This window comes from Xyrauchen texanus, chromosome 47 (genome assembly GCF_025860055.1).
Source record: "Xyrauchen texanus isolate HMW12.3.18 chromosome 47, RBS_HiC_50CHRs, whole genome shotgun sequence".
In the NCBI taxonomy this organism is placed as follows: Eukaryota; Metazoa; Chordata; class Actinopteri; order Cypriniformes; family Catostomidae; genus Xyrauchen; species Xyrauchen texanus.
This window is the reverse complement of record NC_068322.1, coordinates 15,070,784-15,205,075: the sequence shown is the minus strand read 5'-3', so window position 1 is coordinate 15,205,075 and position 134,292 is coordinate 15,070,784. Positions and strand designations below refer to the sequence as shown.

Below are 134,292 nucleotides of genomic sequence, written 5' to 3'. Positions count from 1 at the left end.
GAGACAAACTTTAAGTTGGCTTGTGAAAGTTTTGACCAATAAGTTTAAATTAGTTTGAATTTCATAGTAGTTTAAAGTAGTTTAAAGTTTAAATTAGTTTAAAGTTTAAATTAGTCTGAATTTTAAAGTAGTTTAAAGTTTGAATTAGTTTAAAGTTTAAATTAGTTTAAAGTTTGAATTAGTTAAAAGTTTTAAATAGTTTAAAGTAGTTTGAAGTTTAAAGTATAGTTTGAAGTAATTTAAAGTTGCGAGGGTGTTTCTAGTGGGAAAGAAAGAGATAAGATTATTGTAAGAACAGCTAATGTGGGCCGCGCGTTGTCACAGTAACCAGGTGAAGGAAATGAGGAAATTAAATTGCTACATTTTGAGACACAATTGCTCTGTTCCCTCTAAGATGGACAAAACAGCATATTCGACAAGGGTTAAAAAAATCTTATACACAATCAAAATTAATCTATTACAACTGTCACTATTGAAGCGAAATAAAAAAGTGTTGCGTCATTACAGTTAAAGATGCTCACGTGGCAGGCAAGATTACTTTTTATACTTTCTGCAGCATTGAGCGTTACCACCAATCACACAAGTCTCTGTTGAGCTCATAATGCAATAACCAATCAGATTAGTTTAGATTAGTCACCGATGAAGAACAAAAACTGCGAATTCGCGGGAGTTTTTGCTGCTGCGTTCAACACCATGTGCTGTTTACCTCAGTCAGTCAGTCAGACTGATAGCGAATTCTGTCGTGGGAAATTGTAGATACGTTAGATAAGGAATGAATGGAGAGTGAATGTCCTTTCCAAGGATCGCCACCTTGACGTGGTGGAAAGGCTTGTGTGTTCCAGTGATCCCAAGAGTGAATCATTCTAGAGTTTTTTACTCCAGTTTGCTTAAGGGTGAGGTTCCAGACTAAGTGCGATCCAAATGGGTATTAACTAAATAAAATAATTTAAGCATAATTACTTGACTTTGTCTTTCTTGATCCACACACACACACACACACACACACACACACACACACACACTCACGCACGTACACTCACACAGAGTTTTTGAGTTTAGAGTTTATAAGTGTATGAATTCATGAGTTTATAAGTATACGAGTTTATAAGTTTGAGTTTATAAGTTTAAATATAAGTCTAAAAGTTCAGAGTTTATTAATTTAAGAGTTTGTAAGTGTATCAATTCATGAGTTTAATGAAAGTTTATGTTTAAATGAAGTACATTTAGTAGTTTGAAGTTAAAATTAGTTTAAAGTTTAAATTAGTTTAAATTAGTTTGAAGTGTAAAGTAAAATTTATTTTACTTTAATTTTAATTTAAAAATAAATTATTATGAGTTTAATAGTTTAAGTGTCATAGATGAGTATTTTGGGTATTTGCTATGGTGTTGCTAGGGTGTTCTAAGGTATTTTGGGTGGTTGCTAGGGTGTTCTGGGTGGTTGCTAGGGTGTTGTAAGGTATTTTGGGTGGTTGCTAGGGTGTTCTGGGTGGTTGTTTGTCAGTTGCTAGGGTGTTCTGAGTGGTTGCTATGTGCACACACACACACACACACACTAATGCACATACACACACACACACACACACACACACTAACTCGCTCACACACTTACACACTCACACACACATACATGCTCACTAACTGTCACACACACACACACACACACTAATGCACATAAACACACACACACACACTAACTCGCTCACACACTTACACACTCACACACATACATGCTCACTAACTGTCACACACACACACACACACACACACTAATGCACATAAACACACACACACACACACACTAACTAGCTCACACACTCGCTCACACACACACACACACACACACACACACACACTAACTAGCTCACACACTCGCTCACACACTCACACACACATACATGCTCACTAACTCGCTCACACACGCTCACACACACACACTAACTTACACACTCAGTGTGTGAGTTTAGAGTTTATAAGTTTGTTCATTTGAGTTTAAGAGTTCATAAGTGTATGAATTTATGAGTTTATTAGTGTACAAGTTTGAGTTTAGAAACAAGAGGATTTTAACAAAATTAGTTTGAAGTTTAAATTAGTTTGAAGTTTGAATTTAGTTTAAAGTAGATAGATAGATAGATAGATAGATAGATAGATAGATAGATAGATAGATAGATAGATAGATAGATAGATAGATAGATAGATAGATAAGTGTCATAGATAGATGAGTTTATTAGTTTAAATGAGTCTCAATGGCTCATATAGTATATAGAATGGCAGTTTGATTTAGTCTCTGGTTTCAAGGGATTTAGATTTGAATTTTTGGCAGTTGAGGAGTTTGAAAATCTGAACATTCCGCAATGTTAAGTCAAAGGGAGTTTTTTCCGAGTTTGATCGTCATTTTTAGGAAAACCATAAGTCCGATCAGTTAGAAAAGATATTGCATACCGAGTCAGAACAGTTTGAGTGTCTGAGCCGAGTTTGGAGTATGTGGAGTTAAAGCTCTAGGAGGAGTTCGAGTTGTAAATTTTTGACAGAATAATAATAATAAGTTTAAATAGGATTTCAGTAAGTTGGCTCTTACAAGCCAACTTAACTAGATGGGTACATTTCCTGAAGAAAATGTGAGTGGTGCTTGCCGTGGCGAAACTTGTCAAACAGCATGCTGTAACTCGAAAAGAACAAAAATCACGGTCGTAAATAAATCAACCCGGAATTCTGTACGATTTTCTGGTGCAGAAATATGTGATTTGTTACTCGGTTGCTAGGGTAAGCCCGTGTGGTTGCTATGCAGTTACCAAGGTAATACAATACGCGGCTCCTTTCCATCCCGAGCGAAATAAGTCAACCCGGAAGTGTCTACGTTTTTCCGATGCAGAGATATGTGATTTGTTACTCTGTTGCTAGGGTAACCCCATGTGGTTGATAGGCAGTTACCGTAGTGATACTTATGAAGTGTCCTTGCCATCCTGATTGGAATAAATCAACCCAGAAGTCTCTCTGATTTTCTGGTGCAGAGATATGTGATTTGTTACTCGGTTGCTAGGGTAACCCCATCTGGTTGATAGGCAGTCACCATAGTGATACTTATCAAGTGTTCTTGACATCCTGATTGAAATAAACCAACCCAGAAGTCTCTACGATTTTCTGGTCCAGAGATATGTGATTTGTTACTCGGTTGCTAGGGTAACCCAATGTGGTTGCTAGACAGTTACCATAGTGATACTTATCAAGTCTCATTGACATCCTGATTGAAATAAATCAACTCAGAAGTCTCTATGATTTTCTGTTGCAGAGATATTTGATTTGTTACTCGGTTGCTAGGGTAACCCCATCTGGTTGCTAGGCAGTTACCTTAGTGATACTAATGAAGTGTCCTTGCCATCCTGATTGAAATAAGTCAATCCGGAAGTCTCTACGTTTTTCTGATGCAGAGATATGTGATTTGTTACTCGGTTGCTAAGGTAACCCCATGTGGTTTCTAGGCAGTTACCATAGTGATACTTATCAAGTCTCCTTGCCATCCTGATTGAAATAAACCAACCCAGAAGTCTCTACGATTTTCTGGTCCAGAGATATGTGATTTGTTACTCGGTTGCTAGGGTAACCCCATCTGGTTGCTAGGCAGTTACCATAGTGATACTAATGAAGTCTCCTTGCCATCCTGATTGAAATAAGTCAATCCGGAAGTCTTTAGGAGGGAGAGAGAGAGGGAGAGATGCAGTGCTGACAGGCCCTTTTTGTCTGTGTGTGTGAAAATGTCAGTTGGAATTTGAATTTCTGAACATTCTGCAATGTTAAGTCAATGGGAGTTTTTTCCGAGTTTGATCGTCATTTTTAGGAAAACCGTAAGCCCGATCAGTTAGAAAAGATATAGCACACTATTCGGGATTAGTCTGAAGGTCTGAGCCGAGTTTGGTGCCTGTAGCTTAAAAGCTCTAGGAGGAGTTATTCTTGGTAATTTTAGTCTCAGAAGAATAATAATAACTAAGATTAAATAGATTTCAGTAGTCTCACAAGCCAACTTAATAAAAGTTGGACTTAGTGTGAAAGTTTGGACCAGAAAGTTTGAAGTTTAAAGTAGTTTGAAGTTTAAATTACTTTAAATTAGTTTATAGTTTAAAGTAGTTTATAGTTTAAAGTAGTTTATAGTTTAAAGTAGTTTGAAGTTTAAAGTAGTTTAAATGAGTTTAAAGTAGTTTATAGTTTAAAGTAGTTTATAGTTTAAAGTAGTTTGAAGTTTAAAGTAGTTTGAAGTTTAAAGTAGTTTGTAGTTTAAAGTTTAACTTAGTTGCTAGATAGATAGATAGATAGATAGATAGATAGATAGATAGATAGATAGATAGATAGATGGATAGATAGATAAATAGATGGACATACAGACAGATAGACAGATAGATAGATAAATAGATATTGACCCTCAGATAGATAGAGATACAGAGATAGATAGATAGACCCTCAGATAGATAGATAGATAGATAGATAGAGAGAGAGAGATAGATCGATAGATAGATAGATAGACATTGACCCTCAAATAGATAGATAGACAACAGACAGACAGAGAGACAGATAGATAGATAGATAGATAGATAGATATTGACCCTCCGATAGATAGATAGATAGATAGATTGATTGATCCTTGCTACCCTGAGTCCCATGAACAAAGCCAGAAGTCTTTATGTTGTTCTGTTGCAGAGATATGTGATTTGTTACTCGGTTGCTAGGGTAACCCCATCTGGTTGCTAGGCAGTTACCATAGTGATACTAATGAAGTCTCCTTGCCATCCTGATTGAAATAAGTCAATCCGGAAGTCTTTAGGAGGGAGAGAGAGAGGGAGAGATGCAGTGCTGACAGGCCCTTTTTGTCTGTGTGTGTGAAAATGTCAGTTGGAATTTGAATTTCTGAACATTCCGCAATGTTAAGTCAATGGGAGTTTTTTCCGAGTTTGATCATCATTTTTAGGAAAACCGTAAGTCCGATCAGTTAGAAAAGATATAGCAACTCGAGTCAGAACAGTTTGAGTGTCTGAGCCGAGTTTGGAGTATGTGGAGTTAAAGCTCTAGGAGGAGTTAGATATAGAAATTTCACCGCTAAGAAGAATAAGCGGAATAATAATAAGTTTAAGTAGGATTTCAGTAAGTTGGCTTTCACAAGCCAACTTAACTAGATTAAAAGTTTGAGAACAAACTTTAAGTTGGCTTGTGAAAGTTTGGACCAGAAAGTCTGAAGAAGTTTAAAGTAGTTTGAAGTTTAAATTAGTTTAAATGAGTTTAAAGTAGTTTATAGTTTCAAATAATTTGAAGTTTAAAGTAGTTTGTAGTTTAAAGTTTAACTTAGTTGATAGATAGATAGATAGATAGATAGATAGATAGATAGATAGATAGATAGATAGATAGATAGATAGATAGATGGACATACAGACAGATAGACAGATAGATAGATAAACAGATATTGACCCTCAGATAGATAGAGAGATACATAGATAGAGAGAGAGAGAGAGAGAGAGAGAGAGAAATAGATCGATCGATAGATCGATAGATAGATAGACATTGACCCTCATATATATAGATAGACAACAGACAGACAGAGTAGATAGATAGATAGATAGATAGATAGATAGATAGATAGATAGATAGATAGTGTCCCTCAGATAGATAGATAGATAGATTGATTGATCCTTGCTACCCTGAGTCCCATGAACAAAGCCAGAAGTTTTTATGTTGTTCTGTTGCAGAGATATGTGTTTTGTTACTCGGTTGCTAGGGTAACCCCATCTGGTTGCTAGGCAGTTACCATAGTGATACTAATCAAGTCTCCTTGCCATCCTGATTGAAATAAATCAACCCAGAAGTCTGTACTATTTTCTGGTGCAGAGATATGTGATTTGTTACTCGGTTGCTAGGGTAACCCCATCTGGTTGCTAGGCAGTTACTATAGTGATACTAATCAAGTCTCCTTGCCATCCTGATTGAAATAAGTCAACCCGGAAGTCTCTACGATTTTCTGATGCAGAGATATGTGATTTGTTACTCTGTTGCTAGGGTAACCCCATCTGGTTGCTAGGCAGTTACCATAGTGATACTAATCAAGTGTCCTTGCCATCCTGATTGAAATAAATCAACCCAGAAGTCTCTCTGATTTTCTGGTGCAGAGATATGTGATTTGTTACTCGGTTGCTAGGGTAACCCCATCTGGTTGCTAGGCAGTTACCATAGTGATAGTAATCAAGTGTCCTTGCCATCCTGAGTGAAATAAATCAACCCAGAAGTCTGTACTATTTTCTGTTGCAGAGATATGTGATTTGTTACTCGGTTGCTAGGGTAACCCAATCTGGTTGCTAGGCAGTTACCATAGTGAAACTAATCAAGTCTCCTTGCCATCCTGATTGAAATAAGTCAACCCAGAAGTCTGTACTATTTTCTGGTGCAGAGATATTTGATTTGTTACTCGGTTGCTAGGGTAACCCCATCTGGTTGCTAGGCAGTTACCATAGTGATACTAATCAAGTCTCCTTGCCATCCTGAGTGAAATAAGTCAACCTGGAAGTCTGTACTATTTTCTGGTGCAGAGATATGTGATTTGTTACTCGGTTGCTAGGGTAACCCCATCTGGTGTGCTAGGCAGTTACCATAGTGATACTAATCAAGTCTCCTTGCCATCCTGATTGAAATAAATCAACCCAGAAGTCTCTAACATTTTCTGGTGCAGAGATATGTGATTTGTTACTCGGTTGCTAGGTTAACCCCATCTGGTTGCTAGGCAGTTACCATAGTGATACTAATCAAGTCTCCTTGCCATCCTGATTGAAATAAATCAACCCAGAAGTCTCTAACATTTTCTGGTGCAGAGATATGTGATTTGTTACTCGGTTGCTAGGGTAACCCCATCTGGTTGCTAGGCAGTTACCATAGTGATACTAATCAAGTCTCCTTGCCATCCTGAATGAAATAAATCAACCCAGAAGTCTCTAACATTTTCTGGTGCAGAGATATGTGATTTGTTACTCGGTTGCTAGGGTAACCCCATCTGGTTGCTAGGCAGTTACCATAGTGATACTAATCAAGTCTCCTTGCCATCCTGATTGAAATAAATCAACCCAGAAGTCTGTACTATTTTCTGGTGCAGAGATATGTGATTTGTTACTCGGTTGCTAGGGTAACCCCATCTGGTTGCTAGGCAGTTACTATAGTGATACTAATCAAGTCTCCTTGCCATCCTGATTGAAATAAGTCAACCCGGAAGTCTCTACGCTTTTCTGATGCAGAGATATGTGATTTGTTACTCTGTTGCTAGGGTAACCCCATCTGGTTGCTAGGCAGTTACCATAGTGATACTAATCAAGTGTCCTTGCCATCCTGATTGAAATAAATCAACCCAGAAGTCTCTCTGATTTTCTGGTGCAGAGATATGTGATTTGTTACTCGGTTGCTAGGGTAACCCAATGTGGTTGCTAGGCAGATACCATAGTGATACTTATCAAGTCTTCTTGCCATCCTGATTGAAATAAACCAACCCAGAAGTCTCTACGATTTTCTGGTGCAGAGATATGTGATTTGTTACTCGGTTGCTAGGGTAACCCCATCTGGTTGCTAGGCAGTTACCATAGTGATAGTAATCAAGTGTCCTTGCCATCCTGAGTGAAATAAGTCAACCTGGAAGTCTGTACTATTTTCTGGTGCAAAGATATGTGATTTGTTACTCGGTTGCTAGGGTAACCCCATCTGGTTGCTAGGCAGTTACCATAGTGATACTAATCAAGTCTCCTTGCCATCCTGATTGAAATAAATCAACCCAGAAGTCTCTAACATTTTCTGATGCAGAGATATGTGATTTGTTACTCGGTTGCTAGGTTAACCCCATCTGGTTGCTAGGCAGTTACCATAGTGATACTAATCAAGTCTCCTTGCCATCCTGATTGAAATAAATCAACCCAGAAGTCTCTAACATTTTCTGGTGCAGAGATATGTGATTTGTTACTCGGTTGCTAGGGTAACCCCATCTGGTTGCTAGGCAGTTACCATAGTGATACTAATCAAGTTTCCTTGCCATCCTGAATGAAATAAATCAACCCAGAAGTCTCTAACATTTTCTGATGCAGAGATATGTGATTTGTTACTCGGTTGCTAGGGTAACCCCATCTGGTTGCTAGGCAGTTACCATAGTGATACTAATCAAGTCTCCTTGCCATCATGATTGAAATAAATCAACCCAGAAGTCTCTAACATTTTCTGGTGCAGAGATATGTGATTTGTTACTCGGTTGCTAGGGTAACCCCATCTGGTTGCTAGGCAGTTACCATAGTGATACTAATCAAGTCTCCTTGCCATCCTGATTGAAAAACTGAAAGTGTGACCAGTCTAGTCTGATTCCCAAATTAATGACTCTAATGAGCCAGTTCTACAGTGTAGTGTTAAAAAGTTTAACTTAGTTGATAGATAGATAGATAGATAGATAGATAGATAGATAGATAGATAGATAGATAGATAGATAGATAGATAGATAGATAGATAGATAGATAGATAGATAGATAGATATTTACCCTCAGATAGATAGATAGATAGATAGATAGATAGATATTTACCCTCAGATAGATAGATAGATAGATAGATAGATAGATAGATAGATAGATAGATAGATAGATATTTACCCTTAGATATATAGATAGATAGATAGATAGATAGATAGATAGATAGATAGATAGATAGATAGATAGATAGATAGATAGATATTTACCCTTAGATATATAGAGAGATAGAGAGATAGATAGATAGATATTTACCCTCAGATAGATAGATAGATAGATAGATAGATAGATAGATAGATAGATAGATAGATATTTACCCTCAGATTGACAGATAGATAGATAGATAGATAGATAGATAGATAGATAGATAGATAGATAGATAGATAGATAGATAGATAGATAGATAGATAGATAGATATTTATAATCAGATTGATAGATAGATAGATAGATAGATATTTATCCTCAGATTGATAGATAGATAGATAGATAGATAGATAGATAGATAGATAGATAGATAGATATTTATAATCAGATTGATAGATAGATAGATAGATAGATAGATAGATAGATAGATAGATAGATAGATAGATAGATAGATAGATAGATAGATAGACTAGAAGATTTTAGGTATTACTTTTGGCTGCTTGATAAAAGAAATCCTCTGAGGGAGAGAGAGAGGGAGAGATGCAGGGCTGACAGGCCCTTTTTGTCTGTGTGTGTGAAAATGGCAGTTGAGATTTGAATTTCTGAACATTCCGCAATGTTAAGTCAATGGGAGTTTTTTCCGAGTTTGATCGTCATTTTTAGGAAAACCGTAAGTCCGATCAGTTAGAAAAGATATAGCACACTATTCGGGATTAGTCTGAAGGTCTGTGCCGAGTTTGGTGCCTGTAGCTTAAAAGCTCTAGGAGGAGATAGTCTTGGTAATTTTAGTCTCAGAAGAATAATAATAATAATAACTAGAAAAAAAAGTTTGACTCAGAGACAAACTTTAAGTTGGCTTGTGAAAGTTTGGACCAGAAAGTTTGAAGAAGTTTAAAGTAGTTTGAAGTTTAAATTAGTTTAAATTAGTTTAAAGTTTAAAGTAGTTTATAGTTTAAATTAGTTTGTAGTTTAAATTAGTTTGAAGTATAAATTAGTTTGTAGTTTAAATTAGTTTGAAGTTTAAATTAGTTTAAAGTAGTTTATAGTTTAAATTAGTTTAGTTTAAATTTGTTTAAAGTAGTTTAAAGTTTAACTTAGTTGCTAGATAGATAGATAGATAGATAGATAGATAGATAGATAGATAGATAGATAGATAGATAGATAGACAGACACTCAGATAGAGAGATAGATAGATATTTACCCTCAGATAGATAGATAGATAGATCGATAGATAGATAGACATTGACCCTCAGATAGATAGATAGATAGATAGATAGATAGATAGATATTGACCCTCAGATAGATAGATAGATAGATGGATGGATTGATTGATGGATGGATTGATCCTTGCTACCCTGAGTCCCAAGAACAAAGCCAGAAGTCTTTATGTTGTTCAGTTGCAGAGATATGTGATTTGTTACTCGGTTGCTAGGGTAACCCCATATGGTTGCTAGGCAGTTACCATAGTGATACTTATCAAGTCTTCTTGCCATCCTGATTGAAATAAATCAACCCAGAAGTCTCTACGATTTTCTGTTGCAGAGATATGTGATTTGTTACTCGGTTGCTAGGGTAACCCCATCTGGTTGTTAGGCAGTCACCATAGTGATACTTATCAAGTGTTCTTGACATCCTGATTGAAATGAACCAACCCAGAAGTCTCTACGATTTTCTGGTCCAGAGATATGTGAATTGTTACTCGGTTGCTAGGGTAACCCAATATGGTTGCTAGACCGTTACCATAGTGATACATATCAAGTCTCATTGACATCCTGATTGAAATAAATCAACCCAGAAGTCTCTATGATTTTCTGGTGCAGAGATATTTGATTTGTTACTCGGTTGCTAGGGTAACCCCATCTGGTTGCTAGGCAGTTACCTTAGTGATACTAATGAAGTGTCCTTGCCATCCTGATTGAAATAAGTCAATCCGGAAGTCTCTACGTTTTTCTGATGCAGAGATATGTGATTTGTTACTCGGTTGCTAAGGTAACCCCATGTGGTTGCTAGGCAGTTACCATAGTGATACTTATCAAGTCTCCTTGCCATCCTGATTGAAATAAATCAACCCAGAAGTCTCTCTGATTTTCTGGTGCAGAGATATGTGATTTGTTACTCGGTTGCTAGGCTAACCCCATCTGGTTGTTAGGCAGTCACCATAGTGATACTTATCAAGTCTTCTTGACATCCTGATTGAAATAAACCAACCCAGAAGTCTCTACGATTTTCTGGTCCAGAGATATGTGATTTGTTACTCGGTTGCTAGGGTAACCCAATGTGGTTGCTAGGCAGTTACCATAGTGATACTTGTCAAGTCTCCTTGACATCCTGATTGAAATAAATCAACCCAGAAGTCTCTACGATTATCTGGTGCAGAGATATGTGATTTGTTACTCGGTTGCTAGGGTAACCCCATCTGGTTGCTAGGCAGTTACCATAGTGATACTTATCAAGTCTCCTTGCCATCCTGATTGAAATAAATCAACCCAGAAATCTCTCTGATTTTCTGGTGCAGAGATATGTGATTTGTTACTCGGTTGCTAGGGTAACCCCATCTGGTTGTTAGGCAGTCACCATAGTGATACTTATCAAGTCTTCTTGACATCCTGATTGAAATAAACCAACCCAGAAGTCTCTACGATTTTCTGGTCCAGAGATATGTGATTTGTTACTCGGTTGCTAGGGTAACCCAATGTGGTTGCTAGGCAGTTACCATAGTGATATTTATCAAGTCTCCTTGACATCCTGATTGAAATAAATCAACCCAGAAGTCTCTACGATTATCTGGTGCAGAGATATGTGATTTGTTACTTGGTTGCTAGGGTAACCACATCTGGTTGCTAGGCAGTTACCATAGTGATACTAATGAAGTCTCTTTGCCATCCTGATTGAAATAAGTCAATCCGGAAGTCTCTACGTTTTTCTGATGCAGAGATATGTGATTTGTTACTCGGTTGCTAAGGTAACCCCATGTGGTTGCTAGGCAGTTACCATAGTGATACTTATCAAGTCTCCTTGCCATCCTGATTGAAATAAATCAACCCAGAAGTCTCTCTGATTTTCTGGTGCAGAGATATGTGATTTGTTACTCGGTTGCTAGGGTAACCCCATGTGGTTGCTAGGCAGTTACCATAGTGATACTTATCAAGTCTCCTTGCCATCCTGCTTGAAATAAATGAACCCAGAAGTCTCTCTGATTTTCTGGTGCAGAGATATAGTTATTGCTAAACGGTTGCTAGGGTACTCTGTTTAGTTGCTAGGGAGTGGCTTGACAGCTGCCAATTATGAAACTCCAAAGGCTGCTTGTCAGTATGAATGATATAAACCAACTCCCATGCCTCTGTGACATTCAGAATGGAAGATATCCCTCTATGGATTTTGGTTGTTAAGGTGCTCGACAATGGTTGCTAGGGAGGGGCTAGGAAGTGTTGAGGTGATTCATGATTGGCTGTTTGCTGCCCCGAGTCAAACGAGACCACCCTTGTGTTTCTATGACACTTCTATCCGGAGATATCCCTTTGATATCTTTCATTAGAAGTCTATGGGAGTTGTTGCTAAGGTGCTTTAAATTGTTGCTAGGGCGTGGCTTGATAGCTTCACAATGATCCCGAGAGACTGATTGGTCGTCTGAGTAAAATGAGCCCGCCCCCTTGTCTCTATGACACTGTGATCCAGAGCTATGTTCAATACAAAATCCCTATGCAATGAGGGAGAGAGAGAGGGAGAGATGCAGGGCTGACAGGCCCTTTTTGTCTGTGTGTGTTCCCAAATTAATGACTCTAATGAGCCGGTTCTTTTGACTCTACAGTGTGAAACATACAGTGTGACCAGTGTAGTCTGATTCCCAAATGAATGACTCTAATGATCCAGTTCTTTTGAATCTACAGTGTGAAACATACAGTGTGACCAGTGTAGTCTGATTCCCAAATGAATGACTCTAATGATCCAGTTCTTTTGAATCTACAGTGTGAAACATACAGTGTGACCAGTGTAGTCTGATTCCCAAATTAATGACTCTAATGAGCCAGTTCTTTTGAATCTACAATGTGAAACATACAGTGTGACCAGTGTAGTCTGATTCCCAAATTAATGACTCTAATGATCCAGTTCTTTTGAATCTACAATGTGAAACATACAGTGTGACCAGTGTAGTCTGATTCCCAAATTAATGACTCTAATGAGCCAGTTCTTTTGAATCTACAATGTGAAACATACAGTGTGACCAGTTTAGTCTGATTCCCAAATGAATGACTCTAATGAGCCAGTTCTACAGTGTAGTGTTAAAAAAGTTTAACTTAGTTGCTAGATAGATAGATAGATAGATAGATAGATAGATAGATAGATAGATAGATAGATAGATAGATAGATAGATAGATAGATAGATAGATAGATATTTACCCTTAGATATATAGAGAGATAGATATAGATAGATAGAGAGAGAGAGATAGATATTTACCCTCAGATAGATAGATAGATAGATAGATAGATAGATAGATAGATAGATATTTAGATAGATAGATAGATATTGACCCTCAGATAGATGCTAGCACGTTTTTAGCATGTTTTAGTGTGTGGCTAGGAAGATTTTAGGTCATTACTTTTTGGCTGCTTGATAAAAGAAATCCTCTGAGGGAGAGAGAGAGGGAGAGATGCAGGGCTGACAGGCCCTTTTTGTCTGTGTGTGTGAAAATGTCAGTTGGAATTTGAATTTCTGAACATTCCGCAATGTTAAGTCAATGGGAGTTTTTTCCGAGTTTGATCATCATTTTTAGGAAAACCGTAAGTCCGATCAGTTAGAAAAGATATAGCACACTATTCGGGATTAGTCTGAAGGTCTGTGCCGAGTTTGGTGCCTGTAGCTTAAAAGCTCTAGGAGGAGTTAGTCTTGGTAATTTTAGTCTCAGAAGAATAATAATAACTAGATAGGTACATTTCCTGAAGAAAATGTGAGTGGTGCTTGCCGTGGCAAAACTCGTGAAATAGCATGCTTGAAAAGAACAAAAATTATGGTCATAAATAAATCAACCCAGAAGTCTCTACGATTTTCTGATGCAGAGATATGTGATTTGTTACTCGGTTGCTAGGGTAAACCCATCTGGTTGCTAGGCAGTTACCATAGTGATAGTAATGAAGTCTCCTTGCCATCCTTATTGAAATAAGTCAACCCGGAAGTCTGTACTATTTTCTGGTGCAGAGATATGTGATTTGTTACTCGGTTGCTAGGGTAACCCCATGTGGTTGCTAGGCAGTTACCATAGTGATACTTATCAAGTCTCCTTGCTATCCAGAGTAAAATCAGTCAACCAGGAAGTCTCTACGATGTTCTGATCCAGAGATATGTGATTTGTTATTTGGTTGCTAGGGTAACCCCTCCTTGTTGCTAGGAAGTTACCATAGTGATACTTATGAAGTGTCCTTGCCATCCTGAGTGAAATAAACCAACCCAGAAGTCTCTACGTTTTTCTGATGCAGAGATATGTGATTTGTTAATTGGTTGCTAGGGTAACCCCATCTGGTTGCTAGGCAGTTACCATATTGATACTAATGAAGTGTCCTTGCCATCCTGGTTGAAATAAATCAACCCGGAAGTCTGTACTCTTTTCTGGTGCCGAGATCTGTGATTTGTTTCTCGGTTGCTAGGGTAACCCCATCTGGTTGCTAGGCAGTTACCATAGTGATAGTAATCAAGTGTCCTTGCGATCCTGAGTGAAATAAATCAACCCGGAAGTCAGTACTATTTTCTGGTGCAGAGATATGTGATTTGTTACTCGGTTGCTAGGGTAACCCCATCTGGTTGCTAGGCAGTTACCATAGTGATAGTAATCAAGTGTCCTTGCCATCCTGATTGAAATAAGTCAACCCAGAAGTATGTACGTTTTTCTGATGCAGAGATATGTGATTTGTTACTCGGTTGCTAGGGTAACCCCATGTGGTTGCTAGGCAGTTACCATATTGATACTAATGAAGTGTCCTTGCCATCCTGGTTGAAATAAATCAACCTGGAAGTCTGTACTCTTTTCTGGTGCCGAGATATGTGATGTGTTTCTCGGTTGCTAGGGTAACCCCATCTGGTTGCTAGGCAGTTACCATAGTGATAGTAATCAAGTGTCCTTGCCATCCTGAGTGAAATAAATCAACCCGGAAGTCAGTACTATTTTGTGGTGCAGAGATATGTGATTTGTTACTCGGTTGCTAGGGTAACCCCATCTGGTTGCTAGGCAGTAATCATAGTGATAGTAATCAAGTGTCCTTGCCATCCTGATTGAAATAAGTCAACCCGGAAGTCTCTACGTTTTTCTGATGCAGAGATATGTGATTTGTTATTTGGTTGCTAGGGTAACCCCATCTGGTTGCTAGGCAGTTACCATAGTGATAGTAATCAAGTGTCCTTGCCATCCTGATTGAAATAAGTCAACCCAGAAGTATCTACGCTTTTCTGATGCAGAGATATGTGATTTGTTACTCGGTTGCTAGGGTAACCCCATGTGGTTGCTAGGCAGTTACCATATTGATACTAATGAAGTGTCCTTGCCATCCTGGTTGAAATAAATCAACCTGGAAGTCTGTACTCTTTTCTGGTGCCGAGATATGTGATGTGTTTCTCGGTTGCTAGGGTAACCCCATCTGGTTGCTAGGCAGTTACCATAGTGATAGTAATCAAGTGTCCTTGCCATCCTGAGTGAAATAAATCAACCCGGAAGTCAGTACTATTTTCTGGTGCAGAGATATGTGATTTGTTACTCGGTTGCTAGGGTAACCCCATGTGGTTGCTAGGCAGTAATCATAGTGATAGTAATCAAGTGTCCTTGCCATCCTGATTGAAATAAGTCAACCCGGAAGTCTCTACGTTTTTCTGATGCAGAGATATGTGATTTGTTACTCGGTTGCTAGGGTAACCCCATCTGGTTGCTAGGCAGTTACCATAGTGATAGTAATGAAGTGTCCTTGCCATCCTGAGTGAAATAAATCAACCCGGAAGTCAGTACTATTTTCTGGTGCAGAGATATGTGATTTGTTACTCGGTTGCTAGGGTAACCCCATCTGGTTGCTAGGCAGTAATCATAGTGATAGTAATCAAGTGTCCTTGCCATCCTGATTGAAATAAGTCAACCCGGAAGTCTCTACGTTTTTCTGATGCAGAGATATGTGATTTGTTACTCGGTTGCTAGGGTAACCCCATCTGGTTGCTAGGCAGTTACCTTAGTGATACTAATGAAGTGTCCTTGCCATCCTGATTGAAATAAATCAACCCAGAAGTTTCTCTGATTTTCTGGTGCAGAGATATAGTTACTGCTAAAGGGTTGCTAGGGTACTCTGTTTAGTTGCTAGGGAGTGGCTTGGCAGCTGCCAATCATTAATCTCCAACGGCTGCTTGTCAGTATGAATGATATAAACCAACTCCCATGCCTCTGTGACATTCAGAATGGAAGATATCCTCTATGGATTTTGGTTGCTAAGGTGCTCGACAATGGTTGCTAGGGAGGGGCTAGGAAGTGTTGAGGTGATTCATGATTGGCTGTTTGCTGCCCCGAGTGAAACGAGACCACCCTTGTGTTTCTATGAAACTTCTATCCGGAGATATCCCTTTGATGTCTTTCATTAGAAGTGTATGGGACTTGTTGCTAAGGTGCTCTAAATTGTTGCTAGGGCGTGGCTTGATAGATTCAAAATGATCCTGAGATACTGATTGGTCGTCTGAGTAAAATGAGCCCGCCCCATTGTCTCTATGACACTGTGATCCAGAGCTATGTTGAATACAAATCCCAATGCCATTTCATTTCATGGGCCGTCCTACACCATTGTAAGTCAATTGGGGCATTTTTGGGCAGCTCCTGCCCCCAGGGGTGCAACTTTTACCCCATTTTGAGGTATGCTCTTACAGAGCCTGCCAGCCTCTTCAAATGTGGCAAATCACACGTTTCTGCGAAATCCTCGCTCGGAGCTGTGACGCGTCAAAGTTTGTCGCAATGTTAAGTCTATGGGATTTTTCGGCCGCTTTTTTGCCCCTGGGGCAATTACCGTACCCCGATCGCTTATAAAAGTCATAGCACACGTGTCCTCAATAGGCCGTTCGATTTGACACCTCATTCGTGGGTCTACGCCAAACGGTGCGGGACGAGTTAGGTGCCGAAGTTTTGTACGGAGATAGAATAATAAAAAGTATAAAAATAAAAATAAGTATGTGAGATTACAATAGTGATGCTTTGCAAGCACCACTAACTAGATAGGTACATTTCCTGAAGAAAATGTGAGTGGTGCTTGCCGTGGCAAAACTCGTCAAACAGCATGTTGTAACTTGAAAAGAGCAAAAATTATGGTCATGAATAAATCAACCCAGAAGTCTGTATGATTTTCTGGTGCAGAAATATGTGATTTGTTACTCGGTTGCTAGGGTAAGCCCATGTGGTTGCTATGCAGTTACCAAGGTAATACAATACATGGCTCCTTTCCATCCTGAGTGAAATAAGTCAACCCGGAAGTCTCTACGTTTTTGTGATGCAGAGATATGTTATTTGTTAGTCGGTTGCTAGGGTAACCCCATCTGGTTGCTAGGCAGTTACCATAGTGATACTTATGAAGTCTCCTTGCCATCCTGATTGAAATAAGTCAACCCGGAACTCTCTACGTTATTGTGATTACAGAGATATGTGATTTGCTAGTCGGTTGCTAGGGTAACCCCATCTGGTTGCTAGGCAGTTACCATAGTGATACTAATGAAGTCTCCTTGCCATCCTGATTGAAATAAGTCAACCCGGAAGTCTCTACGTTTTTGTGATGCAGAGATATGTGATTTGTTACTCGGTTGCTAGGGTAACCCCATATGGTTGCTAGGCAGTTACCATAGTGATACTAATGAAGTCTCCTTGCCATCCTGAGTGAAATAAGTCAACCCGGAAGTCACTACTGTTTTCTGGTGCAGAGATATGTGATTTGTTACTCGGTTGCTAGGGTAACCCCATCTGGTTGCTAGGCAGTTACCATAGTGATACTAATGAAGTGTCCTTGCCATCCTGGTTGAAATAAATCAACCCGGAAGTCTGTACGCTTTTCTGGTGCCGAGATATGTGATTTGTTTCTCGGTTGCTAGGGTAACCCCATCTGGTTGCTAGGCAGTTACCATAGTGATAGTAATCAAGTGTCCTTGCCATCCTGAGTGAAATAAATCAACCCGGAAGTCAGTACTGATTTTCTGGTGCAGAGATATGTGATTTGTTACTCGGTTGCTAGGGTAACCCCATCTGGTTGCTAGGCAGTTACCATAGTGATAGTAATCAAGTGTCCTTGCCATCCTGATTGAAATAAGTCAACCCAGAAGTATCTACGTTTTTCTGATGCAGAGATATGTGATTTGTTACTCGGTTGCTAGGGTAACCCCATGTGGTTGCTAGGCAGTTACCATATTGATACTAATGAAGTGTCCTTGCCATCCTGGTTGAAATAAATCAACCTGGAAGTCTGTACTCTTTTCTGGTGCCGAGATATGTGATTTGTTTCTCGGTTGCTAGGGTAACCCCATCTGGTTGCTAGGCAGTTACCATAGTGATAGTAATCAAGTGTCCTTGCCATCCTGAGTGAAATAAATCAACCCAGAAGTCAGTACTATTTTCTGGTGCAGAGATATGTGATTTGTTACTCGGTTGCTAGGGTAACCCCATCTGGTTGCTAGGCAGTAATCATAGTGATAGTAATCAAGTGTCCTTGCCATCCTGATTGAAATAAGTCAACCCAGAAGTCTCTACGATTTTCTGATGCAGAGATATGTGATTTGTTACTCGGTTGCTAGGGTAACCCCATCTGGTTGCTAGGCAGTTACCATAGTGATACTAATGAAGTCTCCTTGCCATCCTGATTGAAATAAATCAACCTGGAAGTCTGTACTCTTTTCTGGTGCCGAGATATGTGATTTGTTTCTCGGTTGCTAGGGTAACCCCATCTGGTTGCTAGGCAGTTACCATAGTGATAGTAATCAAGTGTCCTTGCCATCCTGAGTGAAATAAATCAACCCGGAAGTCAGTACTATTTTCTGGTGCAGAGATATGTGATTTGTTACTCGGTTGCTAGGGTAACCCCATCTGGTTGCTAGGCAGTAATCATAGTGATAGTAATCAAGTGTCCTTGCCATCCTGATTGAAATAAGTCAACCCGGAAGTCTCTACGTTTTTCTGATGCAGAGATATGTGATTTGTTACTCGGTTGCTAGGGTAACCCCATCTGGTTGCTAGGCAGTTACCTTAGTGATACTAATGAAGTCTCCTTGCCATCCTGATTGAAATAAATCAACCCAGAAGTTTCTCTGATTTTCTGGTGCAGAGATATAGTTACTGCTAAATGGTTGCTAGGGTACTCTGTTTAGTTGCTAGGGAGTGGCTTGGCAGCTGCCAATCATTAATCTCCAAAGGCTGCTTGTCAGTATGAATGATATAAACCAACTCCCATGCCTCTGTGACATTCAGAATGGAAGATATCCTCTATGGATTTTGGTTGCTAAGGTGCTCGACAATGGTTGCTAGGGAGGGGCTAGGAAGTGTTGAGGTGATTCATGATTGGCTGTTTGCTGCCCCGAGTGAAACGAGACCACCCTTGTGTTTCTATGACACTTCTATCCGGAGATATCCCTTTGATGTCTTTCATTAGAAGTCTATGGGACTTGTTGCTAAGGTGCTCTAAATTGTTGCTAGGGCGTGGCTTGATAGATTCAAAATGATCCTGAGATACTGATTGGTCGTCTGAGTAAAATGAGCCCGCCCCATTGTCTCTATGACACTGTGATCCAGAGCTATGTTGAATACAAATCCCAATGCCATTTCATTTCATGGGCCGTCCTACACCATTGTAAGTCAATTGGGGCATTTTTGGGCAGCTCCTGCCCCCAGGGGTGCAACTTTTACCCCATTTTGAGGTATGCTCTTACAGAGCCTGCCAGCCTCTTCAAATATGGCAAATCACACGTTTCTGCGAAATCCTCGCTCGGAGCTGTGACGCGTCAAAGTTTGTCGCAATGTTAAGTCTATGGGATTTTTCGGCCGCTTTTTTGCCCCTGGGGCAATTACCGTACCCCCGATCGCTTATAAAAGTCATAGCACACGTGTCCTCAATAGGCCGTTCGATTTGACACCTCATTCGTGGGTCTACGCCAAACGGTGCGGGACGAGTTAGGTGCCGAAGTTTTGTACGGAGATAGAATAATAATAAAAAAAAAAAGAAAAATAAAAATAAGTATGTGAGATTACAATAGTGATGCTTTGCAAGCACCACTAAAAAGAAGAAAAATAAAAATAAGTATGTGAGATTACAATAGTGATGCTTTGCAAGCACCACTAATAAGTATGTGAGATTACAATAGTGATGCTTTGCAAGCACCACTAATAATAAGTTTAAATAGGATTTCAGTAAGTTGGCTCTCACAAGCCAACTTAATAATAATAAGTTTAAATAGGATTTCAGTAAGTTGGCTCTCACAAGCCAACTCAATAATAAGTTTAAATAGGATTTCAGTAAGTTGGCTTTCACAAGCCAACTTAATAATAATAATAATAATAATAATAATAATAAGTTTAAATAGGATTTCAGTAAGTTGGCTCTCACAAGCCAACTTAATAATAATAATAATAATAATAATAATAAGTTTAAATAGGATTTCAGTAAGTTGGCTTTCACAAGCCAACTTAATAAACAGCTTTATTTTTTACTCTCCCACATGCTAATAATTCCAACAACTGCCCCAATTGCTCCTAATACTACGTTATAGTCTTTTCAACTTTTTGAAATAACAAGCACACATTTATACATGGTAATTGGACATTAATTAAATCATAACTTAAGAGTGAAAATGTAATTGTAAAAAAAAAAGAAGAGTAGTTATTTTTTATATGCTTGCAGAAATGAACTAAAAACATCTAACTATTGAGGAGTGAAATTAACATTCGCTACAGTTTTTAAAAGTGCAATATTCAAACATTCCAGTAGAGGGAGGCAAAGCTCTTCAAAGTGATGCTATGCACTGACAGTTGTACGACCAGGTTTTCGTCACTCACTGGTGTAAGGATATCCACTCTATCTGTCCCTCCATCAAAGTACACTCCTCATATCAGGTTTAGCATGAGCATAACCCACCCAGCTCCCCTTATGTCCTTTAGTCAGAGCAGTTTTTATGAACGTCCACAAGGGGGCTCTACTTTACATCCTATATGCAGAAGATGCAAAACTCGAATGGGAACTGCACTTCACTGCCCTCGCCATCTTGTTTCCCGCCCTCTGAAGTATAAACTTATCCACTGTAGATTAGAGCTGACTCAGGACTGCCTGGCTCGGACCCAAAAACTGACATTTTTTAGAAAACAAAGTCATGGAAATCACATTGCATGAGACATTCAAACCACATTTAGTGCTGACAAATATGGCAAGCTCTTGTCATTTAATAGAGTGATTACATTTGTGTTAAAAATCAAATAACGCATAAATATAAATGTAGTAATGCATAAATGCTACTGTATGCCTAAATTATTTTGAGGCACCTGTAGGTTGACGATCAAAGGGCAGTAGAGTATAGACCTTGGATTGATAGCATGGCAGTATTGTCAGGTGCCATTTGTTTTTCGCTGCAAAGAAAGAAATTCTCATAGAAAATGCATACGTGCCGAAAGAACAAGAGAGGCAGAGAAAGAGTGAGACTGAGCACTGGCACGCTCCAATGAGACAAATAATTTAATACTAATAATTGTTTACAACAGCCTCACTTTATTAGTGCTGACTTGGCTGATGGGTCTGTTTGTAATCACACGGGTGGACTGTAAGGTCACATGAATGGCTAATTTATGTCTAATTAATGTTCTTTCCTATTTCCACAATACATGTGAATGCAGGATGAGACAGAAATATCACAAAATGATACGTTGAAGCCACACTGAGTGTTAGGCCAATCATGGTGCATGCACAGGTCACTGCAGAGAGCAAGAGAGTTTGAAAGAGAAGGAAAGTCAAAAATGCTAGAGATTGTTAGATAGGTAAAAAAAAAGAAAAAAAAAGAGAGAGAGGCTTGTCATTATGATGCACGTGTGATGAATGCCTGTAGGGAACACAGATGTGTGGTGATGTCATTTAGTGTGAGTGTATGGGGAGGAGCATTAGAAAAGTGCACTCATTTCAGCAATCAGAGAGAAGATGGAGGGGGGTAAAGGAAGCAAGACAGGCCTGTGCCCCTTTCGTTTGAAGCCCTTTTTGTAAGTTTTGTTGCTATTTAATATACAGTATGTCCTCTGGCATTGCATGCTGGCTTCTTTGTTTTAAGCAGGGGGTTTCAACTTTTACAGGCCCAGTGTCAGACATATGCATAAATTGTGCAAGATCTCCATCTTGAGACAAAGCGCATATGAGGTTGAAAAGGGCAGGGTTGGGAGGGTTACTTTTTATATGTATTCCACTACAGATGACAGAATACATGCTGTAAAATGTCATTTGTAACATATTAAGTTAGATTACTCAAGGTCAGTAACGTATACTTTGGATTACTTCTTCAGCACTGGTAGATTTTAAAACAAGATCAATCAAATATATGATCGTGTCTTGTAACATTCATGTAAAATGGCTGGAAATAGCATTTTAGCTTAGCGTATAACTGACAATTTACACAAGGTTTATTTCTATTTCTTCTGCACTAAACTTACTTCAAACTTCTCTGTCTGCTCGTATGAATGTAACACATCATCAGAAAGTGTTTCACCGCTGTTCAAATGCACTTTAGATCGCATCATTTATATGTATAAATGTTTTCCATCTGAAAGGATTAAATATTAAATGAAACAAATGACAATAAAATGCAAAGTAATCTCTTCAGTAATCAAAATACTTTTTGAATGTAACTGTATTCTAATTACCAATTATTTAAATTGTAACTGTAGTGAAATACAGTTACTTATATTTAGTATTTTAAAAACGTATTCCCACTACATATATTGCGTTACTCCCCAACACTGGAAAAGGGGCATCTTAATTTTACACACGTATATCACAGATCAGCCTCTACACAAAACCCAATCTCTCAACATCAGGCCACCGAGCGTAAGGGTTTCTGATTTAATAGGGTGGTTGCAATGTTAAACTTTTGCCTCTGTTCACTGACTGTCTCTGAGAGGCATACGAAGTCAATTGTTCTTGCAGTACGCTGTGACAATAGCTGTTTGTCATCGTGTGAAGCTAGAGAGAGATGGGGCAGCACACACAGTAACTGCGCTACACCGCTGCCAGTATTAGGTTCTCCTAGCAGGGTCACGCCAAGGCTAGAGTACTCTCTGTCACCATGTATTCCCTTGTCTTTCTTTGTGAGTGTGTGCTAATTACACCAATAATTCTCATTAACAATTTTAACTTCAACAAAACCCACAGAGACCCACAGTCACTTCCTCCCAATTGATAATTACAAGTGATTTTTGCTGGCATGAGGACAGCAAGAACCTAAAGTCTGCATTTTTTTAATTGTATTATATTATGGTTTGAGTCATTGCCAGGCAATCTGTGAGAAGTCTCCACCTTAAAGGAATTTTCCATGTTCAATATATGTTAAGCTCAATCAACAGAATTTGTAGCATGATGTTAATTGCCACAAAAAAATAATTTCGACTCGACCTTTACTTACAAAAAGCAAAAATCATGGTTACGAGAAGACGCTTACAATGGAAATAAATGTGGCCAGTCTATAAACATTGAAATGGGGTAAATATTTGACATGTTAACCTGATTTTAGTGTGATAAAATTGCTTTCAGGGATTACCAGTGTTCATAGGCGGAAACCGTGGGGGGGGGGTCTGAGGGTTGTCCCCCCCCCCTAAAATATCATTAAAATATGTGTATTGTTAATAATATAATGATATATTCTTAAAATAATTGTTTAAGAAATAAAATAATACAAATGCAAACAGGGCAACAACAAAAAAACCTTGGTGTCCCCTACAAAAATTGCTCTTGAGAATTGTTGTTTATTGTCCCCCCCAACATTTTGATGAAATTTTCGCCCCTGCCAGTGTTGCATCATCATGTTAACAAAGTTGTAATATTGGATAATATTAGACTGATAATGTTTAGTAAGGGATTTTATCACGCTAAAATCTGGTTAACATGCATAATGTTTAAGTCTTGTGGCAATATTTTTGAAATAATGTGTATTTTAACATTTCATGTCTGAACCCATTCTTTGATGTTGATATAATTTTTTTGTGGTAATCAAAATTATGCCGCAAATGCAGTTGATTGCATCTGGAACATTCTTTTAAAAAGAATATTTTTTATATCTGTACATTTAATGTCTACATTTCTTGTGGGTTTGAAACAGATATTAAGGGCAGTCGTGCACATGTAAGTAAATCCTTAAAAAAAAAAGAGCTTTAATGTCTTGGTTTTACAGCCTCAAAGCTCACCATTTAGTGATGCATGTCTTAAACATGTGATTTCTTGGGCACAGATTAAGACTAATCGCAGAATAAAAGGGATTTTCTATGGAGAATCACTGTTGATAATGCAGTTTAGTACAGGACTAAGGTTAATCTGTTTCTGGGAAACAGACCAAGATGATGCAAATATGAACAAATTCTTAACTCTTTCATGTGATCATATTGCTTGGTGTGCAGAATAAGCAGTTGGAAAAAAGGCATCTTTGCACCGCTTGTCAAATCAAAGTGAGGTTCAGAAGTCCCATATATTTTAAGAGCTGAACAGACAGCACATCAAACCACCAGAATCACTCTTAATGTAAATTGATATCCACAGCTGTCCGGCTAAGCTGTGCTCCCCATTTTACACCTCACCTCAGACAAAAGGGCCATTCGGAGCCAACAGGCTTTTTTTAATTTATTATTTACTGTGAAGATATAGGCATTACCATTGAGACTATGTCATGGATTTTATCTGGGTTGTGATAAATTCATAGGTGTACCTTGAGCTGTGCTCTGGATTTGATAATTTTTTCGTTGCCTTGAGACCATGACCCCTGTCTGAGGACATGGCTCGTTTCTCGGTAATCATTCACTTGTAGCCTTGGGTTGCAAAGCTGTGACATGTATTGTCTAAACTTCTGAAAACAAACTAATGATATCTTGTGTAATAGACCTGGATTACTGAAACCCCAGGCATGTGCATGTATTTGTTTGAAAACCAATGACTCAATAACATTTTAATTCTCTGTATGGAATATTAGACGGATAGACAGACAGATAGAGACAGACATAGATGGATGGATGGATGGATGGGTAGATAGGCAGGCAAGTCTTAAAGTGTGAAAACCGGTGTTTACTTTCTTAGGCAATGGTGTAATTACAACCATATTCCTTTTTAATCTTTAAAGGAAATGCAGTATGGCTCTGTTAAATCAAATTGCTTGTTCGCATAATAGTGAGACACGGGCAGAGGGCAAGTCATGTGGGTGTGGCACTACAGCATGCCCATGGATGCTGGTCGTATAGGGAGGGGGCTGTTTTAGCATGTCTTTCTTTCTCTCTCCCACTCTATCTCAGTGTCCCGCCCCCTTTGCCACTGCCATCTCTTGGCTTTCCCAGAATGCCCTCTGTCTGAGAGCACTGGCCTGAAATAAAACTACGAGGGCCTGCGCAGAGAGAATGGGAGCTTTGTCTCAGCTGCCATTTACACTGTCTGGGGGCATAGAGAGAGAACTCAAAGAGAGTGTCTGATTGCAAATTAGCACAGCCCAGGGCTCAATGCTCCATACACTCATACACACTCACACACTCTCACTCTGGCGGTGTGAAGCGTGGAGAAAGTTCTGCATGAAACACCGCCAAAGATCATTACGCCCTTTAGTTCTATTGAATAGTGCCACATTTCAGTCAGAGGGGCAGAAAAAATAATTAGCAGCGGGCTTCTACTGAGCTGACAAGTATATGACTGAGGCATTTGGAGTTGTTTAGTATGCAAGTGATGCTGGGTCTGAATTTGTGATTAGCTGAAAGACAAAGGGTGCAGCCGGTGCACTGCAGGAGCGACGTCTCTGCATCGAGTGGGCCTCTCGCTGCGTTTCTGGTTGATTGACATGTGTCAGAAGATTGCATGCAATTTGTGACACGATGGCTCTCTTTGCTGTGAGAATTTGCTCTCTTTGTGTTTTAAATGCAAGTGCGATCTTGAGACCGCTTGACCTAAATCCACTTTGGCCAACTTTATTTGATTTCAAGGTAAATGGTTGCTCCATGACAGAATTTCTAACTAGGCTGTCAGCATTAAATGTAGTAATCAAATCAAATCTTCTACAAATGTGGAAACAGGAATGTTTTATTTATTTATTTTGAGAGGTATGTAATGCAGAAGATAAAAATGGTTCATAGTGAACTTAATGTAAACATTAAGTTCACTATGAACTTAATGTTCACTCAACAACCCTTTCTTCATAATCTTCTTGACACAAACTCCTGTTAATTCCCATGAGGCTGCTTTGTGTAAGACACATAAACACATGCACGTTCACGCATAGGTCACAATTTAATCTGATTAGCTGTGTCTGTATAGATGAACGTGTAGGTTCATTGGGTATGTTCCTCTTCTTCAACACATCACCTGATGGAATGACTCCAGTATATAGGGGGAAAGTAATCTTCTAGATCTGATACTTGCTTGTCAAAATCCAGAGACAAAAGTACTTAAAGTAATTATTTTATTTCTGAAATACAATTTAGCAAGTATAGCCATTAATATCTGGCCATCATTTATCCTCATTATAATATCATGAACACTATCATGTATCAGAGCTAATTAATGATATTCCCTTTGTGTTCAAAATATATATTTGTGCTTATGCATTGATACATCATGTCAATGCCATCCCTGAGAGTGTGTTCAGATCTGTACATATGGATGTGATTTTATTTTTTTTCTAATAAATATTTGATTTACATTTTGGGCTGTGTAAAATTTTTATATATTGTTGTTTCTTATTTTCATTGAAAATGTATTGCCTTAAATGCAGATAAAATAGTATTATTTTGCCAATTATAAGTGGATTAATACTAGTATATTTTTGATTTTATTATTTTCTTTTTAGCTGTGGTCTGCAAGGTCTCTGAAGTGGAAGTTCATACCAATGGAAGATGTTAATGGTCTTTTGCCAATATAGTATAATTGTATATTTTCATATTAACTGGTAACTAAATAATAATAAATGACAGCCCAAAACACATAGTTTACTTTTATCTCAGTTAAAGTTATTTCCTTTATTTACACTGTACACTAAAACTTTAACTCTCAGTCACTATTTGAGTGGACATGCAAATTCTTAATGTTGTAATCCAGCCTGAAAAATATAAAACACATTCACACAAGTTAAAAAAAAAAAGAAAAAAAAGAATCTACTCAAAATGACCTAAATATATATATGTGTGTGTCTGTATTTGTGTCTGTCTCTGTGTGTTTGTGTGTGTGTATCTGTCTGTGTGTGTGTCTCTATGTGTGTGTGTCTCTCTCTCTGTGTGTGTGTGTGTCTGTCTGCGTGTGTCTGTCTCTGTGTGTGTGTGTCTGTGTGTGTCTCTCTGTGTGTGTCTGTCTGTGTGTGTGTTGTGTGTGTCTCTGTGTGTGTGTGTCTGTGTCTGTGTGTGCGTGTATCTGTGTGTGTCTCTGTCTCTCGCTGCATGTGTGTTTGTGTGTGTCTCTGTGTGCGTCTATGCGTGTCATTCGTGTGTCTGTATGTTTGTGTGTCTGTGTCTCTCTCTCTCCCTCTGTCTGTGTGCGTCTCTCTCTCTCTGTGTGTGTGTGTGTGTGTGTGTGTGTATGTCTGTCTGTCTGTGTGTGTGTGTGTGTGTGTCTGTCTCTGTGTGTGTCTCTCTGTGTGTGTGTGTCTGTGTGTCTCTCTGTGTGTGTCTGTCTGTGTGTGTGTGTGTGTGTGTGTGTGTGTGTCTGTGTGTGCGTGTATCTGTGTGTGTCTCTGTCTCTCGCTGCATGTGTGTTTGTGTGTCTGTGTGTGTCTATGCGTGTCATTCTTGTGTCTGTATGTATGTGTGTCTGTGTCTCTCTCTCTCCCTCTGTCTGTGTGCGTCTCTCTCTCTCTCTCTCTCTCTGTGTGTGTGTTTGTGTGTATGTCTCTGTGTGTGTGTGTTTGTGTGTATCTCTCTCTCTCTCTCTCTCTCTGTGTGTCTATGTGTGTGTGTGTGTGTCTCTCTCTGTGTGTCACCCCGTGTGTTTGGGTGTATGTATCTCTCTCCCTGTGTGTCAATGTGTATGTCTGTGTCTCTGTGTGTGTGTCGCCCTGTGTGTGTGTGTGTGTGTGTGTGTGTGTGTGGTGTCTTTCTCTCTGCGTTTGTGCATGTTACCCTTTGTGTGTTTTTCTATCTCTCTCTCTATCTGTGTGTGTGTGTGTGTGTGTGTGAATCAGAGTTCACCTCAGTTGAACTTGTGTGATCTAGTTCACGGTAGAGTGAGACTGTCGGTCCGGGTGGGGTGGGGGGGGTGAACAGCTTTTTGATCATTAAAAAAAAGCTAAACTGTCCTTAAAACACGCAGTCTGTCGTCATGTTTTTGTCGATGGAAAGGAAGTGACAGTTTGTTTGTCTATGTGTGTGAACCGGAGGGGACGGCAATAACGGTCGCGTGTGTTTTAACTTCGCGAAAGTGTCCGCGCGACAGGAATCCACCGTGAAGGATGACGTATCTCCACTTCAACCTCTGTTTGAATAATAATAATAATAAACGGTCGTCGTGGCTTTCTAATGGAGTCTATTATATTGTCTGTTTCTCTTTGGCGTTTTCCTTTTAGAACGAGAACTATCTTCCCCGCGGTAACTAAAGGAGCACGAATGATCAGGATGAAGCGAAGACGAGGAAGAAAAGCACAAATATAATGTAAGTTTTCCGTCACCGAATTTTATTGGGTCACATCGGTCGGATTTTTCCATCGTTTGGTTTATTTCGCTATTAGACTGTACTGAAACTTGAAATGATGCCCGACTAATATATGAAACTGGCATTTGGGACATAGATGTAAAATGTCTGTCGAGCTGCTCGAGGTTTTTGAATTAAATGAAGACTTGCTCATATTTTATTAGTGCAGGTCAAGAAGAAAGATTAAAATACAAATTTGAGCTTGAAAAAGAGGAGATTTTCTCATGGCTTTTCTAATAAACGACCTTCTATAGTGTTTTATATATTCTGCTCTGTTAAACTTCTACTGCAGCACAACAACACTTATCAGGCTGTATCTGTTGATCCAAATGAGAAATAAATCGAGTATGTTCTTTGTTACCTGGGATTACTTGCTAAATAATTTTTGTAAAACATTAATATGCCTTTTTTAATGTGCATTTCACTGATTATTTTGTCTTTCATCTGGATCTAAACTGAGCCTTGTCCAAAATGTCCAATACACTTTAATGCATTTAGCTGATTTCTCAACTGATATTGTTGTACGAATATAATATTTTGTCAATTTTTGTGTTGAAAATGCATGTTCTAATAAGTGAGTGTTATGCATCTATTTATACCACACATACTCCCCAAAAAATGTAATTAAAATAAAATAAAAAACTTGAAGAAACTAGTGATTTGAACAGGAGTTTCTTTAAATGCATATTGCTATTGTTGTGGGTAATTAATACAGTATAGTCAGTGAGATCAAAGTTTATTCTAACATGTTAGGCTGTGTGTGTGTGTGTGTGTCTGCGTTGCAGTGGTGCTTGAAAAAGGGAATAATTTATCTCGGACCAGAGTGGAATGTCCGTCCATCTTTTAATCGGGTAGGATTTTATCTGTAAATATACATTTCCTTATTCTAAGTTTACACACTAAATGTATGATAGAAGTGAGATATGTAGATGTGCTTTGTTGCTTCTATTTTACTTAAAATTAAATGTATTACTCCCAAAATTAAATTAGAACTATTCATATCTTCTGGATGAGCTGCACTTATTAGGAGTTCTTTACTGGAATTCAGTGGATGAAGGCATTTGTTTTTTGAAATATAGATTTGTTTGATTTTAGTGCATGAATTTCTGCATTTCATTATTTGCCTATGAGGCAAACATGTGCACACACATGCTATAACATGTTAAATGAATTTCCTTTAACATTTGTTATGCTGACTGTGCTATTATCAAGTCAGGTTATGAAGGCCTGCTTATGTTCTAAAAAAAATCTGTTTCCCAATCCTTCACCCAAAAAGAACATAAACAAACTTTAACATAGTTTGAAAGTATTTAAACACCATTTGATCACTGCCAGATATATAGGTCCACGGTTAGTTGTGAAGTATGTGTTTTGAATTGTTTGTCAGTCTGTTTGGTAGTAATTCTGGCAGGAATGGTGGATTTTTGAGGATTGTTATTTATTAGTGTGATTGTGTGTGTGTGTGTGTGTGTGTGTGTGGTGGTTTGGGTGGTTTATGAGGACATTTTTAAAGGTTACAAACTGGTAATTACAAGGGTATTATGCTATCATTGTGGTTTATGAGGACATTTCTAGTGTCCCCATAATTCAAATCGCTTGAAAAACATACTAAACTATGTTCTTTTGAAAGTGTAAAAATGCAGAAATTATTTTGTGAGGGTTAGGGTGTAGGATCTATAGTTCATACAGTATAAAAATCATTATGTCTGTGGAGAGTTCTCATAATGATAGCTGCACCAACGTGTGTGTGTGTGTGTGAGTGTGTGTGGCAAATTAGATAAAAACTGATAACTTTGCTAGTTACCAAAATAATTTACGCAGTGCATTAGATAAAGCCAGAAGCTTAGCATTGTTGCTTGTTTGCATGTTTGAGTAACAAAAATACTGACATAAACCAAGTAGAGAAGAAGATGAAATAAAAAAATAAAAAAAATAATTGTTTGTATTAGGTTTTACATAAAGCCTTGGTCAGATGTTTTGCATATGCTTTCCTGCTTAATATGACCCAACACTCTTCGTAAACAATGGCAATGTTGCCTTTAATTTTCCTTTTTTCCACTATCAGTTTTCAAGCCATATACCTTCTTACAGAGGAGGAGACATTCAAAACATTAGTGATGTCAGCATTTTAAAACAACTGGAAAAACTATTTTTTTACATCGGTCATTTCGAGCAATCTGTTTCCACTTGTTTTAATGTCACTCAGCACTCGACTTATCTTGCCAAAAATAGCTTACAATTTACATCTTCTGTCTTGGAAAATAACTAAACTGCTATTGCACAAATAGCTACGTAACTCAAGGCAGGAAAGCTCAGGCCAGGCCGATGCAGAAAGTATCTGACTGAGGCCAGATCTGGCTTCGGAGTGTGTGCAAGCTGGAAGTGTCTTTCCATGACTGGCCCCTGGTGCTCTAGCCACGCCAAACTGTCAATCCCACAGGAATGTCTCCCCATACTCTCTGCAACAGATGTCAGAAATTTGGCGTATGGTATTGTCATATTCCTTCTCTCCGATTTTCTTTTTTCTCTTGCTTTTTTCTTTATCCCGCCTCTGCTTTTGTGCTTGGTCTTGAATTTACTCTATGATCTCCCTTTTCCCTCGCAAAGACAGAAGGCCAAGCATGTAATGTGTCAACATGACCTGGCCTCGATACTGCAATCTGAATGTTTCTCTTTGTCTTTTGAAATGATGTGGTAATGATGACAGGAGCTTGCTTACAGCTGTCTATTGCTAAAACACTGACACACACACATAAAAAGCATGAGATAATTGAGCAAATCAAACCAAACCCTCCAAGATTACAATGAGGTGAATAATCCTACGCACACTTTACAGAGACCGAGTCATAAATACATCTGCCTCGTCGTTGGCCCATATCCAAGTTGATTCACCTCAGATAACCCTACTCACACATCATTTGAAATTTTAAATAAAATCACCACTGGGAGGGGAGGCACCTCCTCTAACCTGACACATTCACACAATCAATCGTCGTTGTTGTACGCCTCTCTAAGATACAAGCATACTGATAATTTGAGTGGCCTGTAGTGTCAGCTGAGGTCAGGGGCGTGTCCTGAGCTTTTAGCCCGTAGCCTATCTGAAACGGGCACTTACAGGTTGCACAGATGTGAGCAAGAGCTGCCGACAGGAGCATTTCAGAGCGTTAGAGCACAGGGGTACTGCTGCTTAATCTGCTTAGATTCAGGGTTCACCAGTCGACAGCCAGACTGGCACATATTGTGCAGTCTCGGCACTGCGGTTTATATGTGATGCTTGAAGACATCAGGTGACATTTTCTGTGTGCATCTTGTGTGAGTGTGTATGTATGGGAGATCTGAGGTTGTGTGTTTTTATTTTGTCAGTGTGTGTGAGTGTGTATGTGTGTGTGCATTAATTTTAGAGGGAGATCTTGTGGGTATGAGCTAGGAGCTCTTTAAGTGCCTGACCTAATTTCGCAGGCAGAGAAGAATTCAGCAGTGAAGGCCTTCCTCTGTTAGTGTGAGGTTGCTGTGCTGGGTGTTTCCTCCCAGTGTCTAACAGGAAGCTCATGTTTGAGTTCATTTGAGGACAGGGAAATGGCTTTTCTTTCCACTGCTGATCGTTCTAGAGAGGGGGAGAAACCCAGGGCCTCTGCTCTGAATTGGCCTTCTGCAATCTGGTGTGTGTTTTAGCTCTGGCTGAACTTAGTTTTATTTAAATTTTTTTGCACTGCCAAGAAAGCATCTATTCTTTGGAATTGAGTGAGAAGGAGCTGAGATCCTAAGTCAAGAATGAGTTAATTAATCCTCTGAGCAAATTAAACAATCCAACAGGGTTCTTTTCTCCTCCCTCCGGTTTGGTTTTACATTCCAGACTCAACTGACCCGGGTTATGACCTCAGAAAAATCTTGGATTGAATGAAAGTTTGCAACACATATGAGTTAGTAGAAATAACTCATTTCGGTTATTGAAATTATTCAAACTGTTTGTGCTGCTGTTATGATGAATTTGTGCAATGCTTTCTCTGTGAGTTTAACTGAATGTTTATCATTGCTGTTATTTGTCATTCACAGGCGTCAGGAAGCCTAGAGAGAGCACGGAGAGATTTGTGTGTGGCAGGACGTACAGGTGAGAGACAATGTGACAAATTAAATCCATCATCAACACACATTTAACAGTGCTACTCCATATCATCACAAGCAAGTTTTATGAATAAATTCATATTTTGTATCGAAAAGACATGATTTGTTCATTTGACTGATGCTTTTATCCAAGGTATCCAAAGTTTTATCCAAAGAGAAATGTTACAGAATATGTGACAGGAAACGTTTATAAAAAGAACCTATAGAGAATTATTATTCTGGATGTGCAAATATTTAAACTGATACTTTGGATAAATTCTTGGTGGTGTTGGCAACATTTTAATGAATCTATGGGTGCTTTCAATTGACCTGTTTCTTTTAAAATAACAATTATTTTACTGTGTCCTCACCAGACCTTTGCAATGCGGTGTGACATGACGAAACTAGATTTCGACCATTTTAATCAATAAAGCGGTCTATACTGGAATCACCCGGTGCGACACGCCTAAAGTTGTTGGACGTCTCATTTAAATTTTTTACATCAAAGCAAGCTCATGGTGTTTCTGGTGGTGTTTCTAGTCACTTCCAGTGTAGACACAAGGTTTTACAATTTATAATTAACACATTCTTCTCTATACAGTCTTAAAGGAATATTCCGGGTTCAATACAAGTTAAGCTTAATCGACAGCATTTGTAGCATAAAATGGGTTACCACAAAAATTTATTTAGACTTGTCCCTCCTTTTCTTAAAAGAAAAGAAAAAAGAAAAACATCGAGGTTACAGTGAGGCACTAACAATTTTAAAGGCACAAATGTGAAGCGTATCATTTAATTAAAGCAATTACTGTACATTAGTTCTTCTGTTAAAACTTGTGTATTATTTGAGCAGTCAAGTTATTTAAATAGTTGTTTTTTATGGTCCTTTTATGGTTTTAGGTATTACAGCGTTGGATATAACTTTACACATAAAAGTTAGTATGCAATTTTATCACATTAAAATCATGTTAACATGCAAATTGTTTATGTCTTGTGGCTAAATGTTTGATACAGTGTGTATTTTAATGTTTACAGGTTTGCCCCATTCACTTTAATTGCAAGTGCCTCACTAACACAGTGTTTTGTTTTTTTTAAATAAAAGGAGGGACAAGTCTAAATTTATTTTTGTGATTATCAACATTGTTATAAATGCTGTCGACTGATTAACTTGTATTGAACAGGAACATTCCTTTAAATACATCTTGCACAGTCTTCAGGCTTAATGCTAGTAATATATCCGGTGTTATGGAAATGTTCTTTGTAAATTAGAAAACACATGAAATATATTACATAATTCCAAATGTTCTGATACTTAATCACATGATCAGAACATCAGACGGTGTGGTTGTTCAGATCTAAGGCACGTCTTTGAGAGCTTTTTTCTACGGTGGGCCGAGCAGAAGAATGATGAGTATCAACCTGTTAGTCTCCCATTGCATCAGCTTTATTGAAATTAGAGGCAGATTTAGGGATGAAAGGTTTGCAATATCCCAATTGTCTGAAAATGATCACTTCAGCATGGCTGTGCTCATAACCGCACCGATCAAACATAATTTATTTTAGTGGTGAAGTTGTTGTCTTGTGTGCAGGGTTGGTTTCTGGCTTCTTTGTGACTGTCTCTCTCTGAATATGTTCACCACTTTGTACTGTAGGTTGACATGTTGATATTACATGGATTTCTGGGTGCGTGAAATTACCCTGACAAGACCTAAAATATTTTGTCTTTGTGATCTTTTGCTTTTGCAAAGCTTCCTAGTACAACCCTCTGCATTTTATTTACAGATTCAGCACTCCAAAACATTTTGAACACTCAGAAAAGTATTAGGATAGCTTTAGTAGGGCTGTGCTGATCCAATCTTATATTGATATATTACAATATTTATTTATTTGGGCATTCATATAATCTCCTAAATACACTAGAAAACTTCACACTGAAACAGCATATTCACTCGTTCTATCACGGATATGCCGTATCTCTCTTGCACATTTGGTGCAGTTTTATTTGCAATCCAACTATGATATTGCGATACATCGCAAATGGTTGAATTGTGACATACTGTATGCATCGCAAGAGTAGCTGTGTATTGTATCGATGAGGTAGTTGGCGATACCCAACCCTAATCTTTAGGATATCTCCGTTACATATTACATACATTGTGTAGTGGAGGAAAAGAAAGAGGAGAACTACTTTGAACAGCTGGTTCTTGAGATGCACTCATCTTCATTACTCTATCTTCTAACGGTCTCTTTCACACATTATACCCATTTCCCTGTCTCCTGCAGTGTGGATGTACTCGGGTCATGAGCCGTTTGCAGGTGTCATCCAGATGTTTTCTTGCATGTTCCAATGCTCTCTCTGTTAGCACTTAATGCCATTTTTGCAGAGGAACCGAAATGTTCCTTGTATCTAGCAAAGACCACCACACACACAAAAGCTTAACAAAAAAGAAACATGAGTTTCACACAATGGGTTCAGTAGTTTAGATGGTGAAATGTGTGGTATAAGTAGGGCTGGGCGATATGGCCAAAATTGTTATCACGATAATCTTTTTCATATTGTTCGATATCGATATTTATCATGATATATATATATATATACATTTACATATTGCACTTTATTTTTTATTTTTTTTCTAAGTTGACAGAAGAAAAGAAGAAAAAATTAATTCTAAACAGTCAAAATAGTCTCTACAAAACTGCACAGGGGGTCCAGAGACGGCCAAAGCAGTGGGGTCTGCGGGATCTTTTACCAATTTTACCGTCTTTTACCATTTATCAATTGAGGTTTTTTTGTTGGAATATTTTTACTTTAAAATGAAATATTTTTTACATTTCTTTAGATTCAGATACCCAAGTATGGGGCATAGAAGCCCTTGTGACTGTGGAATGATTCTGAATGTGGGTTCAGGGGTGTCCCGAGAGAAAATTTAGAAATGTTTTTAAAAAAATGTAAAAAACATTTGTATATTTTCATAAAAGTTAGAGACAAGTCTACCAACTAGTAATTTTAGTCTTTCCTTATCCATTTAAGACATCGAATTAATTTTCACAAAATTAGAACAGAAATCAATTTGTTTATTCGATTTGTTTATTATTAAAGTCTCAAACATGCTGATTAATAAAGATACATTTAGAAGGGAAAAACGTTAAAGGTGCTTTGAAACCACGTTAACTCATGTGGCGCTTCACGTCTACACACATGCAGGGAAAAGTGGCAATGCGTGCGGAGCGGGACAGGGTAGAAATGAGGCATGTTTATTGCTAGAGAACAATATTCAAGATTACAGCGCAGAAAGATCAGAGCTGTTGTCCACATCACTGTTGTTCTGTCGCGCTCTTCACTAGAGATGATGATAGAGCGCAACCGTTGTCATGAAGTCTTGCGGTGCGGATGGAATCAATCCGGTGTCCGACGTAACCTAATTGTTAGCAAGGCAGCTAGCATTAGCAAGTTCATCCAGTCTGACCCTACGTTACCACTGGTGCGTTGTGAGCGAAGCTGAGAGCATTTTCAATTAATTCCTACGAAAGCCGACCGTCATGCTCGCAAGGTGGATCGTAGGATTGGCAGCGGTATGGAGCAAGCTATCTCCTAGCGCTGTGAGCGCCTTTGAGCGGATTTCGTCCACCCCAGTGGAAACGCAGCCTGAGAAAGCCGAACTGCTTGTGTTTTAGCGACACGCAGTAAATATAGAAAATTCCTCATAGGCTTATTGTGGATTTTCTTTATCGTAATAACGATATCGTTTTATCGCCCAGCCCTAGGTATAAGCATTACTAGCATGAAACTGTCATGACTGGTTTCTCTCAGGTCCAGTGCTACACTTCCTTTCCAGCATCTGTAGTCCTTTAACAGGATGAAAAGTGATAAACAGGGGATGTGTTCCACATTGACAATTGTTCCATCCAAGCGATTTTTAGCTGTGCCGGTTTCATGCCTCCCATATCACTCGATAGTCTCTTTTTTCATACATAACAAAATAATTTCAACTCTAATCATTAATATTTAGTCAATTTATTTAATAATTTGACATTAGCTGTGTAATAAGCAAAATATTGAACAGTCAGCCAGTCTGACTCACCAAATCAGGGTGATTAAAAATATTTGAACTTGAAATCCTTATGAGATAAATATATAACTTGGTTATGACAAGCAATATTATCAGAATCAACCATTACACAAGGTTTAATCCTGAGAGAATTTGCACTACTTTTGTAGTGATTATGAAGTCAATATTCTTGACGATAGCATATTTTATATCAGTAATAATGTTTGATCTGATCTAACACTTCAAATTAGTTTTGTTGGTGTAACCTAATGTGTTCAAGCTGATTCAGTGATATTATGTACAAATGTTTGACTTGAATCAAACCAGTTAATTTAAGGTGCACTCAGTTGTTTGTTTGTGTCATCTTGGACTGTGATTCTAAAATGGCAGCTTCAAGGAGGGCGCCCCTGCCCCATGTATAATAAATCAGCTTTTATAAGATTACTGATATGACTGGAGTCTTCATCTCATGTGAGTGGTCATGTTTTTATACATATGTTTTAAAATTATAATTCATTACTGAGTGCACCTTTAAGACATTGCCATTTCTCTCAGTCTACTTCTACCTTGCCATTAAACAGCTTTTTACTTTTTATTTAGCTGTAGGATACAGAATATGAAAGCACTTACAGAAACATTTAGTTTGATGTAATACATTTTTGAAGTGGTACAGGCATAAACCGTTTAATTATAAAGTAAAGTGCTTGTCACTTTTGATGTTTTGAAATGATTTACCTCAGCTCACCGTCAGACTATGACTAATGTATTTTTATATTTGACTGACATTAAATGACCGCTGGAAATCATTCATGCATCATCATCCACCTTCCTGCGGTTTATAATGACAAATGGGTTTGGTTTGATGTAACATAGTCTTTCATCTTACATATCACACATGCTTTGGTCATTGGAGTTGTTTGTGTTGCTGTTGTTGCATAGTAATGTAACTAAACTTTCTGCAATAGACAAAGTATAAAACTTAGAACTATAACTCTAAAGCTCTAATTGTGACGCCTTCTGACTGTCTGCCTATCCATTGTAATAAATCTTTCAAGCGCAGTATTGAGAAATAATCTCCCTTCCCACATTCAAGTGGCCATTTTTTCAGCCTAAAGCAGTTCCCCTTGTTATCCTATGATGGATTGCCTGATAAGTTTACTCCCCAAAGCATTGAAGACAGAACGTTTAGAAATGCCCATGCCATTTCAAAGAACAGTCTCAATTTGCTGTTCTAAATCAATTACATTTAAGAATATTTTGAATAATTTTCTCTAAGAATGTTTGTTTTAAATTTTTCAGAGATATTCAGTCAGTCAGGTTATAAAAACAAACCTGTGAATAGTGAAATCGTATGGACCTGTTTTGTTTTTGATTAGTCTGTTGTTAGCATTGAGTTTGAAGGCCCTGACACTGGACTGCGTCTCTCAGCTCCAGACGAGGGCTGCTCCATGGGTAGGCCACTGTTGCATTGTTGGCAGTGGCTCATTTGAATAGCCCTTTAGTATTTTGTGTGAGCAAGTCAGCGCCATTTGCATTTGTTCCAGTCACAAAGGTTTACAGGTCAATAGAGACCAAACTAACATGCAGAGGAACCCTCTCTACTCTTTTTCTCTTTTTTTCTCTCGACCTGCTTTTGCCCTTCATTGGTTGTCATGATAAACTCTGCCCATCTCCCTGGGAATGTGTTTGTGCATGTTTGTGTGTTTGTGCATGTATGTGTGTGCGTGTGTGTGTGGGTTTTAAATTTTTTTGTGAGGGTTAGGGTTAGGGTTAGGGTTTGGGTTAAGGGATAGAATCTATAGTTCGTACAGTTTAAAAATCATTTTAGGGCACTCTATAGAGAGTCTTCGTAAGGATAGCTGCACCAATGTGTGTGTGTGTGTGTGTGTGTGTGTGTGTGTGTGTGTGTGTGTGTGTGTGTGTGTGTGTGTGTGTGTGTGTGTGTGTGTGTGTGTGCAAAGCAACACCTCAGATGTCTGGTGCGTGATTAATTCTTATATGGGAATAATACTGAAGAGAGGCCCATGGTAACCCTCAAGCAAACACCAACAATAATTTGATTATCACACTTGAACATGCTTATGTAGCCTGTGCATGGTCCTGCATAGATGTGTTTTACTGCAGACTGAGACAGAATAAGAAGACAGAGCATACCTGATTAAATGGAGCCCATTCAGGACTGTTGTTTGTGAGCCATTTGAATGGCTGCAGTGCTGACACAGCTTCTTAGACACACACAGACAGAACCAGAAGCACCGGGTCTTCATAATTAATCCCAGAGTGTGCTCATGGCCCAATCCTTTGAGCTTTAACTTTGTACTTCCATATGTTCTCTGTCACAATCATGCATACATGCACATGTACAGGGTGGGACAGTTACAGAATACCCCAGACTATGAAACTGTACTTTAAAAATAATCTGTAACTAAGTAATCACACACTTTTCCATGATTAATCATGATTAAATGATGGTACTTTATACATTGCAACAAATATTCATCATATATATATTTACTTTATACTTCGTCTCAAAGAACTGGTAAGAAATTGGTTAGTCATCATTTATTTTAATTATTTAAATATGTACATAAATGTTCATTTCTTTTTTTGTCAGAAGTTTAATTTTGACAAAAGTTACACTAAAATGTGGTAACATGCCATTTTTACCTTTCTGACTGAGCTAACCCTTAAAAATACTTTTGTTGTTATTATCTAATTTCTGGTTGATTTCAATATTAAATAATACTTTTGACCTGATTTTATTTATGTAATTGTTAGCACATTTTTAGGTACCCGACAAAAAAGTTTCACAGTATAGTGTCAAATCTAAGACATGATTTTATTCATGACCTTCTGATATCGTGTGCATTAGCATCTACATCTTAGAGAGCTATTTATATCTGGTCTGATCCTTACAATTACTTTTGTTGTCAGGTTGATTCAGTCATATTTGGTAGTATTTTTTAAATATTAATCCAATTAATTTAGATTTCATGGCACACTTCACAGGCTGCCTGACATTTTTTACAAGTGCATTTGCATTTTTATTGGTGTGTTTTTAGCATGGCCACAGGAAGACAGTAGTCAATCTCTGCATCTCTCTTGTGGCTTGTTCTTATCCCCTTTAAACTGGACGTGTGAAACGCAGCACAAAACGTAGACTGCTGGATCAGCATGCATGCTACATAAAGACTGCTTTTGTTATGGCCTGCATGCTCATGACTGCTGGCATCTAAAGCACCTACCCCCAACCACACCAAACTGCACCGGGCTGAGTGGAGAAACCCCCACCAACAGAATGGGCAGTCAATTCCAATCTTGACACCCATAAAAGTTTATTGAAAATAAATTAATTAATCTCTTCATTTTCATTTTTGGGATCAATAAAGTCCTATTTTATTCCATTCTTGATCAAATTTATGTGAATGTGTCTTTTTGGAGATTCATTACTTTAGGATAACACAATTCATAGTTGTAGTAGTACCTAAAGGGAGATCAGATAAATTGTGTACATTTGTAATGCAGCATAACTCACTGTACTCACCATTTACAGCGCAATAACCGTTCTGAGTAAAAGCAGAAATTCTAAACGACTCAATACTGGTAGGTCAAAAGCAGTGCACGTGGTACTTGATTGTGCAAATCTCTTGGGCCTCAGTTGACACGGGCCTTAGAACTAGAGCGACGACAGTAGACGTTGCCTTGCAGCCACCAGGCCAATATTGCACCATGTTCACCTCAGCCTATTAAAGGTTGGGATTCCCATCGGGAGAACACTCATGCACAGACAATTAATAGAACAAAAAATAAGTCGAAAAACCATGACAAGATAATCAGTTGTGATAATGAGCCTCCACTGACCTATAATCATCATTTTAAAATGAATTTTAACCAGAATAATGTCCTTGAACGCCAGCAATGACAAGTGCCTCATTCCGTAGAGCTGAAAATTGGATGTTATTATGGATTTGAGGGTAGACCTTTGGGCCTTTTACTGTTTTTAAGATTACCTGGGCAGAGATTCATGTTCCCAATTGAGGTGTTGGCCTCTTGGCCATTGTTTCCTTCAGGAATAATTAAGACATGATGAAGCAGTAGGAAGGAATTTGCAGGCAGGAATTTTTCATGCCGTATTTTGAAATTTGTCCAAAGTGTATATAACCAAGACCATCGACAGATGCTAGTCTGGTGCAAATTATTTGTAGACAAGACCATTGACCATTAAATAGTTTCTAAATTTAGTCCAAATCTGAGCTCAATTTGTGTTCAGGAAATTACACTGAAAAGTTTATTTCATGGTCTTTGATTTCCATCACTAAAACTATGTTTCTATTTGTAATATAGAGAGGAAATGAGCAGATTTGGCAAATAAATAACATTTAATCTAAAGAATTTCATCATTCAGAGAGCTCCATGTGCACCATATGGACCAAGTCTGGCACATCCCTCCCTTCAGTGTTATAGGTTGCAGGAGAAAGGGTTGACCAGGTGTAGAAGGCTCAGCTGGGGCAAATCCTGGAGGTCTTGTCAATTCATAGGCGAAGTGACGTGGCGCATGCTAAAGCATGCTGCACTGGCTTTTAAGAGCCAAATCTTTTTAAGTGCCACCCATTTGCAAGAAACCGCTTAAGTAAAGAAAACCCTTAGTTACAATACGCATACACTTATTCCCTTTTCTCTCACACACCTCTAGCACTCGAAATGAAGAATGACTGGTTTGTTAAAATGTATTATTGAACCAGAATGGACTGGCCATTTGAAGTGATGATAGAAACTTAACATGCATTGGAGGTTATTTAGGAGGGAGTAAACAGCATTGAAAGATGTCTGTGCAGTGTTTCAGGGAAACTGTGTGTTGGATACAGAAATAGCAATTCATTTGATCTGCATGCAGTTTTAGAGGTTTAAGGTTTGTTTTCAACAGTCTATCAAGATCTTTTTCAGAGTAGAATTTGTCAGACCTCCCTTAAAAAGTTTTTAAGGTATAAAAAGTCATTGATAATTTAACACAACTAAAAACCTTTTTAGAAGCTAACATTTCAATGTAACCATGGGCTGGAGTTCATTTGTGGTTAAATATTTGTTGGTTATTTGATAGAATAATGACTTATTTGGTTTATGTTAGCACCCTTTAACCTTTTGCTTGAAGTGATCTATTTGGTTCTGTATAGCTGCAAATGTCCCCTAAGAAATAGTCCACCTGTTCATTTTATTTCTTGTATTTCATTTGTATTATAAAACAATCCTCCATTTGTCTGGGATTGTTTGGACTTTTTAGAGGTATTCAAAGTGTGGGATAATGCCAGAGCATCCTGCTCCTGTCTTTAAACAAAAGGGCTCAGCAGAATGTTCTGGAGATTTGAGCATGCTCTAGTTATGAGCCGTGTGACTCAGCTCTGGTGAAGTGGACATGAAGAAAGTCTGTTCTGTTGGTCTGTCTTTATCTTTGTCCCCTTTCCCTCACAAGACTGAATATTTTAAGGTGAGTTACTTTTAAAACTATTTTTAAAAGCTACATTTCTAAAAGCTTTTTTTTTTTTGTCCAACTGTGGAATACAGACAAATTAGGCTCATAATTTCAACCATAACTTTCTGGCTAATGAATCTCTTTTTACCCGTCGAAGTAAGAACATGATGATAAAATTATTCCTATATAATGTTACTGTAGTACTTGGTGGCATTTGCTCATGAATAAAAATAGAACATTGTGTAAATCATGAACTCTTATATGCAAAATATCTTATTTCTTCTATATGTCATTCTTAAACTGGACTGGATTTTAATATTAGTATTGTTTGCAGAATTTAAAAAGATAAGCCTGTAAAATCGTCATATCTAAGCTTTTTTAAAGAAAAAGAAAACATGTAATTTGAGTTTCAGATCTTTTCTGCTATTGAGAAATACTTTGATTCTATTTACATTTTTATTCAGTTAATTTTTCATATGTAAATACTAACATTTGCCTATTTAATGATGTGGGGAAAATAAAATAACACTTAATAAAATAAATAAAAATGTAAGTTTGTATGCTTCTAAAAAAAATTAATAAGTGAGCATTTAAATATATTATTCCTCTCAAACTTGAATTGTTCTGTTAATTATATAGAACAAACAGGTCTCCTACAAAAGGAATAAACAGTGATTTCATATAAAATGTACACTGCAGATTGAACTGTCTCTCTACTTTAGCAATTCAGATACAGGCGAGACATGATTCACATGATTAGTTGTGTATCCTATCCTACACTATATTAAATCCAGTGTTCCCTACAAAGCAAAATCTCTTCTGATTCAAAAGTTTATTAGGTATATTTAAATTCTTAAGGTATCTAGAATTTCCCAATTTTTTACATATTTTTGTTTGTCCTTTTCTTTAAACAAGTTTTGTTAAGCAAAGCATTAATTGTAAAATTTGATATAACTCAATCAGAAAACAAAGGAGGAAAATAACATAGAACATCTGTAATATACAACTAACATCTAAAACCTTTTCCTCAGGTTTTATCAACAATTAAATTATATTCCATGTGGCACTGAAAATCCTAGCTTTTTCTTTCTGCCTTAATTTCTTTCCTGTTTTTGTGTTTTAGAGTCCTTATTCCATTTTTCAGCATGTACCTTGCCATATTTTGTTAGGTTTGTGTTTCTCTTTGCTCTACTGAACATACATCTCACTACTTTTAGTAATTTGGTCTTTCTGAAATAATCAACAGGGGCATTATGCATCGGTTAAATATATATCAAATAAATAACAAGAACAAATATTACACATCAATTTAAATGATGAGCAGCAGTTCTACAATATTGTAGTATTAAAAAGCTATTTATAATGACATACAATAAATTCACAGTATTCAGACAATTCAAATTTTTTGTAACATGCTCAAAAAAACCATATAAATCATTATTATTATTATTATTATTCAAATTGTTTGTTGAAGGCTATTTTGCAAACTTCTTGCAAAACATAATTTGTTTAATATTTATCATTTTAATTTACTTGTCTCTTTAAACCAATTTTCAAAAATGTAACCTCTGTTTTTACTGGTGGTTGTGAGCTTTCAATGATTTGTGAGTGTCAGTCAAAATATAACTGCTCAGGAAATCTGTAGTTCAGATCGAAAACCATGGCATGTAGAAAGTGACTTGCATTATTTTTTTTCTTGTCTAATTTATAACCCATTTACTTTTGCATGATTGTTTGTTTTTGCTGTTTATTTATTTATTTATTTATTTAACTATTCTACCTTGTTGCCTTTTTTGTTTTTGGAATTAATTCATAAGGTGACCATCAATATGATGTTCTGACACACAAGTTCAAGGTTATGCAAGCTCTGCTATCGAGCAAGAACAATCATACTGCACTGGATTTTTCATTTCAAAATGTAAAGACTTCAGACTAAAATATGATACTTTTATTTCTAATATTGATGTCTGCATAATTGAATGCAGTGCGTCTTATCCTGCCTGCGTGGAAGTAGACACGCAGCCTTCTATCTGAGGTGACCACCATGTTGTCGAACTGTCCTCCATTTTGTGATTTCAGACATTTACTGTAGCACAGCTGTCCCACCCATTATGCAGGCTTATCCTGATGGATCCGAAATGACATTGATGTTAATCCTATCTTTTTTCATCTGGAAATATTAAGCTCTTGAACTTTTCCTCATGGAAAAAGACACAGAAATAACTTGTTACCTGTGAGATATGGCTGCTACTTCATCAAAGGCAGGTTTGACAAAGGTTTGACTAATTTGAAACATTAATCAGTTTTTCAGATAATTGTACATTCTGTGCAGCTGCATAATTTAAAGCATTGTGTGATATCTGGAATTTTTCTGTTTGCAATGGTAGGACTGGGATTGTAATTTCTTAGTCAATACGGATGACAAAACCAGAACTTGTTTATGCTGATGGATAATAATTGACTCTTCCACATAAATTTGTTTATTGATTTATTTATTTTTAGCATTGTTTTTTATAGATTTTTAATGTTTTATTTATACTATGAAAACTAAATTATTTTGTAAAGACAGAAGAATAAATAAACAGAAGATCTAAATCTTGTTTAAATGTTTTTGTTTTAAATGTGTTGTTTAATATCGTATTATTGTATTATTGATATTTAATATGATTTGTTATCATACAATTATCTCTCTCTCTCTCTCTCTCTCTCTCTCTCTCTCTCGCTCTCTATATATATATATATATATAAATAATTATATGTGATTCCTGTCAGTCAAACACCGGAGCTGCACTCTTGTTTCGGTCATGGCCGTGGCAAGGCGTTAGGGTCATTCAGTGTCTTCTAATGGCAGGCAGAGGTCAGAGGAGTTAATCGGAGTTGATGGAGGGGCCCTCTGAGTAACAGTCCTAATGGGTTCACCTCTTAATCTCTGTTTGTCTGTGTTTTAGTGCTCTTTACCTACTTAAAGCAAACAGCACACTCCCTCTCAATGGGGACCAGCCTGCTCCGAGTCTAGCACTTCTGACCTATGGGTCATGCCCTTTGTTGCTCTCTCTACAGAGGCTGACCTCAGATTTCACCTCTGTAATTGAGGACTCCTGTAGACACGTGCCTGTGGGGGCCCAGGGGAGACCACCACCGCTGTGAGCTCACTGCTACCTCTGCGCCTGCAGAAAAAAGGTGTCTAATCTCCTATATATCCTATGGGTCCAAAGATCTTATCATACTTAACAGGTCAATTTTCCAGTCATTTTATTTGGCATCTTAAGAATTTTAAACTTAAGTTAATGTTGTACTAAATGCTGGGATGTCCATTCATACACTGTAAAATCTAATTAGTTGACGTTACTTAGATATTTCAAGGCAACCGGTTTGCATGCTTCAAATAAGCATACTTATTTGGCTCAAGTAAACGGAACCTTTTATTTTAAGTAACATTAACTAGTTACAAGTAAGCTTAACTCGATTAAATGATTTAAGTGTTTTTGATTTAATTATTTCAATTGGATTATAACATGTCTTATACAATATAGGGGTAATTATGACTAGACTCTAGGTTAGCCATATGGCACACTGAACTCTGCTCAGTACTTATTAGTACCTACAAATTAACTGCAATTTTTTATAGTAAAATTGAATAAAGAAGAATTGCTTAAATTTAACAGGCTCCAAGTTCACCAGAGGTAACACTAATCACCCTCATGGTGACTTCACAAAAATCAAAATTATCAACTAGCTACAGCAAAACAACAACAGCAATAGTCATAAGAATTCAAATGAAATAAATTTTTAAATAAAATATCTTACCTTGTTTTAACTACACAAACATACTTTATTCAAGTGCAAGTGTTTATGGATATTGCACACAGCAATTTTGTGCTTGATCATTTTGAGTTAGTAATACTCAAAGCCAAGTTTAAAGAAATTATGTATTTGAGTTCTGATTCCAATATGTGACTTGTCAAGTGTTGTTTAATTAGGACCACTTGATTGTTTTTTATGTTTTTTATTAATGACAACTTTAGGATTTAGAGAGTAACAATAACATAATTAAAACTAGTAAGAATAGTACAAATTTAAGATTAAGTTGAGTAAACTTTTTTTATTATTATTTGAGATTACTATTATTATTTACAGTGTAAATCTGTAGGGTCAAATCCCAGGATTCACATTTTTATGAATAACTGGAAAAATCAGGGAATTTGAAAATTAATTAAATCTTTAAATGTCATGGAAAGCACATGAAATAGTAACTACAGTGAATATGAATTTTTCTAGTAATGTTCAGCTCTAAAATATTTTATTGACTAGATATTGTTCATTGTGAGTGCAATCTCACAAAAATCTTTTAATTATTAAAATGTACAAATTGTATTCATTAATCTTGTTATGAAAAATTCATGGGGAGTTCATTGTAATTCCTGTGATTCTTTTCCATATGTGTATTTGGGGGTACTTTATTTTCTTCAATATAACTTTTTATAAATAGGCTATATATAAACTAGACTGTTTAACACATCTCTGTTAAAGGATATATATGGCTTCATACAGATGTACATTTCAGCTCTTAATATCCTAATCTCTGAAAAGTGGAAGTGTGCATGAAGACTCTTGAGTTGAACTACTGTAGGCCAAATAACTAAAGCCCTGTTCTCATGGCTTTGATCTCTGCCAGATTTGTCTTATTGTGTCATAACTTATTTTGTGTTTCATGGGAGAGTTGATGTTGTTGTTTTTATTTTCATTTTCTACTGCTTTCTGATAACACTGATGTAAATTTGTAGGTTAAAGAGCTCATGTTATTAGATTTTACTCATTCCTCAAAAACATAATTATGTGTGAAAAATGTGGCTTAGCGATGTGCAGCACTGGCAGGGTTTCCTTCTGATGCATTTTTTAAGTAGTTAGTAGATTGTGCTTGAGACCCTGGTGTTCATTCATTAAGAAACAAATACATACTTGAAATTTCCCACAAACTGTTATTAAAGATATATGATTTCACCTATGCAAAGCAATCCTCTCAACTGATGAATTGCAAATAGCTTTACATTTTCAGCCCCTCAAAATGTGCAATATTTTATTACAGTAGTTTTCTTAATTTTTTTTGTTTATTATATTTCAAGAATTTGAAATACACACCTCATGTTCAGGTCTGAAAGGGGTAATGTGCATTATATGTGCATTCATTGATTTTATACTGTTTCCACAATGATTTAGAGATAAGTACCGGCAGGAGAATTTATGAAGGAATGAATACCGTTGTGCCAAACATTTTGTTCTGAGTACTGCAGTTCTGATATTTGTTAGATTAATTTAATGCTCCATAAAAGGCTTTTTTGTCGTTTAATATCTAGAAACTATGTTAATGTTAACAACATCAATTTGGATTTGGAGAAGTATATTAAGATATTTTTTACATTACTATAAATCAAAAAAAATTTGCAGAATATTTACAGTATAAACTCAGGTATATGTGCAATGCTAAAAACAACGTAATTTGGGAAGATATAATAATATTTGTTGGATTTAATATTGTGTAGGTCCCCCTCATGCCACCAAAACAGCACCAACCCGCATCTCAGAATAGCATTCTGATATTATATTCTTCTCACCACAATTGTACAGAGCAGTTATATGAGTTAATGTAGACTTTTTCAGTTTGAATCAGTCTGGCCATTCTCTGTTGACCTCTCTCATCAACAAGACATTTCCATCCGCAGAACTGCTGCTCACTGGATGTTTTTTGTTTTGTTACCATTCTGTGTAAATTCTAGAGACTGTTGTGTGAGAAAATCCAGAGATCAGCAGTTACAGAAATACTGAAACCAGCCCATCTGGCACCAACAATCATGCATGTGATTATCTAATCAGCCAATCATGTGGCAGCAGTGCAGTGCATAAAATCATGCAGATACGGGACAGGAGCTTCAGTTAATGTTCGCATCAACCACCAGAATGGGGGAAAAATGTGATCTTAATGATTTGGACCGTGGCATGATTGTTGGTCTCAGATGGGCTGGTTTGAGTATTTCTGTAACTGCTGATCTCTGGATTTTCTCACACATCAGTCTCTAGAATTTACTCAGAATGGTATCAAAAACAAAAAACATCCAGTGAGGGGCAGTTCTGTGGACGGAATTGTCTTGTTGATGAGAGAGATCAACAGAGAATGGTCAGACTGGTTTGAACTGACAAAGTCTATGGTAACTCAGATATCAACTATGTACAATTGTGGTGAAAAGAAGAGCATCTCAGAATGGTTGGTGCTGTTTTGCTCGCACGAGGGGGGACCTACACAATATTAGGCAGGTGGTTTTAATGTTGTGGCTTATCAGTGTATGTGTATTGTTAACAATGTCATTTTTGTCATTATTAAATACGGACATTATAAAAGAAAACATCCGCTCCATGCAAATACCCTGAAACTGTATTTGTGTTTCAAAAACTCACCAAAGTCGTTATCTCTCTTTTGTAACTTTATCCTCGGAACACATGCATGCTTTTCGAATCACATGAGAGTCTTTTAAAAATGATCTCAGCGATAGTGCATTAAAGTGCTCAGAGGTTGATCCCTGAAAGTACCATAAAGAGTTTGTTTTGATTGGCGTTTGATCATAGTCTCTGAGCCTTTTGAAGGATGGGGCCTTAAAGAACTGCTCACTGTTTGTGAGTTGGCAGCTGACCCAAAACCAAAATTGTATCCTCAAATGAACTTTAATGCAATGTACAACACAACATGTGTGCCAAGTCCCAACTCCCCACTTACAGGACCAATTGTAAACAAGCAGGAAAATTAAGACAGAATCAACATGCATGAGAATTAGAGACAGAGAAATAGAAATAGAACAGAACTAATGTGCTAGAAAAAATAACATATTTTAATGATAAGCACAGATTTCACCGATTTTAATGTATAATCGACAGTTAAGCTCAATCGACAGCTTTTGGTGGCATGATGTTGATTACCACAAAAATTAATTTGGACTTTTACAGCATAACACCATAAACCCTAAAAAGACTGTAAAAACTTTAATTTAAAAATATTTACAGCTCAAAAAATACACAAGTTTTAAGAGAAGAATTAATGTAACCCAGATTTAAATTAAATTGTAACCCAGATTTTTGCTTTTTTTGAAGAACAGGAGGGAGCAAAATAATTTTTGTGGTAATCAAAATTATGCCACAAATGCTGTTGGATGGGCTTAATTTGTATTGAACCCAAAACATTTCTTCAAATCTTTGGTTTTACAGTTGTTTTAGGGTTTAGACTGTTACATTGTCATGGCAACAAAGTTGTAAAATTGGATGTAAGTTTTTACTGAAAAGATAAAATCATGTTATACATGTTTAAATCTTGAGGCTATACTTTGTAACAGTGTGTATTTTAACGTTTACAGATCAGCCCCATTCACTTCCATTGTAAGTGCCTCACTGGAACCCAGATTCTTTGCTTTCTTTAACCTCCTGAGACCCGAGGTTGACTGCTGTATGCATTTTCCATTTCCTCTTTTGATTTGCAACTAGTAGCATCAAATAAACATACAAATAATTATTCTAGAGCAAATAGTTTTCCTACAATTGATGTCAACATATGTGGAAAACTGGACTAATTTGTGAATTTAAAAAAAATATATCAATCTATAGATTTTAAATCGAATTGTTTATTATTTTTTCAGGAGTGTGGGTTTTTCATGTTTTTGAACTGCTTTCGAACAATGTGTATTGGGAAAAACAAATGCAATCTATTCAAATAAAAATTATCTTAGCTTGATTTTACTTTTGTTTAAAGTTTTTCTACACTGGCAACTAGTCTCAATGTTCTGTCTTTGCACTGTCAAATAAACAAGTGATAGCCAGTGCTTAAGCATTTTACCAATCAGAAATTAGCATAATTAGTTCTGATACAAATTAAAACCATATTAAAATATATTTATACATTACAAATTATGATGCTCCCTTACTCCATATTTAGTGAATGACTTAACCTCCAGGGTGCTGTCTGTATGCACTGGTCTCAGAAAAATTCTGAATGCACCTTATTTTCATCTTAACTCATAAAATGTCTGACATTTTTCAGCTTTTGTATGCACACATTGATTCTCAATGTGATAATGCACAGTAAATATTGGATTTCTAAGGTAAAATTGTGCTGAAGTACACATTAGTGTACACTGTGTTTAGCATTTCACGATAAATCACTCAAATTTTCAAAATGGCACATCGGTTAAGAAGAGAAACTAATCTTTTGACTGAAACCGTTTTCAATGTAAAAACTTAATTAGGTGTCTTACTAGATGTAGTTTTGTTGGTGTTTCTCCCAAAGAAAAACTCCACTGGGATCTGTGCCATGTTGTTTTGTCCCATGATTGTGCGTCGAAAGTTTAACCCTTTAATGACAGTCCAGAGTCTTCTGAACTGAGATCAGTCAGTTTACATTCATTTAAATTATGCGATGCAGTTAGTGGAGCCAAATCACAACATCCACGCATGTGTACAAGGGTAACACAATGTTAAAGAAAAGGAGGGACACGTTGAAATTATTTTTTGTGGTTATCAACATTATGTCACAAATGCTGTCTATTGAGCTTAACTTGTATTAAACCCAGAACATTCCTTTCACTGCATCTTGCACACAGTCTTCAGACTTAATGTTTGTCGTACTAAACAATCCTAAAAGAAGCCTAAATGTAGGTTTCTTTTTTATGCACAAAGTAATATTTATGTTTTATTTGTTTGTTTTGTTTGTATTGATTTGAGGTTAAATATGATTTGGAAATTTGCTTGACAGGTTATGAGAATCACCCATGTAGGCCGTAGCATGGCTGCAGTGTGTGTGTAAACCTGCGAACGTGTTAGTGTGTGTGTGCGGTCACTGCAGATGAAAAATTCCTGCAAACTGCGACAGATGTTTCACCTCCAGTAGAGCCGAGACTGTCTCACATGGTTCTTGAATCCGAGTCAGGCCAGTGGGAGGAGGTTCAACTAATGTTTGTAGATTTAGGCGCTCCATGAAGCAGGCAAAAAGACAACCCACCTCTGCAAGCTTCATTTTCCAAGAAACCCTCATTCTCAAAGGTCGTCCCTCAAGTCGTGATTTTGCTCGTGAGAACTTCTCTTCTAATTTTACTTACTTATTTAGGTGTTTAATTGCATGAAGCTTGATTAAAGCTTTGAAGATTGAGATATTTCAGCAACAGAGTGTAAGTAGTGGTTGATAACGGGTGTGAGTGCATGTTTGTGGGTGAACCGGAGTCTGTGTCATGCTTTCCTCCTCTCTAAAGCCCTCCCTCCTCACAGTCTTGCTCACTGGCTAATACGATGAGTTAAAAAAAAGATTTGCTTACGTACTCCACTGCCTCTCAGTTTCATCATCAACTCCTTTCCCTCCACTTCAGTTTTCCCTCTCCTTTCTATCTAATTCCCTCCCCTCTCTCTCTCTCACTCACACGCTCTCACAGATAGAAGCGAAAAAAAGCCTCTACCACTGTTTCCACAGTTCAGTCTCCTCCCCTTCAACCAGTCTGTGCCAAGAGAAGGAGGGATCTCTACTTCTCTCTGGATTTTAACCCCCTAGCCCAAGCCATTGGCTAAAGCTGCTTCTCTCCTCTCTTTTTTCTGTGCAACTTTCCAGTGTTTTCGCCTAATCCCTAACCTGTGTCGGCATGTTCTTGTTTGGCTTTGTCACCTCAAGTCGCCTTCAACTGGAGCATTTACTGTGGTACACTGGTATTCCTCGTCGATCATGGGGTTAACGGATCCTGAGCTTTGAAAATGGCTGTGTTCTCCCTGCTTGTTGCGTGTCTCAGAGAAGGGAGGCGCCAACAGTTCTATCGCTTTAGCACCACCCTCTTTCTCTCTCTCTCTCGCTCATACGCACACATACAGTGCTTCTTTCTCTCTTTCCTCGCTCTGAAAGGAGAGCAGGAGGGCGGTGCGGTGTCGGAGCTTTTTCTGGGACAGGTGCCAATTCCAAACAAAAGACATAAAAAGGCAATGAGTGAGAGATGCCTCGAACGAAAGAAAGAAAGATGTTGCACGATGATCCGAAAGAGCAAGTTTGTGGTGGCCATGTGTGCGATTGCGCGTGAACGTGGAGCAAATGAGTGATTTAAACTACTTCTGTACATCTTTCTCGCGCTCTCAAACACACTCTTCTCCTCTAGCACTCGTCGTCCACTGAAGGCATTTCAGTCATGGGGGGTGAAAAGGGGAGGGGGCTCGGTTTTCAGGCTGCTGAATTATTCATACGCCCGGGCCAACACTGTGACTGGACTGGCTGGGACATTAACATGCAGCGGACATTCTGTTTGTCTGTTTGCTAACATTCCTCATTCAAAGACATGTTAACTGCAAGACGGGCTGACACATGCGCCTCTCTCATGCTTTTGTGGCATAGGCCTGCTCATCCCAGACAGGACACGGTGTGCAGGCATATAGCCCAGAACTGGGGACAGGCAGCTGGGGTGGGAGGATTGGCTTGGCCCCCTGGCCTATCTCCTTTTGCCTGCTGTGGACAGCTCACTGCCTTCTCTCTGCCTCTCTCTTTTTCTCCTTCTCTCTTTCTTCCTCAACACAGGGCTGGTGAAGTGAGTAGAAAAGACGTTCAGCACTTGCCTGGAATGTTTCTATCTACTTTTATTGGGTAAGTTGTAAAAAAAAAAATCATATTTGTGGTTCTGTGAAATACGTGTTTTCATTTGTAGATAGTGTGTGCGACATGTTCTTTTTGTTTGGATGGGATTTATGAAGAAAGTCTTTCTTTGTGAAAATATGTTTTTTTAAAAAGTGGATTTAGAAACAGTATGGTTCCTTAGGCAAATGGTGTTTAAGAATACGTACAGGGAATTCATATTAGCACCTAACAGGCATGATGGCTGTGTAGTGCATAGTTTGGGGGTTAATGTTTTCAGTAGCTCCTACTAAGACTGAGAGGACCGACACTTTTTAATAGTGAGCTCCTTAAGTGACATCGCCAAACAATTTTTAGGAATTATCCTCACATTTTTTGGGAGATTCCTTCGAGGTATGCTTTAACATTGAGTGGACCTTAGCAATGGAAGGAGGTTTTGATTGTTAATACATATAAGGCCTTGGGTCTTTGAATTTTCACTTTGTACCGACGTTTATCTAGCATACTGTCCATTACGATAAATACTCTTGGTTGTCTTTACATTATTATAGAATTGTAACATAGGAACTAATGGATAGTAGCATCGTATGTGCCACGTCAAAGATTAATTAGCGCAATTATGCATTAAAACGAGAAGAAACGTTAATTTATACAGCTTTTGTTTAATAAATGCTTGTATGAGAGTAGATTTTTTTTTTTACATAATTTATGTTATTACTATTATTTATTTGCCGCTTATTTTCACTGGTCTCTATGTAAATGCCCTGGCATGAAAAATCCACTCAAATTCATCACTAATGGACTCAAATATATAATATTTGAAATTCACACATATTTAAAGAGGTCAGCTTTGGCCATATTTCATTGTAATTTGGCAAAGAAAATTTTCATTGAATTTCCATTTATTTTTTACACACGCTGACATTTTAGTCGTCATCTAAAAGAAAGATTTCGCTGATTTGAAAAGTGAGAGTTATGTATTATTTGCCAGGCTTTTAAAACACACATTTCATTAAGATTTTGTACTGAATTTGTATACCCGCCTTTCTAGAAAAGAAATTACCATCACACTGCCCCTTTCTCTGTCACACACACTGCCTCACACACATTCACAAAAAGCCCTCTTATGGATGTTTTAAAAATTTAGTAATTTGTATGTGAAATCTTGTTTAATGACAAAGAATTCAGAATTTTACAGCTGAATGCATGGTAATAACTGAGGATACCTTTTTACATGTATTTATATCATATTTATATTAATGTAAGGTATTGTATTGTCAATACATAATATGTCTCTGGTTATGCTGCTAGGATTTACAGATGTAAAGTAAATCAGTTGTTTTTTCTTTCAAAAAAATTATTTTGGCTCATAGCAGGCTGGTTTGTAGCAAGAGTGGGAACACCAGGGCTAGTGCTGATGAAGTGTGTTGGCACAGAAATTGCATGTTGGGTTGGCAGTGCCATACCCCACCCCCTTTTTTTTGCTTGTGAATGGAGTGTTCCAGAGATGATGTATAGTGTAAAGAACAGAGCAGGTGGCATCATCTAAAGAATGAGGAGGGGGAGTCAGTGAAGGGACGGGGATTTAACTTTGAGGATAAACTTAACCCTTTTAGTCCGTTGTACAGAAGAGTTGTCTTTGTGGTTGCATGAAAATGTATGTTTTTAATGCAGATATTGCTTATCTTACCATGCGTATTTAGTTACAACATTTAATCTTGAACACAAACATAAAATTGCCATCGTAAGGAACTGGATTTTCTGATTGGTGCTTGTGTGGGAATTTTTTAACCATTTTTAAATTTGTATTTTTCGTCAAAATAGAAATGCATGTAAGTCAAGCTGTGGTGAATCAGTCCCAGACATGCCAAAGAGCAGAGAGCATGTGTGCAATAACTGAGACACCCACCCTTGCTGTCACGTAGAGATGCACACATACACCCAGACACACTTGCTGCCATGTGCTCCATAATAGACCTCTGATTCAGCCATGAATAGAGTTCCCACGGCTCAGTGTGTGTGTGTGTGTGTGTGTGTGTGTGTAATAGTTAAGGGTGTAGACCCCCTCCCCACCCTTTTCAAAAGATACTTGTGTACTCATACACAGACACACCAGTCTAGACCAAAGATGTCTCCTTCGTTCTGTTTAGAGGTGTGTGTTTTTGCAGCTATACACTGAATTGATAATCAGTTGATTTTAGACGAAGTTCCAAGCGGATGGAATTTTATGCTGAACATGACAACTTCCTAAAGCAATTTAGAACAATCAAAACCGATTATCGACCACATTACACATTTTCATTTCTCAAAATAAAGCTACTTTCAGTTTTCAGCTCATTCCTCTGCAAATACTGTAACGTTTAAAACAATGAATTCATGAATTATTTAAAAATAAATTATCATGAGCTGTCTAAAGCCAAGTTAAATTCACTACGGAATACTGAAGTGTGTTTTCAAATATATACATTTATTTAGTTATCAGAATGCAGTATGGGTGTGTATTTATTGAATTCCATGTTAAAATATTTATGTTTGAGAGACGAAAGTACAAAATGAGAGAGAAAGACATAGAAATAAATAAATAGTGTGGACTTGTTTGCTACATTTTATTCTGTGGTATCTAAGGCTTTTGTTGTAAGAAGGTATAGATTTGTTTCTTCAGAATTTTTGGAGAGGTCGAACAGTTCATATTATTTATTTTCATTCCCTGAGACTAACAGCAAAAAAACTGGCAGACATTGTATAACAGTGTGTGTGTCCAGTATTTTAAATATTTTATCTATGATTTAATACTGTTTGTTCTGCAGAAAACAAAAGTTTTTCATTACTGTCAACTTAGGTTGAAAACATTTATTTCATTTGAATGTTGGTGTTAATTGCGAAACAAGTACATTTAATACTATTGAACAGTTTTAAAAAAAAGTTTTTCGATCTATAAAATTTTATTTTAAGTATACAAGTAATTATGTGATTCAGAAGTTCTAAATTAGAGTTTTAGAGAACGAATTGGTGTAACATGCAGTGATTAGTCATTCTAATTTATGACTGCAAACCTTAGTATACTGATAGAGCACCTTTCTTTCTTTCTTTCTTTCTTTCTTTCTTTCTTTCTTTCTTTCTTTCTTCATTCATTCCTTTCTGTCCGTCCATCCTTGCTTGCTGTTATATTGCTGTTAATTTGGTGTAAAGAGAATACTTAAAGAGGTCTTATAATGAGTTCTATTTTATTTTAAACTGAAGGTGGGCAAAACATTCAATATAAATGTATCCTATGTGAGTGTTGTTCATGTTTTTAAATTGTTCTATTTAATTATGTTTTCTAAACTACTGTAAACTTAGCAATCATGTAGTAATTGTTTTATTAATTTTGGGTGGTTATTGGTGACAGAAATCAACAACTTAAACTGATACAAGACTGGTGTGTTCTAATGCGTTTTGTTGCAATCGAGATCCTTTAGCCAACAAACTCCTCCCGACGCTTAGTTAAGTGAAAGGGTAAGGAGTGGAGGATTGTGGGGTCATTCAGGGATAGCAGTTCTCAACTAACTTGTTTCCCATGGACACAATGGGCACCAGACATGATTAACAGGTGACAAAAGGTAGGGTGGAGCTGAGTAATTGTTGAACGTTAAGATGATGTCATGGGCAGCTCTCCTTAAAGACTAAGTGCTGCTTGCAATTTTAGTAATGGGTTACGTTGTTATGATAATGATTGTGTGTTTGTGTGTGCTTAATGACTCATTAAAAAAATTCATTTATTGCAGAATGAGTGAATGGTTTAGGGGGGTTTTTTAAAACTATTTTTCCATAAGCATAACAAAATAAATACAAATAAGTAGTCATAGTGGGCCCAGACAAAGCAGAATAATATTATGATACTCATCACTTTTGTAATCTGTGGTTTAAAGTTCATGATCAAAGTCCATTATAGCCATTCTATTCAAGATCTGTCATAATCAGTCTGGGCAATCTTTCCTCTAGAGCAAGTCACACAAGGCCTTTTTTTCTTGCGGTGATTTAGTTTGTAAACCTATATAATACAATCACAAAGGCTGCTTTGCCTGAGGAGTCATAAAACAGCCAAAGTGTAATTCTGTCAGTCAACTGTTCTTAAAGCATCCAACAGATGAAATATCTTGTGTCAAAGATTGTGCAATAGGTTTCTTTGTGCTTCACTTGTTTATACCTGTAATGTTGATGCTAGGCAAATCGGAATATAAACAAAGCATAAGTGAACCATACACCTTCAAGTTAAATATTGATTCAGGAAATAAAAATCAAAAAGACTATGTTTAGCACCCTCATAATGGCAGTATTGTCAGTGAACAGCTCTCTTACTACTCGAGAACATGTTACAAGTTTCTGCTGTACAGCGCCACCTAATGGCTTTTGGTCACACCATCAGCTTTCTATGGATTGTTAAAAATGATTTAAAATTCATGGGCTCAATGATAAATGGTTAAAATCCTTTTACCACTAAATGTGTGTTGCTTTTATCAATAGTGTTGTTTCTAATGCCTCCATAATGTTCTAAAGACGTTGGTAATTGAATGAGTGTAAATTGATTTGGAGGTTTTGAAAAGTATAAATAGATATCTGATGCCACTCTTCAATAATTGTTGCTTCTAGGAGGCTTTTAAGTCTTTGTCCACAGACATGGATTATTGAGTTTCTAAAAAGGCACAATACACAATAATTTTTATGGACTATACATGAATTATAATGACAAAATAGAAAGCTTAAACGTTCAGTTCATCATTATGTCCCAGCAACATGTTAGTGCCTTGTTTTCTAGGATATCTCAATCTCTTTTAGAGAATGTTTATACTAAATGCTAAACAAACCAGCTTTTATGGAGACAACATAAAACCATGATAAAAATCTATCTCTCAGTAATGACTGATTTTTATTTTATTGTATTTTTTAGCCAATGCCACAAGGAAATATACATAAGCTCAGCCAAGAAGGTTGACATTGTTTTACATTATTAAAGGAATATTCTGGGCTCAATACAAGTTAAATTCAATCTACAGCATTTGTGGTCTCAAAAAAATTATTTCTACTCATCCCTCTTAAAAAAAATTAAAAAAAACCTAAAATCAGGGTTCCAGTGAGGCATTTACAATAAAAGTGAATGTGGCCAAGATGACATGATTTTAGTGTGATAAAATTGCTAACTAAGCTTTTCTGTGTAAAGTTATAGCAAATTTGAATTTTGTTGCCATGACAACGTAATGCCACAAAACCTATTAATCTGGTAATTTAGTCTGCTGCAAAAATGATAATTTCAACAAATTAACACCTCAATTAATACACAAGTTTTAAGAGAAGAATTAATGTAAGTGCGTTTATAAAATTATAATCTGTACATTCTGCCTTTAAACCCTTGAATAACTGGCCCCATTCACTTTGGTTTTGTTTTTTCTTTAAATAAAAGGAAAGCAACGCGTTTAAGTTATTGGCATCACTTTAGAATAAGGTTCCATTTGTTAAGATTAGATAACAACATTAGTTAACATGAACTAACAATGATCAATACTTTTACAGCATTTATTAATCTCTGTTAATGTTAATTTCAATATATACTAACACATATTTAAAATCAAAAGATTTATATGTTAACTTTAGTTAATGCATTCTGAAATAACAATGAACAAAAGATTAATAAATGCTGTAAAAATATATTGTTCATCGTTTGTTCATGATATCTAATGCATTAACTAATGTTAACATATGAAACCTTATTGTAAAGTGATACCAAGTTATTTTTGTTGTAGTAATCAACATTATGCCACAAATGCTGTCTAATGAGCTTAACTTATAATGAACCGTGTGTGTGTGTGTGTGTGTCTGTGACACCACTCACTCCTGTGAGGTTCACTATGTGAGTCTGCAGTGTTTGTGTGCCTCCCCCTTGCTTGAGGTAAACCACACTGCTGCCCACAGGCTTGCACCCTCTCTGCTCTGACCACACACACACTTGTTCCTAAACACCCTCAATCCTCACATGGTCTTCTGTCTTCTACCAGGGTCAGCAGTAGAGTGCACTCCACGGCATACAACAAATACAACTTTAGCAACTGAAGCGTTTGGATTTCATGCCTGAGGATTCCTCCCTCCGTCTCCCTCTCTCTCTCTCTCTCTCTCTCTCTCTCTCTCTCTCTCTCTCTCTCTCTCTCTCTCTCTCACAGATGGCTAACTCAGGAGGTGACTGTCTACCTTCTTATGTTGGTGACCTTGATGGTTGTGAAGGATCCCAGACTGAAGCTTTGGAGATAGAGGTGATAGCGGGTGTTTATGATGCACATCAAATGAAATAGTGCTTTCCAGTACTGTCATCACAGATGTCGTATTGAGTTGTGCGAGCAAACACTTAAGTGTCATACCTTAGCCCTTATTACACAATGTCACTTATCTGGGGATTTGTTAGATATTGTTCATTTATTTTTTATATTATGAATTTTGTGAGAAAAGAAAAGCCATTGTTGAGGGAAGAGGAAAGAGAGAGACTGTCATTTGGGGTGAGGTAGTAGGTTGTATAGTTTGAGGGTTTAACCCTTGCTGTCAGATAACTATACAACTTACTGTCTTTCCCAAAGTGACCGTAATGTCATCGCTTGGCTCAAGACAGTATCAACCCTGAGGAACAACACTGCTGACTCTAACATAATTGTGTTTTTTATTAAAGATATGCTTTTCTTCTTGATGCATACATAAATGTTATATATTCACTTTTGAAAAAAAAAAAAAACACATTCTCATCTCACCTAGACCATAAAAATGTTTCCCAACAAACTGTCAGTAATTACAAAAAAGTCCTGAAATTATATAAGTAAATTTGTCTTTCGGGCCAAATGTGCATACAGGTCTGTTTTTCTAAGTTGCAAGCATTAATAACAATAATGACAACTGGAATAAATATGTCAAACTAATGTCATTGTAAATATATAGTTTTATTTTATTTATTAAAATCCACATTGAGTCAGCATGATAGGTTGCTAGAGGTTCTGTTATCTAAGGAAAAAGAATAGTTCTTATTTAAAAGGTAAGTAATAATTCAGATGGTTATTTATTGTGCAACATTCATCAGTGATGTTCGTACAGGGTGAGGTAGTAGGTTGTGTGGTTTCAGGGTTGTGATTTTGCCCCATCAGAAGATAACTATACAACCTACTGCCTTCCCTGAAGGGCAGCAAAACACCGCCAGCGACATCCTCAGTTCAATGAGTGATTTCTTTTACTTTGCTTTTCTTAAGAATACAGTGACATAGTTTCTGATCTTCCACTTATGAGCTTGTCATTTCATACATCATACACCTTGATTTCATCACATGCATTGCTCACACATACAGCACAGGACTCTGAAACTATGAATTTGAATAAAAAGAATTAAAAAATGTGCCTGTTTTCACTTTATTTCTTCAATATGCATGTCACATTTAAATAATGCTATAATTAATCTTTACAATCAGTCATGATCAAAATGTGCATAATTTTATACCCTGTGACATATCATGAATGAAGAGTATTTCCTGTTCCTTGAATGTAAGGACAATGATGTTTTCTTTTACTCTTTATTAAAGATGCAGTGTTAAGCTTCCCATACTTCTGCCAGAGTTGCTTGTACCGTAAATAAAACATGTAATGCTCAGAGACGGCCATTAGCCAGTGTTAACAGTTACGGGGTTGTAGGCAGACTGGCCTTTCACTGCTTTTATGGGCACTAGCTGGCAGATATCCACCCGAGCGGCCCTAGACTGGCACTCATCAGCCTGAGAGAGGGACAGAATGTGATGAAGCTTAACACATTGCCCAGCCAGGTCACCTTGCAAAAGTTTGATTTACTTAGAAAGTTGATTATGTCAGTATTACTGGAAAGAGCGCTGAATTAACTATTGTGAGGTGAAATGCTTTGTTTGTTATGAACATTACAATATAGCATAATGGTTTAATATTATTCCTTTGTGACTTCGGTATGGCCCTTTCTGTTCTCAAGACTGTTTCCTTTTTTCACAAAGACTATTAAAGAAGTGGAATCATAATAGACCACAGCATTAAAAATTTGATAGCAATAAAAATGGCTTTAAAATTTAGTCCTCTTGTGCTTTATTTAAAATATATATAAAAAATAAGATCTAAGAATGGAATGAACATGTGCATAAAATAATAAATACATGCCAGAATCTGACAACTTGAAATCTTTGTGGCATTAGCAATTATAACCAGTTATTACAGAAATAAAAAAAATATTGTACAACACACACCCATATATATATATATAAACACACACAATGGTGGCCAAAATTTTGGAAAATTGTACAGCTTTTTCGGAAGGAATTTGGTACCTTAATTCACCAAAGTGGCATTCAACTGATCACAAAGTATAGTCAGGACATCACTGATGTAAAAAACAGCATCATCACTATTTGATCAAATCTAGACAGACCCCATTTCCAGCAGCCATCACTCCAACACCTTATCCTTGAGTAATCATGCTAAATTTGCTGCTAGAAAATCACTTGCCATAATATCAAACACAATTGAAAGCTATTTGGTTCGTTACATGAAGCTTAACATTGTCTTTGTGTTTTTTTTTTTTTGTTTGTTTGTTTGTTTTTGGTTGCCACAGTATTCAATAGACTGGCATGTCTTCAGGTCAATATTAGGTCAAAAGGTCAAAATTGAAAAGAAAAAAAAAGAAACTGCTTTCTCTAGAAACTCATCAGTCAATCATTGTTTTGAGGAATGATGACTATACAATGCTTGACAGCTGGCTCTAACAAGGACAGAAATAGATTTACAACTAAACAAGAGGATAAGTACATCAGAGTTTCTAGTTTGAGAAATAGACACCTCGCATGTCCTCAGCTGACAGCTTCATTGAATTCTACCCGCTCAACCCCAGTTTCATGTACAACAGTAAAGAGAAGACTCAGGTGTGCAGTCTTATGGGAAGAATTGCAAAGAAAAAACACGTCTGAAACAGAAAAACACAAAGGAAATGTTAGAGTGGACAAAGAAACACAGACATTGGACAACAGATAATTGGAAAAGAGTGTTATGGATCTTAACCACATTGACCATTTGTGGGATCAGCTAGACTGTAAGGTGTGTGAGAAGTGCCTGACAAGACAGCCACATCTATGGCAAGTGCTACAGGAAGTGTGGGCTGAAATGTCATCTGAGTATCTGAACAAACTGAAAGCTAGAATACCAAAGATCTGCAAAGCTGTCATTGCTGCACTGGAGGATTTTTGATGAGAACACTTTGAATTACGTTGAAGTAAAATTATTTTTAATTGTAATAGTAATTTTTCACGTAATCAATGTCCTGACTATACATTGAGATCAGCTGAATGTCACTTTGGTGAATAAAAGTGCCAATTCCTATCCAAAAGAGCTAAATCTGTACATTATTCCAAACTTATGGTCACCAGAGTATGTATGAATATTATATATACATATATAATATTATATTTATATAAATATATATTAAATATTTAATAATTTTAAGCCACATAGGCCAATCAAATGTATTTATTTTATAACCTTCTACGATTATTATTTCATTTATTTAGTTCATTTATTTCCAGCAGTAATCATGCGGTAATTTCAGAATATCACCAGTAGGTCGCAGTAGAGTTAGTTATAAACGGGGCTGAATCATTCATCAGTCATTTAGATTATTCAAACAAAATTAGTTAATGTATTAAGACAATTATTGCCCAATTAAATGGTATTAAATTAAAATGGGGCGAGAGATTATGCAGGTACTGCACTACTAGCTGTTGCCAAATGCCAAATAATAAACCACTGACGAGTCTGTGAACTTTTTGTTTCTATAATCATTTACGCTATGAAGTCTGTTGCCCAGCAACTCGACCGTAAATTGGTGGTGGGCGTGGCCTCATAACTCCTGCGACGATTGGCTGAGTCCATAGGTGTGTCAGGAGGTGTGTGTGCTGTCGCATCTGGAGCGCTCGACTAGCGGCAAAGCGTTTTGACAGCAGCGGTTGCGGTGAATTTTAAATAGCATATTTGAGGAGTACAACAGCCTCCTTCGCGCCACCCATTTGAGTCTTGGCCGTGTCAAAGCCCGTGTGGTTTATTCCTGTCTTCATGGCAGCCTGGGATTGGGAGGTAGACGCGCCGCTCTTTTAAACATTGCGGTTTTGCAGTGCAACATTGGTCATGTTTTATCAGGTTTTATGGCCGTAATGACGGTAATCGTACACTTTTAACTCAAGCAAAGCAAACATTTTCTTAAGAACACATCTATGTGCTATTTTCTTTGAAATTGCGCACAGCTAGTTTAATATCTCTTGCTTTAAATGCATAATACTAATGTCCCGATAAATCACAAAAGCACCGCATAGAGCTGCACACACTGCTGTAACTAAAGTGAAACGTCTGCGTTGCATTTACAAAATATGAGTCTTTTAATCTCTCTTTGTTCATTCTATGGTTATTTTCCTTATTTAGCAGTCAATAGTTGTTATTCTAGTGCACAAAGATGATCTCATTCTATCACTGTTTGTTTTATTATTGCTGAAAGAAGAGATATAATCATCTGTCAGATGTAATGAAGCACAGGTACCTGCAGGAGTTTTTTTAGACGAGTTTCATACATTAGATTTTATTAGTTAACGTAATATGTAAAATTAACTAAAAAATAACAATGCTTTAACAGCACTTATGCAAATACATTAGCATTATACTAATACATTATATACTAATGGTGTAATATTATATACTATTTACTAATACATAAACATTAAATTAATAGTTCCCCCAGAAATTAAACTTCTCTCATCATTTACTCACCTCATGCAATCCCAGATGTGTATGACTTTCTTCTGCAGAACACGAGGATTGTTCAGGAGAATATTTCAGCTCTGTAGGTCCATTCAATGCAAGTGAATTGTGGCCAGAACTTTGAAGCTCCAAAAAGCACATAAAGGCAGCATTTCTCACTAAGATCTATCAAATCACATCAGAAGACATGGATTTAACCACTGGAGATGTATAGATGACTTTTATGCTGCCTTTATGTGATTTTTGGAGCTTTAAAGGTCTGATCACCATTCACTTACGTTGAATGGGCCTACAGAGCTGAAATATTCTCCTAAACAATCCTCATGTTCTGCAGAAGAAAGTCATACACATCTGGGATTGCATGAGGGTGAGAAAATTATGAGAGAATTTTCATTTTTAGTTTTTATTAGTTAGTGCATTATAAACTAACATGAACAATAATATTTGGTATGATAAAATACTAAGTACCAAGATTAATAAATGCTGTAAAAAAAGATTATTCTTTGTTTATGATACCTATTGCATTTACTCATGTTAACAAATCAAACCTTGTTTTAAAGTGTAATTATAATAGTGTTACAGTTACACTTGTCCTATCCTATTGTTTAGAATTCCATTCTTGAACAATATAATGGATAGAATTGCATTGTATTTCATATCTGAGTTCTAAATTCCTTTTTGAAAATAAATAGAGAATTGATCTAATACTTTCCCCTCTAAAATGTATCCTTAACTTTTTTTTATTTTTTTTATAATAATAATCTCCTGAATTGAACATTTTTCATTTAATTGTTCCTGTACGTAGTTCTTCTCGGTATGTGATAGAGGGCTACGGAGCTGACAATGTGGTTTTGGCACAGCTTTTTGTAGCCCACATATCTGTAACTGCAGTGCCTTATGTACTTGTCCATTGTGTTCTGTTATATAACTTGCTAAAATGGTCACATGTACCTTTGTGTCATTTTCCCTGTGTTTAACATCAGTGTTTGGGACTCTGAGAGGCTCTTTCGATACCAGGCTTGGGCTTTATCAAATCAATTCATAAAATGATTGTATTGTATTCTCAATTTCTTCTATTTGAAACTACACATAAGTCACATCATCTTTTGGTCTGTTTTTTGTTGTATCTTAGAAATGTGCCATACCCTATTAGGCAAGACTTTTACATTTGTTCTCTTAAAATGAATTAATTGATATCCGTTTGCACAATTTTAAAGTGAATTTGGCAAGGTCCTCTCAGCCTAGCCTTTGTCAAACACCTTTGATCATTACACAATATATTATCCATTATTTCATATTCATTTGAAATTTTTTAATTTCATGTGTTTTATTTAGCACAGCACCTGTTTGGCCATGGCTGTATCTCAATGTTAAAAGGAAACAAGAACAAGAGTGGAAAGAGAGGCCCCTGTTTCCAAGCACCATGTTTGCATTTCATACTCTGTCCCAATTCATAACAGAAAACTCAGAATATGGATGTGTTCAAGCTTCAAGTTTTCTCTGTATTGGCTAAATGTAAGAAACAGAGAGGATGTTTCCTGGGCGTGTGGTACAAGGACATTCCTCCTCTATTGTTGAAATCCCAGGTGTCTTGTTTAAAATTGCATCCATCTTGAGATTAAGGCGCTCTTATCTGATGTGTTCTGTTCACTTCTCATCCATTTGTTGGTTTAATGCCAGAAAAACTCCTCAACAGAGAGAAGCAGGCATGCAGGGCGTGTGTGTGTGGATTTGGACTTTGGCCCTGGACGGGATGCATGTATTTATTGGCAGCTGGCAGAGCAGAACTGCGAATCGTGATCTGGTAAGCACTGATTTCATTCTGCTTTGCTGCTGTTTGCTTGGGAGATGGTTTGAACATGATTTGCCATTGTGTTGTCTTCTTTAAGTGAGTGAAGGCCTCTAGTGCGCTCATGGCCCATCGAGAAAGGTGAAGTAGTTCTCATTTGCACACTTTTGAGAACTTTGTATGAAACTAGCTTTTGAAACATGGCCACCATTGAGCAAATTGACTTGTCTTTATTTTTCCAGAAGGTCAACTTGGAGTTGAGAAAAAGATAGGAAAACAAGCTCTATCATTCTGGGAATCAATATGTCGAAAACAACTCACATATGGTCACATTAATCTTTATGCTTCAGCATCTGTTGTCTTTATTGGTGTGTCAAACTTCTGCTCTGGCAGAGGTAGTGGAAATTTGAAATGTGGTCTCATTCTGAACTGTATGCTTTACGTTTGGTATTTTATTCATTGCTGCAGTAAGTTCAAGGCTGGTTCTGTTTAGTAAGGACACTGTGAAATTAATGATGGGGAACACATGATCAATATCGCTTGTCTGGGATCATTCAGCTTGGAGACGATCTTCTGTAAAATACATTACCATGTACTGGAACATTGAGGTTTATTGGACAAGGTAAAGTACACTGACATGCATTGTCTTCCTGTGCTCCTGTGGTTCTGAAATACCCCATGGGACTACTGTATTGTTCCTGCAGGGTCAGTTTATTCAGCCAGTAAAGAACAACAAGGGAGGAGGGGGTAACAATCAGCCTGTATTGGTTTCCCTGTCCATCAGCTGTGACCCTCCACAACTGGCTGCCTCTTCTGCACGTAGGCTATGTGGGGTCATATGTCTCTGTGTGTGCATGTCCATGACTTGCCAGAATGAGAAGCACAGATCCTTACGTTTGTCCTGTACATATTCAATCGTGTTAAACATTATGAAAGTTCTATTTGTTTAAGAGGACTCCTAGCAGATTTCTCTTGTGCATTCATAGGTTGCTGTACTCTGTTGGTTCTGCTGTAACCATGCTGTCCATCTATCTGTTCAGATATCTGTGTATGCAAAGTGGAGAGAATAGATTATAGTTGCAAGCATGTGAGTAGTTTTGCTGGTTAATGGCTCAGCTGGTCTCCATGGGCAAATTTCCATTACAGGGAAACTGGCTTCACTTCTGCACTTTACTTGGCCTGCGTGTGGTGTCATAAGACTGAAGTCATGTGTGTGAGTGTTGACACTGAATAAATTTAGTAGCTTCAGCTTATCGCTCTCTCTATCTCTCACAACCAGTGTTGGGTGGAATCTGATTACAAAGTAATTAGTTATCTACTTTTGTAGTCAAAAAGTAGTGTAACACATAACATTTAAATTGTACATTTTAAATTCTAGTATTGGATTACAGTTACTTTAAATTGATTACTTTAAAGGACATTAATTGAGTAACATATTTCTAAAATAGTATTATTTATGTAAAATTTTAAAAATGAATAATGTTCATATTAGGGGTGTAATGGTATGACATTTACATGGTATGATCACAAAAATGACCACGGTATTGAAGTGCATTGATGGTATTATTAGCAGTTTAATATTTGGTTATGAAATATGTCTGATAAACACACAGAAAAATAGTTCAGTTATTACTAATTCTTGAACTTTATATTGGATTTCTTCAATGTTAATCCATTAACTTTTGATCTTGAACATCAGGATTAATCCAGACAAAAATAAATAAATCTCAAACAGGTAAAACAATAATAACAAAATCAAAAATTACAACATGTACAGTAGTCAGATGATTATAATTTTTTTGTTATATTATGATTTATGAAATTGAAGTGTAATAATTTGTAATGACAAACTGGTTAACACTTCAGATATGTATGCACAAATGCAATCTTATGTAAATGTTAGTTATAATTAAACAACTTTGTTTGTTACAACTAAATTACAAAAATAATTTTGTCCAACTCAATTGTTTATTCTCAATTTTCAGAGTAGGTGCAACTAATAAGTAACACAAAATGACAATTAAATACAATTTTGGGCCTTTCAAAAATATTCAGTGACCAATAGACACCCTTCTTTTCAGTAACTCTCATGAGCCTTCCATCCATGGAGTCTGTCAGTTTATTGATCTGTTCACGATTAACTTAATTGAAGCAGCAACCACAGCCTCACAAATGCTGTTGAAAGAGGTGCATTGTCTTCCCTCACTGTAAATCTCACATTTGAGAAGGTCCCACAAGTTCTCATTAGGATTTAAGTGTGCGAGGAAGGAGGCCATGTGTCATTATTTGGTTATCTTTGAGGCCCTTGCTGGCTAGCCAAGCAGTGCAGTACTTGGATGCAGGTGATGCAGCATTGTCCTGCATAAAGATCATGGCCTTCTTGAATACTGAGGACTTCTTCCTGTACCACTGCTTGAAGAAAGTACTTTCCAGAAACTGGCAGTAGGTTAGAGAGTTGAGTTTTAGTCCATCTTCAACTCGAAAAGATCCAACTACCTCATCCTTAATGATAGCAGCCCATTCCAGTAACCCTTCTCCACCTTGCTGGCACCTGACTTGAAATGGTGCCCTGTGTCCATTTGTGATCCAGCCACGGGCCCATCCATCTAGTCCATCAAGAGTAACTCTCATTTCATCTGTCCACAAAACCTTTGTATTTATTGGTCCAATCTTGACGCTTCAACTTGTGAATATATTCAGTGGTGGTCGTGTTTCAGGATTCTTGACCATGGCCGTGTCTCTGAGCACTTGACACCTTGTACTTCTGTACACTTCAGGTAGGTTGCAGTTCTGGAATGTGGTAGTATTGGAGGATAATGGGTTCCTGGTAGCTTCACGTTTAAGTATTTTGCTATTCATTTGCGCCTTTTCTTCTCCATGATTTTTTGCACCCCAGTTGACAAAATGTTTGATTGTCCGGTGGTCACGCCTCAATAGTTTAGCTATTTCTTCTGAAAGTAGGATGCAACACCTTAATTATAATTATGCACACTTTGTTATAAGGTGTTAGTCACTTTCGCCACACCCTCCCTCATTACACAAATACATACCACCTGAAATTATTGAAACCAATAAGCATTCAAGTTTATATGGTTTGGAGATGGAAAATGTGCATGGAAATAATAATAATAAGATCAGAATTCTCACTTGCCTAATAAATGGGCATGCAGTTTACTGTATATTTGAACAGTATGTCTGTTTCCTGGGAATCTAACCCATGACTTTGCCATTGCTAGTGCAATTCTCCACTAGTTGAGCTACAGGAACATAAAGAAACTTGTTTATCATGCATCGCCTGATGGCTTCTTGCTGAGTAATATCCAGTCAATATGACACCATCTATGTTTCTGGAATAGGAACGCTTGTTGCTGCACTTGTCTGTGCATGTTTTCTCACTGGCAGAATTGGTGTGAGTGTTGTACATGTCATACTGTTGTTGAGAGGAAGACGGCTGTGTGTTGATTGAAGAATCACCTCAGATCAGGTTTTAGATAGCCTCAACAGCTGGAGACAAACAGATGTGAACAGCTGGGTAAGATTTATGGCATTCTGCTTTGGGCGAATCTACTGCATGGAGAGATCAGGTATACATTTTGAAACCTGGATGGTTTCCTCTTGCAGACAGAGCTGGAAACCGGGATTCTCTGCCAAGCTCTGAATTATGGTAGGATTCGGCAGCTTGCTTATTTACCATAAGTGGCTGTTAGTGTGAATGTTTTCAGCATTTTATCTCCTATTAAACTTTGGCACTGCTCCACCTATTGTTGAAGTCGCAAAGTTTGATTGTCAGTGATTCAGCGGTACTGCGAGTGGGAGGAGATTTTTTTATGAATTGTCTAGAAAAAGTTTAGTTTTGAAAAAAGTGTTGGTTACTTGAGGGTAAAATTGTATTTGTTGAATATTGTTATTGTTTACTTTCAAAAACCAGTGTTCCCTTGCAAAAGGGCTTGAATACTGAGTCTGGCATTGGTTAGCCTGTCACTGCTGTAAAGAATTAGGGGGTTGAGTGGAATGCCATTTGAACCGTTGTCCACGAAACCCCTTGAGAGTGGAGAGTTTGCTTACCTTAACTTCCTCCTCATTCTCAGTTTTTAGAAGTGTTGTGTCTGTTATTCAGGAATATGAATAAGTGTTTGTTGTAATTATGCCTCCCGTAGACCATAATCAACGTGTGTTTTATTTCCCTGCAACAGCAGATGTGTCCAAAATATTAGACGCCATATATAAATGAAGAGTAACCTGTAGTTTGATTTTACCTTTTTGGGCAAAGGACTTTTTGTAATAGTGCTCACTAAGGTTAGCTATTATTATAAAAATTACTGTTGCTCATACTCAGGAATTTGAACAAACCCCTAACAGGGCCGGATTAACAAATTCTGGGGCCCTGGGCAGGAAGGCATCATGGGCACCTCCCACCCCTCCTCCTATCAACTCAACCTCAGCTAGTTATATATGTAAAACTATGTCGGTTACAAAATTCAATTGATTGTTCATTAAGCTACAGCGGCCAATGAAAAATGAACAGCACACATCAATAAATGTAATTAAATCATGCCTCTTACCTTAGAAGATCTTCCTCTTTCTTGATTTCTTCCTTAAGGATTCAGTCACCACGTCATCAAAGTCCAGCTCTCTGACAAGTTCGTACTCAATAGCCATCAATGAAAGTGCACAAAGGCATTTCTAACACATACAGTATCTCACAAAAGTGGGTACACCCCTCACATTTTTGTAAATATTTGATTATATCTTTTCATGTGACAACACTGAAGAAATGACACTTTGCTACAATTTAAAGTAGTGTTTACAGCTTTTATAACAGTGTAAATTTGCTGTCCCCTCAAAATAACTCAACACACATCCATTAATATCTAAACCGCTGGCAACAAAAGTGAGTACCCCCCTTGGTGAAAATGTCCTGTACTTGTACTTGTTCTGAGTTAGTTTTTTTATTCTTGCCATTTGCGAAAACAGTCTTTCACCCTCACATTTATTAACAGGTAGAGTCAAGAAAAGTCTGAGGGCAACAAACACATTTGGAAAGGTTGATTATAGGCCATTTCTCAACACAATCTGCAGCAGTTTTGAAGTTGATCTATCCTGCTCACCTCTTACAAAAAACTTAAATTGAACTCGTCTGTTCAATTTGAGCTTGTCTGCAAAGCTCTGATCCAAATCAGTTGGGTTAGCAGAGGAAAGTGTATTGGCCCACTTACGAAAATCACTGGTGTCAGACTCCTTGCAATAAAAAAAACACCAAAGCAATCATTCAGAGGCCCGTATGCATCCAGTCATTGATTGAGACAGCTGAGTAACTGATCAATCATCATGTTGAAAATCTCAACTTGAAATTTGTTGCTCTCAATTGTGACTTCATGGTCCCTGGTTTCATTTGCAAATGCTTTCCATTTCCTTATCCGATGAAGGTTGTGCTGATAGGTCTGGCACACATCTCTAACAGCCATGGCAAGTCTGAAAACTGATCCCGAAGCGATGCCACAAATGACAGCAAAGACTCCAGAAGTCGCACAGAAGTCTTTAAATCAATGTCGCTTTTCTGCAACTGCTCACTTGTCATCTTGAACCTGTGTAGAACGTCATCCCAGAAATGGGCCATGAAGGCTGTTTCCAAGCATTCCATTTTGCCACACAACAAAGCTGCCTCACATTGTGTATCAAGAGTTTCATGCATGTCACCTGACAAACTCCCCAAAGCATCCCTTATTGAGCTGTAGTACTTCCAAAGTGCTGATGTTGAGTCAGCGCGACAGCTCCATCGCGTGCTTGATAGGGATTTCAGAGTCATATTTATTACTGTCAGCATTGTGGAAAACTTTATTCTGCCGGTGAGTTGATGCAGTGCAAAAACTGTACATGAACTGCAGTATCCCCAAAAAATTACTAGCCTCTTGGCAGCTGTTGTCAATGTTATTGACACCAACCAAATTCAAAGAATGTGCAGCGCACAGTATGTAGTGAATTAGAGGGTTTTGTTTATTTAAATAGGCCTGAAGACCATTGTATCAGCCGGACATGTTACTGGCATTGTCATATGATTGGCTGTGACAATTTGACAGATCCAAGCCCAGGTCCCTGATCATTCCAAGTACACTGTCAGCCAGGCTCACCTCAGTATGGCTTTCAATAGGCTCGAATCCAATAAATCGTTCAACAACTTTCCCCCCATTATTGACGAATCTGAAAATAAAAGTAAGCTGGTCCACATGAGATAGGTCAGGTGTTGAACCATGATCACTGAAAAATATTTGGCATGCTGTAGCTCCGCTGCAATGACCCGCTTAGTTCCTTGCATATTGTAGAAGACAAATAGGATGTACTGCCTCTACCCTTCTGACCATATTTCTGAATGTGATCATCCAAAAAGGATCAAACTGAGAAATAAGTAGTTTCCATTGTGCGCTGACCCTAGAAGCTCAACGTCACCACGGAATGGGAGGCCTCTCACTTAAAAACTTGATCTCCCTCCAGTTGCCGCACAAGAGATGCACCAACAGTACCAATTGCATTACATCGCTGTGATAACGCAAGCATATTAGTTATATGGTGTAAGCTCTTCTCGTGTTCAGTTATACGATCAGAGTGCTTCCAGTCACTGAATCCTATTATAAAGCATTTATTTTTGTGGACACAGAACACATGTCCATTACTTGGTGAGTAAATTAGCCAATCCCTTGAAACTATTTTTCCATTCTGTAAGTGGCAAGAAAATAAATAATTTGTTAGGGAACGTGTCCTAACCCCAGCAACGTCCTGTGTTGACGCTGGATATTTGGCTGCTCGGTTTTGGAAAGCAGACACCCCGCTTTCAGTTAATGCTGTCTGGAGTCGCTCGTCTATCATGCCCCACAAAGATGGGTCATTCATATTTCCATGGGTTGTGCTTGAGCTGGTGGACCGTGTCGCATGTTGCACTGCTGGCTCCAGATGGTGGCGAGAGACTCTCTGGCAGCTCGGGCTCGCAAGTGGGACTGGTGGTCTCACAATCAGCCTCATTGCTAACATTAGCAGATGATCTAGCACTAGCAATAGGTGCCTCTTTTGACAAGCAACTAACAACCTCCTTTTTAAAAAAGCTTAATTTTGTCTGCCTTTACATTAAACCTACCCTCCATTACCATTGTACCAATTGTAAAGGGCTTGTCTTCTGGTAGAAAATATTCACACGATTGAATTGGTCAATTTGTCTAGCTTAAACAGTGAGTGTGTAAACATTGGACAGTTGACTTGCTCATTTTAATTTATTTCAGTGGCATAAATGCACGTTACATGGCATGTCGTTGGGGGCCCGCTGGTGGCCGGAGGCCCATGGGCAACTGGCCCAGTGCCCGTTCAGTAATCCGGTAATGACCCCTAACCCTAAGTATTAAACTTTATTGTCTCGTTCTGCACAGTTTGTTCTACAGACATAAATGATACCTTGAATCTTGTTAAGATGAGTAGTGCTATTAATTTTCTAAGCAATCAGACTAATGATTTACATCTGGCAGATGACAAATAGGGTTAAAAGTGACCAAAATATTATATTGATTTGGGTGACCTGAATTAACCAACCAGAAAACCCCTAGCGACCAGTAAGCAGCACCCACATGCATACCAATGCACTTAAAACCACTCGGAACATCTTAACAATCAACATTTTGGAGATTTCAGTCTTTCCCCATTCAAGTAGATAGGAGCTGTACTTTCATGCCGCTTGCATCCATAGAAATTAGCATCCCGGGAGCAGGGTTGGGAGGGTTACTTTTGAAATGTATTCCACTACAGATTACAGAATACATGCTGTAAAATGTAATCTGTAATGTATTCCGTTAGATTACTCAAGGTCAGTAACCTATTCTAAAAACTTTGGATTACTTCTTCAGCACTGGTAGATTTTTTCAATTGTTTTGACTATAAAAACTCTCCCAGTACAGTAAGACAAAATACACATGTTAAAAATACATTCTTTGAAAAACCTAAATATCTTATGCAGTGTTGTTTCTTAAACAAGATCAAACTGATCTTGTTTTAAGGATTTTTACATATTTTTACAGGAAAACAATACAAATATTATTATCAAGAATACAAATTTTGCCCTAATATCAAAGGTCTTACTAGAAAAAATAAATTATGATCCAAAGTGAATTTTCATGATAATAAAATATGATCGTGTCTGGTAACGTGGTTGTAAAAAGGCTAGAAATAGCATTTTATCTTAGCGTAAAGCTGACAATTTACACAAGGTTTATTTCTATTTCTTCTGCTCTAAACTTACTTCAAACTTACTTCTCTGTCTGCTACGTCACAAGAAAGTACACCATTGTTCAGATTCACTTTGGATTGCATCATTTATATGTATAAATGTTTTCCATCTGAAAGGACTAAATATTAAATAAAACACGTGACAATAAAATGCAAAGTAATCTCTTCAGTAATCAAAATACTTTTTGAAAGTAACTCTATTCTAATTACCAATTATTTAAATTGTAAATGTAGTGGAATGCAGTTACTTATATTTTGTATTTTAAATACGTAATCCGTATTTTCCCCAACACTCCCCGGGAGCATTCCCAAGATGGATGCCGAGTAGACTGACTTTCCTTAAAAGGGATTTTAGGGCCACTCGCATTCATTTCAGAAAAAGTAAAATATATCTTCTTGCATTGAGTTATATTTATATCCTTATAGCCCATGATGTCTACTTTTGACCTAGACCCACTTTTTTAATCATCCCAATCGATGGAGCACTTGATCTTTGGCCAGTCTAGGAGATAAGTTGATAGCAACTCACTCCAGAGTTCACATGACAGGAGACCACGTTGCCATGATGAAACCTGTAACAGGCCAAAGCTTTTTTTTTTTTTTTTTTCTTATGTTTGAATAACATATTGAACAGGGGTATGGGTAGCTCAGAGCATTTTGATGCTAACTACCAGCCCCGGAGTCACGAGTTCGAATCCAAGGTGTTCTGAGTGACTCCAGCCAGGTCTCCTACGTAACCAAATTGGCCTGGTTGCTAGGGAGGGTAGAGTCACAAGGGATAACCTCCTCGTGGACATGATTAAGGGGTTCTCGCTCTCAATGGGGCACGTGGTAAGTTGTGTGTGGATCGCGGAGAGTAGCATGAGCCTCAACATGTTGTGAGTCTCCGCTGTGTCATGCACAGCGAGCCACGTGATAAGATGCGTGGATTGACTGTCTTAGAAGCAGAGGCAACTGAGACTTGTCCCCTGCCACCCAGATTGAGGACCTAGTAAGTAGTGGGAATTGGGCATTCCAGTATTGTGGAGAAAAGAGGTTAAAAATAAAAAAGTATAGCATATTGAACAAGTATATTCATATGTCTCTATGACAACAACCCAGAACACATAACTTCAGTATTTTATTTAATGGTGGCAAATAAGATGTATCCGAAATTGCTGAATTTGAAGGTGACGTAATTTTGTTATGTTAAAATGCTTTCTACTAACCCAGCTTAATAACCAGTGAAATACTGTGTAATTAAACCATTGAAATGACCATGTTTGTTAATCAACCAATGTAGGCTCAGTTACCAGCCAATGCAGATGATCTCAAAATGACCAAATATCAATTGTCCTTAATTGGCCTGGCCGATATATGTATATTCTAATCTAACCCTAATTAAACCTAATCTTAGAGTCATCTGGAACTGTTTTGGAGCCACTAACATTACTCTTGCTTTCTTTTTTCTTTTACAGACTGATGATTGATTCTCAGTTTGCCGTGGTCCAGCGCCATGGTAGACATGCCGAGTCTGTACAGTCCCTCGTCCCTGCTGGGTGATCCGATGCTGGACAGGTCTCTTTGTGGAGAGCTCAATGGTGACATGGAGGAGCTAGAGGACATCTCTCAGTCTTTTCATGACGATACCTTCAGTTCTTTACACATACTGGAGTACCAGAGCTACAACACAGTGTTAGACAGCTCCACTGGCCTAGGTATATTACAGTATATGAAGCCACACAATCTCTATTCCAAAAGATGTGTTGGCAGCATTCTAAGGCATCATAGGCATGCTCCCAACACAAAAGCTATTCCAAAAAAAGCTAACTTAATTATACTTCATCCTAATATACCATGTTTTAGGCAGATTCTAAGGCACTATCACATGTATCCATGGTGGATAAGGCAATCCCTGAATGCAGTGTGACAGTGGAATAATAAATAAAAAGATGAATTATAAATAAACGTGCATTTCATCCAATACTGCAAAGTATCAACATATAATCGACATTGTGATTTGAGTGCTTGAGAGCTGCCAAATCACTCACTAACAAGGTTCTATAACAGTAAGCCTGCTAACTATCCAAATCCTAATGAACACTTATCTTTTAATTTGCATTAATTAACTCTTTAATTTGAGTTCATTGTGGCTTATGTGAGCTCATTCATCCATTCAATCCATCCATTCATCATGTAACGTCAAAACTATTTGGGATTTATTTAATTAAAACATGGTTTATTGACAGTGCATGTGTATGTTTGTCCTGCAGATGTCTTAACGCCAGCTTCTAGTCCATCCTCAGGAGTGTTTGCAGCCAGCACTGGCCAGGATGAGAACTCCTCTAGTTCACTTAGTTCACTTACCCTGGAGTGCCGAGTATGTGCCGACCGTGCCTCAGGTTTCCACTACGGAGTGCATGCCTGCGAAGGCTGCAAAGTAAGCACATACACGCTAACGCACACAGTGGAAAATTCTTTGTTGGGTTCCACAAGTCAAAAGTAATCTGCCCTCACTTTTTCCCTGCTTGGCTTTAGTGTAGACAGTGATGTGAATGTAAAGCTAAAGGTAAAGTTTAATTAGGTTGCTCGCTTTTGCAAAAAGACTAAAAGCTCCCTCGAGGCATCTTTTCCTCCTCATACATGTTAGCTGAAGCATGTATACAGGCTGTTGCTTCATGCAGTGTGTGTCAGATTTGACAGCAGGACTTTCAAACTTAGTGCACATCAAGTGCACTAAGGTCATAGCCGTTCTCCTAACTATAAAGCTAACTACTAACAGGCCAGTTATTGTTATGTGCCATGTGTTTTTTCTGTAGTAGAAACAGACTTTGACCATTGAGGGTGCAATTAAAACAGGACGATTACACCTATAGGTTTATTGCCCATTTGGTTTACCGCTCCTACACGTTGCACTTAGATGAGACTTTTAAAATATACATTTTGTCTTGAGTAATCGTGGTAGTTTTAGTAAAATAATTTTCAACATTAATTTCTAATGAAATGCAAATTAGAAACAAATTCTGTATGCTATAGTATGTCCAAGATGTCAAATAAACAGACAATGTCAGGGCCGCAGTAAAATATGTTTGAATATGTTTATTTTTCGGTTCAGTTAACTGGTTCAAGCTTTATGTGCTTCAGCTTTAACCACTTGTTATGGTTGTTTATTATAGTTTAATCATAGTTATAATTACTCCATGCCCTAACCAGGTTTGATGCGATAAGGTAACAAGAACAAGCAAAAAGGTTTTCGTCTTAACCATCTTGACCGCGACAAGACATTTAGTTAATCGCTTAGTTAGTTTTTTCTGTTGCAACATGCAGGGTAGCCTCATCACAACTGGTTTTACATTTACATTTGTATTTAGAATCAACATTTAAACATTTTAAATATATTAAAATGATGCTTCAGGCAGGCGTGTTAATCTAAAGCAACAGCGCATTCAAGGTAGATTTTATCTAATTTTATGCCACTGTCTACCAGTTTAGCTACTAGATTTACATTAGTAGTTTATTATAGTCCTACATTTTAAAATGTCATTTGAAATGTGCCTTTTGTGTTTGTTTTCTTTTGAGATAAATGTGGAAGCAGTAGGAATTACAGCAGTAGGAAATATCGATTGGTCGCATGGAAAGTGTGTCCTTGGTCTGTATTTTCAGGACTGTGTGATGAGCTGTTACTTCAGTCCAGTTTTATCATCTGGTATGTTCGGTGTGTTGAGGTGCGTCATCGGTTCTGTTTTTAGCACAGTGATCACTCTGTGACAGTGTGCATATGACTTAGTTCTTATTTGATATCTATTTCCATTATATGGCACGTGTTGTGCTTGTCCATGTTGAATAATTTACATGGAAACATGCAAGCTGTCTGTGCTGTAACTGTGACCCTTACCACACATACCAGGCTGCAATGACAGGGCATCAAGACCCATCCAGAGTGTTCTAGCCAGCGCATAGTTTATTCCAATGAGGACTTGTGGTCTTTTTTCCTTACTCTAGCCCTTACTATAACAGACACACAAAGCTCAGATTCTACATTATACACTGTATTATGTATGTCAAAATTATTATTGAGTCAACAGGCTCAATTTTAGTGCCTGCGCTGTCTGACTGACATAACAGGCTCTTTGATGTAGCTGTGAGCGTGAATGGTCAATAATGGCCATTATTGTCAAATGGTCAGGTTTAGTTAGTTAAATTGTTAATATTATTCAAATTTCAATATTGAGAAGAAAAGAGAAAACCACTCACTGCTCTCAATTTGTTTCTTTGACTTAAACTTGAAACAATGTTAACTTAATTGAGAAATATTTGAACACTGTTTTATTTTAATATAAATATATATATAATTTTTTAAATGAAAAAGTTTGTTCAGTAGCATATTTCTTTTTTTGCTGTGAAACTTTTCTGGTATTGGTGTTGATTACTGAAATTTTGGTATCGTGACAACCCAACACTGTATCTTTTTTTGTCATTCTTGCTTTTTCAAGTGTAAATAGTGATATTCCGGTACTCCTGCAGCCTGGTTACTGAAATACTTTATGGCCTAATCTGAACATTACACAATTATAGATTATTGACAGAACATTTAGCATTAGGTTGTGCATGGATCTCTTTGCATTTAAGACTCTGAAATATCTATAAACTGTCCCTCTCACTCACAAAATCACACCTAATTACAGAGTAGGCTTCAAATATACAAACCATTATATCTGAAACTACTGTATGGTTTGCAAATTTGTCATGGTTCTGCACCCTGTAAATATCAGTACAATGTCATATAAACACTTGTTTATTAACAGAGTAGGCATGCAATTTAAGTGTGTGCATGCTACATCAAGCTCAGCTTGGCTTTGCCACTGTATTTGCTGGCAGATATGCAGCGTCCTTGGTATCTGAATCAATGGTCTTATCACACATGCAATTAGCCCAGATGTTTATCAAGGCCTCTTTACTACAGTGTGTTTTGAGATTCTGCTCTGGATTGGGCTATTAGGGCCTAAAGTCCATTTTCATGTTTGCATGAATCGGTTAGGCTTTATGTTACAAAGTGACAATTTAATTCTCAAGATAACATTTCAAAGCAGTTAGACTTAGAGGTTTCATAGAAACTTGGGACTACCTAGAAACTACCTAACAACCACCCAAAATACCCTATAAACTGCATAGCAACCATTTATAACACCTTAGCCACTGTATAGCAATGAACTGGCGACCACACAAAAATGCTGTAAAAATGCAGTTATATTTTCTCAGCATGCAGTGAATTAACAACCTCTGTATTTGAATATTTCACAGGGGTTCTTCAGGAGAACCATTCGACTCAAATTGGAATATGACAAGTGTGAACGCAACTGTAAGATTCAGAAGAAGAACCGAAACAAGTGTCAATACTGCCGTTTCCACAAGTGCCTTGCGGTTGGCATGTCCCACAATGGTAAGACTCTTCAAGCAATACTTCACCACGGATATTGTACACAAACTAGATTTATGGTTTGATGATTCAAAGTATCCTTAATTATTTTATTGGTTAACAAGATTAGGCCATGTTTTAGAACAATAACATTGCACAATTGGTGCTATCAAGGTCAGTAAACTTAGAATCAAAATATGGAACAACAAGTTCCTAGACTCTCTTAGTTTTGCTATCTATCATAACTTCAGAAATCTTATGATTTAGTGCACCAAAGCTGGGGTATCATGGATTGAAATAGGGATTTTAAGAACTTGATGACATGGAGATACACTGTCCTATTCTCACAGGACTTGGACCAGACCAAGTGTAATTTTCTGTGGTAGTGTGAGCCTATGTCATGTTTTGTGTAGGTATTAGCATTACCAATGCAATTCTCTCACTGATTTACATCATACCTCACCATTGCCTGCCCTTTGTCCTGGTGGTGATGGTGTGGCAGCGTGATAACTAAAAGTTCTACTTCTCATGGTTTGTGTGTGAACATGCTGATGAACACATTTGTATCTGCTGTATCTGTTGTATATCTGTACAGTACATTTTCTGTTACAGTGTACGTGAATTGTGTCCTTGCTCTCAGTGATACTGTATGTACTTGTGTGTGTGCCTCACAGCCATTCGATTTGGGCGAATGCCTCAGTCTGAGAAGCACAGGCTGAGAGCAGAGCAGGAGATTGGGGAGAAAGAAGAGTGCAAGTCCCAGCAGCCCGACACTAAGAGTCTGGCCAGGCTGATCCATGACGCCTACCTCAAACACTTCCACATGAACAAAGCCAAAGCACGTGTCTTTCTCACAGGCAAGACTTGCACTCCGGTGAGTGGGAGCAGTGTTGGGGATAGTGAACTAAAAGAAGTGACACTACTAACTAAAAGGAATACCTCAACAACAATGAAAAAACAATGTGATTTGGTGGGATTTTTGCCCCAAGGGCCCCTAATTTGTGACTCTGTCTCAAAAGAACGTAATGTTTGCGAGTGTTAATTGGCAGAAGATTTATGTCTGGGAGTGAAAGCATTTTGGGAAGTACTAGTAGCCAAACATTTTGGTGACAGACTTTAACTCTGGCATTTCAGAATAACTAGAGCAACATTTGAGATGCTGTACTATGATATTGATGGTATTCTCAGTATCTGTAGTGAGCGTATACGTTTTCATGTGCATTTTGGAGATTTAATTTGCATCTTGGTGTTTCCATCCAGCCTTCCCAAAATTTACATAAAATATATGAAAGAAAACCCAGCTATTGAGTGAAAGTGTGTCAATATCTAATTAAGTAAAAAGAGAGTACTCAGTGTGCACCTGTTCTCTGACTCGGTTCCCTCTTTTCTACATTTTAGCCCTTCGTCATCCATGACCTGGATACTCTGCAGCATGCTGAGCAGACTTTGGTCACCCAACTTCTGGGGAACATGGCAGCCGGCGATGCCTCTGCTCTACAGGAGAGAGAGGTCGAGGCCCGGCTCTTTCTTTTCTGTCAGTATGCTTCAGTGGAGACGGTCACAGAACTCACAGAGTTTGCCAAAGCTGTGCCTGGCTTTGCTACCCTAGATCTTAATGACCAGGTGACTCTGCTGAAGTATGGTGTGTATGAGGCGCTGTTTGCCCTGCTGGCTTCCTGTATGAATAAAGATGGACTGCTGGTTGCTCGCGGTGCAGGCTTTATCACTCGCGAGTTTCTGAAAAGCCTGCGCAAGCCCTTCAGTGATATGATGGAACCAAAATTTCAGTTCGCTTTGAGGTTCAATGCTCTAGAGCTCGACGACAGCGACCTGGCACTGTTTGTGGCAGCCATTATCTGCTGTGGAGGTGAGACACTGAGAGGGAAATGAGAATTTACATAGGTTAGAGAATAAGAGGCAAAGTAAAAGTTAAAATGAAATGCTAGTTAAAGGGATAGTTCGCCAAAATGAAAATGTACTTAAAAATTTAAGTTTACTCACCCTCTTATTGTTCCAAACCCTTTTTAATTTTTTATTATTATTAAACAACAAAAGTTTAGTAAAATATCAAAGTTGCTCTTTTCCATGCAGTAACAGAAAATAGAGATGGATGCTAAGCTACAAAAATTATGCATTTTTAACTTATTTTCAAGACCTATAATACATTTTTGTGAGGATTCGACTGAATTTTCAGTCATTATTCTATGAAAACCTTTTTCTCTGCTGTCGCTTTCAATTCTCTTTTGAGATTCTCAAAACTCTCAAACTGCAGGGTTCCCACAATCATGGAAACAACTGAAATATCAGGGAATTTTTAAATTGTCATGGAAATTAATAAAATATCAAAAGTCATGGACTGGAAATTACTATAGTGAATATATATATTTTCTAGGCTAAATATTTGTCTTTAGTAGAGATTGTTACAAATTTGAAAGCCTTAAAGATGTCTGATTCATCAGTGAATTGTTCTTTTGAGTTAGTTCTTGACAATGAACTAGTTGAAAATGTTCACAAATTGGTCTAAATGATTCATTAGCAAATCAGTCTGAATCATACTGTAATTGTTTTTAAAATTGGCACATTTCGAAAAGGCACACAAGTACCAATGGCATTTGGCATCATTGACGTCAAACCTCAAGCTACGCACCTTTTTATCCATCCATCCATCCATCCATCCATCCCTCTATATATATATTGTATATGGAGGCTAATGAGATTGTAGAGACGCTACGGAGGGAAGGAAGTTCAGTGAATAAGGACTTACATTTTGGTCTGTTTCTCACACAAACCTTGAATGGCTTCAGGTGTCTTGGAATATAGCCTCAAGATGTATGGGCTACTTTTATGATGATTATTTGTCACTTTTGGAGCATAAATGCATCCATCCCCAATCAGTGTCATTGTTTGGAAAAGAGTACTTGGAACATTCTATTAAACATCATCTTTTGAGTTCCGCTGAAAAAAGAAATTCAAATGAGTTTGGAATGACATGAGGGTGAGTAAATGCTGACATAATTTAAATTTTTGAATAACACTTCAACAGTCAGTACCGCCTTTTGAAAATTCCCCTTGCTCGGTGCTTTGTGAACATCGTGCCTTATAAATATCTCCTTACTAAAGTGTAAGTAGGTCAGTTGTGTTTCAGATTCTTTTTGTGCCACCTCTGGAGTCCCACTGCCAGCAGCTTTTAAAAGACATTACAAAAAAATGGTCAGAGTGAGTTTGGGATTTTTCCTCTTGAGGGCTAGCAAAAATAACCACAGTTTCCTTCCCCAATGGTTCCAACAGCAGCCCTTGGAACTGCGGCTGTGCAGCCGAGACCTAAAACTAAGACAGTTTCATAGACCACAGCTTCCTGGAGAATTGCACTCAATCTCTTTAACATATCTGCAAAGGAGAAATGCCATTAGCAAAGTGCTCCCTTAAAAATACATACCAACATTTTTAAACATAAAAATGCAGCTAAATATTTCTTACTTACATAATTTCTCTCTTTTTGATCACAGATCGTCCAGGACTGAGCAATGTATCCCAGATCGAATGCATCCAGGAGACTATAATTCACGCTCTACGGCTTCACCTTTTGGTCAACCATCCTGACAACACTTTACTCTTTCCCAAGCTGCTACAGAAACTGGCTGACCTGCGACAGCTTGTGACAGAGCATGCAGATCTTGTCCAGGAGATCAAGAAGTCAAATGATGCTTCACTCCATCCACTTCTGCAGGAGATCTACAGAGATATGTACTGAGCACACAATCTCTCCCCTGAACTATGGTGATGATGACTCCATAGATGTTTCAGGCAGTGCTAATACATGAGAGACCCCTCTATCTTTGGGACAGGAAATTAATGAAGTCTTTGAGTAGAGGGATTAGGTATAGGAAGACAGATGGTGTGCACAGATGCTTTGAATCATGCACTGATGGGGTGTGTTAGGGCAAACCCACTGGGTCACGACACTGGCCATTGTAAGGACACTGTCCAAAATCTTCTAGGAAAGTGCAATCGATGCTGTCCACTCATAATTTTCGAGCTGCCTCCTCAAAAAGTAGCTCTCCATAAACTTATGTTTGTCACTGCCTCTGCCATTAAACTGCCAAGAACTTCCTGGAACAACATGCTATTGTTGTACCAGTGACTCTATATTGAAAACTGTGTGATTATGTTTTGATGTTAGAATGTAAAATATATATATATAAGAGCCATAGAAATCAGACTGCTTTTTACCTCACTTGAAACACCTGTATATTGAACGTCATTTGTACAATCTTTTGTACTGTATAGCACTCCAACTGTAATTTTATAGCACAATCAAGGACTGTTTATGTATTTTGAAAAATTGAACTTACATTTAGGAGACTAATGTGATATTTTGTATAAGAATTAGTTTTTTCAATATTTACATGTAATGCAGATCCCAAAAACACATTCAGATTTGACCATATGCTGAACATCAGATCACTTTTTAGAAACTGTTCTTTCTCAGACCTTGATTTGTAAATTATGTGGGGTTTTTTTATGTAAAGTTTTGCAGTAATGACAGGAAAAATCAGAATTGAGTGCAAAATCAACTTGCCGACACAATCCACAAGGCACTTAAACGTCATAAAATGTTGTTGTAGTTTTTGGTTGTTGCAATGTTATTAAATATTTAATTTTTAATTGAGATCTTTGAATGTGAACGGACTGATAAATAAAATGCTGTCTGCATTTTATTTTATTTTTTTATTTAAAATCAATAAAAGGCATTTAAAAGTGTACTAGTGTTTGTTTATATTGTTTTGGACTTTTTCTGACAACTTGCGGTGTAGGTGCAGCATCATTCAAACTCAATAGTTTTCAGTTAAAGATGACATTGCAGAGAATCAATGTTCATGAAATAATTTTATCCACCAGTGAAATGGTCCAATATCAGGCCATGCTAAGATTAAGCGATTAAGATTACTGATGATCAGTATTGAATAAAACAGCTTTTATAAAGGTTACTGATATGACTGGAGTCTTCATCTCATGTGAGTGGTCATGATTTTATAAATATGTTTTAAAATTGCAATTAATTTAAAGTAAAACTTTTTAACGAGGAAAATATTACGCAGTGCACCTTCAACGAGAAAATAGTATTTTTTTTTTCTCTGCATCGACAGCGCCATCTTTTGGTGTGTCTCGTGCGTTGCAACGGCAATTCAAACAGGAAGTTCCGGTAGTGGCGTTGCAGCGGCATGGTGACACACAAAAAACGAGCAATAGTTAGGGTGGTTTAATGGAACTAAATATACGCATTACTATGCAAATGTTAAAAGGACTGATTGATCGAGCGAATGGATTTGAGCGAAGGATCTGTTTTGGGCGTGTTCACATGCGAGTTGTGTGAATTATCCAGTCCGTACTCATTTTATGGACAGAAACCTCCAAACACAAGAGCTATTGTGTAAGTATATTAACGTTAACATCTGTCAGTAGGGTTTGGAACTCTGTACTGCTTTTCATGCAAAAGATGAAGAAAAAAGAAGCTCGATATAGTGCGCTCATATGATTTACAGTACTTTCAATTTGTTTGTTTGTTTTAGCACAGCATACAAATATAATGTTCAAGCGTAGAAAGATATCAGAGATGTTTTATACTGAACAACCCAATAGTAATAATAACAATAAAAACGTAATTATGCCTGAATTAAAAATCATCTGCAGAAATCATGATGATATACTGTATGTAAAACATACAGTAACTGTAATATGTAAGTTAATGAATGATTTTCACGTTTGCGTGTGTGTGTGTGTGTGTATTCATTCATTCATTCATTCATTCATTCATTCATTCAGTTGAAGTCAGAAGTTTACATACACCTTAGCCAAATACATTTAAACATTTTCACAATTCCTGACATGTAATTGTAGAAAACATTCCTTGGGTCAGTTCGGATCACTGCTTTACTTTTAAGAATGTGACATTTCTGAATAATAGTAAAGAGAATAATTTATTTCAGCTTTTATTTCTATCACATTCCCAGTGGGTCAGAAATTTATATGCACTTTGTTAGTAGTTTGTAGAATTGCCTTTAAATAGTTTAACTTGGGTCAAAAGTTTTGGGTATCCTTCCACAAGCTTCTCACAGTAAGTTGCTGGAATTTTGTCCCATTCCTTCAGACAGAACTGGTCTGAGTCAGGTTTGTAGGCCTCCTTGCTCGCACACACTTTTTCAGTTCTGCATAACAATGGTCATTATGGCTAAACAAATCAATATTTGTTTCATTAGACCAGAGGACATTTCTCCTAAAAGTAAGATCTTTGTCTGAATAGACCTACATACCGTGGTATGCCGTGAAACCGGTATACTGCTGCAACCCTAATACTTTATATGCAATATATATAATTTTTTTTAATGTTCCTATATTTAACACACACAACATAAAATAATATGGCATTTCCTTCATATCACTTGTATACATATGAAATTGTACTGTGATTTACATTGTATTTGCACACACTTTATATATGAATGTCACAAATAGTGAAATTGGAAATATGTACATATGGAAATGTGTAATATTAAATAATTTTATGCACCTACTGTATATTCCAATATATGTAAAATTTGGAAATCTGTAACAATAAGTTCATATGTTGTTCATATATGACATTTTATCAGATTTCTGAATGGGAGAGACTGGGTAAAGAAAGTCATATCTGTCTAAATATGATTCATGCTTTGACCCACAGGCTTTTAGAAGAATGTTATGGCATGAGAGATCCCTTTAGCCCAGATAAAGAAAAGTTCCTTGTTTTAGGATCAAAGTGCTGTGTGTGTAATAAGATGGTGTGCGTTAGCACGGTATGTATACAGTGTCTCCTCTTACAGTTTCCCTCCCTCTTATTCTTTAGGTTGTTACTAATTTTCATTTTATGTCATGTTGATGTTCCTGTCTGTAATATGCTGCTTGTTCATTACTCAAAATATGTTTCTTTACTCATTATTATTTGTATATTTCATATCTTCTTGTAGTAAAACTTTTTTTTGTCAATCTGTCATTTTATTACAGGACTGCAGTCTGTTCTACACCAAACGCTTTTGCTTGCCATGTGTGCGGAATCACATTCATCAGTTTCCAGAACAGATTCAAAATGAGCTGGCAAAGAAAAGGAACGTCCATAAGACGTCCTAAATTCTCATCATTCTGGATAAGAGGACATTCATGAACCTAACATATTTCTTGACATAATACAATTTTAATAATAGTAATTTGCACGTTTGTTTGTATTTTATGTTTTATTGCTTGTTTGTATAGGGAAATAGTCATTTTAACTGCGTACATGACCACTACCAGAGGCAGGAAAAACACATTTAATCCATCTTTTGGATTAATTAATCTAATATATGATAAAACATAAATCTGATTAGTGATTCTGTAAGATTTTACCAAGACACTTTTATCCAAAATAATGTACAGTGCACTGAAGCTGAAAATGTGTAAGGAAGTGTGTTCCCTGGGCCTTGAACCTATCTATGATCCTGGTTTTGCAAAGGCCATGTTCTACCAACTGAGCCATAAAAACATACTTTTTTTTTTCTTTATTCATGCAACAAATATATAATAAATGGCTGAGAGGTTTGTAGTTATGATTAAGTTTGTTCCCCTTTAATTGATAAAACACTACAAAGGAAAAAGATAAATGAGATCAGGGCCTTGTGCAGGCAAGACTTGAACCTGTGATCTCGAAAGAGCACAAAGCACCATTGTGTGCAGAGTATGTGTGCTCTGCCACTGCACTACTACTCATTGTTAACTAACTTTGCTTATATTCAAATTCACAGGTCATATATACATTTTCTTTATACTTGGCAGTAAGAGATCTGTAGCTCAGTGGTATGTGCACTGTTATATGGTATTGGAGGTTGCAAGTCCCAGTATCATCTAATATGCTCTCTTTTGGTCAGTCCAAAATTTCTTTTTTTAATTAGTTGCATCTTGGATTTGCCATGCTATATGTTAAAGAAAGACTATGGCCAAACACTTATTTGCATTGATAAGGCAAGATCTAGGCTTGCACGGTACTGAGTAATCTTGTACAACTGGATACTCCATTCTCGGCTCACTACCACATATCATTAAATAGTGTTCCTCAATTCATTCCTGGAGGACCACCAACACTACACATTTCAGATGTCCCCCTTATCTGACACCCCCAATTCAGATCATGCCGTATACAGTGTTGTGCAAGCTCAGTTTGAGAATGTAATTTGGACGTGACGATATGCTGTCTGCTCGGACCAGTCGCTGGCAACAGGAAGTGTCAGGAACAGATGGAGCATGACCACTGCTGTGTCACCACTGCCAGCCATTAGAGTGCCCTCTCTTAACCTTCTCATTCTCATAAATTGCTCTCTGTTACTAGCATAGTTTTAAGTTCACACTGATGATTACTACTACATTACACTCACTAGATGGCACTACAGTCATATGTGTTTTCAACAATATTGCATATTTTCCTTAAAACATTCAATGGGGATATACAGTATACAAAAAAGAGAAAAATACTTCAACATTAAAGGAATGTTCTGGGTTCATAACAAGTTCAACTCAATTGACAACATTTGTGGCATAATGTTGCTTGCCAGAAAGAATGTATGTTGACTCGTCCCTCCTTTAAAAAAAACCTAAAATCTGGGTTACACTGAGACACTTACAATTCAAACTTTGTTGCAATGACAACCTAACGCCTTAAACCCTAAAACAACCGAAAAAAATACTTTACAGCTCAAATAATACATGAGGTTTAACAGAAGAATTAATGTAAATTCTTTTATAAAATTATAAGCTTCATATTTCTGCCTTTAATCCTCCAAAATTAGGCCCATTCACTTCCAAAGTTTAAGTGCCTCAATTTAGCCTCGTTTTTTTAAGGAAAAGGAGGAACCAGTGGAAATTACTATTTATTTATTTTTGTGTGTGGTAATCGACATCATGCCACAAATGCTGTCGATTGAGCTTAACTTAAATTGAACCCGAAATATGCTTTTAAAAGTATATTACAGCAAAGAAAATAATTTGCCAAGAAGTCAGAAATACACAAATAATTACACATTTTAAAAACGATGTGAATGTGTGGGACCTGACATTATTATTACTAATAATGACTGCAAAATTTGTGACAATCAGTTATTTTATTTTTTGGCAGCTGGAGCACCATCGTATTACTTTTACAATTTCATTATTATCATTATAATTTGACCCATTGATTGACAAATTAATAATATATACAAGTATACAATTCATGACAAACTAATAATAAGTTAAATAATAAATAAAAATAAAACGTGTTTTGCTCCACAAAGCTTGCAATTCTTTTCTCACAATTTTTAAGGCCTAAAGCCTACACACATACACCAACTATTGAAAAGGAAGTGCAGTCTGAAGGAGTATGGTGGTGTACGAGTTCAGCTACTTATTACTGGTAATGCCAAAGTCTGCAAGAGATAAGCAGGCTGCCAACTATGACCTCAGACTTGACGGGGAGATAGCAAACCACACCAGAGTTTTACAGGAGACAGAGTACGCTTCACAAGTACACAGCCGCTGGGCAAGTGTCTGAATGTCCTCATGATATTCCATCACAGTTCTGTAACACCTCTAAAAACACGGCCAGTACATTAACTGTAATATTCTCGCATTTATAATACCTTCTGACGAGTCAGGTGAGTGTCTGCAATTCGGACAGTTCGCAAACGCAAGGTTTCAGACTGAAGGCAAGCCGTCTCGAGCATGTGTATCCATTCTCACAGGTAGGCGGGACCTGTGCTCCCCCAGCCAATAGAAATGTCCTTGGTTTAAATGGCCTCTGTTGTCAATCATTGAGAGTGCGCCTTAGATATTTCTGCGCTGTTTCAGTGGTGGGCGGGTCTTGTGCTCACCAGCCAATGGAAATTATCCTCTGTTTAAATAGCCTATGCTGTCAATTTTTTTTACTCCCAGTTTACTTGCAATCGCCATATTCGGTGCTCGCCTACTCGAATGATTAGTCTGTTTTTCTTCGGAATTACTACGAGACGGGATTGGAGCCGCGCGCTGTGTTGATGAGCGCTCGCGATCGTCGCTGTTGTCGTTCTGCATTACATTCACGCGCTTGTTATGAGTGCGCCTGGTTCACTTTGCGATTACTTGGGCGCGATTGTGTTTAGTTAGTGCGTTCGGTTCGATTGCAACTACGATTCTTGGGCAGAGTTTCATGTGAAAAATGTCAAAAGTGCGCGTCTCGAATGGAAGTCCGACGCTGGAGCGGGTCGATGCGAGGCAGGCGGACCACAAGCCTCTCGTGTGCAGGAATCTGTTCGGATCTTTGAATCGCGAAGAGTTCGAGAGGGATGTTAAGGAGCAACTGCAGGAGCTAGAGAAAGCATCCTCGGACAAATGGAACTTCGACTTTGGCAAAAACGAGCCGCTCTCGCCGGGCAAGTACGAGTGGCAGGAGGTGGACAGCCAAGACGTGCCGGAATTTTACAGCAGAGCACATCGTGCCAAACGGGCTGAGACTGTGGAACATAACCGGAATCACGATTATTTGTTGACAACTCCCTCTCTGGAGATCGGAGGGGAGGACTCTGGAAGTACAGAGCCTGGGAGTCAGTCGGATTGCCAAACAGCACGGACCACACCGAGGAAAAGACCGTCGACGGAGGATGAGGGTAAATGTTTGCAAGCTCGTGACAGCCGGGCATTACGAATTACGTCAGCTGCCTCTCCAGAAACACTGACGGTTGGGGCGTCTAATAGTTTATTACAAAGTATATGCATTGACCCCGTGAAAGAAATTGTAACAATTGCTTGTGGTGAAACTGGTTACTCCCACGGTGTGACATGCAAATCTGCACTGGACAGCTTTGGAGTAAACACAATATGCTTCTGCACGCGCCTCTGATAAAGCCAGCAACACTGTGGCTAATTATTATTATTATTATTATTTTTAACAGCATTCTCATTGTTTCAATAGATCTTCCTTGCCAAAGTAAAAGACCCAACGTCCATCCGACCGAAGCGAACCACTGTCCAGATACGACAGATTCGGGCGAGCAGGCGCCCTGCAAATCAGACCCCAAAACGTAAACAAGGACTTTTACGCAAAGGTGAGTTTCAAACGTAACCTGAAATGATGCATTCTTCTAGCATATGTGCTGGTGGGAAATAACACGCAGACACATGCTTCCTTGCAGTCTAGTATGAAAAGAAATACGTCAAACGTTGAAATTTATTATTTGCCTAGTGCGTGACATGAATCGCATGCATCGCCGTGTTTTCCTCATAAGCAGTCCTATGTTTGTTCCTTGACGTCTTGACTGTCATAGTCTCGTTCAAGTAAAGTGTTTGGTCTGGTGTTTTTTTTTTTTTTTTTTTTAACTGACACGTTTGGACATTCTGCCATTGCAAAATTGACAACGTCTTTCAAATGCACAACATTGTAGTAACACGTCAGCAGGTCTCTTGTAGGGCGTACTGGCGCGTGCGGGATTGCGCGTGGGAGGAGGCGGGGGACCGAAAATTCCTCACGTCTGATTTTGCAATTCAGTCCTTGCCATATATTAACAGTGATTAAAAAAACATAGTTGGAATTAGCCGTATTATAAGCACCAATATATGCTGAAAAATTGTCAATTTATTTTTTCAAGCATGAGTGATATAGGTATTATATTTGATGTTGTTTTGATTTTTATTTGAGTTTTTTGAACACAGATATTCCATGTTTTTTTATGTGCAAACTAATGTTTTTTTTTTTTTTTTCTGTTGTTCCAACAGAGATGAAGAAGCCTATTTTCTCCATCAAATACTTCAAGAGCTTTATGAAGTAAACAGGGACATCAGTTGGTTATATATATATATATATATATATATATATATAAATAAGCCTTGGAGAGGCTGTATAAGCACTGAATTTTTACACTAAAGTTTTGGCACTCGAAAGAATATATTTGCCTCAAAAGCAGACAATGTAGCAGTGTGCAATTGGAGTTGCTTCATTTGTTGTTTTACTACCTATGTATATACTTTCATTTTATATGTTGCACATTTAAATGTAAAATTAAGATAAAAAAAAAAAAAACAATCATTTATGATGGCGTGCATTTGAATTGCTGTGCAGTATCAAAACGTCTCCCTTCAAAATTATCCCTCTTTAAAAAAAGCATATATGTACACACAATTTCCTCTTAATTAAGCTTCACAGTCCCATTGTCTCAGTTTAAGGCTGGCTCAGGATGTTAACAGTCAAAAAATAGACTTTAATGTGTATCAGTTTAGTGCTGAACAGCAGCACAATCTTGGCCATTTTTAAGTTGCACAAATATGTCACTGTCTGAAAAGCATGAGAGAATTTGTCACCTCGAGTGATCTGGCTAAATCAAAAAAAATATATTGTTTTGAAATTTGCATTAAAACCATTGGGGATGTTTATTGGTAATTCATATGACATTCATCTGTCAATGTAACAGCTCATTTGTGTTCCTCTCTGGAGGGGTCGTGACTCCAAGTGTGGTATTAAGGTTTTCACGGTTCTTAACAGTATTACTATATCCCTAGGTTATTCCACTATTTTTTGTTTATTATTTTATTTTGACATTTTGGAATAATCTTAAAATTCACATGAACTACAACAGACAAAAATAATTGTGCAACTGTAATGACCAATTCATTTCCTTTTATGTGAGTTTTTATATTTCCATTAATTGCTGTAGCATAATGTTTATATATATATATATATATATATATATATATATATATATATATATATATATATATATATAAATAAATATATATTCTTTGTTTTTTACTTTTTTTCTTTAACACTGGGCCATATAATTAAGAACAACATTAGTCCATGAAGCCAGTTCTTTGCCACAATATATTTGGCTTTCATGTTGAACATGACATGGCACTATGACAAAAATATGTATAAACCAATGAAAGGAAAAAAATAAAATGAAATAAGACGTTACACTGCATGTGTTAAAAACTTTGAAGTGTATCTGTGCATATTGCTTTGTAAAGGATAAGAAAAACAAAACAAAGGAAAACAAACTGAGAAAATTATACTAACTTATTTATGTCAAGCTTTTTTGTTGTTTATGACTATCCAAAGTGGCATTTGTGCAGTTTCTGTATGTACTTCTTTTTATAAGTTTTTTTTTTTTTTTTTTTTTTTTGCAAGGTTGCAAACTGAGCCTATTAAGAATTTGATGTGGATTGTGTACTGCTTTTTAAATGAGATGATTAAAACATAATGACCTGGACACCTTTATCTGAGTCAATTGTATTATACCATGCAGACATTTTTTTAAAACACAAAAAAAATTATTTATTTTTTTGTCACGAACTAAGCACACAATCACCTGCACACGCAAACCGACACATGAATATAAAAAAAAAGACAAATACACAGATTTTCAATTAAACTGCACCATATATTTTAATTAAATATTATTTGTCACCTAAAGTAGGACAAATTGCCATATGAAATAACGATTTTCTGACCTAGTGTAGCTAATGGGGATCTCGTACTACCTGATCAGGATAACTTGCATTTAGTCTTATACCTTTTTTAAACCTTATTATATCTATATATTACATGCAAACTCTCTTAAATTGCTAGCTCAAGGTTGAAACTTATTCTGACACAGCAAGTTATCAAAAAAAAAAAAAAAACACATACCCGGGATATTTATCACGATACAAGTTAACGTGTACAATAACTTTCGCTTCGGATATTGCACATTATTTATTTTTACGACAAATGCAGTATATTTTACAGTACGTTTCAATTTAGTGTTTATGCACGCGCACCATTTCGTTATTTTGTTTAATGCGCAACAAGTTGTGCGTAAATCCTGCAGCATTTTCAGACACACAACTGGCTTAGCTCTCCCTACTCCGATAAAAAAACAACAAAAAAAAAACAAGGACACGTCCCAAGAAGAGGGAAAAAAGCCAAGATACTGACATACGGGTTGTCCAATCAGACAACTATTAAGAAAAACACACCACTCACTTTAGCCACTGAGAATGCTTCGCGGCGCACTTGAGGCTGGAGTAAGCGTGTTTGTACAGAGTGTTCTGTTCGCAAAGCACATCCCCGAATAAGAGCCATTGGTCAGAGTGATATTTTTGCTGATGTTTGCGAAAGGGAAGGGAGAGGTGAGTTTGCCCCGAGGGTTAAATCGCATGGTTCTTTCGATACCCCGTCCTTCTTCCACTCAAAAATCAGGGCTGCCTGAAAGATGACAATATACACGTCCGAACTGCACACTGCTGGAGTTGTAGCATTTTACGCACACACACACACTTAGAGTTGCATTTATAGGACAATTATATCCTCCAGTATCATCAGATTTTTGCTATAACTCTTGGGTACGAGTGAATACAATAAAACAACTGTACATTAGCATACATTCAGGCAATGGTAAACTGTATAATGAAGGTAGACACCATTTATTAAAGTATATTTTATCTTATCTTATCTTTATCTTATTGACCAAAACTATGGTTTGATATTTCTGAACGCTACCTTTTACATTGTCGCTGTTTCATAAATAGTTTTTTGCTTCATAAGTGTTTTACATTATATATTGCTGAAGCCAGTAACGTGCAGTATAATGGCAACCTATTGTGACTTAACCCTACTCTTGTAAGGACATCAATGTATGAATTTGAATTGTGAGAACAATTGTTGATTCATGACTGTGTATACCTGATGTTTCAATGATAGGTTAATTTTCACTTGATATTTTTCTATTTTAGGATTGCATGAAAAAATGAAAAAAATTATTCTTTGATTTTAATATTAACATAATTTTTGTATTATGATTGTTGTGATGGTTTTATATATTTGAGTTTTTGTATGATCATGATTATTGTTTTTTTGGGTGATTAATCATGTGTCAATTGTTTAAATCATGTGATTTTTCAGATACTAAATGTTTGTATTCTATGACAAATCATGCTTGCGAATGTAGGGATACGTGATGACGTCATGGAAAACTCTGCTTAGCGACGCCCTTCCCATTAACTCCCGCAAATGTCTGTGTAAAGCAGTTCAATGGAAAGGAGGAGGCGAGAACCGGCTTGACAATATAAATAATAGTTTAATGAAGAAATAAACCAAACGACACAAACACACATAGGACAGACATCTGCCCATAAACGTTCTCTCTCTGTCGCACCACCATCCGCAGCCGGCCTTTATCCCTCTCGGAGGCTTGATTAGCCTGATAAGGGACCGGGTGTGTAAAATCACTACCTGGCCCCGCCCTCCACCCTGTCACATTCCTCCCTCGTTCTCTCAGGGTGGAGAGTCCCCGGCATGATGTACACACACCCCCCCCCCCCCACCCTGGGCGAGGGCGTGCCTTATGCCCCATCTGCCGGCAAGTATGCCTCCCCGCCTTCCTGAATCTGGGAGGGGACAGGTGGAGGGAAACAATAATGAAAACTAGGGGGGTACTCCCTGTAACAGTGCAGTACCCCCCAACAAAAAAAAAAAAAAACAGTATAATTTAAAAGAGAGGGAAAAGACCAACGCGGAGCGGCAGTGGGAGAGAGAGAGAAAGAAAAAAAAAACACTTACTCGCCGGTTCTCCGATACGCCTTAGCTTGGTCCTCGGCCACTCCTCCACCCTCTAGTGGAGGACAGCTGCACTTCCCCGGGCATATCGGAGGCTGTCCTCCAGCCCCCAGCAGAAGGAACCCCCACCACGTTTTTGAGGAACAGAAGGGATCTCCCCGGCCCCTTGCAGTGGTTCTCCCGCTCCAGGTCGTTGGCAGTGAGTCCCCTCCCTGCTCGCGGTCGGCGGTCTCAGACCCTGCCACTTTTCAGCGGCTGGTAGGGGTCTCCTTCGCCCCGGCAGCGGCCCTGACCGCTCCAGGCGGTCGGCTAGGAGCCCCTTCTCCCCTAGCGGTCGGCGGCCAATTCCTCCACTTCCAGGCGGCCGAGCTCCTCTGTACCCCAGAAGAGAGCTGCGGCTGCTCGGTTGGGGTGGATGGTAGCGGCGAGAACTTCACTTATAGCGTATCCCTCCTCCTTCCTGGGTTTCGGCACCAGTGTAAAGCAGTTCAATGGAAAGGAGGTGGTGGGAACCGGCTTGAAAATATAAATAATAGTTTAATGAAACATGGTGTTCATGGAACCAAGAATGAGGATTTGTGTTCAATTGCTCTAAACATATTGAAACACCAAGACCTCATCTGGAAGGCTGTGAAGGATAACAATACTTGATTCCTGCAGATGTTGCTGTGAGATCAAAATTATGGCCAATTGTGAAGAAGGCTAGAGAAGAAGGTAAGAAGGCGTCCTTCTTGTGTCCGTTTGTGTTAATTGACGGACAGAAAATTTAAGCAAAATAAACAACAGATTGGAACTTTGGAGATGGAACAGTAACAGCTTTTGACGTAATCAAAGGAACTACAACTGTTAATCTGTGAAATGCTTTGACAACCATGCCGCAATTTCACGTTCTAATGATGTCACTTTTGAGACATTATTGATTACCGTAATTTCCGGACTATAAGCCGCAACTTTTTTCCCACGCTTTGAACCTCGCGGCTTATACAATGACGCGGCTAATATATGGATTTTTTCCGCTTTCAAATTTTATAAAAAAAAATAAAAATAAACATTCTGTGACGTGCTCAGTTTTTTGGTGGCGTGAAGCTTTCATTAGACCAATGAAATTGCCGAACGGGTTAAGGTCAAAACAACTTTTTTTGTATACTGTTTAGATTAAATCGAGCGCGCTCAAACTTCCCATCATTCTGATTACGGTAGTAGCCTAATTTTGTCACCCTCACCATGGCAAAGACATGGAGAAACGCATATGATGCTGCTTTCAAGTTGAAGGTTTCAAGAGATGGTTGTTGACTTTAGGAGAGCACAGGGTGAACACACTCCGCTGAACATCGACGGCTCCTCTGTGGAGATCGTCAAGAGCACCAAATTTCTTGGTGTTCACCTGGCGGAGAACCTCACCTGGTCCCTCAACACCAGCTCTATCACCAAGAAAGCCCAGCAGCGTCTCTACTTTCTTCGAAGGCTGAGGAAAGCACATCTCCCAACCCCCATCCTCACTACATTCTATAGAGGGACTATTGAGAGCATCCTGAGCAGCTGCATCACTGCCTGGTTTGGGACTTGCACCGTTTCGGACCGCAAAGCCCTGCAGAGGATAGTGAGGACAGCTGAGAAGATCATTGGGGTCTCTCTTCCCTCCATCAAAGACATTTACAAAAAACACTGTATCCATAAAGCAACCAGCATTGTGGACGACCCCACACACCCCTCACACAAACTCTTTACCCTCCTCCCGTCTGGCAAGAGGTACCGAAGCATTCGGGCCCTCACGGCCAGACTGTGTAACAGCTTCTTCCCCAAGCCATCAGACTTCTCAATACTCAGAGACTGGTTTGACACACACGTGTCCTGAGTTGCACTTTAATAACTGCCACTTTATAACTGTCTGCTACCTCAATAACTGCTATGTGCATAGAACATTATCTCATAGTATGTTATGTTTACATTTTTAGAAACTGTCATCTTTTTGCACTACTGAGTACTGGTCGGCGCTGCACTGTCTATTGTCCTGTTCATTGTCAGTAATTTGTTGTACTGTCCTGTACTTTTTGCACATGTTTGCACGTGCACTTTATATAGGTATATATAGGTAGTTTATATAGGTATTTTATTTCGTTGTGTAGTCTCATGTGGTCCTATGTTGGTCCTTTGTTGTTTTTATGTAGCACCATGGTCCTGGAGGAACGTTGTCTCGTTTTTCTGTGTACTGTACTAACTGTATATGGTTGAAACGACAATAAAAACCACTTGACTTGACCTTGACCTTGAAGGCGATTGATCTGGCTGTTGGAAAAGTAAACAGAGCTGCTGAACGGGAGCTTGGTCTTAATGAGTCGATGATAAGACGTTGGAAACAGCAGCGTGAGGAATTGACTCAGTGCAAAAAGACAACTAAATCTGAGGCGATTCAACTCCGACACCGAAGGAGATGACTTCAGTGGTTTCAGTGCACAGGACGAGGAAGATAGTGACCAATGACTTTATTGGTAGGCTACTGTTTACTGCAAATGTTTTATTACAAGCCGTGTGTGGCAGCGGGGGCGTGGTCAAGCGCCCGTCCGGGAGAGAAAAGCTGTAGGCCTAAGGGCGCTTACACCTGCGCTAAATTATGTCTAACACCGGTGTCTAATTTCAAGTGCCCTGCTTCACGTGTCCTTCTTGGGAAAACTGTCACATGGGCACCAGTGTGACAGTTTCCAGCAGGGCACTTGACGTTCCAGGTAAGGCTTTTAATGGCCACAGCAATGTTTACAATCAATTTTATAAAGTTTCTCAATTCTTCTATGCGCCAACATTAGACTGACATGTGTCACTCTCTCAGCTCTGTGGCTGCTGCCTTTTTATGCCGCTCTCCCCATGCTTACTGAAATTAGACAACGGTGTTAGACATAATTTAGCTCAGGTGTAAGCGCCCTTACCGCTTTTCTCTCCCGGACGGGCGCTTGACCACGCCCCCGCTGCCACACCGTGTTTCGTTAAAGCCTATTTATTTTTGTTACAAGCCGTGTTTCGTTAAAGCCTGAGTAAAGTTCATTTGTTTCAATGTACCGGTAGGCACCTGCGGCTAATAGACAGGTGCGGCTTATTTATGTTCAAAATAATATTTTATTTAAAAATCAGTGGGTGCGGCTTATATTCAGGTGCGCTCAATAGTCCGGAAATTACGGTAATCACCACCTGACTTGTTTCAGGTAGAAGTCAACTTTTCTAAGCCAAAGTCGGTTTTTGTTTTGTTCACCAGCTGTTTAGCTGGTTCTTGTTGAACTGCATTGTGTTTAATTGTTGTTTATACATTCTTTTGAGTTTTCTTCTTTTAGTTTAGCCTCTCTTAATGTTAGGGGTTTAAGAGATCCTGTGAAAAGAAAAGCCTTATTTTTTTTTTTTTTTTTCAAGAAAGTAATTAATGTGAATCAGACAACAAATTTTGGAAAACTTAGTGGGGAAATTAACTCTTTATGAGTGACGGTTCACTCATTCTTCTGGAATTTGAATTTAATGAAACTCCTGATAGATTTCCCACAATAACTGCTTCTAATTTGCATAATAACATAATTTTATGGCTGGGTGGTAGTCTTTCACTGGTAGATATTTGGCATTCTACAGTGGTTGTAGAGGCTTTACTTGGTCCAACATATCTGGATCTCTTAAGGCTAGAATTGATATTTTTCTTATTTCTCATGCAATTTTTAAAGACATTATTAATGTAAATCATCAATTTGCTCCAAGTAAATTTTTTGGGGATCTGAGACAATATAGAAAGTTAAATGGAACAAGTAGTTACTGGAAATGCTGTAAACAGAAGTATACAAATTAAATGAGACAAAAACATTAAAGAATCAGAACTCATTCATAGATTAAGCTTGTTAATGCAAAAAAGATGATCTCAGTAAAGACTTGATTGACTGTCAATTGCAAATTGAAAGCATGTACAAAGGTGATTTTATATGATCTAGAGCAAGAATTAGTAATATTGTTTTGCTTTGGAGAAAGGAATTTGTTAGAAGACATCTCTCTCTCTGACTTAAATATCAATGGGGATTTATGCACAAACCTTAAAATTATTTCAAATTTTCTATATTAATTTTACAAAAAAGATATACCTCTCAGTTATCCTAAGAAAATGTGATGATTTTCTTTTGCATACTCATAATAAGGTTCTGTGTATTAATGATGATTTTAAGTCACAGTGTGATTCTGGTATTTATACTATTGAAATTGGGGATGCACTGAAATCTTTGAAGAAAGGAAAATCCCCAGGTACAGATGGCTTATCTGTTGAATTTTATTTACATTTTTGGGAGTTTTTAAAACAGCCTCTAATTAGTTTGTTTAGAGACTGTTTACACAAAGGGTATATGACTCGTACAATGAAACAGGGGCTTATTTATCTGATCCCCAAACCAGATAAAGACCCACAATTAATTGAGAACTGGAGACCAATGGTATTGTTAAATATTGATTATATATTACTTGCTTTAATTTTTGCAGTAAAATCTGGCCTTGACCCCATAATTGGCAAACTCAAAATGGATTTATAAAAAATAGACACATTGGCTATTCCAAAAATGCTGATTCAGGTGCTATTAAGTTTTTTGGGGATTTTTATAAAGCTTTAGACTACTTAGAACACCAGTTTTTGTTAAAATCTTTTAGCACTTTTGGTTTCAGGTATACTTTCATTAACATGTTGAAAATGCTTTCTAAGTACTTTAACAGTTCTGTTTTGGTTGGTTTACAAACTACTAAACATTTTAATTGTGATGGAGGAGTGCGTCATGGTTGCCCTATTTCCCCATTTCTTTTTGCCATAGAACTATTATCGATTGACATTTTACACAATTCCAGTTTAAAAGGTATTTCTATATTTGGTAAAGAAATTTAAATATCTCAACTAGCCGATGACACAACTTTATTTCTTAAAGACAAAAGTCAGATTCCCATGAGTATTGATATTATTAAATATTTTTCTGAAGCCTCAGGTTTATACTTAAACTTATCAAAGTGTGAATTATTTAGTCTTTATGATACTAAACTATTATCTATGGAAAATATACCTGTGAATGACTGTATTAAGTACCTGGGGATTGACCTTACCAAAGATGGGTTGATATGCCAGCAACTTCTCTTTTTCCCTAAGATAATGAAAACTAGACTATAACAGTTAAAGGATGGGCAAGGAGTTGGGAACCGGCTGAACAGTCAACATAAAGGTTTAAAGTAAAATTCCACTTAAAACAACATAAAACATAAGACAAACACAATGCGGCCGTGTGCGTCTCTCTCTCTCTCTCAAACGGTGCCTAAGACTGCCCCTTATCTCGCTCTCCCACTGATCAGCTGATTCAGCACCGGCCATGCTCCATCATGGTACGGCCACGCTTCTCCTCGCCACATAGACCTATTTTTAATAGTTGGCTACCATGAGACCTATCGATTTTTGGAAGAGTTCTTCTGTATAACACTGAAGATTTGTCTCATTGTGTATATCCCTCATTGTCTTTATTTGTTAGTGACAAAATTTGTGTTGATATAAACAAAATGTTATTGAATTTTATCAGGAAAAACAAATCCTGCAAAGTTATAAAATCAGATGAAGGTGTGGAGCCAGGAGTTTTTCAAAGGAGGAGATGATTTCATCTCTAAAGAACTAAATTGTGCCAAAAAATGGAGTGGCCAGGCTTCGGTCCATGGTGGCCACCCCCTAGCTCCGCCACTGATCTGATGGTGGGCTTGAAGTGTTGGATTTCTTCGAATTAGTCAGCTCTTTTAGAATTAGTTGGTTGAAAACGTGCCTATGGAACCATGACTCAATTTGGTATTTTAATCCTAATGCCATATTCAGTACATTGGGATGCTTAGACTTCCTTTAAATGACAGTTTCATGCCCTCTAAATTACCTGGGTCTCTCTCTAAATTTCAAATTTTGCTTGATTGGAAATTATGTTATGTGCACAGCTTTTCTCCCCACAAAGAGAATCTGGAATAATTCAAACATTTTAATCCGAAACAAATCCTTTTTCATGGATTCAAGTATTGGATAGAGGTATTGTTTTTGTTTAGGATCTATTTAAAATGATGGCAGTATACATGAGTATGAAGAATTTATGACTTTGTGTAATTTTCCTGTGCTGGTAAAGATCTTTAATTCGGTTGTTAAAGCTTTGTCACCAAGTTACGTGCACTTATTTAAAACACATCGTTGCTTTAATGAGAGAAGAAGAATTATGCCCCAACCTTTATTGGATGGAGTTTGCCTTCTTGATATAAAATGTCATAATAAACATGTAAAGCAATTGCTACATAATATGGTTTCTACATCCCCTAGATGTAAGTTTTACCAGAACATTCCTTTTTTAATGTTCACTGGAAAAGAGTTACTCTTTTAAGAGGTTAAATGTGAAACTTTTTATTGAAAGACATATTTCTTTTTTTTTTTTTTTCTGGCAGTAACCATTGTTAATTTATTTGTTTTGCATTGCAAATACTTTATTCATAAGAACAAATTTCTCAACACTTTGCCTATATTTGAAATCTTTCTAGCTGAAATTTCCCACATTGTATATAATCTCTTTAACACATAAATAACAAGAAGAATAACACATTTCTAAAGGATTATGATCTTATTTTTCTTACTGATTAAGGTGTCTTTTGTTTGCTTGTTTGTATACGTTCCCCTTCTCTTCTCTTTTTACTTTATTTTTATTACCAATGCAGTGCTGTTTCTTTTGTGTAATATACTAATAAAATAAAATAAATAATAATAAAAAAGATGGTGGGCAGATTGATTGTTATACACACTGAGGAAGTGCCAAAACTTCTGTTTTACACAAATATGTAATAAAGTGTATCATCTGTGTGCGGGTCATCGTATTTCTCATTATATAACTTACCCCTACTACTCTTTTATTGGAGCATGTTGTCACAAAATGTGATGACCGTGTCAGTGTGTTCAGTAAACTGTTCTTTTTTTTTTTCGGGCCATTAACGGTGTAAATGTTCAATAGCCTTTTTTTTTGTAGCCAAGACTTGAAAGTAGATATATATAATTATATTATATACTGTATAATAATATAAATAAATCTATGATGCAATGTATGCTAAATATTGTGAAATTCTTGTATTAATTACAACAAGACTCTCATATCATTTCTATCGGGAAGACACGCAGGCTTGAGTGAGGTTTAAGATGCCATTTATTTGATTAATGTAAAACAGAAATGTAATGTCGTCTGGCGGTCCGCGGGAGTTGTACTCGGAAGCGTCATATCCAGCCGGAGATAGGAGGCAGGGGCGAGGAGCCTAACCCCGTGCAGGACAGGGCTCAACTAGTGGTGGTGGGGTGGTGGAGGTTGCCGTGTAGCACACTGAAACAGCAATGTGATAGATTGTGAGTGGACTTATAAAGCAATGGCTTACGTGCGATTGGCTAGGAATTACCCAGCTAATGGTGTGATGATGAACAGCTGCTAGTCTTCCCGCTAGAACGATGCTGCGCTTACATCAATGGTAATTCTCTCCAAAACATCTTTCCCCTCGAGAATCTGTTAGACTTGTGGTCAAATCAAGTTAGAAAACCACTGTTTCTGACTAGCACATATGATTGAACTAACCCTTTAATTGATTACTTAAAAGACTTTTCAGAGAGGATGCCATTTCTTGCTTTAGGCTTTTTTCCCCATCAAACCTCAATGCAGGCTGCTGTCCACTACCCAGAGATTAAACTTTTACTTCCCAAAAAACTAAGCAGTGCCTAGGAAATGCCTATACATATTTAAATATGTAGTATAGTGTATTTTACTTAACTGGAAGAACCAGCCAGAAAGATTACAGGAAGACAAAATGATTCTTATATGCATTCAAAGATTGATTTTCTCATTACATGCATCTCAGCTGATTGTTTTGTGCCTTTGTACATTTAGTTTTTCTGGACTAGCTCTAAGAGTGTGGTAGGTGAACTACTAAAGTAACATAAAAAGGTGTGGATCCTCTGAATCCTTTAATTTTAATAATATAAAATATCAGGAAGCTGTGACTAATGAAATCATTTATAAAAAGTAAACAAGTAAATAATGGGCTGTGACAGACGGGTTTAGCTTAACTATGCTTAGATTCAGAGAAGAGGGAGTGTGAAAAGTCTGTGTAAGAAAACTTCCTTCAGTTACTGTATTTTGCCTTTGTAGGGTGGCATTGCAGCCAAGACATCTCATTATACAGCTGGCAGAGAGTGTAAGCTACTCAACCTTTGACCTCAAATCACATATCTCCCTGCACCTAATAAAGAGGAGGATGATATCATAGCACAGAACAAATACATGCCAGAGATGACCTCACTAAGGATATGGTGGTTCATTCTTGTCTTTCCCACCCTTTATTTACACTGTTCTCTTTGCTCCCTCGCAAGTAATTACAGAGCTCGACCAAAATGTCAGCCCAAATCTGTGATCCCATATCTCAACACTCACAACAATAAGGTGCAAGCCAGCCAAACTTCCCTTGCAACCCTGACAATCTAACACCACGTTTCCAAGACAAAATTAGCTAAAGGCTAATTAACAACCTTACAGATAATGAGAAGAGAAGGATCATAAAAATCAGAAAAGGTTTACAGCTGGCCCTATTAATAGCTAGTTTTGCACAGCACTACACACATGACCTCATTTTTGGCCTTCGCATTGGGAATGGAACTTTTGTGAATCTCAATCTTATTTTGGAAATACAACTTGCCATCTGTTTTTCATTGTTATTAATTTGAGTGAGTTTTATGAGCCTGAATGCATTTTGCCCAGCAGTCATGTGTTTTGGCTGTCCTCTGTTCAACTACAGACCAGTGTCAGCCAGGCAGAGCAACAACCTCTGGCGGTTAGTCGGTCTGAGTTGGCCCAAAATGTGTCCAAAAGAAGGATGTAAACAGTCATCTTTGCCAGTGGGGATTTTTTTTCGTACTCTGGCTCTAAGAGCTCAACATTGTGCTGTGAACTCCACATGCATGTGTGTTTTTAGTTTACACTCAGTGTTGCACTGGTGGGGTTGACCAGAATGTTTTCACTCCCTTGTAATTTTACTCTCTTTATCTGTTACGATCACATGGCTTTGATTTCTTTTAATCTCATCCCATCTTTTTTGTTTTTAAACAAAAGTGTGTGTAAGAGAGAGAGAGAGAAGCAACATAATTTTAATAACAGTTTATAAAGACCAAATTATTTTACTCTATGTCAGTTTGTTACTCTGGCTGTGATCACACCTGACTCTTTAATACAGATTAATGTTCAAAGTCCAATCGCAGCATGTCAGAAACATTTCCAGTGGACCGACGTGTAGCTAGAGGAAATCTTTAAGGTCAAAAATGGTCAAGCTGCCTCTCTCTTGTTGGAATTAACAGAAACTCTTTGAGGTGAAAAACTGCTAGCGCTTACAGAGGGACAAGTGCCTGAAAGTCTGAGTATATCTGACCTGTGTGAATAACCAGGGGTTACATGCTCTTTTAATGAAAGTGAAATGTAATTAATGAAATGTCTTTTAACTCAGAGACATCAGATCTCTAAAGAGAAGTTTAGAGGCAGTAGTTATCTTTACAGGTTTAAAGCTTTACATTAGAGTTTCTTTCAAACTAATTGTTCACCAAAGAATGAAAATTCTGTCATAATTTACTCCCACTCATGTAATTCCAAAACCCTGACATTCTTATGCGGAAAACAAAGAGATTTTTAATGAACATTGCAGGCCGTCTTTTCAATGCACACCTTAAAGCTTTAAAGGACCCAAAAGGATCATAAAAATAGTCCATATGATTTGTGTGACATAATTCAAGTCTTCTGAAGTCATTTGTTAGATTTTGGGGAGAAATAACCTGAAATTTAAAGATGCACACTTTAATTGTTTCCTCATTAAAAAATGTATTTGCACTTACTTGAGATGAAGTCTTTAGTAATTTCAGTAACCTTATAAAAGTGGTTTTATTCTACATGGAGAAGGTCCATGCATCAATGCCACTATTATTTTTGTGTAAATCCAAGACGACATACATAAAAAATTACTTTGTGCACCTTAGTAAATAATTTGTCTATGAAAAACTCAATGTCTCACATTCATGAGTGCTTTGACAAAGGCTTGTGTTCACGAGAGAACTTGTGGTGTTTTTTTTTGCACTTTTTAGCTATTATAACGCTCATGGGTGTGAATGAAATTTAGTAAGAAAGTAGTAAAAGTTTTAGATCTTCTAAATACTGTTACTACTTCAAAGATAAAACCAGAATACAAAATGTAAATTAGCATAAAATGCACACATTCAAGTAGTTCACCAACGTTTCTCCAGAATGTGAATGAATAATAAAAAAGGCAACAAGAAATTACACTCAAAAGTAAAATAAATAGGTGTGCTACAAAGGCATCAAAAAAGGACAGTCACTGATTCTCATTGGAAAAAGGTGTAACAAAAATACCCTGATGAAGGGTTTATTAGCCGAAATGCATTGTCCATTTTAGATGTTGTAGCCTGGTTAAATAAAGGCTTTGTAATTCATACCACGTGAATGCATTAGATTTTTCTCTTTTTTCAGGATATTACACTTTAATACAGCTTATGAATGTAAGATTTGGTAAGCTGTAATATTGTATTGTTGTATTGATGCTTTTTGAAATTACAAAAAAAAAAGTGCAATACTGCCATAAAAGGCCTACATTCCCTCTCACTCTTTGAATTCCACAGCTACATGGGGAAAAACAAAAGCAAGCTGGAGGAATTCATAGAGCTTTTTTTTTTACATTTACATTTATGCATTTGGCAGACGCTTTTATCCAAAGCGACTTACAGTGCACTTATTACAGGGACAATCCCCCCGAAGCAACCTGGAGTTAAGTGCCTTGCTCAAGGGCCCAACAGTGACATCTTGGTGGTGCTGGGGCTTGAACCCCCGACCTTCTGGTCAGTAACCCTGAGCCTCAACCACTGAGCCACCACTGCCCCATTTTTCATTGGGCCCCTCACACTTCAGGGCCCTCAAACTGATCTGGCCTGTCAACAAGGCTAACTGATTTCACATCAGATCTCTATCCAGTTTGTAGTGGTGAAACCAGCAGAATGCCTTGGGTGAGAGGTCAGGTCAGCTGATTTGTAGCTCGGCTTTTAAGGTCGTTCAGAGATAATCCATTTATTTTTATCATCTGATTCAAGGGAAGAGGTGTAGTGGTCAAACTAAAGAGGTGTAGTGGTCAAACCCACTATCTAGCTATCTCAGATCTATACACCCACACCAGAGGTAACAAACAAATGTGAACTCCTGAAGACACTCTCTTGTCAATAATGCTCATACACTCGTGCAAAATCTAGTGTAGCCACTCTATGTTTGACACTGACTGTCAAATTAGGTGTAGTGCTCAATTTAGAAGTCTTTAGCAAAGTCTGATGTCTTTCACTCCTCTATGCAATAGTTCACCCTAAAACATTGGAACACCATGAGGGTGAGTAAATGATAACAACATTTACATTTTGGGGTGAGCTATCGCTTAAACTAATGCAAGTTCACTAACTCAGGATTCACATTCTAGTTTGAGTTGCACATGTGCTAATTAAATTCACATTTTACTGCAGCCTCCTACGCAGCGTTAACTGACACTAAATGCCAGCCCTGTAAAATGCCATAAGTAGGAGTAAAGATACTGTAGATTTAAATTGCGTGACATATACTGCTAAACTACTGGTTTATCATTGTTCCCCATCCTAGAAGCCTCTCCTTATTCTCAAAGGGCTGCCTGTACCATCAAATCCCATTTGAAGATAACTGGCCCCTTTTAGTATGGTTAAACACAGCATTGGAGAGAGAAAAGTGTAGGACAATTTGGCTCCAGATCGGCATAAAAAGAGCAACTTTGCCTTAGGTTATCTGATTAGTCTGCCTGCTGCACAAACACACAGGAGTCTTTTAAAATGCACAGACATCTCCTAACATCACAGAGAAGCACTTCGCCTACGGCGGCTGCAGACAAAGACGGCAAAGCCTGACGAACACCTACATCTAACAGAAACCACCGGTGTCTGTCTCACTGCTAAACCACAACTCAATCGTCATGCCCAACACAGACTACAGCCCATAGCAGCCAGTCACTGTTGAAGGATAATAAATGTCTGTCTAATGATCCACCATCCTAGTTTACTGTGTATAATTGAATAAATATCATAGAAATAATTGATTATTTATACTTAAATAGTTTTAAACAAGCTTCATTTGTAACTGGGTAGCTGCATAACATTCCCATACACCTTTTTAATTAACATGATTTTAGGTTAAAATTTAAATGACTATAAGGGAAAGTGTACATTTTAGCAGCTGTGACTAGTCACCATTTCTCAATTTTATCAACTTCTTGTCATCACTGGTTCATTTAAAATGGTTCTGCGGAGTGACAAATACATTTTTAAAAGTATAAATATTCCCTGTAATTTCTCAAAACATATGCACAATAAAAGATGAATGCATAATAAGGATAAAATAATTGGCGTTTAAATTAGTTTTAGAAGGAGTATAGCATGTCACAATGCAGGACATCACCTTCCTTAAAGTATTTTATGCCAACTTAATCAAGTTAAGTTGACTTAATCAAGTTAACATATCCTACCTTTTCTGCCATTACATTCCCTAGCACATAACTGTATATCGGTATATATATCTTTTTTGTACATAAAGCAAATTAATCTGTCCTATTGAGCTTCTCTATATATTTTTATATGGGAGGGAGGGATGGTCTGTGACCATAGACGGGTGGATATTCCCTTTGCTTGTGGAGACAAAAACCTCTGTCTAACCTTGGGATGGATGGATGGATGGATGGATGGATGGATGGATGCTGTAGTAGTTACCACAGTAATCCTTTGGAATTGTGAATTCTGAGAGTCAGAGTGTATTGTCTGACTGTATTTGGGATGCAAATTTCTAAAGAGACAAGAAACCAAACATCCAACGTACAGTGCATGACATGAATCAAGAGTAGTCTTCCCAAAAATACCATGTAATTTCTACTGTCATTTCTCCTTTGATGTGGAGAAGGATGTTTAGAGGGCACTAATAACAGTGTTAGAGGTAGACACAGTTTGCACAGGATGTACCTTGGAACAGAACAACTGACAAGACCTGCTTGTCCATATTTCCAAATAAACTAATTTGCATATTGTTTTAGTGTGTATTTAAATGTGTGTTTTAAGGAATAATAGAACCCACTGAAATCCATTTAAAAGAACATGACCTGCATTATTTACATTTATGCATTTGGCAGACACTTTTATCCAAAGCGACTTAAAGAGCCCTTATTACAGGGACAATTCCCCCAGAGCAACCTGGAGTTAAGTGCCTTGCTCAAGGACACAATGGTGGTGGCTGTGGGGATCGAACCTACAACCTCCTGATTACCAGTTAAGTGCTTTAGCCCACTAAGCCACCACCGCATTATGATACTATAACAACCGTGCGGTGTGTTTAACAACAGATAAACTACACTTAAGTGTGTAGTAGGCACCTACAGTATTTGTAAGTTCATAGACACATTTGTGTTTCCAAAACTAAAACAAGATTATTGTGATTTCTTTTTGTCTCACAAACTATAACTGACAATCCACTTCTCAAAGCGACTAGAAGCGCTACTGCAGCTATGGTGTATTCAGGTATATCCCTGCGCAATTAATAAATTCACTCAGCTGTAAACAGAGTATGGAATGTATCTTGTCACATTAACCAGCCAATTATTTATTAATACATTTATACATTAATATTTAGATTGTTTAGATAGGTCACAAACATTTGACTTGACGGGTTCCTCTGACAGATCTGCAATATCAAGTGCTGCCCTCTTTTGGAGGTGAAGTGAACTGTATTTTTGTGAATGCCTCCATCAGACCATGGAAGAGGGGATCCACATCTATTGCATGTGTCAGAATGACGAAAGCATTCTTCTCTGAAATTTGCCTTATCTGTGGACTGGGGCGATAACAAGTTGTAATTATGGTTTAGCCCAGGATGGTGCAGCTAATGTCTTCATTGCAGGATTCGCAGAGCAAATAGAGGTGGTGGTTTCTGCAGCCAGGCTGAGTAAATTGATGAATGTCCCTGAATAGAGAGCAGAAATATGAAACCACAGTCTCCCTTTTCACTGTGTGGAAGAACTTGGGGTTAGCTGCCAAAGGAACAAAAATACTACCAGCTAGTGGAATGCCTTGGCATTGGCAAATAGAGAAGCAAACTCATTATGAAAGAGAGAGAGGGTGAGAGAGAACGAGAGAAAGAGGAAAAAATCCCCTCCAGCAAAATGCCAAGAGCCTCAAATCAAACTTCAGCACGAGAGAAACCTTGAGCATATCTCCTGAAAGGCATGAATCTCAAGTTCACCCAGAGGCGGTGGCAGCCGATTTTGCCGGGGCTTCAGCCCCGAATGTTTTGAGTGTAGCCCCGAATGTATTTTGAATAGTTGACTGACAAATATGAAACCGGACAAAAGCCTATGTAAACCCCCGAAATCATAAGTTGCCTTATTTCATTGTGCTTTGGCTTTGCACATACTGCATACAGCCTGTAAAAATAGACATAGGCATAATCTAGCCTATAGAATAAGTTCCTTTGCTGTCGGTAGCCTATGGGCGACTCCGTTTCTTCCTCTCTGTTGAATATGCAGCAGGTAGAGGAGGAGCTTGCACAGTCGTTGACATCATCTAACGTTACTTAGTGGCGAGTTAATGGCAATTAGCAGGAAAGACAGCAAAAATTAAGCAAATGAGGTTTTGGGGATTTTTCCGAAAGAAGTCAGTGGTTAAGAATTCACATTTGTTTTTGTCCTCAGGGCTCAGTAGCTCCGCGTTAACGCAGTTGCTTCTCATACCGGAGACCGTGGTTCGAGCCCCGTTCGGAGCGTACTTTTCTTGTTTATCAGGTGTTGTTTTCGCTAAGGATAACCAATAAGCATTAACATAAAATGTATGTGTGACTTGTTTTGTGATATTAGTTTGTAGGAAATATACACTTTGATTTTATTAAATGGTTTTGTAGAGTGTAGCAAAGATGAGCAACAGACTGAGGAGCAGCAGCAGCAGCTGTGCCTTAATCAGGCATGGAAACTGGTAACAATTAATCAGTCACTTTACTTTAGAGAAAGTTAAAAGTGAAACATTGTTTATACCAATGCTCCTAATGAAAGGATTTTGACAGATGAACATGGAGAATTATATACAATTCGATGCCATGGTGTGTCAATGAACTTAGACTTAAGTCATTCATGTATTGCTTTAACTTAGGATCTTATACATCATTTTGACTATTTATGTCAAAAAATATAAATTAATTATATTCAATATTTTTTTTTACCTCACTTTACTCACTATAATATAACTCTTTTGTGATAACTTTATGTTAATGTACATGAAAATTCAAGAATCATGATAGATCTTGGGGCAATCCCACTGATCTGCTCTTCCCAATACATTTTCTTTAATGGTATTGGTCTACACTTTGAAATATGTAGCACTTGATGAATTAGTAGTTTGAAGCTGATTTGCAATAAGTTATGTGCTGTATCTGTTCTTTTGCATCACAGATGATTCAGAGAGGAGAGAGGATGTTGAGGATAGTACTAGAGTGGAAGATTTAGGAACTGTAGAAACAGGCCCAGCCAGAGCAAAACTCAAAGAATACCCTCTCACCAGCTTTGGACTACAGGGAAGTGGTTGCTAGTGTGAAAATAAAATTGTCTGGGCTAAGCCCCGGATGTCCTTCAATGCTGGAAACGCCTCTGAGTTCACCTAACTACACATCAGCTGAATCAACATTTTCTATTTCTCTATTTCGACTCCATTCCTCTCATTATGAATTGCTCCTACTCTAGATCTCTCCATTTCTTGTTTCTCTGTAACTACACTGAATTTTAACGTAAAGATGAAGTGTCATTTTTTTCAATGCTCTCTTCTATCCCACTGCGTAAAATGCAGGGACAACTATAAGTAAGCAATTTGTAGGTTGATTTCCCAAAAAAGGTTAAACAATGTGGCTCTGTCTTTCTCTGTGAGCATCCTGACCACCTCGATGTAGCAACATTAACTCAATGGCATAATTGTTTTGTCTGTCCAATAGCACACAGACAGATTACTTAGGAAATCTGTTTAAAAACAAGCATCATTTTTGCAATTCCTGCTATACGGTGATGCTAGTGGCACAGAAATAACATACTTTAGATTTAAATGGTGAAGCCCAAACCATACTTTGGTTAAACGTGAATGCTAGGCATCTGTGTACAGGATGCATGGCGCAAATTGCATCATTAGCAGAGTTCTCGAGCACTGAATGTGTGCGGCCCCGATTTTTCCAATTGCGGCTGGAATTATTTTCACTAATTAGTGGGTCCACAAGGTGGCAGCACTCACAGTTGATCCGTTGCTGTCACAGAGAAGCGTTAGAAGAAGATATTTAATGTAAATAACAGGAGACAAATGTGGAATCAACAACAGTGGATGTGCACTTCATAAGGGCACGTGTGAGGAGGTCAGGACTTGCATTTTTATAACTCTAGTCTGAAGGACCACCTGTGGAAGAGCACACAGTCAAACAAAGTAAAGACTGTGCACAGATGCTCAACATTCAGGTCAAAAGTGAATACCTTGGGATAATAGTTCACCCAAAATTAAAATGGTTTCACTTACTAGTTCCAAAACCATTTAAACCCAAAATTCCATTCACTTTCATTTCTTTTTTCCCATACTATGAAAGTGAATGGTGGCTGAGGCTGTCAACCCTAATATCCAGGCTAATATATAATTTTGTGTTCCATGGAATAAAGAAAGTTACAATGATACAGAAGGACATGAGGGTGAGAAAATGATGACAGAATTTTCAAATTTGTTTGAACTATCCCTTACTTTCTTTTTAGCCACAAAGAGGTTTTTCTGCCATGTCTAATCTCTGCCATTATGGAAATGGATGAAATATAATTATCCGGAAACTCAAACTGATAATTATAAACACCACATATAAAATTCCTCTGTCTAACACAAACAGCACAACCAACAGGAAGCCAATCAATCTGAACCCCAGGATCTCTGCATACGACAAGCCTGAGCTTTGTTGTTTTTGTTTACAGACATGTTTGCACTTGTTCAGAGAGACTGTGGCTGAAAAGACAGCTGATGGATGACCAATTACTTTCAACCTCTCATCCTGTCACACACTGAGGTGAACCACATGATCTTTGAAGAGTCTGGTCGTTCGGGGATGCCATTGTTTCCTCCTCTAGTGTTTCACACCAAAGAAAATATGAAAATATGCTTCTTTTTTTTAAACAAAACAGCTTCTTTATCAGCTCCACTTGCAACTTGACCCTCAAAGAGTCATATTTCAGAAGCACTAGACTATATCGGGAAATTGTAAATGCCAAAGTTTTACCAAATCTTTAGATTTTAACTTGGATCTCCATGACAAATCGAAATTACTTGCTTCTTGTTCTTGGGCGTGGGAAAAGTGTTGTGTCAGTACAACAGTGACCACGTACTCACTACAGCTAAATATGATAATCACTCCTGCTTAATCACGCTCTGTACATACACAGTTCTGCCATTACATTTTTTGCAGTTAGCAGTTTTAGCCATTCTGGAACTTCCACCAGACCAGCTGTTGAATTAGCCACACCCCCTCTTTCCAAAACCACGCACTACAAAGATATGCACACCGAACGGGCACTTATACGAGCACATATGGGCAGCCCTGTGAAAACGCACAGTGACTGACGGGTAGAAAGTTCTCAGACTGGCTAAACAAAGGATCTGACAACAGCCCACAGACATCTTTTCCCCTTGATGTTTACCCAGCCTAGGGCTGTTACAGAAACAGGTGTGGGATTCAATCCTGCATTTAAATGTGGTTGTAACTCTTGTTAACTTTGCAGCATGTATATTGCCAGTTGCAATGCAAATAATGAACATTACAGCTTGTACCTTTTGTTGAAACTGTTATACTTTATCCAAAGTGTGAGTATTGTAAGCAACAGTGGAAGGGATAAGAGATTTGATTGAATGTTACTTTTTCCTTGTGTAGTTTTATGTGAGCATACAATATACAACACTCATCCCTCTTTTACTCAAGGGGGTTCACTCAAGGATATACTGTAGAGTGGAAAAATACAGAATGGGTCCAAGAACTAAGACTTGCCTTTTTTATGATGGTAAAATATTGCTGAAAGCTTGTGGTCCCTTACTATACTAATGGGAGTTGCCCCAGCTGAAATAGCTGGGTGAGATAAAGGTTGACAATGCCTACAGGGTAAATCTAATTATACTGTCTTTTACTATGTAGAACAACATTGCAAATCAAGCTGAAACATACAGTACGTGTACAGTCAAAGCACAGTGAAGTTTACTATAGTACTACAGTTAGTGACTAGATACTATTTCACCCTTGACTCCTCATTCCCACACAGAAAACACGAGGAACTCCAAAAATACACCCTCTGAAATGATTTCATAGGGAGGGTGCTAAGCAAACAAACAGAAGTTGTGCGTTGTAGACGGGGTGAAAGGAGGGGAGTAAAAGGGCCTTACTTACAAAGAAAAATAAATCAACAATTCACAACAAGACAAAAGAAAGGCCTGTTGGCTGCTTTGATTTTGTGGCCTTGGTTATTCTCCATCAGCAGGGATGCAGTCCCTTTTGGAATTAGGATAGTCCTCACCGAAATTACCGGCCAGGTTGAACTTCGATGCACCTCACTGATCTCTGCCTGCATCACCACGGTCTATTGATGGACTACGCTCTTGAAATGGAATACATAGTCTATAAATTAATTGCCAACAAAAGCCTTCATCTGCCAACTAACAAAGACAATTGCACCTATGTGAACTTCTACAGTTAATCCACGATGGACAAAGACATGAATCATTAATCTTACAGTACTTTCAACATTTTTGTTTAAACACTGACCCTTAACACTTACTTAGTTTAATCATTTTAAACCATGACTTGCATTATACATAATTAAGTGATATTGGCATTATATTCATGATGTGAGCCAGAGGGGAACTGGCCCCCACAGTGAGTCTGGTTTCTCCCAAGGTTATTTTTCTCCATTAATCAACATCTTATGGAGTTTTGTTTTCCTTGCCACAGTCACCTTCGGCTTTCTCACTGGGGTTCTAAATACAATTATTATTTAATTACTTATTTTTAAACACAATTCACAATCGTATTTTATCAAACTACACAATGATGACTCTTAAGACATTATATATATTACAGATACATTTTCTGTCATTGCATGATTTTCTGTAAAGCTGCTTTGAAACGATGTGTGTTGTGAAAGGTGCTACACAAATAAAAATGACTTGACTTGACTTTGTGATAAAAAAAAATCAAGATGTGAGCCACAAGGCTCCCTGAACCAAACCCTTTTGATATGAATTTTGCATTCACTGTACAGCTGAATCTGACTGCCCTTAGTTTTATCCCAGATTTTTGGAGTGTTAAATTAGAGACAGGCAGCAGACACTGTGTTGAGGGTCCGGCCAAAGCCTGGGGCGATATGGGTGACAAGAATATTCCAGAAAGCCGTCAGATGAAAGGGCAGCATTCCTGTTTATGGAGGGTCTGTTTCAGAGGGCTCAAGCGCAGCTTATAAACTCCCACTAATTCAATTAAGCGGCGTTACAGCAGGCTGACTGGAGCCTCACGTGAAGATAGAAAAAATAGAGAGGGAAAAACAGTATAAAGGCAGGGAGGGGTATTTTACTGTTTTTCTTCTCTACATTTTTCATTGACATTTACTCCTTTGTCATTTCTACATGACTTTTCTCTTTACTTATCTACTCTGGCTGGTCATGGGCACAGTACTGGATGTAAGTTCACTGACAATATTGTGAAACTATATCTTTTGTCTTTAAGATAAAAAAAAAAAAAAAAAAAGGAATATTTCCATAGCTACATGCCACGCTCTAGATGAACGAGTTATAAGTCTAAAGTCAACAGTATACAGTATGGATAAATCCAATATACTGAAAATAAAACCATAAATATGGTAACTGGTGCTTAGAATTGATGTAAAATGTGACATAAGTTTTTTTTATTTATTTTTTAGAAATGCCGCTGCTTTCTAAATTATTTATTTAATGCCGCTCTGTGTATTTATTCATTACTTGCTCAGTATTGATGCTGGAAATTTTAATGTAAAATTTTAGGTCTAAATTTGGTGCTGTTAGATGGCTCTCTTTTATTGCCCACAGATACTTAACTGCATGCGACTGTAATTGTTAATTGCCTTAGGTCAGTTCATATCAGACAAATTCATGATGCAGTGCAGCGCTTAAAATGTTTTAATATAAATAATTGGCTGTAAATGACTGTCCAGAGAGCTCCTTGAGCAGCACATACACGGTGCTGTCACATGGCACCTGTTACTTTTCTCAGCAATGGTCAGGATGGACCAAATATAGTCGTTTATTATGAATGGATGAGGAATTATTGTAAGGATAGTGCTGCGGCAGGTACACAGGTACGAATAATTGCAATTATTGTTTTTAATTAAAAGTTACTATCCAGTGGAAAAAAAGAATCCAATTAGATATAAAAATGTCCCGAGATTTGAATGCGGATCAATGGAGGATTCGGTTTTTCTGAGCCGTTAAGTGCCCCCTGGAGGAAGAAAGTTTGTGTCTCAAAGGTAACACTATTACTCACACACTACTATGATATAAACCCTTTTACTATAAGCATCGTTTGAAAAATTATACATTTTAAGGCTTGTGTTAAAGACTTCTGTTGTGTTAAAAGCTCCTGTTGTCAAACAAACTCTTTTTGGTTTAAAAAAAATCATCACTTTGTATATGTCTTTAAATTATAATTTTTTTATTTTCTTGGGTTTCTTACTGTAAATAAGCATTTCCCACACAAAAATGTACTTTTACGCATATTTCTAAAATATATAGTCTCAAGCAAAAATTGCTTGCTTGCGGTGATTTTTGTAAATATGCTTTAAATAGTTATTTTAATTTTAAAAAGCGCTAAACAAATTAAAATTACTAGACTTATGAACCTAGTTTGTGGGTATATGATAGGGCTGCACGATTTTGGGAACAGATTCATACAAACTAGCAACAACAACAACTATAAATGCAGTGTTTTCAAATTAAAATATTTTTACAAAATTAAATAATAACATCTTTGCATTACTGCAAACTTGTTATTTTCTCAATATTACACCTAAATAAAATGGAACAATAAATAAGAACATACAAATTTTCATGAAAATTAGATTGTCCAAACAAACAGGGACATTTAATCAGGATGTAACGTGTACTTTCTATAAACTCTTTTGAAACGAAACTGTATGTAAAAGTGTGGTTCACTCAAACCACTTGTTGTTTCTGTTGTGTGTGTGTGTTTTTTTTTTTTTAAATGACCAACTGGTATTTCCAAATCCTCTTTCTAAAAAGTTCTACTTATCGCTGGTACCTCTTGTCCAGTTTGTGGATCATTTTCTGAAATACCACTTTACTAAAGGTGCATCATGTCTCTTTATATCTCTGTGAAGACTTGTCATATGGCGTGACATTCGCAAATACATCTGTAATTGTGCTTTGTTTACTGGGCTTTTTAATGTAGTTTTAGTCAATGAAAACTGTTGACATTTGAGTCATATTTTAGTAACATTTAGTCATATTGATATTTTAGCCACTGAACACTGTAAACATTTTAGCCATAAGAGTATTATTGATAAGCATTTGTCAATCTTGTCTATGCAAAACCAATATATATATATATATATATATATATATATATACACTCACCTAAAGGATTATTAGGAACACCTGTTCAATTTCTCATTAATGCAATTATCTAATCAACCAATCACATGGCAGTTGCTTCAATGCATTTAGGGGTGTGGTCCTGGTCAAGACAATCTCCTGAACTCCAAACTGAATGTCAGAATGGGAAAGAAATGTGATTTAAGCAATTTTGAGCATGGCATGGTTGTTGGTGCCAGACGGGCCGGTCTGAGTATTTCACAATCTGCTCAGTTACTGGGATTTTCACGCACAACCATTTCAGAGGAGAATGGCTGATTCAAGCTGATAGAAGAGCAACTTTGCCTGAAATAACCACTCGTTACAACCGAGGTATGCAGCAAAGCATTTGTGAAGCCACAACACGCACAACCTTGAGGCGGATGGGCTACAACAGCAGAAGACCCCACCGGGTACCACTCATCTCCACTACAAATAGGAAATAGAGGCTACAATTTGCAAGAGCTCACCAAAATTGGACAGTTGAAGACTGGAAAAATGTTGCCTGGTCTGATGAGTCTCGATTTCTGTTGAGACATTCAGATGGTAGAGTCAGAATTTGGCGTAAACAGAATGAGAACATGGATCCATCATGCCTTGTTACCACTGTGCAGGCTGGTGGTGGTGGTGTAATGGTGTGGGGGATGTTTTCTTGGCACACTTTAGGCCCCTTAGTGCCAATTGGGCATTGTTTAAATGCCACGGCCTACCTGAGCATTGTTTCTGACCATGTCCGTCCCTTTATGGCCACCATGTAGCCATCCTCTGATGGCTACTTCCAGCAGGATAATGCACCATGTCACAAAGCTCGAATCATTTCAAATTGGTTTCTTGAACATGACAATGAGTTCACTGTACTAAAATGGCCCCCACAGTCACCAGATCTCAACCCAATAGAGCATCTTTGGGATGTGGTGGAACGGGAGCTTCGTGCCCTGGATGTGCATCCCACAAATCTCCATCAACTGCAAGATCCTATCCTATCAATATGGGCCAACATTTCTAAAAAATGCTTTCAGCACCTTGTTGAATCAATGCCATGTAGAATTAAGGCAGTTCTGAAGGCGAAAGGGGTCAAACACAGTATTAGTATGGTGTTCCTAATAATCCTTTAGGTGAGTGTACACATACATACATACACACACACACACATTTTATTGTTGTTGTCATTTTAGTGTTATTTTTCACATAAGATTGATCTTATCACGATGATCTCATCAATGATGCTACACGTTGCAAGCTGCAGACAGCGGGGGTGAGAGACGAGCGTCTCAGTGTTAGTGCGCATCCCCCGGCAGAACTTGATATCTCTCCCGGTCTCGACTCCCGCTCAGATTGTGTCTTTCGTGACTGGTTGAAGCGGCTCCGATCACACCGAGAACGACAGTTTTGGAGTTTGTGTTTATTTACATGGCACGCTCCCGTATTATATTAACTTTAATTAAGGATGAAATAAAGATATATCGCCAAGCTATGATCAGTGTTATTTTTTCTGGCCACCAGTTCAGTGTCGGTCTGCTCGGCATACATCTCCAGGCTGAACACCGGAAACTGACATGACATGACCACACATGTCACTCCCTAAACTGAGACTGACTGGTCATCTTTTTATTAGTGGTGTAGAAAATGAGCAAACAGCTCTCAGAGAGAATGGGCTGTCACGTCCACACATGCACTTATTTAATATAATCGCAGCATTTTGCCATCATATAATCGCACAGGCTGACATCGCGTTTGCGATATGATTTATCATGCAGCACTAGTATGTGACTTCATAGGCATATTTCATTTTACCTCAAAAAAGAAAAATCAAATCAAGCTGTTCTCATTTCTCAGTGTTGGTGCATGAGAAAAAGTGTAGGTGTGCACAGAATACACTGTACTTTCACAGAGTCTGGTGCAGCACGTCGCTGTCACTGAGCCAGTAAAGTGATTTAGGTACACAGCCTCAGGCAGCACTTTCTGAGGTTCCTTTCCAACTAAACCTCCTCCACCATGCTTAAGAGGAAACCTTTGACTTATTCAGATCTATTTGCCTCGGGAAGTCCCCCAGTGCCAATACTATAATTTGACTGTAACATGCATGGAAAACTATAACTCAGTCACCAGCAACCCATATTATCCAAAACAAACAAACAAAATAAAATACATATATAGTCTTACTGAGCAATGGAGACAGCTGTAATGCACACAGACCTGATTTTATGTAATGAGTGTGCAGCATTTGCATCCTAGAACAGGAACAAGTTGACAGTAACAGTATAATAAATATATAAAGAAAGGCCAATTGGTAACACTTTTATAACAGTCCTATTTATGAATACATGAACTAACTGTATCATTATTTTGTGAAGCTGTATGTAATAACATGTTGTTGATGTTGATGTCATTACTATAGTAATTTAATAGATTAAGAATCTATTTAACTCACATATCATTTACTGGGGAGCTCTTACTTTGGCTGTAAAAGTGTTAAGTATTGCTTTCAGCACAGTTGTTATGAAGGAGTTTAAATGTGGTCCACAAAACCCTTCATTCACTCAGATACATTATACATGACAGAGATCTAATTTAATCTAGAAGCAAATAATGCTTATTATTCTGGCATGTGGTAACTGGAACATAAACTGGGCAACAGACCAGGATGTTCCTGCAGTGGGTACATTCCACAGAGGGTAGCCATAAAACCCTTATCATTCACCTATCACATTAATGGCATATAGATGTGTAAAGCACTGGCTGTGTGCCATTCACTGAGAGAGAGTGCCTGTGATAAAACCAGAATTAGTCCATGCGCATGCACACACAGACACGCAGGAGGGAACGTGTTTGGCCATCAGGTCAGCATAGTTTGCTAACTCCAAAAAAACTATGGCCTAAAGAAACAAAAAGGTATTTGTTATCATATTAAAAGATGGGGTTAGCACCCTTTAGCAGAAAAGCTGCTTATCATCTAAACAGTCGCAGTTTATAACTAACATAAAATATTTACTGGCTGTTATCATGACAGTCATGTGTCTGGGCCAAGGTTGCAGACAGAGAGGAGACTCTAAATGATCTTATGATTACTCTTGGAGCATACACCTGCATTAAACCAAGCAAATAATGCAGACAGTAAACCATAGGTGTCATGCGATGCTGACTGGAGGAGTCTGACTTTTCCCTGAGCAAGGGGAAGTGTATTGGCAGATACAGGCTCTCTCTGCGTGCAAGCAGACCACAGGAGACCAGAGGCCCAGATAAGATTACTCCTCTTGTGAGTGGTGTGGGGAAAACAGGGCAAGTCTCCATTCAGAGCCAAATTTTGTGTGGTAAACCATATATCATGTTCTGGCTTTATCTGCTGTTTCACCACTGAAACATATATGGTTTCGTACAAAAACAATAAATAGCTTGGCCTGCCCAAGGTCAAGTACAAATATTCATGGGTTTGCTATCTGTGTGCTGGTAGAACAATTTCCATCATTATTTACTCACCAAAATGTCATTCCAAACTTGTATGCTGTTTTTTTAATTTGAGAACTACAGAGGAGATGATGTTCAGTGAATGGTGACTGTGTGATTTTAGTCAAACAAAGCTGTTGTATGGCTTCAGATGACTTGGAATATAAGCCTGACCCAGATAATATTAATTTAAATATAATTGTATTATAATTATATTAGTCTGGCCCAGATAATAATTAATTAAATAGAATATTCTACTATAATAATTAAAATACAATTATAGTATAATTATATTAGCCTGCCCCAGATAATATTTAATTAATTCTAAAATTATTTTATAATAATTATTATACAATTATAGTTAATTATAAATTTAATAAAGTTAATAATTTATTACATCAAAACACTTTTTCTACACCGCATGACTTGTACAGTGATACATTTTAACGTTTGCATTACATTACATTACAAAATTATGCGGTTGCTTTAGCAGTTGCGTTTTCATGTCACATTTGCCTTTTCTTGCACTATATCAGTTATGTTTAGGTTTAAGGTTTAGGGTAGGGATGTAGGTTTTGTTGACTTAAAACCTACATGTGTATGACTTTCTGAGTCTTATGGATTACTTGTATGCTGCCTTTGTGTCCTTTTTGGACATTCTGAGTTCTGGTCACCATTCACTTGCACTGTAAGGACCTACAGAGCTACAGAGATATTCTTCTATAAATCTTCATTTGTGTTCTGCAGAAGAAAGAAAGTCAAACCCTTCTGGGATGGCATGAGGGCGAGTAAATTATGAGAGAATTTTTACTGTTGAATGTACTATCACTTTAACCTTTAAAACATCATCTGTTTGGGAGAAACAGAAACAGAAAGCTTAACTTGCTTTAAGTGGACATTTCACCATGGCACTACCGCGATACATATAAGAAGCCGTGTTATGTCATTTATCAAAATATCGCCACAGTCACATTTGTTTTCATTAGATCAGGCTCGAAGGTTTAGACCAGATACCTTATTTTGTTATCAGACTAAATGACGCAAAGCATTTTAACCATTAAAAAATTTGATATATTTTTAGATACATGCAGTATGGCATACACAACGGAACATCTGCAGCCAAGATATATTTAAAATAAAGTATGTGTAAAGAAATTACAGGAGCAATCATGGTGCATTAACTAAAAGTACAACCACAGAACCTTTAATAATAACACACAGCATAAGAGCAAAAAATAGCTGACTACTTTTCAGAAGCATGACTCCATGAGGTAATTACACCACTGGAAGTCACTGGAACCCCTAAAAATGCCTGTTTTCAGATATTATCGGATGACAGATTTATTCTTTATTAAAGACAATGATACCCTAGCCACTCTATTTTCAGCCAGTCTTGGTTATTTTCAGACATATTTAGCACTGGCAAAGCCACGTGTTTTATTTCCACAGAACACTTTTGAGGCTTCAACTCTGAGCTGAAACCACAGACCACACTATGGCACTATGTAATGCCTGATTAAAGAAAGGAAAAAAGCAAAGTCAGAGTGTGCTAAAGGCAATCCCTTCATTTGGTACTAAAGATAAAGCAAGCATCCGTCCGCATAACTTTCCTCCTAAATGAGTTTAGCACACTTTGTCACCAGGTTTTTGGAGTAAAAGTATGCACAAAAATCAACTGAGACACTCAGTGCTGTCACACTTTCAGAAACTTGCATGGGCTTTTCATATTTATGAATTGTTTTAATCAATCAATCTAAGACCCCTTCACTACACACACATATGGCCATCTAGAACAAATGCTGTTATATATGCGACATGTGACATCAGAAGCAAACAATCTTTAATAGCTGTTGAGCTACGATAGCTAGTAGCAGATTACACTGGAAGCTTAAAACTTAATTACATTCATAAAAACTGAATGTGCATAATCATTCCACATTGATTGGCTGTTAACTATGACTACAGCTCCAATGATAAGATAAAGAACTATAAAGTATATCTATATTTGCTTCTCGCAAACAATTTCGAACTCATTATAGATGTATGAGTTTCAGTTCTGCTGTCATGCAATCTATCAGAAAACGAAACAAAACAAGTTCGAGTCAGAGAGCAGACTCATTTTATGATGATCCTTAAAGGAATGGTTCACCCCAAATTTTAAACACCTTGGTCACAAGATGTGATGACAACAAATGAGGTTTGATGTTATCGATGTAGCTGGCATATTTGATTTAAAATCTTTATTCATGATTTGATTTGGGAGTGAAATCAAAGTGATTGTATCGCTTCAGAAGATATTTGCATCAGTTATGTTTACTGTGGTTTTATGGTCTCTTTTCGTGCTTGAAAGACTGAATTATTCAAAGCCAAATAAACCCTGTTAAGGCTTTTTAAAATTTTCCTTTTGTGTTCTAGGCAAAAAAACAAGTCAAACGAGCTTGGAAGGAGTGAGTAAATAATAACTGAATTGTTCATTTTGAGTGAACTATTCCTTTAAGAGAAAATCACAGGTGAATTTCAAAGGTGTTTGGAGGAGTCTTTTGGAGGATTTAGGATGACAGAATATAAGTGCAAATTTTCACATGAATAAATCCCATGTGTCATAACACTACTTATTGAATGAGTGATAGGGCTGTGCCCTTGGCATGGTCTGCTCTCTGGGTGTTGCTCTCCCCACCTCTGCTGTTTGGCTTAGTTAATTGAATGACTTGCTTAACCGGACTTTCCAGCCCCGTGAGGTGCTAAAATGAGGCTTCACCTTGTGCTTCAGATGCCTTTATCTGCCATTAGAGTCTGTCTGCAGGGTCATATAAAGAAAAAGCTCTGGTATTTCCCACACCTTTCTCTATCTTTTTATTTCCACATTCCTTTGATTGAAACAAAACATTAGAGGTGAGGCTCCTGCACCACAGACGCTGAGACGCTGTGCCCATTCCCTAAATGCTCAATAATTGCTACAGTATTAAGGTCAACCCATTATGTACTTTATGTATTTGAACAAATCAATTCTGCCTAACAATATAATATGTATATAATCATAATAAACTGAGCTTCTCTTATTATTTACAATTTAGGGAAAATTCACACAGAATAATTGCCAAGCCCCAAGGTCATTGTGATGCATTGCTTTTATAGGGCTAATAACAAGTCCTTGTATTTTTTTGCTTTTGGTTACCTATTGCAAAAAGACAAAAGGTTTAACAAACTGAAATACAAATTTCAATTAAAACTTTGTGTATTGTTGTTTGTATTTCATTTATTTTATCGTATACTGTATGTTATTATGGTAACACTACAATAAGTTGGAGATGATAGTGGACTTTAGGAGGAACACCCCAACACTGACCCCCTCACCATTCTAAACAGCACTGTGGCAGCAATGGAGTCTTTCTTGGGCACTACGAAATCAGACATCAGAAGACTGCAGAGGATAGTTCGGACTGCTGAGCGGATTATTGGTTGCCCCCTGCCACCCCTTCAAGAACTATACACTTCAAGAGTGAGGAAAAAGGCTGTAAAAAATCACTCTAGACCCCACTCAGCCAGCCCACTACCTTTCTGAACTGTTGCCTTCAGGCCGACGCTTCAGAGCTCTGAGCACCAGAACCGTCAGGCACAAGAACAGTTTTTTCCCTCAGGCTATCCATCTACTGAACAGTTAAAGCGACCCCATTGAGCAATAATGACGTGCAATAAACAGTTTAGTCTGTTTATTTTATCTAACATATCCTCTTCTGCCATTACATACAAAGGGGAAAAAAAACTTTTTGCACTGTACATAACATACTGTATTTTTGTACTTTATATAACAGATTTGTTTTAGATTTGCACTACGTGTGTGTCTGTGTGTATGTATGTATATAATTTTTTTTATTATTATTATCTGTCTTGCTGCTGTTATTGTATTGTTTTTTTGTATTGTTGTGCACTGGAAGCTTCTGTCACCATGACAAATTCCTTGTATGTGTAAGCATACTTGGCAATAAAGCTCATTCTGATTCTGATAAGGTTGTATTCATTACATTAGTTAAAATGAACTAACAATCTCGGTTAAAGTTAATTTCAACATATACTAATAGCCTACTTTTTTTAACCCGTATATGTTTTAACTGGTTAAAAGTTGTATATGTTAAGGCACAAAGCCATCACTGGGTTGGCACTCTTGTTTTGGGTACATGTACCCTTAAATTCAGTAATTTGCATTAATTTTATTTTTCAGTTGAAGTTTTACAAATTAACAAATGAATTGTGTTTTTTTTTTCTCCCCAATTTGGAATGTCCAATTCCTAATACACATACCAGTACTCGTGGTGGCATAGTGACTCGCCTCAAAAGGAGGTTACACCATGTGACTCTACCCTTCCTAGCAACGGACCAATTTGGTTGCTTAGTCACTCAGCACACCCTGGGATTCAAACTTGTGTACTCCAGGGGTGGATGAATTGTGTTTTTGTGAAGAGTGATCTGAATGGTGTACACTCACATAAGATGAAGACTGTACTCATAACAGTTTTCTATAAAAGTTTTTTTTATTATACATGGTGCAGGTCACCCCCTTCAATGTGTTTTGCCATGTTGAAATGACATGGTCTGCTGTGTTTCACTAAATGTCGAAGAAGAAAATCCTCACGCTCATTGTCTGCTGCCTATGTAGATACGTGTGTCTATGCTTAGCGCATGTTGTTTGGTGAGGCGAAGAGCAAAAAGAATACAATGGAACATACTTATTATCGGGCTTTAGAAGAAGAGACAACAGGAGGTCTGAAGCAAGAAGACAGAAAGACAAAAACAAAAAACATCTCAACATCAACATCGGTATGGCATACACAAGGTGGAAAGATTTGATAATGGAGAAAAAAAATGAGTAGTAATGCCAATGTTGCTTCTTTTTCTTTGGACAGTGGAATCAGTGGAATTTACAGAAAACTCACAGTTTCCCCTCAAACTTTTTTAAAATGACTTGTGTAGTCAACGCATGTTAGTAATGGACAGTTTTCAGCTGTGTTTACAAATACAACCGCAAAGCAATGTGTAATTTTCTTTTCTTTGTTATCACAGCTATAGTAAGGGGGGCCAATCTATCTCCACCTCTATGAAATGGCATACGACTTCATTTGTTTAGTAGCTTGGCACAGATATCATTGTGGATTTTGAGTAAACCGTGTCGTTGGTTTGCTTGGAAACAAAACAAGTTCTTCAAATACAGTATTCATGGACATGTTAATTTGATCATCAAAAAGAATTCTAATCTTTCCTTTACCATAACATTCTGTATCTCTTGATAATTGAGGTTTATTTAAATTAAATTAAATTTTGGGGGGGGGATTTTATCCTCTTTTCTCCCCAATATGGCATGCCCAATTCCCAATGCACTCTAGGTCCTTGTGGTGGCGTAGTGACTACCCTCAATCCAGGTGGCGGAGGATGAATCCCAGTTGCCTCCGTGTCTGAGACTGTTTGTTTTTAGGCAAAGCAATTATATTACAGTAGTAATAAATAACTTTAGAATTGACCTCAAACTCAGCCATTTTCCAGATGCAAATGATATTCCAGAGCTGGCGGGGGCAGCAAAGACAATCATGCTTATCCACATCGATAGATGGCAGTACAGCATCTAACACCACTGTCATATCGGTACTAAAACACATGAAGAAGAGCAATGCTAACATTAGCTAGAGAACTTCTGAATGCCCCTTTAAGGAGACAAAAATCTCAATTTTAATGATAGGTGCAATAGGTGCTTAGGGTACAATTACGTACCCAAAACAAGTTCTACATTTTAACTATAGGCACATAAAAGGTCCCCTTAAGGATACCACCCCAGTAATGTAACTTAAACAGTCCCTTTTTTAACTAACAATGAACAATTGTATTTTTATAAGTTAACATTAACAAACATTAATAAATGCTTTAAAAATTGTTCATGGATAGTTTGTGATACCTAATGCATTTACTAATGTAAAAAAAAAGTAAAAACTTATTGTATAGTGTTACAAGTATTATCTAAAATATTTGTACTATAATTTTCTTCTTTCTTTCTCTTTCATTCTGTGTTTTGATGCATTGGCTATATTGCAGGTACAGTAAAACAATCAAGCCAATAAAATACTTTGACATTGAAAAGAAAAGAAAAAAAGAGGAGCCACTACTTGAAGATCCAATTCTTTTTTTACAAGAACTCTTCTCAGTGGAACTTATGCAAAATAATTTGGTATTAGAAATGTATCCTTGAGTTGATACTTGAGTGGAAGACTGCTTGACACAAGAATCCCATCTGAATCCATTATCACAGCATAGATAACATTTTCTGCCACGATAGTTAATGATTCACTGCAATGCAAAATAAAATAAGCAAGAGCGTGCCTCGGATGCAGTTAGGCCATAAATTCATGGGTAATTATCTACAGGCAGGCAGCTGACAGCTTGCATCTATTATAAATTGGAACGGTGCCTGTATGCCATCTAGGTTCCACAGAGGTGCAGAGAACAATCTAGGTCACAGATTAGCATGACTTTACCCAGGGTTGGTGCTCAGTGTCTGGTCAGTGACATATGGCAGGGTGTGAGTGGGAAAGTGCTGTGGATTTTCAACAAGAGAGTTTAGTCACCTGCTACTAATGGCAGGAGTGGCACATGCCAAGGCATGAGTAGATTGGTGGAGTCGCTCATTCTGCAGATTTGACGCATTTACACTCACCTATACAGAATATCACAATCATGCATATACACAGAACAGCAGGACTCAACAATAAGTTTTTTTTGGCTGGCACACCCAGGCCAGTAGTTCAGATTTTCAAAATTTGTACTGGCCCCACAACTGAAACACATCATATTTATTGTATATGTATCAGAATAATATTTTTAGATTTTCCATTCAACATTGTTATCTTAATAAAAATGCTTTTACTAAAAATAATGAATAAGGTTTATAATTCTGCAGTTATAGCTTTAATTATAAAAACTACAATATAAATTTTAATTCATACTTGCTGCAATTGGAAACAGAGAGTTGACTTTTCTTTAGCTAAAAATATAGTTTCACTAAAAACTTTTCTTTAGTGGGAAAACATTGATATGTAAGTATCGTGATATTTTTCCTTGTGATATTTGCACGCCAAATATCAATATTATTATTTAACTTTTTCCACATTAATATTATGGTGATGGGAATAATTTTCCCCTTGCCAAAACGATCTATCTATTATACTTTTGTGTATTTAAACTGTGTTGTAATAAACAATGTTTTTAAAGTGTTTAGGCTACAATTGTATTCATAAATACTACAATTCATTTTTAGAGAGACTAGCTACAATGACCTAACCACAGAAATAAGGAGCCATTATGGTCTTATATGCTTTGGCTTTGCATTGCACATAGATATTAGGAAATAAACTGGTCTTGTTTTGTAAACTGGCACTTTATATTAATTTAACAATGCATTTGGTGATTTGGAAACAGTTCTCTAAAGCCAGATGAAGACGAATAAGAAACGTTGAGTGAAATATCTAAATATATCATAGTTTTGAATTGCCATACACCAAAATAATCGCAAAAATATCATAACGTAAATATATAAATGTCCAAGTAAAGATGATGACTACCACCCCTGGAGTCACGAGTTCGAATCCAGGGCATGCTGAGTGACTCCAGCCAGGTCTCCTAAGCAACCAAATTGGCCCAGTTGCTAGGGAGGGTAGAGTCACATGGGGTAACCTCCTCGTGGTCACCATAATGTTTTTCGCTCTCAGTTTGGCACGTGGTGAGTTGGCCGTGGATGCTGCAAGGAATAGCGTAAAGCCTCCACACTCATTATGTCTCCGCGGTAACGAGCTCAACAAGCCACATGATAAGATGCACGGATTGACGGTCTCAGGTGCGGAGGCAACTGAGATTCGTCCTCCGCCACCCGGATTGAGGCAGTCACTATGCCACCATGAGGACTAAGAGCGCATTGGGAAATGGGCATTCCAAATTGCGGAGAAAAATTGGAGAAATAAAATTGAATCACCTGTTAACTTGTGATTCCCACCCCTAGCGAACATGATTACTTCCTGGTTTCATCACAGGGTCTGAACCTGGGTCTCCCACCCTGCTTATGAAAAGCGCTTTCTTTTGCTTGTCGTGAGTATGCATAATGTTGCAGTTTAAATCAGAAAAATTTGCAACACCGATAATCAATACGTCACAGAAATTCAAATGTTTGCAAGTAAGAAAAACACATTTACAAGATCAACAAATGTAAGATTTAGGGAAAACGCTGAATTGGCCCAACAGGGCAAGAGTCAGATTCGTCAACTGGTCTGAAACTTATTCACACTGGCCCCAGGCATGCAGGCCATCATTATTGCTGAGCCCTGAACGCATTTCTAAACATTACACACCCTACTGTATGCAGACTTTATGGATACACCTAAAAAGCAGAACTATGGGAGTATCTATCTGTGCAGAAAATTCTTTACAATGGCCCTCCCTGAAATATAATCAAAACCACTAAGTGGACAGCATGGCTACTCCAGTTGTGAACAATGAATTATAACGAAATCAATGAAGTTATCTCCCTGTAAATTTACTGTGGTAGTGCACTCCCTATCCTTTAAGTGTCCGGGATGTTAAAGAGATTTCAGAATCTGTGTTTGGTAGCTGATGTTATCCCTGTGATGAGTCCCAATCGAAACAGCAAGTGAGATCAGTGCAGTCATGCAAAACCGGTCCGAAAGTCAATGGCTCGTGACTAACATACGTATCAAAGTTGGAGGAGGAAGCAGGAAGTGAATCCTCAGACACTATGCCACACCCATCCAGGGAAAATACACAGAGTAATACTGGTTAGAGTTCATCTTGTCTGTATTTTGTGGCTAGGTGACAATGTCATGCTCATTCACTGAATAAGTAAGAGTGGAAGTTTCATGTAAGGTTCGTAAAAGATATTTACAAAGATCAAATTGCCCATATTTTGAGATACATGCACAATATATGTCTGCCTAACATCTGAACCATTTGAGGTTTCCTCCACAGAAGAAGTCATTGTAACTTTTCCATCAAGCTTGCGATTGTTTTGTAATAAAATCTGTGAAAATAAAGTGAACAAAAATGCAGAACTATAGACATTTCTCTTTTTTTCTTTTTCATGCACTGCTCAGTGGAGTTAATAGTTGTTAGGGTATGAGGCAGCGTCATCCTGTACGGGCAGTGGTCAGGCTTTGTGGTCAAGTCAGAGACAGCAGGCTTCAGTTCACAGTCCTGTAGAGACTCAGCTACTGGTTTCAGACAGTCTCCGTTTATTTAAAGATGGGCAAACCTCTGAAAGGGCCTAACTACTGTCTCATGGCAACACGTCTCATTTCCTAGGTGTCAGAACAATGCAATTTTATCCTGGGTTGTCAAAGAAGCTCCTTTATTTATTTTTAAAAGCTCTCAAGCCTGTCTTTTTTTTGTAAATTCACATTGCAACTTCATGTCCCTTTCAAATGGGCTATTGGGTTCCTGTAGCTCAACTGGTAGAGCATGGCACTAGCAATGTGAATTTACAAAAAAAAAAGACAGGCTTGAGAGCTTTTAAAAATAAATAAAGGAGCTTCTTTGACAACCCAGGATAAAATTGCATTGTTCTGACAAATAAACTGACATAATGTTTCCCTTGTAGTACACTTTTGATAAAAGTGTCTGCCAAATACATAAATGTACATTTAATGCTAATAAAGTCAGCACAGCTCAATGGCTACTATAATAAACAATACAATTTGGTTGCTTTTTTCAACAATGAAATATACAAGTTGTGTATACATGAAGCTCTTAAGAAGAGTGAAGGTCCACTGATACAAAAGAACAGCAAACCTACATATACATTTCACGTAGGAAGTTCAAAGAGATACCCAACAGGAAATAAGATGATAACTCACTACCTGGTGACTAGAGACTGCAAACAGCAGGTCTATTTGAACACACCCTCCCACCCACATGTTTAGAGCCTCTTGTCTACTTGAAACAATTCCCAACTCTCAAAAAAAAAATCTACAGCCTTGGAAAGCTGAACAGTGCTGGTTGATCAGGAGAGCTGGTGTGTGTGTGTGTGTGTGTGTGTGCGTACATGTTTATACTACATTGTGGGGACCAAATGTCTCCACAAGGATAGCAAAACCTGGAATCACCTACCTTGTGGGGCCCACCCAGCTGTCTCCACAAGAGAAATGGCTTATTAAACATGCTAAACAATGTATTTTTGAAAATATAAAAAGGTTTCTGTGAGGGTTAGGTTTTGGGTTAGGGTTATGGATTGGGGATAGAAATTATTGTTAGATCTGTTTAAAATCCATAAAATGCATGGAGACTATGGAGAGTCCCCACAATGATATAAAACAGGTTTTTGTGTGTGTGTACACAGGATCACACAAAAATCTTTTTTTGTGTGTAACAAATATTGTTATCAGCATAACAGTTTGACTGAAATGTTAAACTGACGGTCAATGTAACAAACATTATATTGATGTAGAAATAGTGCTGAAATTTCAGTATATTTAATTTCTAAATATTTTATTTTTTAAATTCAAAAACTTTGTTTTTTGTTGTTTATTTCTAGGTTAAAATTAAATCTTCCCATTTTTTAATGTGGACTCAAAACGTTTGAATGGCACTGTGTGTGTGTGTGTGTGTGTGTGTGTGTGTGTGTGTGTGTGTGTGTGTGTGTGTGTGTGTGTGTGTGTGTGTGTGTGTGTGTGTGTGTGTGTGTGTGTGTGTGTGTATGTCTTTCACACTTTAATTTCTCTAAAATATGAGCCTAAGCGAGTTTTCCTGCCTAACAAGTGGGCATCTTTACTGAGTTAAAGAATGTCGGCACCACATCCTGTACATACAGCTTTTTGTCCATTAATGCATTACAAAACGGGTGATCAATAGGATCCTTTTTTACAATAAATTCTCCTCCCTGCCCAATAGCTGGCGATAAGCATTTTCCCAGAAAGTCTCAAAATGTTAAATGCATATATCTGTTGACAATTTTTTTTTATTTATTTTTTGGTCAACTTTTAGAGTATAAGAGAATATAGATGCTTCAAAGCAAATAAACATGGACTAAAAGCCACAAAATTCCAATTTTGAATTCATGAGGTCTTTAATGCACTCAAAATCCTTATCTTATACAATCCCTTATTTGGTTTTAGTGAAGAAGAAAAAAGAGGCCAGACACAAAGTAACTAATCAAGACATTGCAGCCCATTAGCATCAGCATGTAACATGACAGGCAGTGACTCACTAACCACTATGTCTGACACCTATACCATCTACTACTCATGATTGGTATTTTAAGTTTTCACTCATTGCAGAGTTCCCCTTTTCCCCATTCACATCATTCATGCATTTCACAGGGCAGGGACTCAATGAGTCTTTGCAACAGCAGCAAATAAAAACTATAAGACAAAGTGCAGCACATGCAAAGTTTTGCTGACTAGAATCTCATGATCTTATGAGATTAATGCAATATCCTCTCACATGCGAACAATTTTTCTGATGACTTAAAAACTAAAATGAAACCTAAAATGACCATCTCACAGTCATCTGAAGCAGCAGACTATTAAATCCCCTTCCTTATCAAATCTATAGATGTCTTCAAACTTGAGATCTAAGGCCACGCCCACATTTGTTAAAGTCTCAAACCTCTGTGTTCAGTTTTCAAAAGTCTCCATTTTCACTTTAGGAAATAGCTGTCCCATTAACACAGTAAAATCAATGCATTCTCAAACAAAACCGGATCAGTGTGCACGTGGCCTAAAGGCAAAAAGGGATAGTTCACCCAATTCTTGCACATTTCGTGACCAAGCATAATCACAGAAGAACAATCAAGTTTGATGTTATGCATGCATCACAATATTTGATTTGTGCTCTGTTTACACAAGTTGATCAATGATTTGTTTTTAGATTTGGGTCTGTTCATCAGTGAACGTTTTCATTCAGAAGACTTGGAACAAGACTAATTTTATGACACTTTTGTAAGCTTTAAAGTGAGTCACTATCAACTGCTAATGTACTGAATTCAGCGAATGGAACATCCTTTAAAATATCTCCTTTTGTGTTATGCTGAAGAAAGGAAGTCTTATGGTTTGAAATGACATGACAGTGAGTAAATGATGACAGCATGATGACCTTTAAAACTTAATTAGAATAATTTCCGAAAGCCTCAAAAGTACATTTGCTCAACGCTTGCATTGGTTCAGTGATGAAGTTTCCTCTCTTCTCTATTTTCACAGTCCTTGTTTATGTCGCCTTGAGTAATGTGACAACACATTTGAAAAATGCACATAAACTTTGATTAAACTGTACTGTTCTCACTCAGCCTTGTTTTCACATTCATAACCTTTTCATTCAGGTTTGAACTAGAATAAAAGCAGCTGAAGCATGAAGTCTTCGGTCTGCCAAAAATCCCTCTATGCATTTGCCTTAAAGCAGTTGATTTAGACTGTGAAAAAAGCTAACACACATGGGCCTAAATCAACAGGTTTTATTTATGATTGCCCATAATGATGCATTGTTGGGGATGCAGGGTCTGAGTCAGACATCTCGCCAGCGCTTGGGCTGCGAGTGGGACTCGCTCTGTGGCAGCAGCGGTGCTGAGTTTGACCTCTAATTAGGTCAAGGATCCTGCAGGGGTTAATGTGTAACTTTCGTGGCTTACAGTACAAGCCAAGTCCAGCAAACACTAGCGAGGAGTGGGAGAAAGATCCGACTGGCTCGTAATCAAATATGCTATCAAATCAAGCAATTTATCTACCTTATTAACTAATATGTCTGGCTAAAAAAGGACCTGTATGGGCAAAGATGGGGAGTGCTCATGAAGTCACAGAAAACCAGTGCATGTGCTCTCTAATGTACACACACGCACATACTCATAAATTAACACTATGTCTCTATTTGTCTGTCTCACACACATTTTGACACACACAGATGCTGTGAAAGAACACTCGAGTACATATGTGTGCATTCCTCCCATAAACCCACATACACACACACACACCCCCACACCCACCCACACACACACACACACACACACACACACACACACACACACACACACACACACACACACACACACAGAACTATGCTTTCATTGTAAACCTTTTCCCAGTTCTATTGCTCAACTGGCTGCTGTTTTTTTTTTTTTTTCATTTCTGAGTTCGAGACATACCTCATCTGAGCTTCAGAAATGAGTGTGTGTGAGTCTGGCTGCTGCAATTTCTAAGATGAGACTTGTGGTAGCTGGAGGTGCAATGACTATCCTGTGGACAGTCTGAGGCTCTTCCACCTGCAGGTTTAGTCCGACTCCTTTGATTATATTAAATTATATTGCTTCACTTTTATGACAATTAAGCAGCAGCCTTTTCTTTGTACTTTTTGACATCTTATTAAAATTGTAATTATCATGCTATAAATGTATAACCTTATCCTTGAGTAATCATGCTAAATAGCGAATTTGTTCAGGAAAATCACAAGCCATTATGTCAAACACCGTTGAAAGCTATTTGGTTCATTAAATGAAGCTAAACATTGTCTTGGTGTTTGTTTTTGAGTTGTCACAGTATGCAAAAGACTGGCGTGTCTTAAGGCGTGTCAAATATGGCAAAAAAAAAACTGCTTTCTCTAGAAAATCATCAGTCAATCATTGTTTTGAAGGATATACAATGCTTGAAATTGCCAAAAAGATTTAATGCAAAGGAGTACACGACAGTCTTCAAAGAAAAGGGACAACTGGCTCTAACAAGGACAGAAAGAGATTAACAACTAAACAAGAGGATAAGTACATCAGAGTCTCTAGTTTGAGAAATAGACGCCTCACATGTCCTCCGCTGACAGCTTCAATTGAATTCTACCCGCTCAACACCAGTTTTATGTACAACAGTGAAGATAAGACTCAGGGGTGCAGGCCTTATGAGAAGAAATGCAAAGAAAAAGACACATTTGAAACAGACAAATAGAAGAGAAGGTTAGGGTGGGCAAAGGAACACAGACTTAAAACCATTGAGTTTTGTGGGATCAGCTAGACAGTAAGGTGTGTGCGAGGTACCCGACAAGACAGCCACATCTATGGCAAGTGCTACACGAAGTGTGTGGTTAAATGTCACCTCACGTTGAATTGTTTGTCTGGCTCCCACTTCCTCCTTGAAAGAGACATCTGAGATCTGTCACAGTTGTGCCGAAACCATCAATTAGGAGGAAGAGTGAGCCGGACAAAAAAATGTAACGCAAGTCTTTATTCTTAATACTTTTCAGTATACACACACACACACACACACACACACACACACACACACACACACACACACACACACACACACACACACACACACACACACACACTAATTCTGGGCTTTTCAGCACAGCTGATCACACATATAGCCAGGTTCGTGTGTTGCTCTCTCTCTCCTCC

General features: G+C 37.6%; 3 protein-coding genes across 4 annotated transcripts; all 3 read left to right on the top strand.

The window, feature by feature from the left end:
- The first annotated feature begins 28,125 nt into the window (after window positions 1–28,125).
- On the top strand, window positions 28,126–83,777 carry LOC127638811 (peroxisome proliferator-activated receptor alpha-like). The gene is made up of 11 exons (XM_052120556.1): window positions 28,126–28,491; window positions 32,584–32,638; window positions 52,721–52,786; window positions 58,966–59,055; window positions 64,930–65,393; window positions 75,098–75,337; window positions 75,893–76,059; window positions 78,921–79,059; window positions 79,710–79,909; window positions 80,434–80,902; window positions 82,542–83,777. The coding sequence occupies exons 6-11, from the start codon at window positions 75,136–75,138 to the stop codon at window positions 82,784–82,786; spliced, it is 1,422 nt and encodes a 473-aa protein (XP_051976516.1). The 5' UTR covers window positions 28,126–28,491; window positions 32,584–32,638; window positions 52,721–52,786; window positions 58,966–59,055; window positions 64,930–65,393; window positions 75,098–75,135; the 3' UTR covers window positions 82,787–83,777.
- Window positions 83,778–84,244: 467 nt separating this feature from the next.
- On the top strand, window positions 84,245–86,637 carry cdpf1 (cysteine rich DPF motif domain containing 1). The gene is made up of 3 exons (XM_052121136.1): window positions 84,245–84,466; window positions 85,757–85,868; window positions 86,077–86,637. The coding sequence occupies exons 1-3, from the start codon at window positions 84,357–84,359 to the stop codon at window positions 86,197–86,199; spliced, it is 345 nt and encodes a 114-aa protein (XP_051977096.1). The 5' UTR covers window positions 84,245–84,356; the 3' UTR covers window positions 86,200–86,637.
- Window positions 86,638–88,307: 1,670 nt separating this feature from the next.
- On the top strand, window positions 88,308–91,782 carry LOC127638932 (cyclin-dependent kinase inhibitor 1B-like). 2 transcript variants are annotated; one of them, XM_052120701.1, is made up of 3 exons: window positions 88,308–89,788; window positions 90,023–90,155; window positions 90,823–91,782. In XM_052120701.1, exons 1-3 carry the CDS (start codon window positions 89,270–89,272, stop codon window positions 90,873–90,875), a joined length of 705 nt encoding a protein of 234 aa, XP_051976661.1. In that variant the 5' UTR covers window positions 88,308–89,269; the 3' UTR covers window positions 90,876–91,782. The 2 variants fall into 2 exon arrangements, with proteins under 2 accessions (XP_051976661.1, XP_051976662.1); XM_052120702.1 differs by having other exon boundaries at window positions 88,985–89,717; window positions 90,823–91,781.
- Window positions 91,783–134,292: the final 42,510 nt, after the last annotated feature.

What these genes read in the sequence shown, in the direction of transcription:
- LOC127638811 (XM_052120556.1), top strand. Translation starts at nt 75,136, where the DNA reads ATGGTAGACATGCCGAGTCTGTACAGTCCCTCGTCCCTGCTGGGTGAT. An exon ending in AGACAGCTCCACTGGCCTAG is followed by an intron (nt 75,338 to 75,892) that starts GTATATTACAGT and finishes TTTGTCCTGCAG; the next exon opens with ATGTCTTAACGCCAGCTTCT. An exon ending in ATGCCTGCGAAGGCTGCAAA is followed by an intron (nt 76,060 to 78,920) that starts GTAAGCACATAC and finishes AATATTTCACAG; the next exon opens with GGGTTCTTCAGGAGAACCAT.
- cdpf1 (XM_052121136.1), top strand. Translation starts at nt 84,357, where the DNA reads ATGGATTTGAGCGAAGGATCTGTTTTGGGCGTGTTCACATGCGAGTTG. An exon ending in CCAAACACAAGAGCTATTGT is followed by an intron (nt 84,467 to 85,756) that starts GTAAGTATATTA and finishes TTTGACCCACAG; the next exon opens with GCTTTTAGAAGAATGTTATG. An exon ending in AGATGGTGTGCGTTAGCACG is followed by an intron (nt 85,869 to 86,076) that starts GTATGTATACAG and finishes ATTTTATTACAG; the next exon opens with GACTGCAGTCTGTTCTACAC.
- LOC127638932 (XM_052120701.1), top strand. Translation starts at nt 89,270, where the DNA reads ATGTCAAAAGTGCGCGTCTCGAATGGAAGTCCGACGCTGGAGCGGGTC. An exon ending in CCTCTCCAGAAACACTGACG is followed by an intron (nt 89,789 to 90,022) that starts GTTGGGGCGTCT and finishes TTGTTTCAATAG; the next exon opens with ATCTTCCTTGCCAAAGTAAA. An exon ending in ACAAGGACTTTTACGCAAAG is followed by an intron (nt 90,156 to 90,822) that starts GTGAGTTTCAAA and finishes TTGTTCCAACAG; the next exon opens with AGATGAAGAAGCCTATTTTC.